Here is a 139,869-nt window from a genome sequence, read left to right on the forward strand (position 1 = left end):
GTTGGTTCTTCCTCTTTTTAACAGTATATAATAAATATAATAAAATAAACAAATTGTGAACTCATCGACAAGGAAAGCATTTTAGGGGCATAGTATCTTTATTTATGCCTCAAGTTTAAATAAATTTCATTCTTACCCCCCAGTAATTGCACTCTTTGGGTGCTCTTTTTAGTGTCTTTTGCGGTAGTCGGCCAGGGTTGTTCGGCTTAATAAGTTAAGTGGCTTATTTTTTTGTTTTTATTCAATTTTTTTTTTTGCATTTGTTAGTTTTTCCTCAATTTTTGGGGATTATTGTTTCGTCATGACAATATGAATCTAAAAAGTAAAAAATTACGATCAAAATCCAATTTTTTTTTAATAATGTTTTTTTTTTCTTATTTTTGTCTTTATTCAAAAAATTTAGGTTTCGATCATAATTTTTTACTTTTTAGATTCATCTTGTCATGAAAAAGCTATAATCTACAAAAAATTAATGAAAAACAAACAAATGTGAAAAAAAATTTGAAAAATGACAAAAAAGTAAACCACTTGGCCTATTAAGCTAAGCAGCCCAATTTTTTTCTCTGGATAATGTTTTATGGATTTGAAGAATACTGAAAAAATATTCAAAATTAATTTCTACTTATCCACTATTAAGAAATTGGGAACCAATGGCTTAAAGAAATAATACATCACATTTTTATCTTAAAGTACCTATGATATGACTTTACACAGTAGCAGGTGAAAAAGTGTAGAGATTTTTCAGTGCCGAGCGGATGTATCCTACATGGTACCCACTCGGTGCATCTGAACCGTCCGATACACTTTTGGACAGCTCGGATTAAAACCCTATATCTCCTCTCACTCCAACACTTTCTCTCTCATTTTTCTCTCTCCAAATCTAAGCCGTTCAAACACGAAATGGATGGATCGGATGCGCAAGCGGGCGCCACGTAGTATCCGCTCGGCACTGAAATTTTTTTCGAAAAAGTGATAGTCATATGTCGTTGAGTCCCCACCGGTTATGTCAATTATGCTTCATAGAGATCATTATAGGTAGCAAAGAAAATACTAACGTTTTTATATTTATTGAAGATTTTACTATGCATATCTGGCATCCCTCGTCGAATGGGCATTTCTCTGTGAAATCTGCGTACGATCACTTGGAGAAGGGGAGTTCTCTAGTACTCTCTGGAAACCAAGTAGCTCAGACTAGTTCATAGTTCGGCGGGGATGATGCCTTCAATCTGGAAAACGGATGTGGGGGTTGCCTATCTCCATCCTAAAATTAAAAATTTTGCATGGAAGTGCTTCAACGAGGCTGATGCGACTAATTCTGCCCAAGCCACAAGAAAAATTCGAACTGATCCAATGTGTCCTGTCTGTGGGAGAGCGGAGGAATCGATTTGCCACTTGCTTTTTCAATTGTGATTTTGCTACGAGAATTTGGATTCACTCCCCCTTTCGGTTGAGACCAGAAGATCTGCTCCAAGATTGGCGGTATATGTCTGATTGGTGGAGTTGTATTCAAGACCGAATTAAGCAAGCGGGTTTCCCATCTTCGACAATGGGGCTGGGGTTGGTCTATTGTTGGTGGATTTGGCGGGCTAGGAATGATCTTGTTTTCAATGATAAAAGATGGGTAGCGAACGCGGTTAGTGGGAAAGCTCAAGCTGATTTTCAGGAGTTTTTAAAGACGAATGAAAAGATTTCCTCAACTATGCCCAAGGAGTAGAGTTCGGATACAAGTAATTGGAAGCGTCCGGAGGAAGGCACGGTCAAGATTAATGTTGATGCTACGGTTTCTAAGGAGCTAAATGTAGTGGGAATGGGTGTCATAGCTAGGGGAGCAGATGGGATTATATTGGGTGTTTCAATCAAAATTCATGTTGGTATTCACTCTTCCCGAACAGCAGAAGCTCTTGCCATTCGGGATGGTTTGTACATGGGTCTTGCGTTGAATCTTTCCAAGGTTATAGTTGACTCCGATGCGGAAGCTATTGTCAAGAGTAGTGTAGCGTCGAAGACTTCGGCCAAGGATATTGTTGTTCTAGTTCATGATCAGGTCCTCAAGGGCTTGTTTTTAGCTTGTGATTTTAATTCTGTTAAACGTTATTGTAATCGGCTGCATATGCTTGTGCAAAGAAAGCCCTTTTCTAGTGGTTCATCTGAGTTGTGGATAACCACTCTGCCCCCCGGGGTTCTATCCTTTCTGATGTCTAGGCACTCTTCCGCCCTTCTGCCAAAAAAAGAGAGAGGAGATTACTATGTTTGGAGGTAGGGTCTAGGGTTTTAATAGCATTTGATCTCTCCCCCTCTTCCTCTTTCTCTTCCTCTCCCTCTCCCTCTCCCTCTACTATGATGCATATGTTTTTTAAAGGACCTCTAGCTAAACCTTGGAGAAGGGATTTAGAAACATTTTTTCGTGAAAAATCTTTATTGCATTAAACTTATAACTTTGATAAATAAAGTAACGCATCAAATGGAATTTTACCAATTTTGAACTACTCTGATACTCTATGTTTTCTTCTTATTTTCAATGAGTCAATTAGGCCACATTATTTGTGTAAATAGAATTTCATTTACTTGTGCAACATTTATGCTTATGTTATCATTCGAGAATGAATGGTTATATGCCATGATAAACACTTATGCATTGTGCCATGAGAGTTAAATTTCAAAGTCATTACGCTGATGTGGTGCTCCCATGTAATAAATATTAAGAAAATAGATCAACACGTGTTTGAACACCCACCGACCACTTTCATTAAATTTCTAATTAACTCGTAGAGTCGTTTCAAAATGTCCTACAATGTATAAGATGTTCTAAATTCACAAAACACGTGGATCATTTATATAAGCAATTTTCAGACTCAAGAAGTTGCATACTTGGATAAAACTAATGGAGAATCACAAGGTCAAATGTAAAAGAGAATTTCCCATATTCTTATGAGGGGTCCTACCTGATTCAAATGTTTTTGATATATATAAACTAGTAAATAAAATGCTTAAAGCCTTTTAAACTAACACAAGATTCAGGGGTAATCCCGTAATTTCGATCACGGAAGAGTGTTTGACCTGCCCAAAGTCACGCGCAAAACCGCGTTCTTTTGACAAATAAAAGCAACCGATGTTGATGAAGACCTGTACGTATACCTTTCTCTCTGTGTATCACCGTATATACCACTCCTCTCCCTCTCCAAAGCGGAATTTCTCTCTCTCTCTCTCTCTCTCTAAAAAAATTCTTTCTGATTAGCGGAGGAAAATCATGAACGGAAGAGAAATTTTGCACAAAATGAAGGTCAGTGCACGAGTCTCAATCTAAAAAGGAAAAACATGGATGCTATTTATTTTGCTCGTATTTTTCTGTTTTGTTCTGGCTGAGTTCCGTAAATGAAGTGGTTGTGCTTGTTTTGAAGAAGGATCGTTAGATTTTGATGATACATTCGAACTGATAATTAGTGGTTGCTGTTTTTTTCCATTTTTTTCTTCTGAATACCAGTAATCGGATAGTTTTATGTGTTTCACTGTGACTCGGGGAGAGAGAGAGAGAGAGAGAGAGAGAGAGAGAGAGAGAGAGAGAGAGAGAGAGAGAGAGAGAATGAGAACTGGGGCGTAGAGCAACGTCAAAAAGCTTGAAGAATACCTAAATTGTGGAATTTTTTAAAGTTAGATTCCTTTTGGATTCCAGATTTTGGAAGTCCGACCAAATTTGAGTTCCAGGGTTTTTAGTAATCTTCCCCTATGTATGCGCGTGTGTGAGCGTGAAAACGCGGCCTGTTCGAAATTATCTCAAACGCGAGAGCGAAAATGAGAACTGGAGCGTAGAGCAAGGATCGAAGTGGAGGTCCTACTGCAGAATTATGTGACCTAGGTCTTTCCCTATTCACTAACTCTCCATGAAAAGGGATCCGCGATTCTGGATCAGTTGGTTGATTTGATTTCAATAAAACCGTGCATGGGTTTAAGAACCAAATACACGATTGCACGAATGAAAAAAGAAAAAAACACCACAACAGCACATCAATGGCAACAAGAAAAGCACTATGCAAATTTTTTTGTTGTTTGGTGAAATTGCCTACATCCACGAATCACGTTAGGACTTCACCCCATTCTGAATGAAGAGTGTGGGGTGGTGATTCGTTTGTCTCGGGCTGGATCCGAATGAGCCTGCTTTCACCTTCCTCCGTATCGTCTGCAAGACAAGGAACGGGTTAGCGTTGAATTCAAGCGGGGGCACTCCAATGCCTAAGTTAGACACTCAGAGAGAGGAGATATAAAAGTAGATCTCATATTTCAAAAGGCATATCTCCTCCAGGGTTTATCCCTTGGGCTTTATAGGGTTTCTGTACTTGCTCCTCGAGGAAGTACGTGCTAGGCACTAGGCCCGTGATGTCACTCGTAATTGTTTCGAGTGGATGATGTCATGCAAGATGCTCAGTGTCCGCGTGGCCGAATATGTGCTTGAAACTTGACACGGAGATGCCATGAGGAATACAGTTGGCTCCTGAGTCACCTTACGAGTCAGGACGCTCTTGCCCGGCCCTACGGTTTTAACAGACTGGGCTTGCGTACAATGGGCTTCAGCGGATGGGTTGGGCCGTCCATCTAGTCCACATGCGAGCCCATCGAAGTGGGCTACCCGCATTGTCAGGGCCAACTTGCTGCTCTGTACGGCCCAGTACAATGAAGAAGAGTTGCCAGACCGTTGCTAGGGTAATTGGTATCCCCATATGGGAGAGGTTATTCCTTGCTTCATGCCAATAATCCCCATGGGACAGTGAAACAACCTTATTTTGTGATGTATTTGGTATTTAGATGATGCTTAAACATGTCTATTTCTTCTCTTTCTTTTTAATTCCTGTACTTTTAAGATTCGAGGTTCTCATAACATGATCTGTTTTACCAAATTTCTCCCCCATACAAACACAGACAATCCTTTGCATTGCAGTCGTTTTGTCCTTTCTCGAATCAACACTAAACCAGCACGGTTACTATTCACAGCACAGGAACATGCTCTAAACAAGAACCAAAATCCTTTGGTTTCCCTCACAAAATCTTACCCCTTTGCACCGTTTTTTTAGCCCCTTAAACCCCATACAGTTTTTAGCTAGATTTCACCCACAAAAGCAATATAATCAGCCTAAAGCCATACATCAACTGCTGTATAATATTAGTTTTGGCCTCAGTATTAATAGGATAACTTGCTCAATGTATTCCTTCATGGCTTCACTCAGATGAAAACAAAGCTGTAAAATGTCAAGTCAAAAAGGTATCTACTTGGCTTGCTTCATAGTCATTCAAATGGCCTACTAACACTTGTTGGTTGTATGTGGTAAGTCTTGTTGATAAATTTACGACACTACTTTCTTCATTTTGGTAACTAGATTGTTTGACATGAGAATTCCTACATTTTTGTGTTTCTTTAACAAAATAGGATAGTTGAAATGCTTGAAGAATTGAAGCCATGCGTTCATCCTCACTTTGGATAGAGTTGCACTTTTGCATTTTGCATTTTGAATCCTCATTTTCTCGAGGTTAACTGGATAAATCACTAGACTCCTGTTTTGTGGTTGATGCGAACTTATTCTGTGCAGGAAAAAGCTTGCTTTGTTTCAACCCAACCAGCTTCACCAGATCCTGGGAAAGGCAAGAGTAGAATGTCGAAGCATGTTACTCATGGATTTCATCTCGTGAAAGGAAAATCAAATCATCCCATGGAAGACTGTTTAGTTTCTGAGTACAAGAAAGTAGATGATAAGGAGTTGGGTTTATTTGCAATTTTTGATGGCCACATGGGCCACAACGTTGCAAATTACTTGCAATCACACCTATTTAACAACATCTTGAAAGAGGTAGTGCATATTATCAGTGCCTAACTTGAAATTGAGCGCCTTGGAAATCACTTTAATCTGTATCCCTTAATAAGGATACAGAATCTTTGTCCTTATTCTACTTCTATCCCTTTATTTCTTCTGGTTGTTACTTTTAGTTTTAAATCTATGTGACTTTTTTCATTGACCAATTTCTCTCTTTCTTCAGCATGACTTATGGAACAATACAGAAAGTGCAATGAAGAGAGCTTATCATGCAACTGATGCTTCTATTTTGGAACAATCAGTTGTTCTGGGGAAAGGAGGGTCAACTGCAGTAACAGCAATCCTGATCAACAATCAGAAGCTTGTAGTAGCAAACGTGGGAGATTCTCGGGCTGTTATGTGCAAGAGAGGTGTGGCCAAACAACTATCAGTTGATCATGAGCCAGGCAAGGAAAAAGATAGGATTGAAAGCAAGGGCGGCTTTGTGTCGAACCTTCCAGGTAACTTTTGTTTTGATTACTTTAATTACCCAAAAAAAAAAAACTTTTGTTTTGATTTTTGGGGAGGGACTTAGTTGCAGGATCCTTCTAAAATGGGTGTGCTCCCTAGACAAGAGCTCGAATCGGCGCTCCCAAGATGGGAGCTTTGACAGGAGCTCGCTGCCCTCAAGACGGGAGCTCGCTCCTAACTAAGATGGGAGCTTATCGGGCCGTTAAGGCAATTATTCTCTTACTTTTAAGAGTTTTGTGCCATTGTTGAAATAAGAACATGAGAATCACATTAGTCAAAAAGTTTTGCAAATTGAGAATATATAACTTCCAATAATTACAATTTAAGATTGGGAAATTTTTTTGAAAGTATCACTTTTCCTTTAATGGTTCAGTATTTTACATCCATATTTTTATATAATCTATATACGCTCTTTAGGCGCTCCCAACCTTAGGAGCTTTTAGATGCCCCCGCACCCCCGCGCCCGCTCCCGCCCCCGCCCCCGCTTCATGCTACTAAGGGGAGGGATTTGGGTGGTGTAGACTGATTTAATAAGCGGTTTTGTCTTGTTACCAAAGATCACTCTTATTTTATACGCATCATTGGGATGTATATACTATTTGAAACTTTCTTAAACCTGCACTTGTACCCCAACATGAAGAAGTCACATTCAACATGTCCTCATGCCAGCTAGAATGGAGTCAAAACCAATGATTTTTTGTCTTCCGTGAATAAAATGAGCAACTTTGGATTTTCTGTAATGTTTCAAACTCTCATAACTTTTCCCCTTTTTCTGCTAAGAGCATCTCCAACCCTTGGTCAAATCCTTGCTCAAACTCAAATTCAAATGACATTGTATTTTACTTGAGATTTATTCTCAAGTCAATGGAGGCAAATCCATACTCAGACCTATATCAAATTATATTTTACTTGAGATTTTTTCTCAAGTCAATGGAGGCAAATCACTACTCAAAACTTCAAGGTCCATTTTGTGTCTTCTTTTGTATTCTAAATCCACTCAGACCTATATCAAATTATATTTTACTTGAGATTTGTTCTCAAGTCAATGGAGGCAAATCTCTACTCAAAAATTCTAAGTCCATTTTGTGTCTTCTAAGTTTTGTATTTAAGCTTGCACATTGTATTTAAGTTTACAACTCAAGACTTTGATAGAGCTTTTGCTTAAATTTCTAAAATTTATGCCTAGATTTAAGTTTGCACATTCGATCAATTAAACTTTCATTTTTACCCCAATTTGAGTAAAAATCTAACTAAGGGCTGGAGATAGCCAAAAGACGTAATTCCATGTCTACTGGCATTTGGATTTGGGATTTGTTTTTGTATTTTCTATGCTGTAATACTAGTCCATTTGCAGAAGTGGAGACAGGACTCGGTGAATTTGCCCCCACTTCTACTTCAGGAAACAACATCGGTAGAAGTTTGACCGTTTGTTGGTTCTTTGTAGGTGATGTACCTCGAGTTGATGGACAGCTGGCAGTGGCGAGGGCATTTGGCGACAAGAGCTTGAAGAGACATTTGAGTTCAGAACCTGATGTGGCGGTGGAGATGATAGACGATGATACCGAATTTGTCATTTTGGCAAGTGATGGGTTGTGGACGGTTTGTTACTCTCTTGAACTTATTTTGCATCAGTTTTCATTTCAATGGAATTTTAGACGTTCCTGAAGTTCTCAATTTCTGCTATTCTATTGTATTCTGTGGTTAGGTGATGTCGAACCAAGAAGCAGTGGATTCCATCAAAAGCATAAAAGATGCAGCATCAGCAGCGAAGCATTTGATAGAAGAGGCTCTTTCTAAGAAAAGCAGAGATGACATCTCCTGCATAGTAGTGAAATTTCAGTAATCTGCGATTCTTAAATGAAGGAAAAAATGTGACTAGCAACTCGTGTAATTAGATTGCTATACTCGTTTGTCGCCTATTAGTTGTATTTTCTTGATGCTTTTCTGTACATTCGACTGATTGTTCACGGTAGATGATAATGGTGTTTTCATGATACTTTTCGATGAACATAGGGTCCTCAATGCATGGACAAGTCCTGTATGCGATGTTCTTCTGCTCTGCTCTTTCCGTGAGCTCCTCAAGTGTGGTTGGGTTTGGTTGCATCTGTAATGGGCCTTTTGCCACTCGTATTAGTTTTGGGTGAATATAGTATGAGGAGAGATATGATAAAAGAGCGGACATATATGTAGAGAGAATGTTGTAGATGGTCTTTTTGAGTTATTTATAGAATAGGAGAGATCTATATACTTGGTTTGTTTTGGGGTCAATATGAGTAGGTGGATATATGATTGAAAGAAAAGGTGACATTTTGTTTTCCCCTTTATCTTGGCAAACTCCGTATAAGTATTTTGGATATATTATCCGGCGTGATAGTATATTTGCTTTTTATATTCTGTCGGCAAACAAACAGTAAAGACTTATTACTAGGTGACAAAATTAATGTCAGAGTCATTGTTTTGAAGAATTGGTTGTACTTAAAGGTCTCAAATTGTCTTCTGAGACTAGGAAAGTAAAGTAAGAAATGAAATCACTTATGAAAGAGTATTGCTATTGGTACCGACCAATAGCGTAGGGAAAATGCCCTGACGGCCGCGCCGGGCCTTCTTCGGCCACCGGACGGCCAATCCGAGCCGTCAAAAAAAAAAAATTAAAAAACCGAGTGGGCTAACGCGGGAATCAACGGGCATCCGATGTGGATCGAGTACCTATGCACATCGGATGCCCGTTGATTCTCGCGTTAGCACACTCGGTTTTTTTTTTTTTTTTTAAATTTGACGGCTCGAATCAGCCGTCCGGTGGCCGGAGACGGCGCGGCCGTCGGTGCATTTTCCCTGCGGTACCATCCGTACCAATATCATTTTGGCTTATGAAATGGTAGGTGTGGCTTCCAAAGCAAAACTGCATGGAAGACTTATCGGATCACCATATAGAAAAATCAAGGAAAAAGGAAGACCTAGAGTGAGATTGGCCTTTTTTTTGTTAGAAAAATGAGTTGTCGATGTCATTCCCATTTAGGTCCAATTCGGATTCCTCCCATGTTTTCTTTTCCTTCAGCACCTTTTCCTTGAAATAAGAAAGAAGATGGTACATTTGAATTGTACCATTTAAGTGGTTTTTTTTTTTTTCCTTCTGACAAAAGAATCACCTTTTGAGAGGGCCATTAATTAAACCCATCCATAAAGCGTAAGCCTTTGGGAGATCCGAAGTAACCACTAGCCCGACCCGTCATGTAAATTGTAGTATGAGCCCTGAAGAGGAGTTGAATCCTGCCCAATGCTAGGTAAGGGCCTTCTCCTCCTGTTGGGGCAAGCCCACAGGTGGTATTTTTTATTTTAAGTGCTTAGTGCTTACCAAAGATCCTACTTCTACAATTGGTAGGTCACCATTCAAAGAAGAAGTGTTTTCTCCATGTTTTTCCCATTTTGCAACTTCCGTACCAATTCAATCAATCTGGAATAGATCGGTTAAACATTCTATTAGGGAGCCTTGGTCTTGACTCTTCTTTTTTCTAAAACCATTTTTTTTTCTCTTCTGGGTGGTATTCATTCTCGTTCAACTATTGGAATCACATCCAGCAGCGGTCGAAACATCTTGCAAAGTCCAACCACTTCGCCTACTTCCTTGCCCCCAAGCCTTTCTCATACAGGAGCGCAAGACATTTTGAAGAATTATCTGACTAAATTTGTACCTCTATTACAATAACAAAATGTTTCATGATTTCTCCTCGAATGGTTATTCCTCTATGTTAAGGGTTTTTGAATCGAATCGGCCTCTTTAGTGATAATGAGCTGTTTTGTGCAATGACAAGTATTCTGGGCCATTGGTTAAGGACACCAAGTCCATTAGGCTTTCCAAGGCCCAAACATGCATAAAATTGTCTGGAGGCCCAAAAAGGCAAAAAAGTGCCTAGACACTTTTGCCCATTGCAATTTGCAAGCATGGCCACGCAAGCCCACTTGGCTATCCCCACAAGGCTCCACGTGGAACAAATTGCCACGTGTAAACCACCCAGTGGCAGTCTGTCTGCTTAGAAAGTGGCAGCACACAGTTTTGTTTGTTGCTTTATGAAAACAAACTTCAAAAAGAAACAAGTATTGCTACAGTAACACGTTGCTCACTTTAAGGCTTTGCGACCAAAACCTGCTTTCATCACCCAAAGACCAAAGCGACAAAAAAAGCCCTAACTTTCACCAAGTGACAAAGATAAACCCACCTCAGATCTCTTGAACTTTCCATAGGATCTTGATATGGGTTCGGATCCTCTCCGGTCCACAATTTGGATTGAATGAGACAGCCCAAATCTGAATCATGCATTATAATAATGAGTTCTTTCAATTGTTTCTAAATTCTAGAGGATTCTAAAATGTCATATAAGATTGTAGATAACTCTAGCAAAACTTGTATGGAGAATTCTAAAATAGTATTGTAGAGATGTAAAGAAGAAAAGATATTTTTTATAAGGGTTCTAGAAGAATATCGAATGACAACTGTTTGATGAAAATAATCCTAGCCGTTCATTGAGAAGGTGTATGCCTATAAAAAGAACGTATTGTGCATTCATATAAACTATTGTACAAGTGGTTATTGGATCAGTAAAAAAATAATATTTTCAACGTGTCCAAATGCAACGCTTTTCATATTCGATAACAATATTTAATGTCCATCACCCAATATCCAAGTCCTGCGTTCGCCCTTGATATTGAGTGCAATTTTGCTCCTGCGTTCGCCCTTGATTTTGAGTGCTATTTTGTTTACTAAGTTCTATATATAAGTCAGGTTCGAATTAGGCTTTAAAATGTATTCATATTTCGTTTAACACTCCTCTTCGTGGCTTAGGTTGCATAGGCAATCCTTGAAATACTTCTCCATCCACCCAACACATGCCTTGGTCTCCTTCACACAGTATGCCAGAGAATTCTACATCGCCTTCATCTCTCTCCCCCCTCTGTCTCTCTCGATCTCGTTATGTTTCTTGCACCTTTTAATTTGTAGAGAATCGATCAGGATTGCATGACGATAGAGGGACCATATTTAGACATCATACGATAAGTTAATTATGAAAAATAAATGTAATCTGATCTAGTAAATAAAAGTGGTGATTGAAAATGAGATTATGTTTACACATTTGGAATAATTTGCTAAGTTTACAGAACCACCAGAAATGACATTCTCGTTGCACTGACTGAATATTCAGAGTGGTTCTATAAATTAGTGAATGAGAAAAAAATAACAAAGCAGTTTGACACAGGAAGAATACTAGGGGCGGAGACCGAGTATGCTTGAGATCTATATCAAGACTAGAGTCGCTCTAAAGTTATTTCAATAAATTGCCAGATTTTATTAAGGTTAAATATTTTTTTTTTTGAGTCAGTATCTTCCATGAGAAGTCGGCTCAATGCTTGTCAGACCAATGTTTACCTTTGAATAAAAGTTTTGTATTTTCAATTTGAGTTGAAATAAAGAAATTCTTATGTTAATACTTCCGTGTTTATTTGGTTGACTAAAGAAATCTTTTTCGAAAAATAATAATTTATGCTGCCGATATTCGTTTAAAATATCGGGGCGTTACAAATGGATACATATAGTGACGACAAGGGAGAATAGAGAGAAACTAGCACACGGGACAGGAGTAGAGAGAGAGAGAGAGGGAGGGGATCTGTTCTTATCTTTGCCGCAACATTGTTTAGTTGAAGATTAGAATTAAGATTAAGATTTTGGGTTAGAAGAGAGTGATCAATTAGTTCAATAGTTTGAGCCTGTAAATCCCATCACGAGTCTCAATTTGATACTCCAAATTATTTATTTTATAAGATCTCTTAGTGAATCATCCAAATAAAAAATGAAGTTAATATATACAATATCGTTATAGGTGTTCGATCTAGTCACATTTATCCAGTTAATCTAGTTGGAGCCTGTAAAGTCCATCACGAGTCTAAATTTGATAATTCAAATTGTTTATTTGATAAGGTCTCTCACTTGATCGTGCGGACAAAAAATAAAGTTACTCCAATATCAATGCAGGTGTGTTTGATTTAGTCACATTTACTTGTCTTGAAAATGAAGGTGTATTATTAAGCTGATTTTTTTTACTTACGTAGTATAATTCAACAATTCTGAGTCATTTCAAAATGGAACTCTCGATGGACCCCACGGAGACATTTGTTTGGTGCAATCCATTGTCGGATTGGAAATGACATTGGTTTTTGTCCATTTTTTTCTTATGAAGAGCTATTGTGTTGGTATAATTATAAGCATATATAGTTCAACTATTTGGTCAATGTACGTAAGATTCGTACACATTAATCAATTTCGAATATATTTAATTAAACTAAATGGAGCTAACTCAGTTGGCTAATACTCTTACATCTCATTAGGAGATCAAGAGTTCGAGTCTTTCCATCTGCGTGTGGGTGTTTTTTCATTTGTATTTATTGGGGTTATTTCTCGCTTGTAATTGAGTTGGACTTATAGTGATTGTGGTATGGTTCTTTTGATGAGTTTATTTATCTTGTTGGTTCGGGCTTGATTATCTCGTGGACTTTCATACAATGACGTAGTGTTACGTGATTTGTACTTTGTACTTCATACATGATGTAATAATCTCTCTTACCAATTGGCAAAAAAATCTATTCTAATATATAAAGGGAGAGCACCAGTTTGGTGTCTCCCTGTCATGTATTTTCATTTCCAAAAATACCAATCAAATGTGTGAACAAAATGTTTAAAAATTCATGGGCAAATATGTAAATTGACATGGCAGTTACCAAACCGCATGATCCTCTCCCTCCCCTCCATGTATCCGCCTCTCCTCTCTTCGTATAAGCACTAGTAGTTACACAATTCTGCACATTGCACTAATTTGCACAGAACTGTTATCGTTCTCGGCTGATCCAACCAAACACGTAACGTAGGAGTAGAATTCAGGAGAAGGTACAATTTCTATTCTACTTTATCTTTTGTTTACTACTATTTTTCTCCTCCAACTTTAATTCTTACTTGCCCGTATTCTCACTTTTAATTTTTCTGCTTTTCCCTTCTAAAAACCATTGGACAAAGGTTCCTCAAAAGAAAAATTCCGTGTATAAACACATCTAGATGAGACAAAAAAAACCCCTCAAACCTTAATTTGTACAAAGAAAAAAAAAACCCCTGAACTTAAAACACTTTGGGGAAATTTCAAGTCGGTGACCAAGAGCGTAGGTCCACAAAATTCAGTACAGTTCGATTTGATTCGGTTTTCTTACTATTTCTTCTTACTTTATTTCATAGTTGGGCCAGGGCACATATGATACGGGTGCGGCGTTAGTATAGTACTAGAGGCCAGGGCATACACGATGCTTGTACAAACTAGATTTGACAAAAAATGTGATCAAAAATTGCGAAAATTTAAACTTCCACACACATCGCGTGTGCCCCGACCTCTAGTATTTAACTAAACATCTATTCAATTTTAGTCACATAATTCTTCTAAAATGCTCTGCCCTCTCATTCTCTCTTCTCTTGTGCTTGCGATCTTAATTCTTGTTCTTGTGAGTTTTAGTAGGTTTGAATGTGAAAGAGCACCGGCACGCAGTGCTCCGGATCGGTCCACAACAAAGGGTATGGAACCCCATAAATATGGGTGCTCCCAGACTATTGCTTAATTACTCGATGGAGATGTATTTCAAAGATGCTTTTATGCTCGCACACCCTCTCTTGCTTGCGCACGAGAAATTTTTTTTTTTTCAATATTGTATACATCAACGGACCGGGGTAACTATTAGCATGTTAGTCAACAAGTGGTCCAGAGACTGTTTATAGCCCTGAATCTCAATTCGCCTTCCGTGGGACTTAAACCTCGATTTGCCTCCATTGTGGAGGGAGGGTGAGAGAACCAACTCCACAAGGAAAGGGTTCTAGTCATTTCACTTGGGTTCTAGTCATTTCCCTTTAGTTAATTAACAAGCACACCTTGACCATAGTTCATAAAATCCGACAAACCAGTGGTGAGAATATCACAATCCCAAAGGGCTGAGCGAATGTAAAAAACAAAGGAGGGGGCTGGACTTTTCTTGAAATCGCCTTGTTGTGTGCTGTGAACTGTGGAGGCGCCACATATCCCCCCATTGCATGCCCTTCCCTTGTCCCATGCGGCCACGCCCATACCCCTTCACCATCCTCGTCATTCCCTTTACTCCTCCCCTCTCCCTCTCCTTCTCTCTCTCTCTAGAAATCTCTTTCTTCTCTCTCTATATCTCTTACTATCCGCCTTATATATCTCACCTTCCCCTCTTTGCTCCCTCCTCATCCAACAGTACCCCCATCCCCCCCTCTCTCTACAACATATTCTCTCTCTAGAAAAATAGTGGTAGTAACATTATGGGAAGCGTTTGTGCGGAGCAACTCCACAAGTTCCACACCTCCCACCAACTCCAGCTCCTCAACAAGAAATCTCTGCTGAGGGAAATCGACATTCCGCCGCGCAAGCTCCTCAGCCGCCGGGCGGCGGCCTGCGGCGGCGAGAACGTGGCCGACATTTTTGCCGACTCGCCGCGGTCGGCGGAGGAGGCCCTGATGCAGAAGTTCCTCCCGTACAACAATGGTGGAGGCGACTCCGACGACTCGGACGCGGACGACCCGTACTCGTCGGACCACTTCCGGATGTACGAGTTCAAGGTCCGGCGGTGCACCCGCAGCCGCAGCCACGACTGGACCGACTGCCCGTTCGCCCACCCGGGCGAGAAGGCCCGCCGGCGGGACCCGCGACGGTACCACTACTCGGGCACTGTGTGCGCGGAGTTCCGCCGCGGTGGGTGCAGCCGCGGCGACAACTGCGAGTTCGCGCATGGGGTTTTCGAGTGCTGGCTGCACCCGGCCCGGTACCGGACCGAGGCGTGCAAGGACGGGAGGAACTGCAAGCGGAAGGTCTGTTTCTTCGCCCACTCGCCACGCCAGCTCCGCCTCCTGCCGCCGCAGTCCGCCGCCGATTCTCCGCCGCCGGAGGGGAACTACCGCCGGAATCCCAACCACTGCTGTCTCTATTGCCACTCCCCCGTCTCTGCTTCCCCCACATCCACCCTCATGGGTATGTCCCACATGTCCCCGCCGCTCTCTCCGCCCGAGAATCACCGCCCGGTGAGTTGGGTCTCCCCGATTTCTCGCTACGGCGGGGATCGATTTTCAGCCGTCGATTCGGGTTACAAGGATTCGTTGAGTGAGCTGATTTGCTCCTTGGAGGGCATGAATGTGAGTGAAGCTTCACCACATGCCGGGGGTAATAATGGAAATTTGCCTTGGGTAGATGTTTGTCTGAACAACAATTGTGAGGATCAGCAGCAGCAGCAGCAGTTTGTTCTCTCTCCTTCCACTCCAAGTCCTATCGGATCCAGAGGGTATTTCAGTAATTGTGATTCTCCCTCGAGCAACAGCTTCCATTTTGAAGACAAGAGCAATGAGAATGGTCTGGGGTGCCCAGATCTTGGTTGGGTCAATGATCTTCTGACCTAATTTTGAAATTCCAAGATGGTGGTGATGATGGTGATGATGATGATGATGAAAATTGAAGGAAATGATGGGGATCCATATAAATAATATAATTGAGAAGTGTAAATATGTGGGATTGGGTGTTTTATTTTTTTGGTCCTTCTAATTAGTAATTACTCTAGATTTCTTTGTTAGAGTCTATTATTCTGTGTTTTTGTTGAATTAATTCCGAGTCTTTTTCGAGTTTTGATTTCGAGAAAATCTGTGTAAGCGAGAGAGGTGTTTGGTTATTGTTGTTTTTTTAGATGTAATGAGGAGTTGGGGTTATTAACAATGTATAAACCCTTGGGGATTATGAATTGCATGATTTTCTCCTATTCTTGTGCGTGTAAAAAGATAAGCTAATATAATTTAAAGGATTAGAGTAGATAAACTAGTTTTTTCCCTTTTTTAGTTTGGAAGTACTATAGTATTCAGAGATGAGGATAGTTGGCATGCCACAATTAGGGTGGTGGGCACGTGGCTTACATGCAGGGTACAAAGATTTTTTTTTTTTTTTCTTGTTGTATATTTTTGTGAAAATTGTTTAGGACTTGTAATTGATATTACCTCTGAATTGGATATTTTGATAGATCTCAATTAGTTTAGTTTATTGTAAATGTTATTATTTAGTAAAAGGTATAAATAATTTTTAAAATAGTATGAATTAGTAAAAAAAAATATAAATAAATTGGGGTTGAATATTTTGATAGATCTCAATTAGGTCTTTCTAATAGAAAAATGTAATTGCAAATGTTATTATTTATTAAAAGGTATAAATAATTTTTAAAATAGTATGAATTAGTAAAAAAATATAAACAAATTGGGGAGGAGGGAGCAGCGGCAACCGTATGTAGTGTAAATAATACCTATAATTATACAAGAAATAAATTTATCGGTTAACAAATGACACCCATTAAAAATTAGTATTGCCACTAATTAATCTGGTGCGCAAAACCATATATTATTTTGTTTTCCTAGTAAGTCATTAAAGAAGACATATATGGTTCTAATTTTTGCAATTCTTTTCCTCGGTTTTTAAAAACGTGGAGCACTTTGAACACCCCACTCTCATCATTAACGAGTACTTTATCATTAATAAGTTTAAAATCTTCATAAGTCGTATATATTTCCTCTAAGTTTGTACCTTGAGTTAATTTTTTAGTTTGTGTGGAGTATTGCAGAATTTTATTTGAGCAAAACTATTATAATATGAGGATTTTTTTTTTTCCACGGAAACAGAAGCTATTTTATTAACACAGAGAATGGTCCGAGGACCTAATATTCTGAAGGGCAAGATTGGTGAGCCAGGGCAACATCATTAAAAACAGAAATAATTGGGTATCAATGCATAGCTACATATGGCTCTTGTGATGAAACCCAATTGGATTCGGGGCAGTGCAATTTGGTTACGAAGAGGTAAAAGAAGTCATTAATATTTAAGCTTGTGAATAACACCATGTCACAATTTTCTAGAGTCGCTACTGGGAGGAGATATTTCCTTCTAGATGGTCACATGACCGAAAATTTTCAACTAGTCATATGACCAAAAATACGTGAGGTGAGAATTACGTTGCGTACATTTTTCGTTCTTGAATTAGAATTCTTTCCGGATGATCAAATGTTGAACGAAAATTTCCAAATGATCAAAGCTCATTGAAAATGCACGGCAAAGAATATTTGGGTTCGGTTTAATAGTGGTTAATTGCATGATTTGGAAGTGTGAGTCACGGTAAGAACCAGTTAACAGCTTGGATCTTAGGTATAGGTGGCAGGTTTTATATGGAGGGTACAAAATAAAATCTGAAAAAGTTAAATTTTAAGGGTTTTTTTTTTTTTTTTTGACATCTTTATACATCAGTGGAATCTGGGAGAGTTAGTAGTTAGTGTGTACACAAGGGGTCCAGAGATCGCGCCCCCCGTGGGGCTCAAACTCACGCCTCTACTAGGGAGGCAGGTGAGACAACCATCTTGACATAACATGGTTTCTCAATTTTAAGTTAATTTGGGTGGTGTGAAATGAGGTAAAGAAATGATGGGGCTGTTTGAGATGACATATATGCTTGCTCTAAACTAGCATGTACAGTTTGGAGGGATTCTTTTTTGTAGTTTTGAAAGACGGGTGTCCCGGCTCAGCTTGCACGCACCTTATACTGACCTCTACGGCCCTTCCGACATGCAGCCGTTTCACACGCTTACGTGTGGGGTGAGGTGAGTACCCCAAGAGTTGTAAATGGAGTTATGGAGGGGCACAAATTAAACAAAGTTGAAAACATTAAATTTTGTGTTAATTTAGGCAGTGTGAGATGAGATAAAAAATGATGGGGGCTTTTGAGATGACATGAGTGCTTGCTCTAAACTAGCTTGCAAAGATTGTAGTTAATTATTTGGAGGGATTCATTTTCTTTATAGAAAGCAAAAGAATATGAAGTGAAGTGGAAGCAGGGAATTAAAGGGAAAACTAAAGTTTTCAATGATGGAAAGGAAAAAGAAAGCACACATGATTGCTGAAAATACTGAGGTTTGTTATAATATTGTTTCATTTGATGGTTGGATACCATCAAAATTTTAAAAAAATTAATGAATTAATAGATTATGTTTTCATAATTGAGGGAAATTTTCAATGAATAGTTTATGATATCATAATTGGGGGTCATAAGGATATATAATGTCTATCTCTTGTACTTTTAACATTACCCTATTGCTAAACAAGTACTGCATGACTAAAAATGTTAGTTCACCGAAAAGGCTAATCAAATATAAAATGTGAAGTCCGATTCGGTTTTGGTTTGGTATTTCGCTGAATCGCTGATTATGTCAGGGTCCAAGGGCAAAAACATCCATGACAGGGGCTTAGGAGCAGCATTCTAAATAAGAGTATTACCATAATTCGTAATTTAAACCAATGTTCTAGATACATGTTATATGCAGCCGATACAATTTGGAGTTTATTTTAGCGCCTATATAATTTGGAGTTTATTCTTCATCCAATACATATAGTAGAAACTAGAAACTAATAGGAGACACAGATATACACAATTCCACAATTGGAGAACCACGTAAAATTATCCTTGTGTACTATTCATCTGTGTTTCTTTCTTGATAGTTCTTCACGTTTTGTGCGTCGTGATTTAACTTATTTCTCAACACAATAGACTCTAAAAAACTGGAAAAAAAAAGTGCAACAAAATCAAACAATATGACTCTATGTGTGATTAAAGACTCATATCGAGGGCTGTACCTTTTGAAGTGAGAGGCTCTAGTTTTTTTCTTTTTTTTTTCCCGGTTGTCGGTATATTAATGTGTTCAATTGTTACAAAGGATTGACATTGTTCTATCCGCTCGAACCCACAATCCCAACATGGAAATTTCTTCAATCTTCTTGAACCCACAATCTCACCCGATCGAAAATCAGTCACAATAGGATTAACCACATCATTCTACATGAAGGTTTTTTTTTTCCTGTGTCTAAATTCTGCAATTATACCATATGGTTATCTTTTACAATTCATTGCTCCATACAAAATCCTTCCACAGGAAATCTTTTGTACCGATAAACCTCTGTACCCATGTATTTTAAGTCGTTAGATTGTGTGAGAATTTCTTTTTAAAATTCTGTTAAAATTCTATGCGATTCACCCGTCGGAAATTTCTCGGTACATACAGATCAGGTACAGATGACGAGTGTTCAAATCCTTCGGCCGGCCTTCTGCAAGTAACACTTAGTTAGAGCAGCTTGGATGGTGATTTGAAGTACGATTACCAACCGTGATTAATACTGTATAAATGAGGTTGCAGTGCTGTTGTTGGCACAACCCTTCTTTAACTCCATTAATGGCATTGCATTGCTTTTGTGTGTTTGCCCCCAGTACTCTTTCTTCGCTTTGTAGAGTTTAAAAAAAAAAAAAACATATGTAGATTACTATAGATGTTCTCTCTGATCTCTACTTGCATGTTCCTTCCTTTCCGTGCTCATCCTCTTTTTTTTTTCGTTCGACGGTCAGTGGTGGAGTCCGAGCCAGCTTACGTGCACCTCAACTTCCTACTGATCCGGTTAACGGCAAGCCATCCACGTCTAAGCTAGAGAATTTACGAGAATTTACGAGAGATTTCTCTCTTGGAGCTAGCCAGACCCCATGAGGTTGCCGTAAGTTTGGTAATTAGAGCTTTTTGGGGGGCTGAAGCAAATGCAAACTCCTAATATCATATTGTATCAAGATACTAAAATTATATATTACCAACAAAAAAAATATTAGTACTAAATTAAATTGTGATCAGTGTTCGTACCACTACAACATGCCTAAAAGATAAGGAAATGATATTGGTACTCCAAAAATTGATGCAGGCACTTCAAAAAATAAAGGAAAATGGCTTTGAAGTTACACTGATTTTAGCGTGCCTGCATCAATTTTTGGAGTGCCAATATCATTTTCTAAAAGATAAGGCTGAAGATAATTATTATGATGCACCCAGCTGATCATTCATACCATAATTAATTGAGGGATAGGCTTCAATTATGAGATACGTACAATTAAACCCGCAAATTATGCATACCTAAGGATTTATTATTATTATGACCCATCCACTCGAGGGTAAAGATAACCTCTAACGCATACTTATATCAAAAATGTTATTTGCACAACCGTTGTGTTTGTTGTGTGCGTAATTTTGACCGTCCAGATGTATTTGGACGGTCTAGATTTTATAAAAACTCTTCCAAAGAATCCTGACCATTTATTACAGCAATGGACGGCTAGAGATTGGTTGTGTATTGTGTTTTACACAACCGTTGTGTGTGTAGCACTTTTGTACTTTTATAGAGTCATGTTTGTTTTTTTTTTTTTCTCGGCAAAACGAAAATTTATTGACTCGAAAGAGGTACATCGAGAGGGGAACTCCTTAAGCACAAAAGCTTAAGGAGAAAAGGAAACAAAAACAGAACGACAAAAAAACCATCCAACAGATAATTGGACCGCACCACTCCAAAAAAAATAAAAATAAAAATAATTATACTTTCACCTTCCTCATTCCATCGAGATAACCCTTCTTCCACCGAGTGTACCTTAATATCAAACTTCACCTTGACCCACATTGCTACTCTGGTCTTAATTAGCTCCACTAGATCCTCCTCTCGCCAAGAAAAATTGTTGAACACCATACCATTCCTAGCCAACCATATGGACCAAATTGTTGCCTGGAACGTTGTCTTCCACGAAAACTTCTCCAAATTTTTGAAACCACTACCCAGCCACCAAGTAAAGAGATCTAACAGTGAAGCAGGGCAGACCCAATTAAGATGCCACCAATCAAGAAGCAATGACCAAACACCCCAAGAAAATTGACAGTGAAGAAAGAGATGCTCCGGCGTTTCTAAGTGTAAAGAGCAGAAGGGACACAAACTCGATTGGCCCTCAGGGATCAAATTTCTATGGAGGAGAACCGACCTTGTTGCCACTCTGTCTTGAAGTGCCAACCACAAAAAGATTTCCACCTTGGGTGGACTAACACTTGTCCAGATCGATCCCATCACCCGATTACTTGTGAAGCTCAATTGCTCCCATTTGTTATAGACGGATTTCACGAAAAAACATTTATCAGAAGACCATCTCCAACTTAAAGCATCACGCTTGGACTGATCCAAAATCACCGGCCGTAATCTCAATAGCAAATCATCAAGTTGTTGATCTTCCCAAACCTACAATCTTCTCTGGAATAACAGATTCCAATTGCCATCTCCGTTTGAGTTTTTTAAATGACTAATCACCATATCTTTTTGAGTAGATAAAAGATAGAGACGAGGGAACTCTTCCTTAGGAGTTGTGTCCCCTAACCAGGCCTGATTCCAAAAGAAAACCTCTTGTCCAAAGTGAACCTCTATCCTAAATCCCTCCTGGATGATGGACCCAATACCAGAGGATAAATCCCCTACCGAACAAATGTCCTTCCAAATGTTAGAAACCTTACCAGAAGAAGGCAAGCTAGGTAACCAACATCCGTGCTCCAGATTATATTTGCTTTTGACTACCTTTGCCCAGAGGGAGTCGCTGTCCGTATAAAATCTCCACCACCATTTGGCTAAAAGAGCAAGGTTTTGGACCATTAGATTCTTAACCCCTAACGCTCCATACTCTTTCTTTTTCGAAATCACCTCCCATTTAACCAAATGAATCTTTCTCTTGTCCACCGTATCACCCCAAAAAAATTGTCTCTGGATCTTGGCTAGCACTTTTGCAACTGACACCAGCATTTTGAACGTGGACATGAAGTAAATTGGCAAACTGTTGAGGGATGAATTCATTAAGGTAAGTCTACCCCCTGTGGTGTTAAATCTTCTACGCCAAACACTTAGCCTTTTCTCCATTCTTTCCACCACTGGATCCCAAGTTTTGACTATATTCGGATTATCACCCAGCAGTAAGCCTAGATATTTGATCGGCAAGTGATCAATTTTACAACCCATAACCATAGCAAGGGAGGATACATCGTGTTATAGAGTCATGTTTGTTTCTGGTACGAGATCAACCATTCAGATCATGACTATGGATCCATGATGAAACCACAAAATTTGAGTATGGAAGGGTTATAGAAGGGAATCCGAAAGGTGAAATTGTAATTTAGGTTTAGGTGTGTTTATATCCAACTATTTGTTGGATGTTTGTTTTATTTTCTTTTTCATTTGCTTCCTCGATGTATCCCTTTCGAATTTATAAAAATTTTGTTTGCTGAGAAAAAAAAAGGCATAGAGGGATGAGGTATGAAGAGGAGCTCATGACCTTCAAATCGGATTTCTAACGTTGCCATCGGAGGGTCTTTGGCTGGAAGCATGTCTTTCGACTTCAAAGGAGAGTGCATAGCGGTTTTGACTCTGCCAGGCATGTAGTGTCTGTTTGTATATTTTTTGGCATCAATTTCGATATGATGTCTCTAGTTAGGGTTGCAAATGAAACAAGTCATTCGTGAACTATTCAAGGTATGACTCAATAAAGACTCGTTCGAATTTGATTCGTATATTAACTGAGCCAAACATTACCTCAATTTTAGATTCGTTTAATAAAGAGTCGAGCCCAAACATGACAGTATTCGGCTTAGTTAGACTCGCAAACCTGGAGTGTATGTGTATATATATGATGAAAATCTCATGTATTAGAAACTTGAATATGTATAAACTTGTATAACATGTATATGTATAAATTTATATATGTATATAATATCAAAATCCTATATGAATAAAGTTTTATGTATCCTATGAACTTATATATGTATATTTTTATGATTTTGTACGTGTATAACCTTATTTATGTGCATAATAACAATTTTATTTGCAGCTCCAAACCTGTATGTGAGTATCAATGTATGATATTTTTGGTTCGTGAATAAGCTAGAACTCGACTCAAACTTACGCCACCATGGCGCTTAACATTTCCATCAGGATCGAGCTAGAGTTCAAGTTCACTTTAAACTTAACAAACAAATCTAAACATTCTAAAATTCGGTTGCGCGCTCGACTCGTTTGCAACCCTATCTGTAGTGGTGGTTAAATTTAAATATTATACTCCAGCGACTCTTTATTTGGCATGTCGCAACTAGTCTGACGATGATAGCATCAAATAACATTTTTAATATATTTGCACGTGACAGAAACATTAATTAGTTAATTAAACTCGTATCATATGAGGTTTTAAAAGATATCCAGCCTAAGGCCACCAAGACTAGTTGGATATAAGAAAGAATAGAAGAATTTAATGAAGGAGAAGTCGGAAAGAAAGGCAACAAAATAAAACGTCAAATGAGCCAATGGAAGGGAAATTTACTAAAACACTAAAAAACTGATGCTACAACAGAGTTAATGAGTCTTTATGTCTGGTTATCGAAGACCTCGTGAAAACGGGTGTAAACACCTCGTTTAAAAAAAAAATACGCTCTCTGGGCGCCACACCTATTTCTTACATGAAAATCAAGGAAGACCCATCTGAATCTATGAAGTTACAAATCAATTGGTAAAAGAATTTCCTAAACAGACCTGGTAGAGTCCAGGAAAGAGAAAACAAGAAACCCTCCGGAAAGCCCAATCAACGGTCCAGAACTCTTCTACGTTCATTGGGTTTCCTGGACTGAATGTCGTGGTCCGTATCATTTCTGTTTCCTAAATACCCTCATTGTTTGAGTGTTTTGAAGGCACTAAAAAGGGCTTTATACAGAATCAGTATTAAGCAGTTGAACACATTTAAGCCATGTCCTAGACTTGACCAAAAATTACAAACCAACATATCATTGATTACATACACCCCACACTCTCTTCTCAATCAAATCACACAAACCCCTTTTGCGGTACCAATTCAATACCATTGAATTGAATTGGGTGGCCATGGTTCAATGCATGGACCTGTCCCAGTACCATGAATCCATGCAAAATTTTCAAACACACAGTGACAGCAATATGGCATGAATGGACCTTTTTCCTTTCCATCACTTCCTCAAGCTAGAGTGTTTTTTATATCCCCCTATTTTGTGTTTCCTCGGAGGGGTACTTATCTTGTTTTTGTACAGCTATCAAGCTAAGAGTGGTGGGGACCCGAGGACCATAAGGGCGTGTTCGGAATGATCCATCACTGCTGTTGGGGTTAGGTGGATGATTGAGAGCATTTGTCAAGATTCACAAGGGAATGGTGTGGGTGTGGGGGTGAGGGGGAGCAGCCCATGCTAAAGTGACCCTTATAGCTAAGGGTAGGAGGGGTCCCCCACATGCCTTTGCAATGACTCACTGACCCTCCCACCTTAGGTCACCTCTTACATTTTATTTTATTTTTCCCATTCATTTGAAAGTATTGAATGCTGTTGATGGGAGAAATATGCCCCCATGCTTTTATTCCATCATGCCTGTGATTCACCTCTCCAAAAAGTCTTTGTGGCATGGTTGACACTTGTTTTAAGTAATAGGGATTCTTTCTTTCTTTCTTTTATTTTTGATTAATTGGCCATTGTATGCATGGATTAGGTTTTATGAATGGGTTACCATGGCAAAAGCTGCGGGGTGAAACTCCTCCCTCTCTACGCGATCACAAATTTGAACTCGCTTATGATTATAGTAGTCCTTGTAAACCAGATTCTGTATGAGAAGGCACTCTTGTGTAGTTTACGTCCTACTGGATTTGTGATGACAAGTTATTTTTTCAGATTCAGCGGCTACCTTGCAAAAACACCCCTCAGCCAAACATTACATTACGGGTAAGGAACCCTAGCCTTGGGGTCACACTCCGAGGAAATCACTACGCAGGTTGTTCCCTTCCTACCCTTCTACTGGAAAAAAGAAGTTTGGATTAGACCACCAGCAATTTAAAACTTGCAATAAATACCCAAATTAGTCAAATTCACAATGAAATCCCCTTTTCAAAAGGTAAATGATATTGACACTTCAAAAATTAATATAGGCATTCTAAAATTAGTGTTGTTAGATTTTTTGGAAGGTTCCAACCTGAAACCAATTGGCAATAGGTGGAGTAGCCTCTAAATTTTATTAACCAAGCTTTGGTAGCTTAGATGAGCGATGTGGGACAAGTCTAACACTCCCCCTCACGTGCAACCCGGATGCACGTGGAGGTGACAAATCAGGAGCTGATTGACTAACTCGGGCGACAGAGATGACAGAGACTTTCCCACGAGAGGTAAAGCCACCCAAGACCTAGCTCTGATATCATGTTAGATTTCTTGGAGGGTTCCAACCAAAAACTAATTGGCAATAGGTGGAATAACCTCTAGAATTTATTAATCAAGCTTGGGTGGCTTAGATGAGCAATATGGGACAAGTCTATCTAACATGTTATCAGAGTTAGGTCTTTGATGGCCTCACCTCTCGTGGAAAAATCTCTGTCGCCCGAGTCAGTCAGTTAGCTCCTGGTCTGTCACCTCCACGTGCATCCGAATTGCACGTGAGGGGGAGTGTTAGTTAGACATGTCCCATATCGCTCATCTAAGCCACCCAAGCTTGGTTAATAAATTTATCTAACATGGTATCAAAGCTAGGTCTTGGGTGGCCTCACCTCTCGTGGGAAAGTTTCTGTCATCTCTGTCGCCCGAGTCAGTCAATCAGCTCCTGGTCTGTCACCTTCACGTGCATCCGGACTGCACGTGAGGGGGAGTGTTAGACTTGTCCCACATCGCTCATCTAAGCCACCCAAGCTTGGTTAATAAATTCTAGAGGCTACTCCACCTATTGCCAATTGGTTTTAGGTTAGAACCCTCCAAAAAATCTAACATGGTATCAGAGCTAGATCTTGGATGGCCTTACCTCTCGTGGGAAAGTCTCTGTCGCCCAAGTCAGTCAGCCAGCTCCTGGTCAGTCACCTTCACTTGCATCCAGGCTGCACGTGAGGGGAGTGTTAGTTAGACTTGTCCCATATCGCTCATCTAAGCCACCCAAGCTTGGTTAATAAATTCTAGAGGCTACTCCATCTATTGCCAATTGGTTTTAGGTTGGAACCCTCTAAGAAATCTAACAAGTCTAATTTCAAAACCACTTTCTTTTGTTTTTTGGAGTGTCTACATCAATTTTTGGAGTGTCAATATTATTTTCCAAAAAAACAGTACTCCCTCCGTCTCATTTTTAAAGTCCAATATTTCATTTTGGGTTGTCTCTTAATAAGTATCCATTTTTGTAAAATTAGTGGGTAAAAGTTGGTACATTTTTCATTTTGTCCCTAAAAATATATTCCATTTTGAAAAGTTAGTAAGTAAAAGTGTAATGATGATATCTCCATAGAGAGTAAATAAAGAAAATGGAGGTAAAAGTTAATGTGAAATATATAATAATAATATTTTCTTAATAAGTTAGAGTTACGATGCGGAACACTTAAAAAAGAATGGATGGAGTATTGATTTCTCTCTCTCTCTTCCCTCTCTCTCTCTCGTTAGTTTTGAGATTCCTCTAGATTAGAGGAAGCAGAAAAGCCCATGAAAAAGCCTGCATGAAACCCCCCCAAAAAGGAACTGAACTAGCCCATGAAACCAAACCAACTCATTAATGTGCTTTGCCAGTTATAATTTGTAGTATCACTAATTTCATACCCAGAAAGCCTAGGTACACCGCATGAAAATGCGGTGACCGTCCACCGTGTGTCTATTGGGGCTCACTCTGAACCTTAGAAAAATATTCATAAATTTTAAAATAATATTTCATGGGATCCTGTAAAAAATCAGCTCCAATGGATATCGGTAGGTATGGTTTTCGGAATACGTAAAGACAAAACTGTTTAGTTTTGCAGTTTCGTCTATACAAATTCAAAAAACATATCTACCGATATCCGTTAGAGCTGATTTTTTATAGAGTCCTATAAAATATTATTTTAAAATTTATGAATATTGTTTTATATTTTTTGGGGTCTGGAGTGGGCCCTAATAGACATGAGGTGGATGGTCACCGCGAAATCCATGCAGTAACTGTAGTGCTGCTGTTTCATCCCCAACCAAACATGACCCCATAGTAGATTAGATCTGAAATGTCTAGCTAATACTATGTACTATGCATAGGAGCTCCTACAGTGTACTACTCCCTGGTAATAAGTAGATTAGATCTGAAATGTAATACTATGTACTATGCATAGGAGCTCCCACAGTGTACTACTCCCTGGTAATAACAAAAGAAATGTCTAGCTAATGGTATGCATAGGAACTCCTACAGTGTACGACTCTCTGGTAAGCAAAAATTATGCATGTACTTGTTTCCCAACACCGAGTTAGAAGATCCGAAATAGGTCTTTTAATTGATGCAAAAAAAATTTCTTAAAAAAAGTTCTGCGAGTGTTTTATTTCTTGATCCGAAGAAAAACTTGATTTTCGATACAGAAAATCTACGCATATAACTTTAAAACACAACTATGTTCAGAACCGTTCGATGCAATGCCGACTCACGTGTATCAAACAACCGCAGACGCAATTGTGCCTAGAGTTGTGTTTTAAAGATGCTTGATTAACATTTCCCTTTCGAAAAGGAACTAACAATTTGGGACAGGAGCATTAGATTTTTTTGGCTTTTAGTTTTTAGTTGTGTTGACAAGAGGCATAAGACACAAAATAACACAAGAAATCCGTGCAAATAGACACAGATGTATGCTGCAGCTACAGCCACAATACATAGATGAAAAGCCACAAAAAGATACATGCATAAGCACCCTTACGTGCCCTAATTTTTAACTGTAAACCATCTCTGCTGCAATGATTATTAAAGTTGATTCTCCAATTTGGTGTACAAAATCATCTAACCACAGTTCATTGTACTACAAGTACTCTACTGTATGATTAATTTTACAAGCCTCTCAAATGGATAGAGAGAGCAAAAAAATTGGACTATATTTACGGTAATTTGTGTGTCATTGGCCGTGCTGGTTGATCCAAAACACCACTTCTGCTCAATTATGCCGCCTAGTACTAACCTATTTTTGCAACGGCGAAAATTAGCGAAAAACTCAGTTATCCTTGCAATTTCTAGAGTAACTTGAAGACAATCTTGACTGGGACTGAAAGAAATCAAATGGGGTTCCTGATCCAAACGATCTTCTAGTGGTGTTCGGGGAATCTGATAGTAGAGGCTCGTGCACCGGGCTTCTGTTCTTGGGCTGAATAAGTAACAATGGAGTTGCCTCTTTCTCGAGTGATCTTGGCTGCGGCTCTATATTTCCCAGTGACAATATGGGCCCTCCCAAACGTTCAGCCTGCTGAAGTATGTTAATTTTGCTTGATCTGTAAGTGTACCTGAAATACTTGAGAGCTAGCACCGGACCCATTCCTGCAGCAACCACGAGCTGAAATAGCAAATTGTTTCCTCCAGTTAGAATAGAAGCTTCAACCACTGGGTTTGACTCTTCTTGACCAGTTAAGTTTCAAGGTTTCTGAGGTGTTGTTTTACACATAGATCATATTAGGGAAAATGGAGGGAAATGACAAGATAAAATAAAAAGGAACTATAAGTTTATTTACTTGGTTTCCAAATGATTTTCCTTTCCCTCAACACATCCCTCCTTGAATCCAGAATCCAAATGCAGCCTTACTAATTACTACTCCCTCCGTCCCGATATGTTTTCCCAATTTTGAAAATCTTAACTTTATAAGGGAATATAATGATTACACCTAAAAAGTCCCAACTTTCCAACATTTTCCCTTCAATTATTAAAATGAGGATTTAACTCATTAAAAAGTCAAATGGACAAACATTTTGGGACACCCAAAAGTCTAAAAGTGGACAAACAAATTGGGATGGAGGGTAAATTATACGGAGACTTTAGAATAAACAGTCTAGGGACCATGATACAAAAAAAAAAAAAAGGAAATGAAATACACCGTTCAAAATTGAAGTACAAGCGGTGTATCTTCAAATTGATGATAGTACAAGGGGTGCAAGTGCAAATTCCCCTATGTCTAACTGTATCAAATTGTTGTGTGTCTGAAATACTTCGATTTGTTTAGAAAAATCCTCGTAACGCAGGCCAATATCACTTCATTATCAAGAACTTATATTAGTGTAATGGTTCTTGATTCCGGAGAAATGGGAACGCTACTCCTAGTACACAATGTAGCAGGTTGTCATTGGTCAACTAAGTGGTCAGAGGTGCAACATATAAATGTAAGAGAAGTAAAAGAAGTAAAACTCACAAACATAGTTGTCCAATAAGATGGCTGTCTACAGAGGCGGAACATTATGGTGTACATCCCAGATGATGGTATGGTACTAACAATCCAGTTGATGATATAGAAGCCAGCAAGATTTCCCCATATGGCCAGATGTTGCAATATTGTGAAGGAACTACATACATAAACAAAAGAATGGCAGTTGAAACGGATGCAATTACTTAACGTTAGTCCTTTCCAGAGTTATTAAACACCTATATTGCTTATTGTAAGGTAAACATCACTGCAACATGTGTGCGCAGTGATCAGCAAGGAAAATGAACATCTATAAAAGCGTCAAGTATAGGACAGGTTAGCATAGACCTCTAGCTTTAAATGCGAAATTATGTCCAAGAACGTGAGTGATTAGACATGAACTCACTTTGTTTCCAATGCAACAGGTTAGCATAGACCTCTAGCTTTAAATGTGAAATTATGTCCAAGAACGTTAGTGACTAGACATGAACTCACTTTGTCTCCAATGCAACGACAAAAGCCTGTAACCAAATGCATCCAGAGAGTGCAACCATTGACATCTCCTCCATTTCGCTTCTCTCATAGGCATAAGCATGTACAGTGATCACGAATACAACTATTGCCTGCAAACCATCTCGAGTATCAGCAACCTGGAACTAAGCAACTGGTACTACAGTGGGGGGGGGGAGGGAAATTAAGAGAGAAAGTAAGAATTCCCGCTAATTTCTTGTATTCATGAACTCAATTCAATTTGGCAGGATTTTCTTAACTGCAATCCAGTTCCTATTAAGTTGGGCATACTTCTATACACCTTCAATGCCATGTAAAGGTTCAATGTTGGCAGAGTTGAGAATTAAACGAAATTTCAGAGCTTTGAAGCTTTCTTGTGAATCGTGTGATGCAACCATAGTTCTAGGTGTGGTGCCTAGCTCAAGGAGAAGGTCCTGGAATTTTCTTCTTCCCCTTTCGAACTTGGGTTTCTGCAATCTAAAATTCGAAGACTGTAAAGTACTACTGTGTATGAACAACCCCAGAACAGCCCCCCTTTGAAACCCTTAAAAAGCCCTATAGTGTACACTTGCCTGCTGGCCTAGTTAAATGAAGAATGATGACCTACCAACAAGGCCTAAAAGTTTGAGCTAATTTAATTTGTAGAAAGCTTGTGGTAAAAACTTAAGTATATGCCATTCTATTCTCCAATATCCCAGCAATGCCCACCGTTACATTCGACCGATATGAAATACGCAAGTTCCTCGTTGCCTGGCAGAGCAACTTCCCCTGGCTGGCGAATATGGATAGCTCATCATATGTGACCATAGAGCCACCCACATGAGGGAATAAGGTACACTACCCGGGGCCACTGTCCCTGACCAAAGCCTCTAATCCTCTACCACACCACCACAGAGCCCTTCATGAGACTTACTCTGATAGTGGACCTACCAACATTAAGAAAGTGGACCTACCAACATTGTCCATAGGGGCTAGAGCTGTAAACAAGCCGAATCGAGCCGAGCTTTATAATGTTCAGGTTCGTTTGTTAAGTTTTTAAACAAACTCGACCGAGTTCGAGCTCAATAAATATGACAAGCCGAGCTCGAACCAAGCTTGCCTAGGTTTGACTTGAACTCAAACTTGTTCACGAGCCTTAATGAGTCAAAAAAATTAGCTATATATACTATCGTACAGGTCTAGAACTGCAAATAAAGTTTTTATTTTGTACATATATAATGTAAAACTATAAAAACATATTAAAACTATAAGTATTTAGTACTTTTAAAAGTTTCATACATATTAAGGTTATATGTGCAATTCTATATATATATAATCCAGGTTCATGAGCCTAATTGAGCCGAATACTGTCAAGTTTATGTTCGGCTATTTATTTAACGAGCTTAAAACTGAGGCTCAGGTTCAGTTCGTTTAATACCCGAATCGAAGAAGAATGAGTCTTTACCGAGTCGAGCCTCGAACAGTTCACGAACAACTTGGTTCATTTACAGCCCTAATTCTCCAAAATCAACCCCAAGTAATTGAGTAGCAAGCTTGCGGTTCTATTTATACCAATGTGGGATGTTACCCCATAGCGCCTTTTCGTTTTTTTCTCCAAGATGTCCTCGCACTTTTCTTTTCCTAAGAAGTGTGGTAGTCATCATATGAGTTTATAAAATGTTAACTTAGCATCTTAACCTCTTCTCCAGGATTTATTTGATGGTCTTCAATTATGTAATCCAAAAAGTCAGCGACAGAGATGAGTTTCAACCACTGTGAAAATGGAATCCGTGAAGGAATAGAAATGAAACACTAAAAATTAACAAATGAAAACAACTTACATGGTACAGAGACCGCCCAAACCATCCAGCAAATGTGCTAGGATTAAGAAGCCTATTTCAAGAATGACAAATTCTAGTTAGCAACTAACAGGAAGAATCTGGACAAGAGACAGCAAAAGGCCCAAGTTCCATGGCATGCAATATTTCCTTGAACTGAAAGCAAATTTTTTTCTAAAATCATGATAACAACAGAATGATTTGGATAAAGAGCAGACCTCCCTGCTTGGCAGTAAAATAATATTTGTGGGTGCTGCATCACAGTTCTTTCGCTAAGATCTTTGTCCAAGACACTTACTAAAACAGGGATACTCGTGTAAAAAGTATTATAAGCCATCAAACTGACAGAATTGAAAAGGCTGGTACCAGAGACACCTGATATAAAAGAGAAACTGTATGTGTCCTAGTGTTAGTACATCGGGAAAAAATAACAAATACAAGTTGCACTGCAGATAGATGAAGAAAAAAACCAGCACAGAGAAAGCACAACAAACAGAACAAAATCCATTGTAACTTACAAGATTTGGATGAAACATATCAGCAGCGATTTATAAAATGAATATTGAGACAGAAATGCTGTGCGGTTATACGAATACCGCCCATGGACAAGTATCAATCTTTTCAGAAACCTGAATTCTGCAAGGCAAGAAATAGTTGATTGCAACCCATGGGAACCTCAGCCAAGACCAACAAATAATTAGAAACAGACAGATTCCAAGACCCATACACAAAGTCACGCATGTCATAATCTCACAGCTACAAATGGGCGAGATTTCAAAAAAAAAAACTGCTCATGCCTTTGATGAAAATTCCTTTACTCAAGAGGGGAACATTACTTAACAGGAAGTGCATGCAATCAAAGATGAGCCTATGCAGATTAGGACTTAGCCAAGAAATGGGCAGGTGAAACTAATGACATAACCCGAGCAGTCCCCAGAACCAACAATCAACATTTTATAGATGGTGCTTAGTTGTTGTCTACGCTCAAGGGGTTTGGTCTATATTTTTGCATACATGGCTTGTACCCCCTTGACTGCTTTTGTTAATCAGTGCATGATTGCATGCCCATTACCAAAAAAGAAACTTGACAGGATAAGACTACTAGAATTAGTGGTATATGTGATTCAAATTGTGAATGGAAAGCACAGTATTACGAGATGGGAAGTCAAATGACATGAAATGCAAGTAAAATAACCAGAAAATCACCAAAACCACTATACGCAATGACTTCCAAACAACCATAAATTTGCACTAACACCATGTTTAATACTCACTGCCAATACTGTAGTCAGCTGCCCTTGCTGCCTGTAGTCCTTCTCTCCCACTAATGCCAACCCCAATGTCAGCTTGTTGTATCATCCTCACATCATTCCCACCATCCCCAATAGCCAGAGTTTTGTACTCACATGATTTTATGATATCCACCAGCTGCATAGAGAAAAAGTAGAACATACTATGCTTCAAAAAACAAGAAAACGTGAATGCTAACTCAACATTTTTCTCAAGGATATTGTGAAATGACAACACTATAAAGAACAAACATCTAAAGTTGACTAACTTCTCCCATTTAGGTAGGGGTGCTAATCAAGCCAAACACGGTATTGCTTAGGCTTGGCTCAACTCCTTATTACACATTTACACGTGTTCAAGCTTGGCTTGAGTTGGAGAATTTTTGAAGACTAATTGTTCAAGCTTGGCTCACATTTGAAATTTTATGATCGTGATAAACTTGGCTTGGCTCATGAAATATGCACGTCAATCTCGAACTTTAATGCCTGAGCTTAAGCTCGTGAAATTTTGAGCTATCAAGCCTGAGTTTAAGCTTTTGACGCTCCCAAATGACAAAAAAAAATAAAAAAAAATTTTTTTTTTTTGGGGGGGGGGTTGTGGAAACCTATATACCTGCAAAAAAAGTACTGAATGTACCAATGATTGGTGAAAAGATGGTTAGATAAGATCCCACATATTTGGAATATCTATTGATTTACCCTTGTTTTTGCAATATTTACGGAATGACCCCTTGTTTACGAGCCTATCAAGCCAAACACCCATATACTCGGGCTTGTCTTTAATTTATAAACAAACAATCAAAAGTGATTGAGCCTGGCTTATACTTTGTTTGAACGAGCCAAAAGTCAAGCCAAGCTCAAGCCGAGCTTAAGGTGTTTGGTTCATTTAGCAACCCTACATTTAGGACCCCTCAAATATTAATTACAGGTGTACCTGAACACTATCCAAAAAAGTGAAAAATTCCAAAATCCAGAGGATCAAGCCTAGCAAAATTAGGCTTCATCCAACCTTCTCCCATTTAGGCCAACTCAAATATTAATTACTGTTACCTCAACACCATCCAAAAAAAATGAAAATTCCAAAATCCAAAGGATCAAGCCCAGGGAAATCAAACTTTCAATAATTTTTGCACTGCAAATGTATAAAGAATTACCAACTAGTTGCACCAATCAGAACCAAATTTTATGGTGCAGTAGAAAAGAAATAAAATTAGCAGAAATTAACTTGAATTTGCAACAGGCCCTCAGGCCATCTTATAATGTTTCGCGCTGCTTTTATGAAAACAAGGATGGTGTCTTTCTATCACTTACTTGAATATCTCCAGTAATGAAATGGTTGTGCAACATCCTTTGCCAAAGGAAATCTCTCCTCTCCCTTTGTGTTTTTACTTCTACTATTTCAATGTCTAAAAGAATAAATCTAATATTGATACTTTATCAGCTTTAGTTTTCTTCACAAGATAACTACTACCAAAATGTTTGTAGCCTCAAGTCCAGAGCCCAATTATAACCCGAAGTTTGAGGAGCACAAATCTTCATCCAAATCCACTGAGCACAATTTCTTAGGTTAAAATAGCTCTGTTTCCCCTTTTTCAGCTACATGGGCAGTGTATTATCTTTGAACCATTACTACAAGAAGGTACAGATAGAGGAAAAGTTCTTTTCGAAAACTCCCAAAAGTTAAGAATGAAAATCAGATTATAGAATCCAAAATAGCTAATTTCATTGCAACTTGTAAGTGATAGATCATCCAAGAACTGATGAAGAGCACCTGCGCTTTTTGAGATGGTGTAACACGGCAACATATAGCTGTCCTTGACAAAATTGCCAATTCAGTGAATGCTTTTCTGTAATGCCTAAGCGCAATTTCAAGAGCCCAGCCATCAATGACAAAAGCCACGTCCTGTTAAACAAGAAGCAGTGATTCAAAAAGAGAGGGGAAAAAAAGAGACTTTCAAGGAAGCTATAAGTTCAACCTACTCAGGTATCAATGCCACAAATTTAAGTCAAACATAGAAAGTGAGTGCCTACATAAAAAAAGGTTTTTAATCTACTGCACGGGTTGGAGTCACAGATATCAGCCTATCCACACAAAAGAATGGGCAAGACTTGCTACCTATTACCTCTCCCAGACCGTAGTACCCTACTTGATGCGGGAGCCTGTGCAGAGGCTGAAACCAACCAACAAGGGATCTTTCTAACACTTTTTTTCTAAATCCTCCACATATCCATTTTCATGATCAACAAAGCACTATATGCGGGAGCCTTGTGCAGACTTGCTACCTATTACCTCTCCTAGACCGTAGTACCCTACTTGATGCGGAAGCCTTGTGCAGAGGCTGAAACCAACCAACAAGGGATCTTTCTAACACGTTTTTTCTAAATCCTCCACATATCCATTTTCATGATCAACAAAGCACTATTTCTTGGTGCCTTCTCCCACCATCAATTATTCTGATATAACAGAATTTGGCTGATTAATCCAAATAAAGAAAAATAACTAAAAGGCAGAGATCAAATGAAGCTCTGACACAGAATAAATCCACGGCATCAATACAGTGAGTTAAGGTTCACATATGACACATTTACTCGGCTCTCAAACACAGTACCCAGCATCCACCAACCATTTTTTCTGGTAATGGGATTTTTTCTTTTATTTTCTCTTTTACCCTGTGCTCCAGCTTGCCTCACCTTAATTTATGCAGCGTAAAAACTATAATGGATTGTTCATAGATATGAATATTAGATTGGAGATATTCAGATCGATGAACCAGTTCAAGATTTAATTAAACACCAGTGTCTAAAGAAAAGTGTCAACTGCCGCCCATAAATTGCCAATACGATAGAGGCGAAAATGGTGTAGAGGAACAGTTATGTAATTGAGAGATGCAGTCTTATGAGGGTGCCAAATCCATACCTTGGGTTCTGAACTTGTTATTCTCATTGTAAGCAAAACCCTCTCTAAACTTCTACATACTTCATCATCAGTTTTTCCATTAATCAACAGAAGCTGTCCTTTGGGTTCTGTCCACAAATCAGAAGAGAATCTATTAACGGTTGTATAATAGTCAATGAAACATGAAAAATACCAGACTTCAGAGCATTCCTTTCCATTTTCTCCAAAAACAGCATCCGTAAAATGAAAATATGAACTACATACATCACATATTTAGGTATTACTGTTGAACTTGTATGTAAAAATCTGTTACATACAACTCCAGAATGCTGACATGTAAAACTTAACTTTTTGCAAATGCCACCTGGCCTGGGTGCACCAACTTGAGTGCTTGAGACTTGTAAGTCAATCAGTCAATGAATATTTACTCAACGCAAATAAGAAATAAAAATTCTGACCTAAAATAAACTATTTATTATTAGAGTTTCTCAGGAATCCACAGGCCGTAGTTCCCCCATGCAAGAGGGGTCTGCTATTTCAATATAGGATCAACAGAAATATGGACATATTTCTAGAATTGTAATCAATATAGCACAAGGAGCAGAGAAAAAATGATTTACCAACCTGGGGATACTAAATTGCACGACAGAGCAATTTGTAAAGCAGTACTCTGCTTGTCTCCAGTTAGCATCCAAAAGTTTATTCCTGCTCTTCTAAGTGTTGTAATTGTTTCCGGTACACCATCCTGAAAATTTTGATAAATGGTAACAAATAAAGCCCAAGAATCTAAAAGCCAAATATATGTATTAAGGATATCCAAAAATATTTAATTTAGGTAATATTAGTTACCCAACAAAAAAGCGTACCTGTAACCGATCCTCTATGGCGGCAACCCCAAGGATTTCAAAGCCATGCTCTAGTCTTTGGCAGACCTCAGCTACTCTCCACTGCAAAGAATATATTGAGGGAACAAAGTATGTCATCACCAACTTCCACGAGAGGAGGTATATAAACTCAAAGAAGAAGAACAAATGACATTAAGATATACACCTCACCTCTCTATCCACCAATGAGCTATTAGCCTCTTTAAAAATCGAAGACCATTCTTGATATTCATCATTCTCTAATTCACGCCAAGCCAGACATAATGTCCGCAGTCCCAATTGAGCATACTGTTCTACAGCTTCAGAAAAACTCCTTGTTTGTTGTCCTGAATAGTTTGCAATTAACTATTACCAAAGCAATTGAAGTATCACTGAGTGCAAGCACATCTGCTATCTAATTTATGCTGAAACACAACTTTTAGACTCTTACCACTTCCAAAGAAAATAAAAGACACAATATCACATACACAGACTCATACGATGCACTTTGGCTCAAAATAGGTTAAGGGCTAATAACATCTTTCATAAAAGTAGACATAAACGCTCTCTTTGTCCCCAGTGGAGTATCATGTGATGAATAACTAAACCTTGCATCTCCTATTTGTGGATTGCCTTGTGGCTTCATCCATATGGCATAGGTTATTCCAATTGGTAGATATGTGGTGGGGGCATGAAGACGAAAGCTTAGCAGACTAATTTTAGGGGGATTTATTTGCAACAAGAAGACGAAAGCTTAGCAGACTAGTTTTGCTTTCAACTTTTCGACTCAATATGCAAGAGGGTGTCTTTTCTGTCATCACTAGATATTGGAGCAAATCAGTTGTGTTTCCGACATAATCAAGGGTTCTGAGCAGAAATGGTAACATGCAGGTGAAAGCTTGGTAGCAAGATCCTTCTAAAATGGGTGCGCTCCCAAGATGGGAGCTCGAATCGGCGCTCCCAAGATGGGAGCTTTACAGGAGCTCGCTCCCCTCGAGACGGGAGCTCACTCCTAACTAAGATGGGAGTTTATCAGCCGTTATGGCAGTTATTCTCTTACTTTTAAGGGAGTAATGCCATTGTGGAAATAAGAATATGAAAATCATATCAATCAAGAAGTTTTGCAAATTGGAAATATCTAACTTCCATTAATCACCCTTTAAGATCAGGAACAATCTTAATAAGTATCACTTTTCCTGCAATGGTTAAGTATTTAAATATATTTCATATATGTAATTATATATAATCTATATACGCTCCTTAGGCGCTCCCAACCTTAGGAGCTTCTAGGCACTCCCACTTTGAGTTACTAAGGGTGAAAGCTTTCAGCAAGTTGAAGGACTATCGATCTCTACGAATGCAGTTTCTAGTGCCTTCTCACAGTCGTTCACTGGACGTCTACAAAAACTGACAAAGCATACCAGTATTCACGCAGGGTAGAATAGCTTCATCTGCCCCCTTTGATAGAAGCATGATTTTTCCACTTTTGCAATCTTTCACCACTACTGACATTCGTTTCCTATCAGAAGTGAACTCCAGAGTGTCTAATACCTCATACTGTACCATTGCACCATTATAATTGATTTCTGCAATAGATGAAAACAAAGACAGCAATACATCATGATTCTATCAAAGAAACCCTAGTATTTGCAGCCAAAATCATGATGCTAGTACCAAGAATATTTGCATTCTTATTGACAAAAACCATATGCAAACAGGCAGCAGCGCGAACAAGAGCTTCCTCATCCTGAGATTGTGCCTTATACATGATTGATCCACTTTTGCTATATAAGAAATGCAAAAGACACAATAAGATCATTCACAACCAACAGAAAAGAAGTCACCCAAAATAAGACCAAAGCACAATGAATGGAATATAAGCCATGTTTATCAGATTCCGGATGGGTGTTTTATAATCCTGGAACCTATTGACCAATAAAGTTGCTAAATCACCTTCTTATAGGTATCACTGTATTACATAGAGCCATAACTGTAAGAAATCTAATAACATCTGGAGACCCACTGACAACAGCATCGAGTAGCTCCATATCTGTGTACAGTAGCATGGACAAAAATAAGCACCAGAGAGTTTAAATTTTTTAAAATTGAAAGAGATCCTGCCGCTAAGGTACTAAATCCTTGTAAAAGAAGCAAACCACCAGTGGATAGCAAGTCCATGATAGAGATATTCAACCTTTTCCGGCAAAACTATTACACCTGTACAACAGTTATTCATGAATCATCACTATGAGTCTGGTCAAGCTAAAGCCTTAGAAAACGCAAATAAGTAAGCAAAATCTAGGCGTCGTGTTCGTTTTAGCCCACAAACCACAGGGATTTATGTGGTTTTTTGTATTGTCATGGGATGATCTACACAGGAAGGATAACCAAATGGAGCAAAATGAATTTGACACTGATTACAATCAAATATTTTTTACCCGGTTTCTTTCTCGCTTATTTTTCAGTTTTGGTGTCCATTTTGTGCATATTGCCAAAGGTTAGATCTGTCTCCAATCTTCCCCCACCCATACCCCCAATGATTGGGGACGACATGGGTTCTATTGTTGTTGTAGGAAAGGTAAGGACATGTAAAAGGATAGTATATTAGTAAGAAAAAGAGCAGGAACCACCAATCATTGAGAAATACCGAAGAATTGAAGGTTCACTTGGTTTCACAAGAGCCCCTTTCACATTAGCATAAAGTATAAATAGGTCATCTCAAGATTAAACATATAAAAGAGCTTGAATAGAGGCACTATTAATTACCACAAAGAAGTAAGAACTATATAATTCAATTTGGAGTCCTACGAGTGATAGATGAGTGCTAAAATAATCACGCGTACCTAACTTCAGTTCAGAGTGAACCATAACATTATGAAATCTTATGTAAGAATGGACCAAAAGTAGCACTGTATGCTTGGGAACAGGGAAGAAAAATTGCAATACAAGACCCTTTGCAACTTATCTACATGGCTAGCCTATTGGAGTTTGGGGGGCTGGGGGGAATCCATGTACAATAATACTCTGCAACTATTATTGAATTCATGAGCCATGAATCCAAAGAGGAAACTATTAATGTTCTTTATAGGCCCCACTATCATGTACAAGTCAAAAAGGTCTTATCTCAGATAACCCATGCCAATTTACTTAAAATGAGTCACTTCGGAAAGAAAATAAAGTATGCATAACGAAAATAGGAGAACTACACAAAGACAATGGAAAACCAAACCTTTCAGAGCATCCTCAGTCTCATTCCCGTAGAATATACCACCAATAAAACATCTCTTAAAGACCATTTTATTCTCAGTAAGAGTTCCAGTTTTATCAGTCAGTATGTACTCGACTTGTCCCAAGTCCTCACTAATTGCTGTGCTGCCAGATACAATTTCTGCAATTTAGATAATTAAAGACATTGAACAAACTCATAACATTATCACATTTCATTTCTCTTACTTTGCTGCATTGGCTCGTGTGCCAGTTTCAATGTCAAACATCTCATTGTCCCAATCAATAAACTTTGCATACATGCTCTTAACAAGATCCAGAGAGACCTGCCACATATCAGCAAAATTTTGAAGCTCTAATTAGTAGTCCTAATTATTTGAAATTATCCACCTTACTATCAGAGTATCAATTTATCATTTGACATGGGAATTGAATGGCTTCCCTTCAGCATAGATGAAACTAATGTATTTCACCATGTTTAAGTATTTTCAAACGCTCCACATTTCATTGCAGAGAAACAGGATTTGCGGTATTTATTTTCATACTTAGAATAAACTGAACAGAACACATCTACACAGAGCAAGCATTCAAAAACTATAAGTCCCAGTATTAGTCGAATCTACTCTTAAGATTTTCTCTAAAAAAAAAAAGAGAAACATCTATACAAACCAGTATGTGAACAAGCTCAACACCTTAAAGAACGTTAAACAATTACACTCTCTTGATCGATTAGTTTGAGCATCTTAACCTTTAAGTAATAATGCCTAGCTTGAAAAACCTTAATCATCAATGGAAAATTCTCCATTAGCTTACACTAATGAGTACAAATGACAATATGGAATCAAATTTCAATTATCTTGTGGAGAAGATTAAGCAAAAGCAACCAAATGCATGAAAACGATCAAACTTCTAACTATTGAAAACAACCTTTTAAGAAAATAATACATTTGTGCTTAGAATTTTGGAAACAGTATAGCCTGGATCTCTTTCCTGTATTGCATGTGTACACAACTATGGAGAACGGATACTCGAGAAAATGTCTAGCACATGTATCAGGTATGAATATACGCCCGATACAGCTTGACACATCTAGTTTTACTTCTATCATTACTCACATGACTTAATTCGGTTATCTTTGATGTTTTTCTGTACAAGCTTGATTTTGGCTTTAGTTTTAGGCATGATATGACACTAATATTATTACTCATCCACAATGCATCCCAGTTGTACCCGCATCCCTATCATATCGTATCACACATCTGTGATCCACAGCTATGCAACCTTGCTAGGTAGATTCCATTGATCAAAGGGAAGGTAGCACACAAGACTCAGCTAACTATGAGGTTTCGTGAATGTCCTAGTTTTTATCATTGAGGACATTCAAGAAAACCATATCATCCAAGCTCACAGGTCTTCTTTATAGCTATATATCAGCTCTTCTCACTTATATACATTCTCCTTGAAAAGGAGCACTTGACTGCCAAACATATGATTCTATAACCCATAATCATGTCAAAAGGTTCATAATTAAAAATCATCACAATGTGCACAATGACAATTGAAAAACAATCAGCAGCATTGAACATGTGTACCTTTATAGATATGGGTATCATGATTGAACAAAGAAGCTCAAACCGTAGAGGGATGACCAGCAGTTCATACCAGGGGCCTTCAGATGGATATTGAACATACCATTGCTACAGAACAAAATACCAATAGGATAGCATCACTTTTCCAAAAACAGGAACAGAAATAGAAAAGGTTTAAAAGTTAATTCTATGCTTAATAGTTAGCCAAAGATGAAGAATGATTTTGGACAAAAATATAAAACTTCATCAGTATCTGCAAATAACCAAAGATGAAGTATTATTTTGGACAATAATATAAAACTTCATCAGCATCTAGCAAGCAAATACAATCAAATTGGGCAAAACAGTTAGAAAACCAAAGCGAGGGACGCGATAACAAATTTCAGAAAAAGAATTCAAACTAACTGAAGCGCTGACAAATTTTACCGACGTTGCGTAGGCTGACCAAAACAAGCTCTTTTTCCTTTATATGCAAATTTTGACAATGAAGGAAATGTATCTATGAAGCTTTTTGACAAAAAAGGATCTGCAGATGAGGAAGCCAATGCCCATAAATCACATAGGACTCGTCATCAGTGCAATGGTCCAATGTGCAAACTATGACCAACCATTAGCAGCACAAATAGACCCAAAAAAATGGCAAAGAAAACACGGAAGTGAACAAAGAGCAGAACTAAAAACTACATACTCCAGTAAATTGAAAGTTCTGATGCTGCAATTGCTGAAAATAAAAAAACAAAATTGACATAAAGCTATATTACATGATAAATGAAAGAGAGAATAATTATCCATGTGAAAAATAAGGCTCCTTTTGGCTTGAAATACAGATCATGAATTGTAACATTTCTAGATGTTAGCTTTCTTCATATCAGTTCATAGATCATTTCCAAACCCCAAAAGAAAAACTGCCTTTCCATTTCCTTAATATTCCCAGTCAGTGACTTTACAGTCACAGAAAATGCAAAGACCAACAAGCAGCATGACTATACATCTTTTCTAGATATCCTCTTGATATAACAAAGCATCGGATAAAAAAGAAAAACATACTACTAAGAAAATCCACTGGTTGACAAAAATGTAGAGAATTCCTTAGTGGTACAAAGATAAACTTCGGCTGAACTATCTTCGTAGAGATTAAGGAGAATATGAATGAGAAACTCACAGAAGGAGCAAATCCAACACACAATTCATCTGGTTGACATTAGGGTAGAGAATTCCCGAGTATTTCAGCTGAACTATTACTTAGAAATTATATGAGAAACTCACAAGAGTTACATGAAGAAACTGTGACACAAACCACCCCCCTCCCCCCCGGTCCACGTCCCACGTCTAAAGTCTACATGGATGATTCTGCGTATATAAGGAACGGAACCATGTGGGCTACTACAAGTACCTTAGGCTTAAGCATTTTGGGTCATGTGGTGTGGCTTGTGGATCAAAATAAAGGTACTGGGCCAGTGGTTTACATGGGGCGTTACTAATGGCATTAGAGCAATCCGTGTGCACGACCATGTGGGCCTTGGACTTTGGATTTGGTTTGGTTTGATTTGGTTTGGATTGATGATTTTAGTGCTCAACCCCTCGCGAGGGCGCAAGGCTATAAAGGTGGGGAGATTATAACACCCCATCCCATGTCGGAAGTCTACATGGATGATCTTGGGTATATAACAAATCTTGTGGGCTACTACTAGTACCTTGGGCTTAAGCATTTTGGGCCATATAGTGTGGCTTGTGGATCAAAATCAAGGTATTGGGCCAGTGGTCTGCATGGGGCATTACAGAAACTAACACACATTCATCGATCCCCTATCCGGGATTAAACCAATTTCAGAGTGAAGATATTAGTTCTATAGAACAAGAAGTACAAGAACTACAATGGGGGCAATATCCAATTCATCAGCAGATCATTGGAATTGCAAGCAAGACAGCGCTGCAGACAAGCAGCGGCTATGAAATTCTCAGCTATGAATGGGAAAAAAGAGGTCACAATTGATTGGCATAAAGGGCAAATTAGATGGTTGGATGATCAGATTCCGTGCATGCGACAGAGACGTAGTCTGAAGGGAAGAATAAAGCAGTTTAAGAAAGCTAAACAAGAAAAACAAAGTAACAGAATTTGGCAAACCTTTCTTGCTTCAGTATCCTTCCAAACATTCCCTGCTATGCCTAGAACAATAACAACCACTATCTGGAAAATAAATATTGCTCCCGTCAGCTTGTCAATCATCATATCCATAGCTGTAAGCTTTGGTTCAGGTACACCCCTGCTCATAGCCAGCTTTGTTTCATTGCCTGAAGATAGAATAAATACAATGAGGAATAACAACTCCCCAAACAAATGTAAAAGTAAATCACAATCTAGGACAAGATGTAAAAAGACTAGGAAGCCAGTGGTCAGTATAAGATTCAGAAGCAAATTCAGTACGACTACTCCAAACATTTGGAAGCAATGATGCGATGGAAGGAACATAAAAAGGAATTCTATGCAAAAATCTACAGGAACATAATTCGGAAAACTTCTTTGCAATGCGTATTTCCATCCACAAATGTCAGGCACAAATCCCTGACCTTACATTCAGAGTTCGGGACTGACCCAACGAGATTCCAACCCCCAGCTTCAATCATTTGGGTAACCACCCACATTAAAATTAGAGTTCGCAAAGTTCAAAAACTGTGGGGCAAATTGTTCTATCCAGTCCTCGTCAAAAGTTTGAGGACCCTTCCCAAATATAACTCTCAACAACATGTTCAATCTTCCACTCATTCAGAAGAAACTATAAGAAAGCCAGAACTATTAGACATCCTGCAGTCACCAGCAAACATATCTATCCAATTTCACACAAATAAAGAGCGTCCGCAACTACAATTGGCAATTAAACAGTTCTAAAAGAAAGAACCATTGCTTCCTCACTCTCCTCTCTCATTTTTGTCATTGCGCATTACCTATTAGCTCCATTGGATAAATTGCCACCCTTTCCAAAAGAGGAAAGAGAGAACAGAAACCTATTATCAGTATTATGCAGATATATAGACGTAGCAATAACACAACAAATTTCATACTACAACGGGCAAGATTTAGTAAACTGTGATTTAGAAGTGACTTTGATGATTTGTTCATAAAACTTGCCTGTGTAGACAGCAACTCCGCAAGCCCACTCAGTATTCCGCAAGTAGCATGATTGAAGAATTGTGTTTTTGATCGTTAGAGGACACAAGTCATTGTCAATGAAAGGAGGAAACAACCGCAAATTTGCATCAAATCTTCTAATGTCTTTATCTGGATTAGGACACTCAATTACACCCTGCAAAAGAAGTAGACAATGCAAATCATCACCACCACTATACTGTAGAAGGAAAATGTTGGCAAAATTCCTAGCCATGATAATGCATGGAAAGAAAAGCTCACCTTGACTTTGTGTAATAGCTCAACATCAATTCCCATGCAAGCAGAGGGTATCACCCTCGTCTTAAGATCAGTTTCACCATCTAATGCAGACGTCTGCAAATATGTTTACACGTTAAAAATAACTTAAATATTCAAAAGAGCAAATGTCATATTCCGACAATACTACCATTGTCTCTGACAGCATATAAAGTAGCATAAACCGTACAAGATGGACAACTGTGTTACCACAAATGTTGATGATGCAGATTATAAATAACAGCATTTAAAATAACGTATTCATAGCAAGAAAAATATTAGGAACCCAGAGAAGTAAAACAGTTCAATATAGTCACTCTCCAGTTCTCCCATCCTAGCCACATCTGTTGAGTGTGATACTACCAAAGCACCAAACTTTACTGCCCTATATTTTGGGTTTGTTTTCTCAGTTGAGGTTCCCCTCTTCCTCTTAGAAAAGTTGATACACTTCTTAGATGACATACTCTTAATGGCCATATTATGCATTTTCTTTTTCTCAATTGATGCTTTCTTCCTCTTAGAGAAGGGCATCCCCCAAGGAAGTTCCCTGTCCCCATTCTCATGATATCTTTGCCCATCAATTTGATCTTTCCATCATGACGTATTCCCCTTCTTTTAGATACGTCCAATAACCAGACAACTTTCTCATACCTATTCAACCAGACGACTTTCTCACACCTATTCAACCAGGCTCCCCTGAGACTATACATAGTATACTTTGCTGGCACTTTGTCAGCTCGAAGTCTATTATTAGGTAAGATGGTTCGGGTACTAAGCCCCAAAAACTGACATACCCATTGAATTGAATACAGGATAGAATGAGATTGTTCTTATATGATTGAACAACTTTCATGCAAATGTGCCATAGATTTTTTCACCACACACTTTCTTCTCATGCTTCATCAAAAGGGTACCAACATGCTCGAAGAAACCAAACCAACTTCCAGTTTTGTTTCCGAGAAAAATATGAAGGTAAGCTGGCTTTATTCCCCAAGTGCAACCGTAACTTCATTTACCATTTTAGGAGTCAATTGTATACTGGTAAATTTAATTTTGGTACAGATGATATGATATTGTGGAGCTAATTAGTTGTTTGCGTTTACGCACCTAGTACCCTTGACTAACAAGATGAAGTCCTCATCGCATACTTGGCTCTATACCAAGAAACAAATTAAAATAGGACTAGAGCTTATTTGTTTTGGCAAGTGATGCACCTTATGTTAGTGTATGTGCCTAAAACCTGGGTGTAGTGGTTCAAGCCTGTCTCCTGTTCTTTCCTTCTCGTCTTGCTTCTCAATGGAGCACTATATAAAGTGATCTAAAAAATTACTCCGTATCAAATTTGTGCATTAGACTTCTTCTGTATAGGAACACTACAAAGACTGAATGAAACTCTTAACGCAGCCAGTTTAAGAAAACGATACAAATGGAATGCAGTAGGTAAATTCAAACAAAATACATCTTTCCAGGTCATCACACATACAACTCTCACACTACTTATTTCAAAGAAATTGCAAAACTTCTCCAAACAATAGTGCCATGTATTACTGAAATGGTTAGGTGATTACAGCCATGTGTGGTCGTAGAACTATTTAGCCCACCCATTTAAGAAAACAAAATACCATCTTACCAATGTTTTACCATTAATATGAAGATAAAAGATACAAATACTTTTGCTTAAAACAATTTCTTGGCAAAAGTCTCCAACGGATAACCTTCTCAAATCATTTGTTTACCTCAACATAGCAGAGACCTTGTGGGTCAGAGGTACCAACTAGAACAAGATCACATGGCACTTCATCATTCTCACGAAGCCATACAATATTACCAACACGAATGTCCTGGGCTTGAATCTGAAAGCGAGTACACCAACCAAGGCAGATGGAGAACAAAGGTTAGGGTCACAAAGCTTAGAAAGAAAATAAAGAACACAAACTCAGGTCTGAACCTATGGTAATGGACTCTTCTAAATGTACAAAGTACTCTGTGAGTCACTTGAGATTTTGGTAACCTTATAGAACATGTGCCCGACATGAGCAGCAGGACTCCATGGTATCCACCCAGCAAGCACATTTGATCAAGTTTTCCATATAGCTAAGGGCCTCCCGCAATTGGAGTCGCCACTTGGTTTAGGCTAACTAAGCAACCAAACAAGGCTACTAGTCCGTCATAACCAGAGATTACTCAGCTCAGCAGCTAAGTTAAGGACCTAGCGAAATGGTTAGCCTCTACTCATCATTCATGGTATTTTAACGACCTTTGAATTAGATTTTTAAGTAGGGAGGAGGAAAGCATGCAAAGCAGATTAGCATAAAAGAAAAAGATGAATGTGGCTGTGGCTCTTGCACTAATAATTCATAAACGGAAAAGTGAAGTATAAAATAAGTTATCCAAAGTCTAGAAAATGGTGAGATCGATAATCTTTTATTGCCGGCCGGATGTCTCCTCATGCAAACATATCAATTTTGTGCAATTTTAATTTAGCAAGTCTTCTCTTTGATCACAAACCGCAAGAATGTGGATTAGGGACAAGTATATGGGTTTAGGCTTAGAATAATAATGGGGCAGTGCCTATAGATGGACTTCGACGTACATGTTAAAGTGAAATATGGACAGAGTAACAATGTTTGGGGGTTGTATCCATTTTTAAGAGGCTTCTCATTGTATTTATAGGCAAGGAAGAGCTCCATACTCTGAATTTTTCCTCCAAAATTTTAAACGTGTATAAAATAAGATTGAAAGCTACATAATCAATAGGGTTTTGAAATGGACAAAATTGTCATACATGGGTAAATGGGTAAAAGTTTACGTCCTAAGGTCCAAACATGCATCCGCAAGTTTTGAAAGCCCGAAGTTTGCGGACGCCAGGCTTGACCCTACGACCTCAACGTTGAAGTTACAAGTCCACAAGGTTAGACAGCTCAACAGACCAAACTTTATAGGCTTGCCCCAAACACTAGAATTTGAATTTGCACGTGGTTTCCACCGTAAAGGCTATTTGAGTCTACTTTCTGGCCCAAGTAGTTTGATCGCAAATCTTCTGAACATCGAAATATATGACCATGTTACCCTTGGTTGAACACCCGATCATTTTTGTAAAACAATGATTTCTCCTTTGTTATAAACCGGGTCTAAGACCCATTTGTACAGTTGAAAAAAAATTCAATGTACTTAAGGATAGTGCAACATGCAAATCAAGCATAAAAATATGGAGTTTACTTTACAAGAAGTAAGCTGAAAGCAGACCGTTCCAAAGATGATGGCGGGCACTTTCGTGCAAAAATAAATCACAAAAAACCCAGGTTAGGAATAACGGGTAATAGAACTTGGGATGTCTATTAAAGTTAAACTATGCACAAAGTTCTGTAATTCATGAAAACCCTACTGCACGTTGTAGTACCACTTTACTATACAACAAAAGAAGAGTACATGAGCACATTATAAATAAGAACATCTTGTTCTGTTCATGTGTCCCAGGAGATAAGAATTAGATGAATCCGATATGTAGACTTGTACCCATCCCCTACAAACTTACCAATACCAAAGTCTGTGTAAAACAGGTAAGAACAAAGTAAGCATAAACTTTGTATTGGGTTATTCCCATTCACAAGGTGTCCAGAAACCTTAGTCCTTTGACTACTGTATCAATCTCTAAATACAGTATCTAACAGGTAGAAAGTCAGTAAATATGACATTCTATATAGATGCATCTGATAGAATAGATGAAGTAGAATCATGTTTTATCTTCATAAAATAATACTCTTATCCTTTAAGGGCCAAAAGTGATGAAGCATCCTTGATATCTCCTAAACCTCATTGTATGCTTTTTAAGACTGTATTAGGTCAATTTGACTCCTTAATGCACTAGCATAACGACCTTCGGAATAGATTGGTACGAGCATAAATTTAGCGGACCATACCTATGTCCATGATTTTCAGCGTCACAACCCCTTTGCAGCAATTTTTTTTTTTTTTTTGTGGTTAAGTTGTACCCCATTTGCAGCAGCTTGTTCTCTGTGATGTATAATATTTTTTTCCTGTCCTAAAATTTGCACCTTATTGTATTTTTCTTCCCCATTGGAAATAGAATTTTTGGCATATTTTTTATTGCTATATACTAATCAGGAATGCAATATCCTCCACCGCTCTATGTAGTCTCTGTCCTTTTTGCATTTTTCATTTTAGCCCTCATGAACAAGTTAAAGGGTGACGCAGGCATACTAAACACACACAAAATCACAAATAGCACCCCATAATTTGTGAGGAGCTATATAATTGGTTACATAGAGTGACAGTTATTAAAAAAACCCACATTTCCGTCAAATAAACAACAAAAGACAGTTGAATGCCATACGAGTTTTTTGATGCCCCGCTTGACAACCCAAACTTCTTTCTCATTTGCTTTCTCATCAGAGAGATATCTATTATAGTCATCCCATCCTTCTTTAGTTGCTGAAACTGCGAATATAAAAATGAGCGGACCCCATGTACTTGCAGGATTTACTGGAGTAATCAGTGGCCACAGTTGAAGGCAGGCAATCAGCAAAAAGTACTGATTCATGAACCGACTGGACATGAGGAAAACATTGTTAAGAAGGACTCGCACGGAGAGGGGGTGGGGGAGTGTAACACAAGAACAGATATATAATCTGAAAGCCAAACTAAACATATAAGCAAAAGAAGGAAATAAAATAGCTCATCATTTTAACCCCAAGTTCAAAATGTTTGCCACAGAACTGAGGATCAAGTGCTGACATAATAAGTAGGCATATAGATTGATAAAGCATGAAGCATCGAGTATAGTAATCAGCAAGGTTGTTATAGTCCACAACGATGCCATACATGGGACTTTTCAAATCAAACAACGTCCAATAAGAATCCCAACAAACCTTCACTCAAATATGCAGTGAACAAACTGTACATGCAATATGATATTTTAGAAAATGCAGGGAAAACTGAAGCATTCAGTTCAACCACAATGTATTAACTATCACATAAAATGTATGAAGCCCCTGGATTCCTCATATCAGGGATGATTGGAAGGATATCAAGGGAAATTTATACGCAGCACATAAAACTGGAGAGATTTAGAAACAGAGCATGGATGGATACATAACACAGACATGCCAATTCCTACAAAATATCCTAGAGAAATCCTACAGCAGGCTCAAAAGTTTACATCCACCAGCAACCCCACAACAAAAAACCAAGTTAATTTCAATAATTTGCAATTGATGAGTGCACAAAGAGTGGTTTCAAACCCTTCCGATATAACACATTGCACCAGCGAAGATATGTGCCCAACCAGTACTGAAGGCTCTTGGCTTTCTACATATGGAAATAAGTGAGGGCTTGAGGTATGTTCTATATGTTCTGGATTCTGGAACCACTCACATCTAAACCACGGGGGAAAAGGGAGAATCAGAACCAGCATACTGGACATTCCATATTATAGATTTTGAGAAAACAGGGGCTAATATACACACTTAAACCACCCAGTAGAATCTTTCTTGAGAATATTGACTCTCTTTAAATAGATAGAAATTAAATAAATCAGTCAAAATCCTGGTACGTATTGAGCACAGTTTTCCGGAAGGGACTTCAAACAATAGTCAACTTCTTTTATAGGTTCTTAAATCTTACCCAACAGTCTACAATTGCAACTTTGAGAACCTAGCATCTGAAATTATAGAGTAAACAAATGAAAAATTACCTGAATTGTTCCCATAAATTCTTTGGAAGAAAGTTTAATAAGGTATATTTTCTGTTTGATATACGGTTATCACAGTAAAGATCTTGCGAGAGCTCATCATCATTGATGGAAACGTAACGCTTCATGTCTGACATAACAGAGCGTGCTTTTTGGCATGTTCATCCCAAGTTTATCTCCATGTTCAACAACATTTCGAATTCTGCACCTATAAAAAGAAGTTCAGTTAATACAGCAACATGAGATAATTAAAATTTTGATCTTTTGACATACATATCACGTTTTTCAGCCATAAAACACATCCTATTTTGCACACTCAAAACAACCAAAAAAAAAGGAGCTTCGTCACACTCTCAGATATAGGGAGGCAAATGTAAAATTAATTTCAACCAAAAATTTAAAGGAATGGTGGAGGGTGTGAAGTTTCTGTTGCACAATTGTGATCGCACCATCAAAGGGATTTGGAGGGAATAGATGTGCACATCGCCTGGTCAAGATGGGACTGAAGAAGAGGAACTGCAGTGATGACTGCGCACCACAATCTGTGGGTGGTTTGCTGGTTGAATATATGCTGACAGCTGGTTCCAAGAGAATCTAGTTTCTTGTCTATTGTTTCTGAATCTCTGATTCTTTTATAATTTTCTCCATGATCTCATATCAGCACCTCAGCACTTGTATGAATCAAACATGGAACCCGTGTACACAAAAATAATACAGCCTTTCAGAAACATATTCTCGCCTAAAAAATGCTTCCTGTAGCAAGTTCCTATTTTCATGCTAGTTGTAATTGCGACAAAAAAATAGGTAGACCAACAAAGCATTCATCCGAAATTTAACCAAATTCTTGAAAATGCAAAATCCCACTGTGCGAAAAAAGGCATGTGCTTCTTGTCCCAATCCAAAACGGTAAAAGTATCGTGTATTAAAAACTCAACCTCGAAGCACACTCGGGTTTTCCCAACTCCAGTATTTAGCACTAGGAAACAAATCTCTATCTCCAATGTTGAAGCAGTTTCAGCAGTTTCTCATTCCTTCTTAAGATGCCAAACTTATAAACTGATATCACCCAACTCACCATTGCAATAGTCATTATCTTACAGAGTCATCACATAATACCATAATCTGACAAATCTAAGCAACCATGGTAAACTGGCATCCTCAATCACAAACATAACCAAGACCCATATGGGTCTCTTATTTTAATGATCAAACGGAGCCTACAAGCTCCAGGGTTCAGGTATTCACCAGAAATTCCCTTCTAATAGGTTTCAAATCCCAATTCACGGTACATATTCAAATCAAAACCCTCAAAACCAGATAGATAAATCACCCAATTCGAGGAAATAAATCACAGAAACGTTATAAGTCGCACCTCTTTTGGCTGCTTCGTCGTCGTCGTTGTTCTTCTCTATGCGGCCTGTGCTTGAGATGTTTGATTAACTCGAGAGATGGAATATGCTGCGCATCTATGGGTGGAGCGGTAAATCGGCCATCAACGGATCCGATTAATATATGTATCCGTCCCCTTTAAAAACCTGATGCGTACAAGGCACTCATGGCCTCACGGGTGTTTTGAGCGGAAACGGTAAACTCCTAGTCTTGGGTCAAGATGGAGGGTTCGGTTGGGTGTAATCGTGGAGAAGTTCTTTTTGGGTGCCACGAGGGTACAACAGACGTGCTAAAATCAGTTGGGTTGGAAAATTATTGAACTTGGTTTTATTTTATTTTGAAGCGATTTTGTCTGCTTACTCACAAAATGCAAATGAAATATTGTTTATTTTGGCTTGATTCAATGCGGACAATAACAAGGCCCCGTTTCCGACTACAATTGCTTTGCTGTTATTGAAATTTTTTTCGTGTTTGTTAGTTTTGCACCAAAATTTCATGTACTATTATTGATTTATCTCGACGAGAGAAATCGAAAAATTAAAAATTCAACTTTTTACCCAAATTTTCTTGTAAATATCCAAGGAATTGGGCTTTTCTTGACTTTTTGAGTTATGTTTTGATATTTCCGGAAATTATTGTGTAAAAATCATAATTTTTTATTTTTTCAATAATACATTTAAAAAAAATTGGCGCAAAACTAAAAAAACTGAATAAGAACAAAACAAAAAATTATAATACATTACTTGTAGTTTAGCGGAAACAGGCCTAGAAAAATAAATTAAATCTATATATAATAGTAATAAAAAGCGCATTTTGCCCTAAAACCGTGGTAGAGCTTCCCCAATTGGAGGGTTCGGTTTTGGGGGCTGTAATCCGAGAGGAAATATCAAGACGGAATAACAAGGTTTTTTAATATATATTTTTTAAACTAAGTTACAAAGAAAAGGCTTGACATGTTAAATTTGACATGAAATAGAAAATGGCAAATAACATCTTGGTTGGACTTCCTTTAAATGCCAACTCATCTATACTATTTTGCCCTTTGTTTCTGTAGTTATTACAAATTACTCCATATTTTAGGGTCCATATTTTAGGCAGATAGAGGTTCTACTCTGGACAACTACTATGGGCACGCTAGTTTCTTTTTGAGTTTGGGTTGCACAATCTCTATTATAAAACAGAAGGGTGTGGGGACAAGTTGTTACAACGGCTCAGATTTGTTTGATCTAAGGGTTGACATGTGCTCCCCAACTCTCTTAAGAAAGTGCCCACAATCTTTCAAATATTTCACAAAAATGTCATTTCTTTTTTTACCCAGCTTCTGTTGTTGGCATGATAAAAAAAAAAAATTTCCAACTCCTGTCGTTTGGGTTCTCTCTCTCTCTCTCTCTCTCTCTCTCTCTCTCTACAAATTCCGTCAGAAGTTAGGCCAATAAACATTCATTTCGATTATAAAAAAAAAAAAGAAACATTTCTTTGGGATTTTTTATATATTCCAACGAAGCTAGTTGAAGAAAGTTGCGTGAAAAGCTGGGCCAAGAAAGCTAATGTAATGGGTCTAACAAAGAAACCATTTTTTGAAAGCCGTGTGAAACATTCTTTCGGGATTTTTTTGGGGAAATTTTTGGTGCCTGTTTCTTTCCAAGGTGTAAGTAGTGTTTAAATTTCAATTTAACTGCTGTTTCGAGTGGAATTTGTGCATGTTCTAAATGTTCAAGAAATTTTGGTGATTTTTTTTGGTGTGGGTGGGTAGGTGTGTTGTTAAATGTTACACATAATCGAGTTTTGTTATTTTGACTCCTCTTGACGTTCCGTTTTGAATGATAGTTTAGTAGTATAGTCCGCGCCTAGGTCCATGTGTTTTTAGACCCTTCTTTTTCTCCCTTCCTTTTTCTATTATCATCGGGTTGCTCGTGTCTGCAAGAGTAGAAATTGATGCAATTCTTGGCAGAAATTGAATTTCAGAATAGTAACTCTATGGGTACATAATTTTCAGCAAATTGAGCCAATTCCGATCAGGGTGGGTAGTGCGTAGGCACGGGCAAACACTATCCCTCCGGTGATCGCTTACACTTAGTATTTCAACCAAAGCCTGAGTTCTTTGTAGCTTTTTTCGATAGCCAGTTTTTTTCTCACGGTCCGAACTAATTTTTTTTTACTCTTTATATGGTTAGTTTATGGTGTTTGATAACTATTAATAATTAAAGTTACATTGAGGTTTTTGATTTCTAGGTTCTAATATGTTCTTTTCTTTCTTTTTTTCTGCAAATGAGTTTAATAGATGTGGTGGGGGATCCATAATAGTACTATTTTAACTTTTTTACTTGGTATTTATTGGGATTCCATAAGCAAATTGATAGTTTTTTGTAACTAGCTTAAAAGTTTAATTGGGAAAGTACCGTAAGCATGTGTAATTCTCTTTCGTGCCACAAAGAAAAAGATTACATACTACACATTAATAAATTGATTTAGTGTTTGAACCACTAGCTAGCAAGTGCCATAGGTACGTGCAATTCCAACCGGAATGCGTAGTGCCGTAGGCACGGGTAAGCACTTGTTTGAAAATATTTTGTCAAGATGCCCCCGTATGTGTTTGTTGTAATATGAATGGGCGGGTGAACAGTGTTTCGGTAAAAGAAGCGAAGCACCGTAGCAAAATACATTCTCCCGACTTGTATACCGAATCTACTGCTGGTTAGTTTTTTGTGTTTATCTTAGGTAAAATAACTAAAAAGGCATTCTACATTATCTAGTGTACGTGCTCTTAGTAACCTATTCTGTAGTAATCTCGTTATTAACTTGAGCAAAAATGTTATTCACACAACAATCCAAACATAAATCTCTAACATACATGTGAACTCTACACATACTACTATGTGTGGGCTCCACATGTATGTGAGAGGTTATGCGAGTTGTTGTGTGAATAGCATTTGGTGGGTGATCCGCTTTGAGTATTTATAAGAGTTATCTGATACAGGAGAGATTTTTCAGTGCCGAGCGGGTATATCCCACGTGATATCTGCTCGGCGCATCCGAGCCGTTCGATACATTTTTGAACGGCTTGGATTGAAACTCTCTCTCTACACTCATCCCAACACTTTCTCTCTCCTTTCCTCAATCCAAATCTGAGCCGTTCAAAAATGAAATGAACGGCTCAGATACGCAAACGAACATCACGTGGTACCCGCTCGTCACTAAATTTTTTTTTCCTGATACAGAGATGTCATTTTGGAGAAGTATTGTTGTATATTTTTATGCGTTGTAAAAAGAGTTGACACTTGAGCAGGGTTCATCATTCTTCTCAATAGTACGAGCATTTCCTTGGGTGTATGTGGTCTTCGACCACTCGAAGTACTTGCAAATTGTCTGATCAAAAAATAAAAGTACTTGCAAATTGCAATTAATCCTCTTCGTGTTGAAATGCATAATAAAGTTCCAAAAGTTTTTGGATGACTATTTTACAGAAGGAAAATCCACAAAAGGAAAATCCACAAAAACAAGCAGCAGCAGAGGAGATAAAAGAGGAGGTAAATTGGCTTTGATGAAATGGTTCGGTAAATGTACCGAAGTCCTGTTCACAAGTTTTCTCATTTCTTTATTACTTTCTCTCTCACTCTCCTCAAAAAAGAAAAAAGAGAAATAAAAGTAATAATATTTTAATAGAGAATATGTTAAATAGATAATATTTATATAGTGTTGAAAGAGATATAAATAGGTAAAATGAAAAAAATGCACTGTTTACTAGCAATTTTACCAAACTAATGATAAACTTGCTCTAAAATCCCTACTGTAGCTATTTTGTATTTCATCCGTCCCAATTTACTTGTCTCAGTTCTATTCTAACCGGATAAAAAAATTAGTTATATCTTTAAATTGGTAATGAATTTTATATCCAATATGGATCTTGTTTGATAGATCTCCATTTGTTCTATAATACAATGTTTTCAAATCACCTGAAGCATTATAAATTACAAGATATAATCAATTGAAAAGTGGCACAAATTCCAAAAAGTGACAACTAAATTGGGACGGAGGTAGTAGCTATTTTCCTGATCACTATTGAAGGATAGGATTATTACCATGTAACCTCCCTTTTTCTATTGTGTGCGGAGAACAAAACACATTAGTGGAGGGGCGAGCATTGAGAGGGCTTAACTGAATCTTTGGGTATGAAAAATGCACTAAAAAAATTATAAATTTTTTTTTACTATTGTCTGCACTTGGTTATTCGCGCAAAACTAGAAAAGTGGATAATATAACTCAATAAAATAAAATAAATTAGGCTCAATATATTTCTAATCAAATAGTAAAACACTTTAATTTGTATAGAGGTTTTGGATTAAAAAAAAGTTTTTACATGATTTTGTCACCGCTGAAGGCTCCGTTCCAGAACACCTTCTTAAAAAATAAGTACTTATTTTCACATTTTTAAACTCAAAAATAATGTAAATAAAAAATTATTTTTTTATATTTTTTGCACCGTATAAAAGATCTTGATAAGATCTATCAAACAAGATCCATATTGCTAGAAAAATTATTTGCGTAGACACATTATTTTTTAGCTTGAAATTGCCTTCTTAAAAAATAAATACTTGAAATGAATTCCGGAACGGAGCCGAAGTAAAACCTGGAATATCACTCGAAATACGAAGAATAGCACTCGAACAACCAAAAAGGGTAATTAGGTCTATTTTTACCAACTTCCAGTGATGTCATGCATATTCTGCCAGAATCCCTGACGGCTACTTCACCACGGGTTAAATTTGTTAGGGGGATTTAAACTTAGAGGGTGTTTCCACTAATAAAAAATATTAAAAACTTAATATATTTTATCATCTCATTTTCACTAACAAAAAAGTTTTAACATTTTATCATATCGTTTTCACTAACAAAAAAGTTGTTAAAAATACATTTTTTTGCTACAATAACTTTACTCACAAACCCATCAACAACTTATTCACTACCGGAAACAACTTGACATTTCTCAACAACTTATTCACTACTGGAAATAACTTGACATTTCTCAACAACTTATTCACTACCGAAAACACCTAACAACTTCTCAATTACAAATAAAAATCTACAAACTTTTTACTACTGGAAACACCCCTTAAAGGGCGCGTGTTTTCCCAGTAGTTGTGGGTTGTATTCGTGTTTGTCAAAAACCTTGAGGGTAGCTTTTGTAATTCACAAGTAGTTAGTACAGTAAGCAAAAAGCAATTTGTATTCCAGTGGCGTAACCAGTGACGGTGATGTGAGGCTTCGTTCCAAAAATCTTCTTAAAAAATAAGCAGTTTATTTCATATTTTCAAACTCAAAAATAATGTAAATAAAAAATAAAATTTTAATTTTTTTCGCGTCGTCGAGATCTTTCAAATAAGATCCATATTACGTATTTTTATATTTTAATAAATTTATAATTTTTTAACGTGAAATTATCTAAAATAAGGGTTTTTTTTCTCAAGGGGGCCTGAATGTACTAGCGTAACCAGTGACGGGATGTCCACAGTTTCCAGCCCACGCAATGGGCATCCGAACCTTCGTGTACGATACTAGGAATCTTCAACTGACTGCGTGTGCACCTTTTTCTTTCCTATATACAGAGGATTTTGGTGAACCTCTCAAGATGACCGAAATCTTCGGTAGAAATAGAAATGTGAATACTATTTAATTTGACAATGTGATTTTTGATCGGATGTGTCGTTAGGAATTATAATTTTATTTTTGTCTCTCCCAAACATGAAAATTTGGAGAAAGTGATATCACATTCTTATTTATGTTCATTTCAAACGTCGGAATCATGAAAGTATAATGTCACATTCTTATTTCTCCTCAAGATTTCTGTCATTCAAACTAAGCCTAGGAGACTTTAATTAATAGTATCAAATGATAAAAGATCTTCGAGATGAAAAATACCATCATATGTAACGTAAAATTGAATGAGATTAATTACTAGTATAGTTCTAGAATTTGACTGACATATGTTATTTCATAAGACCCAATGTGCTATTGTTTTACGCTATAAATCAAATTCTTTGACCGTGAAAAGAATTTGGATAAATCATATTGGACAGTTCCATTAATGAATATACTGTACTTCAGTGAGACGACGAATATTGAAACGATCGATTTGATTTGCTTGGAGAATATTTAAATGCATACAAAATAATGTAATAAAAAGGTACTATTCGAATTATTGAAGGCTTGTGTTAGCCTACAATGTTTTGTATTTGAATTATGCCTTAACGAATTTTGTATGTTTGAACTTCGTGGAGAATTTTTCAAAGTTTTGATTATGCTTTTATTGATTGATAACATATTTTTGCAAAATTTATTGTGCTCATACTATCTAAATGCTTTTATGAAGTCTTATTATAATCTAAAATTTGTAACTTATAGTTTCAAATCTAAAAATAATTGACTGGTACGTATATTTCAATGGAGAGTACATAGGTCCTCATTTGTTGTCCTTTTAAAAATTTCAACTTAATCAAGGAACACAATCATTGTATCTTTCAATACATTATTTTTCAATTTTACCTTCCAATCATTACATTTTCTTATTTTGTTAGTACCACTGCTTAGTGCAATTGGGATAGACCATTTGGGAGCTAAGGTTATGAATAGCCCTTGACCCCGTATAACCCTAACACCCCACTAACCCAGCTGATGTATATCGCCTAACCAAAAAAAAATGTACCATTGAGGGGGAGTTTTCTCCTTAAAAAAAAATCAACTTAGTGTTTTGTTTTGTCTTTATTTAATTTTTCTCAAAAGTTATAGGCTAAATTCACAAATTATTTTTATGCATTTAAAAATAATAATTCGCTCAATTAATGAACCTGTTTCGCACAAATATCAATTTTGTTACTACCACCACAAAATACACACACTCACATCACTGCATGTCTCGCGAGTGCCAAGATGAAGTATTGACCATTGATTGTGATGGATCGCTTAGTTTGTGCCCTATAATCAAACCCCCAAATCCGTCTAACGAGTGGGTGTGGAGAAGATATTAAATGTTCTTGAGACAAAGTTGAGCATGAATCTGAATCTTGTGTAGGGTTGGGACATTAAGAACCTGATCATTTTAAGATTTTGTATTTAAATTTAAAAGTAATGATAAGTATAAAGAGAAATAAATTAATAATTGAAAATACAGATAACTCTTATAGATGAGTGCATTTGTCCGTGTCTGGTTATTGAATTTTATTGCCACAAGAATATGGTCGCGGGAATCCTCCTAAAGTCCTGATAATGGTCTGACAGTGACGATGCCATCGAAATATCAGAGTAGCAGTTGATTATCCGGAGTGAACTAGAGAGAGAAGAGAGATGGAGAGCGGGTCATCGACGGCGCCGAAGAAATGGTCGTTCAAAGGGAACGAAGCGCTGACAAAGGCGTCGGCGACCAGCATCAGAACTGTACTGATGAATACCATGGGTAAAATCGATCCGCGAGACCCAAGGCCCACCATTCCTCTCGGCCACGGCGACCCCTCCGCGTTTCCCTGCTTCCGGACCACTCCCGTGGCCGAAGACGCCATCGCCGACGCCGTCCGGTCCGCCAAGTTCAACGGCTATGCCTTACAGGTTGGCATTCCGCCAGCGAGAAGGTATCTATCTTCTCTCTCCATATATACATACCTTATGCGTTTTTATTTTTTCTGATCATTTACCTAATACTCCATCCGTCCGTTATCCCTAAACGAATGTCCATTTTGAAAATTCTGAAAAGTCTTGACAAAAAGATTGTCCAACATTACACTTTTGTCCTTTGTTTTCTATATTCAAGTACCATGTCATTAACCAACTAACTAGGGCTAGCTTGGTTGACAGCCATGACTCTTGCATCTTATTAGGAGGTCATGAGTTTGAATTTCTCAACCACTATGTGGGTAGGTTATTTGCTTAGAGGAGTTTTCCTTTATTTTTTTGTTTCTTCCCTACGAGGGCTTATTTCGTATTAGTTGCCTCATCAAATCATCAAAACCTGAAATCCTATCGTAGTCAAGGACAAAGCCAGAGGGGTGCCAAATGTTGCCATGGTCTCCGCTCAAGTTTACTACCCAGTAATTTTCGGAATTTATTATGTACATAAAATGGTTTCTCACAGTTTCTTGAATTCTTTACGCAGTGTTGCCTCTCTTTCGTGAGTATTCCTTTTAAAACCATGACATGACTTCACTTGTTTTCATGTTACACAACACCTTCAATTTTTAACACCGTAATATAATTTTCATAATGTTTTTGTACGAAACTCTCTTTTTTCTTGGTTTATGATCATTAGAAGATCCCTAGATGGTATAGATATTTTCTTCCACGAGGAAACTAGTTATTCGGGTAGATTACTTGAGAAAGAGTGAAGAGACAGAACGCTATGGCCCTTTCGCTGTGGGAATAGGAGCCGTACTTACTTTGGTCACCCAACGTTTAATTCCTAGCTTCGTCCCTGATTGTAGCCCAAAATTTTCCTGAAGAGAAAAGTAAAATCCTCCATGCCACAAAAGAGGAACACAAACATGAGAAATGTTTCTACTCATGGGAAAGACATGATTCACCCATACGGTTTCATTCTTACACATTTGTGTTTATACAGGGCCATAGCAGATTACCTTTCAAAAGATCTTCCATACAAGTTATCATCAGAAGATGTTTATGTAACACTTGGATGCGCTCAAGCCATTGAAGTCATATTAACAGTTCTTGCTCGTCCAAATGCAAACATTCTGCTCCCAAGACCAGGCTTTTTCCTTTACGAAATCCGTGCTGCTTATTGCCAACTTGAAGTTCGCCACTTTGATCTTCTTCCAGAGAAAGGTTGGGAGGTAGATCTTGATGCTGTTGAAGCTCTAGCAGATGAGAATACAGCTGCTATTGTCATCATTAACCCTGGAAATCCTTGTGGAAATGTTTTTACGCATCAACATTTGAAGAAGGTGCGGGTTTTTCTCATTATGCTGAGTTATAAATGTGTTGTCTGGCAAATTTAACCGGTTGTGGTTATTGCGTTGATTGATGATCATATGATGTGTTAGGTTGCTGAGACCGCAAGAAAGCTTGGAATACTAGTGATTTCTGATGAAGTTTATGATCATCTCACTTTTGGGAGTAACCCATTTGTTCCTATGGGCGTCTTTGGATCAATTGCACCTGTTATTACAGTTGGGTCTATATCTAAGAGGTGGATCGTTCCTGGTTGGCGACTTGGTTGGCTAGTCACCAATGATCCCAATGGCATCCTTGAAGAATACGGGGTTCTCCTCTCTCTCTCTCTCCCCGTGTGTTTGTGTGTATGATATCTCATGCCACAATAGCCTCGCACCTCCCTTTTTTGAATTCAATTGAATGGCCAGTGACTTTTAGGTGTCAGCTAATATCATCAGTTGCATTTTTCTGTGTGAAAATTTTCTCGTCACTGTTATGGTCATATGGTACTTCTTACCGTATGCAGTTTTGCATGAAATGAAATCAATGCTTTTGAACTGGTACTGTTGCTCTTTTCATTAGATCTCATAGCTGTTTGGGAATTTACTATGGTATGGTTTGATGTTTGAAGTGAAACTTGTGTATTCATTTCTTTTACCAGATAGTTGATTGCATCAAGGGATGTGTCGATATTAGCGCTGATCCTCCAACCTTCATTCAGGTTTGTACATCAAGAATCTTTTCCTAAATACCATATGAGAAGAAAAAAAACCCCAAATTTTCAGGAGAGTTAGTTTGAATTCTTATTTTTCTCTCTTTCAAATGCCTGTAGAATGCATGAGATACACAAAAGAAGTTGTTTCGTACTGAATTACTGCTGAAGCATTCACAGGATTGTCGTAAAACCAATTCGAAGTTCCCATTGGATAGTCCTCTAGTTGGCAATAAGGATGTGATAAAGGTTTCAAGTAGGAACATATACTATAGAACATGAAGGGTTTTTTTACCGAGAGATGTTATACGTAATTTGGTTGAAAATCTCTTGTCTAATTATCAACACAACGAAGATATACTCGGGATTCATTTTTTTGTCGAACTATCCACTATTGAGATCTTTCTGGTTCACGTATTACTTACAGTTATTGACCTCCGTTAGCAAAAAAAACAAAAACAAAAAAAGAAGCAAAAATACAATGTGAATTTTATTGTGTACCGTTTATTTATTTTCTTTTGATAATCTATTGTTGGTCATGTTACACAATTCATTTTATCTGACCTATTTGGTGAACTACACTATTTCCATAGCTTGGATGACTAAAAAATGTAATTTTGGTTGTGTTTGTATCTATATAATACAATTCTTCGAAGATGTCTATTGTGCTTTATTTGCTTCGCTCATTCATTAATCCCATTGGCAGTTTGAAATCTTCATTTTTTTTACAAGCTTAGATTGTACATTGAGACTGAGCACTCTATTTAGTTATGTTTCTCCAATTGCTTTTCTCTAGAGAGATGATTTTTAAGGTTTATGGGTCATCAGGGAGCAGTTCCTCATATCCTTGAGAAGACGAAAGATGATCACTTCTCAAAAATTGTCAATCTACTGAGAGAAACTGCAGACATTTGCTATTCTAAAATCGAAGAGATCCCTTACATTACTTGCCCAAGCAAACCTGAGGGGTCTATGTTTGTAATGGTAAGGCTTTAAAATTTTTGATATTGGTGTGTGATGGTAAGTGATTGAGTGGCTCAAAGACCTCTGTTATTAATGGTGCTTTTTGTTGTAGGTTAAACTAAATCTGTCTCTACTGGAAAATATTGAAGATGATATTGACTTCTCTCTCCAGCTGGCTAAGGAGGAATCCGTGGTTGTTCTACCAGGTTAGAAGCAAGCAATTTTACCCAAGTATTTTAAGTAAGGTCATTGCTAACATTTTTGTTTGGCACTTATTTTATCTTTAGCTTGTCAACTTCACGAGCTTTGTAGCAACTGGAGTGTTAGCCCAGTGGTAGGCACTAAAACTCCTATGCATTTGACTGAGATTTAAACCTTACTAGGCTACCAGCTACACCTAACACTGTTGACTTTCACCGAGAAAAAAAACCAAAACTTCATGAGCTTTTGTTACTTCTTGTGAACTCTATTTGATTCCTCTATTGGCCAATCTACATTAGATAGACGTTTTAAGTACTAAAAGTCCCCAAGTGACTCTCAATACTTGGGTAAGGTCACAAGAGACGTGTCCAACATGAATTATTGTCCATCGATCAGCAAGCCTATTTTGTACTTTTGAGTTTTGATTTAACAATGACTATGCATAAGACTCTTGTCTTGTACTAGTGCTCCTTTTCAACTTGTAAATATCAGTTTTTTAACTAGAACATGAAAATATACCTTGAGAAATATAATGTCTAGTTGTCTAGTTGTGGGAACAGGTGATTGGAATATGGGTTGAAGGATGTTGACACATAGACACGTACAACTAGCATAACCTCCAGTTTGATTGCTTTTTGATTTTTTATTCCACTTTTCACTAGTACCATGTTGATGAAATCTTCAGACTTTCATCAGGAAATTGTCATAACGCTTTGTCTATGTAATATTGGTTGTGATTTTGGAATGTTATTTACCAAATTTCAAGTAAATCCTCGATGTCCAATAAAGTGCTTTATTTGCAGGGGTGGTTGTTGGTCTTAAGAATTGGCTACGTATAACATTCGCCATTGACCCTGCATCTCTTGAAGATGGCCTAGGGAGGGTAAAAGCTTTCTGTGAAAGGCATGCTAAGAAGCAACAAGTTGAAAAGACAAGTTCTTCCATTTAGCTCAGATGTGGTCAACCCCCTTCTCTGGTAACTTACTGATTCTGCTACATGCCTTTGGCTTATTGTAGAGGATTTCATAGGTTCTGCCATGGGGAGGTAAGTGCTGATCAACTTCTGGATTGATCGCACGTTTCTTTTAAGTTGGCATAATAATGCGCTTGTTCCTAAAACAAGCTGATCAACTACTGCATGTTGATCGCACATTTAATTTAAAGATGGCATAATAATCGCGTGTTCCTTAAGAACTCTGTGTTATTGTACTTTGGGCCGTATGGGGGTCTTGTATTACCCTGTAAAGACATTTGTTGGCTACTTTAGGACCTCAAATGTTCTCTGCGGGGTGATCTGATCAACAGGGCGTTGATCTCATGCGCCGTTTGAAGTCAGCATCATAGTGTGCTTGTTCCTCAAAAACTATGTTTTAGTTATTCGATCAATACGATTCTTGTAGTACCCTGTAAAAGTTGGCACACAAGTGGTGATAAAGAAGTCTCAGCGTTGGTTCTCATGCTTCCTCATTTTTTTGCTTCAATGTTTCCTCAGGGGCGAACCGTTGTGGCTAAATTTTGTTTTCTATTATTGTGTGTTTATTTTAAAAGCAGGAGAATTCTGAATCTTATTGATTGTGCTTCGATGGTATCTCTCTTGAATGATGTAGCAATTGTAATTTGAGGATAAAACACAGCATCTTATTCTTGTTTTCGTATCACTTTCCTTTTTCTTTTCATTTCCCCCTGCGAATTGAAGATCCAAATCATTGAAGTACAGTAAGGAGTGTAGCAAATGTATACATGCCAACTCATTTCCGTCTTATTTTTCCTGTTCTATAACGTGGAACTGAATACCATAGCCGAAATTTTTTGCTAAGCAATGAGTCATAGATTAGGGGAAAATCCAAAGAAAATTTCACCAACTTTGCTATCGTGGTAAAATTCTTGTTTCCAAAGTTTGATTCCTCATTTTGGAGGGAAAAATCCAGGGGGAAAACGGAGCATAAAATAAATAAGATTATAATAAAATGGGCACATAAGAGAAGATGCATAGCAATAGATGTTCAACACGGCCACTTTGTAAGACTTATACGCAAATTTTAATAGTTTGGGATGTTTTTCAAATACCCTTGAAATGTACATTGCGATAGAACTCCACTAACTACGTAATAGATTAGATTTATAACACAATGTACTTTTTTTTACCACAAGCGACAGAAGAATACAACTACAAGTATGAGAACTATATCAAACTGAAAAGAAGTCCAACATCACTTATTGGGCTTGTTTTTAGGTGTTAGCAAATTTTTGGGGTCAATTCATACGAAGTTTTGCTCCGACTGTAATGAGTTCTCAGCAAGTGGAAGGTGGGATTGGATCCAAGGAATTAGCGGTTAGCACGTAAATTGGTTCGGAGACGTGGACTATCAAAAAATTTATAAACCAGACCCAACTAATACCCTCGTTAAGGGAATAAATAATCCTAACAATCGTACAAGAGGAATAGTGTTCACCTGCAGGTGAATACACAAATTTATTTCCCAGGCCGCACAAACCGAGCAATTAAATTGAACAGATACCAATGCTATGTCCACTACCATTTCCTGCACATGGACTCACAAGATGCTTATCAGATCCGCACATCGTATGGCTTTGAACTAATTTGAAAAGAATTAATCCATTGGTCTATATTTGAACTTGTGCAAAAATGGCTCCGAATTGGTGAAACATCATTTTTTAACTTTGATGATAATGCTATTTTGAAACCTAAGGATGTACCTTTAACCAAGTGTTATAGTGCACATGTGTAACTTGTATTTATCTATCTATCCATACTAAACGTAAATGTAGTGTACTTGACAAGTCTCCAAACAATCATACTTGTTTTTCTAAAATTTTATGGTTGGAGGTTGAATTTATAGAGATGAGACCCACTTATTATTTGTTAGCATCTTTGTTAAACTTGGCACATGTTAGCAAACTAAATTTTTTTTTTATCAACAGTGAATTTCATTCCAAGAAACCTAACGGCACTTACATGAAATAATCATAATAGCCAATAAGAACTAAATCTACTGAAAACTAGGAAACGAGTAAAATCCCAAATGGGTATACAAGCTCAAAGACGCATTACTGTCAAACTAGACCGGCGTGATGCAGTGTAGGGTCCATTCGAGAATCAGTAGATAAGCAACCCAGAGCTCAAATCATTAGATCAGTCATTTAAATGGCAAAAGTTGGCATTCACGGCGTAAGGGACAGATCCCTCGCAGCCTCAAAGGGATGCAGGATGCTCCAGTGCAAATTTCTGCTTGCACTTCGAAAATCCGGACACGATAGTTGACCAGACAATCCACAACAAGCCAGACCTCCTTTGCTAGCAAACTACAGATCTAGCACGCAAGTATTGTAGCACAAAAAATACGTTCTTGTTTGTTGAGTCTATACACACAATTAACACACTAATTAACAAAATCACTACGGATGCTATTTTAGCTATTGCCGGAGTGAAAGTCCTTTTTGCCGAAGTGGAAGTTCTTAAGCCCTTGTTTGGATTGTGTTTGAAAAAAATTTCTTAACTCAAAAAACACTCATTATCCATACTTTCAATCATTACTCATCTCCATCTCTAATTATTATTATTATTTCTCTCTCTATCTCTCTCCAATCATTACCTCTACTTTTAATCATTACTCTCATTTCTCTCTCAATTCATAATCCTATAAAATTTCTCAAAAACTCATTCAAACATAGCATAAATTTTCTCTAAAGAATCTCCGTGCTTTTGTTTTGTTCTGCCCAATTAATAAGAATCTCTTCAGCACCAATTAAAAAACCTCCCTATGGTTTACGAGTAATCCATCACTCACGCATTGGTGCGTGAGTCACGTACGCACGATGCAAATGGGTGACAATACAGAGGTAGCCTTTCTATACTCTCTCTACATTTGTGAGGGTTAAAATTCCACCGGTCCCACCCTATTTTCCAAGATTATTTGTAATATATATGTTTTGCCTCATCCAAAAAAATAAAACACACATTTGATGGCGGAACTCACAAAATGTGTGGTGAAAAAGCCTGTGGTGGGTGAAGTTATAATTTCTTGTGCTCTACACAACAGCCACATAATTTTTTTTTTGAAAGGATCACATAGGAAACATTAATGCTAGGTACTAAAAAAATTGAGTGGTGCTAGGGACACAACCACTTACACACCCAAACACACACCCACCACTCACATGAGTGGTGGGTCCCACACACACTACACACTTTAGTGTGTATATGGGACCCACCACTCATGTGAGTGTGGGTGTGTATTTGGGTGTGTGAGTGGGTGTGTCCCTAGAATTATTGAAAAAAATTTATCCAGAAAATAACTCGAAAATGAAAATCAAGGGTTCAGATTATCTTTTCAGAGAATTTGGACCCTTGATTTCCTTTTTGGATACATCAGGGTTTAAATCCCACCAGCCTCACCCCATTTTCCAAGATTATTTTTAACATGTATTTTTGCCTCGTCCAAAAAAATAAAACGCACATTTGACGGAGGAACTCATAACAATGTGCGGTGAAGAAGCCCGCTGTGGTGGATGAAGTTATAATATATTGTGCTCCACACAACAGCCACATACGATTTTTTTTTCCTGAGAGGACCACATAGTAAACATTAGGAAATTCGCGTGCGTTAGTACTAGTACTGTGAAATTTAATGAAAACGCAGGTGCACCCGAAAAATTATTCAATGTTTCTGGGCACTGCCATGCAAAGTTCTGAATATCGTTTCGAACAGGGTACCGGTTTTTTTATTGGTATGGTACGTACCGGTATCGGTCAAGTACCAGGTACCGTTTCGGATTTACCGCAATTACAATATATATAATAATTATATATAATTATAACTCAAAAAAATTTCTCATACCATGTTATTCATCATAAAATACATACTAATATTAAGACAAAAAAAGAAAAGAAAAAGACTAGAAAAAGGACTAGAAGTAGGGGATAATGGTGGGTGCACACTGCACAATAATAGTATCTCAAAAAAGCTAATGCGTGCATCAAAAAGTAACTGTGCCTCTCTGCTCATATTTCCGAAATCAACAGAGAAGAAAAGGAAGTCTGAAAACTCTTCCACTGTAGCTCTTTTTGCGTTTTTCCCGATCTGGTTCACTGGCCATGGTTATCTCCTCAAGAAAAGAGGTTATTTTAGCTCCGTTCACAGATTGAAGAGGCGTGAACAGCAGATCACGTACAAACGCAAATCTTCTTTTTTATAGCTCTGATCTTCTTCTTCTTCTTTCTATTTTTTTTTTTTTCCCCCCATTGGTCGATCCATACCGCCGGGAATCACCGAACCGGCCGGAACTTTCCGTTACTGCCCGGTACCGCCGGTATTGGCCGGAAAGTTCTCCGGAACGGAATCACACCTATCTTATACCGGTTTTTCTCTAAAACGGTACGTACCGGCCGATACGGAACGGTATCTATAACTCTGCTGCCATGTGGTATTCAAAACTCATCATCCATCATACATTTGTGTGGTTTTCACCACAAAGTGTGTGAAGTTCATACTAATATGTAATAGAGAAGAGCTATGGGCATTGTCACGTTGTGCCCCATGAATATGAAATAATTACTCAAACTATTTTACAACCACATGTTCATGTGGAGGCCATACACTTAGTGATAGACCCCACATAAATGTGTAATTGTAAAATGGTCCGCAATTCTTCCCCGGACGATTTTATAATTTCACTCTCCTAGTCCCATGCCGAGCAATCCGGAATATCTCACTCTCTCCTCAAAAAACCAAGAAAGTGAAGAAACTACTGTAACCCCCGCTCACGAAAACTTCCCAAGCAATGGCGACCGGACCGTCACTGAAATGGGATATCAGCCATGCAAACGGAGAAGGGAAAACAGCGTCGGTAATCACCGTCAAAAGCGCTCTTGGAAAGATAATGAAGAACCTCAACGAATCCGATACAAGGCCAGTCATCCCTCTCGGCCTCAGTGACCCGTCAGTGTTTCCGTGCTTTCGGACCACCCGTTCGGCCGAGGACGCCATTGTTGACGCCGTTCGATCTGCTAAGTTCAACTGCTACGCTCCCGCCGTTGGCATTGAGCCAGCCAGGAGATTCTATTGTAGTTGCCAAATCTTTCACCCACATGCTTAACTTAGCCAATTTGGTTGAGGAGGTCCAGATAGCTTACTACCGCAGGATTAAGTTAAAAGAAAGGTGTTATTGCTGACGAGGCATCTGCAACAACTGACTCAGACATCAAAGAGACCCTCATGAGGCTTGTGGTGCAATTGAAGAAGTTTTTGATGCTTGAAGAACCAGACAGTAGATTTAGCTCTTACGGCACATCCTAATCAATCAGTCCGAAGATCTTTGCTTCAAAAACATGCACGGTATGGCCTACAATCTGCAATTGTGATAGTTTGCAGATCACTCGTTTGCTATTTGGTTCAATTTTTTGCTTTTGGATGCCCACTGGTCCCTTGGATTTCAGTTCTAACCTAGTCGCTGTTGACTTTTGTGGCTCCAACCCAAGCCTGCATTTGCTCAGCAGACAAGGAGCCTCCCAAATCTTTGACTGATATCCTCCAGTATCCTTCAGCCTCCTTTGTGGAAAATGAAGGGAGACTACCGTGGCAAATGAACAGGGTCTCATCTGGCTATAAATGGAGACCTTTGGTTCAGAGTGTTGTATCAGAAATCAGAGAGAAGAGAGTGATACACGAGTAGATTGTGAGGCAATACTGTGTGAGTCTGAGTGATTGTTGTAATCCTCCTCCAGTAAATATAGTGAATCCGCTGCCCCTCCGTGGATGTACCCGATTATTGGGGAACCACGTAAATCCTTGTGTTTCTCTGTGTTGTGTGTTTGTGTTTGCTTGGTTTGACTCTTATTTAGCACTACAATTGGTATCAGAGCACGTAGTGTAGAACCAAGAACACAAAAACCACCATAGTTTCCGACTCTGCTTCTCAGTCCGTGTTCTGTCCGAGTCACAGAGCCACGTTTTTTTTTGATCCAAGAATCCGTTTGACCACTGAGTCTTGTGCGTCCTTGCGAGACGATTCCAACGCACCAAGACCCATTGGAAACGGAGTAACAACGAGGTCACACGCTCCGTTCGACGGTTGAGCGTGAAAGAAGCTGCTGCTCGCCGGATCTGTTTTTTTTTCAGAAAACAGAGTTTTTTTACTTTAATATCTGTAAGGAGGAAAACCAGGTGCTGGTTTTTTGACTAGTCAAAGCCAGGGGAAATTATCCAGTGCTACTGGCTCACCTAGAGACGCTGATGTCAGCTTGACATCATCGATCCAGAAGCTTTAGAAGGCCAGAAGGTTACGCCAGGCAGCACGCCACGTGTCACCCAGTCAGCAGACACGTCATCTGCCACATCATCAGAGAGGCTGAGTCATCAGCCACGTATTCAGCCACGTGTCTTTCCACGTCAGCGCCAGGTGTGCGCCACATCAGCAAAAAGGCCCAGTCATTAGCGCCCAGTCAGCATTTATTGCTGAGTCAGCAGGTCCAGTCAGTCCTAACCAGAGGGAATATTCTCTGATCCAAGGAATATTCCAGAAGGTGTTATTTTGCGATTTCGGAGCCATTTCAACTCTGATTTGCGCAAGTGAGTAGTCGTTCCTGACTATTCTCGACGTTCCGGATCCAACGCCGCACTTCGTTTTCCGCAACTCAGCTCTGACATTGGTGTTTTGTCCGTTGGTTGGCTAAAAAGCGCCGTTTTTTGGTGTTTTTGTGCACCGGATATTCACGTGGGTGGAGTTTAAGGAGTTCTAATGGCGGAAGAAGAGTTTAAGGAGACCTCGGAAGTTTCTTCATCTGCAGAGAAGAATACCGAGCATCCCAAGGTCACTTCGAGCAGTTATGGGCAAAGGAATACGGTTTCCAATGCTAAGTTCGAGGTGGAGAAATTTGACGGAACAAGTAACTTCGGCATGTGGCAATGCGAAGTTTTGGATGTTCTGTATCAACAGGAGTTGGATATTACGTTAGAGGAGAGGCCGAATGACATTTCAGACAAGGATTGGATAAAGCTTAATCGCCAAGCTTGTGGCACCATCAGACTTTGTCTTACGAAGGATCAGAAATACTTCGTGATGAAGGAAACGTTAGCTAAAGAGCTATGGGAGAAATTGGAAAACAAGTACATGACGAAGAGTATTGAGAATCGGTTGTATCTCAAGAAGAAGCTCTACGGGTTCCAGTATGTGCAAGGTACGACTATGAACCAACACTTGAACAATTTCAATAAGATTTTGGCTGATTTGCAAAATCTAGACGTTTCCATAGAAGATGAGGATAAAGCTTTACTGTTGTTAAATTCATTGCCTGATACTTATGATCATTTGACTACTACTTTATTGTACGGTAAAGAAGAAATCAAGTTTAATGACGTTTCAAATGCTTTGATGAATAACGAGGTACGGAAGAGGGATCAGCAAGCTCACCGTGACCCGTCCGCATCAGCTTTGACAACAAGAGGCAGAACCGACACTAGGAGGACTGGTGGTGGAGGGCGAAGGAGGTCTCGCTCAAAATCAAGGGGGAAGTCTGTAGAGAGAAGATTGGGGAAAGACGAGTGTGCCCTTTGTCGTCAAAAGGGGCACTGGAAGAAAGATTGTCCGAACAAACAACCAGCTGCAAATGTTGCAGAGGAGACAGAGGATGATCTAGAGTCAGCACTATTAGTTTCATCATCACCTGACCATTCAGATGAGTGGATACTAGATTCGGGATGTTCCTACCACATGTGTCCCAACAGGGACTGGTTCTCGAGTTTTCAAGATCTCGATGGAGGAGTTGTTTTGCTAGGCGATAACACCGCTTGCAAAGTCCAAGGGATAGGTTCAATCCGTTTGAAGTTGCATGATGGGACGTTTAGGGTGCTAACAGACGTTCGGTATGTTCCGGACTTGAAGAAGAATCTCATTTCGCTTGGAGCCTTTGATGTGAAAGGATACAAGATTACGATGATGGGTGGAGTGCTAAAGATAGTTCGAGGGGCGCTCATTGTCTTGAAAGGTAGCCGAAAAGGAAACTTGTATTTCCTAGACGGTTGCACAGTCACAGGGAGAGTGGCCGTTACTACTAGCTCAGACGAAGACGATGCATCCAAGCTATGGCACATGCGTTTAGGGCATGCTGGCGAGAAGGCCTTACAGGGTTTAGTAAGGCAAGGCTTGTTGAAAGGGGCCAAGACAGGGAAAGTTGGCTTCTGTGAGCATTGTATATTGGGCAAACAAACTCGAGTCAAGTTTGGCACTGGAGTTCACCGCACAGAGGGGATTCTTGACTATGTTCATTCAGATGTTTGGGGGCCGACCAAAAATGTAACTTTGGGAGGCAAACGATGGTTCGTGACATTTATTGATGATTTCTCCAGACGTGTCTGGGTTTATACCATGAGGCACAAGTATGAGGTCCTTCCAATCTTCCTTCAGTGGAAGAAAATGATGGAGACGCAGACAGGAAGGAAAATCAAGAAGCTGAGGTCAGATAACGGTGGCGAGTACAAGTCAGATCCTTTTCTCCAAGTCTGTCGGGAGGAGGGGATAGTCAGACACTTCACAGTTGCGGGGACGCCGCAGCAGAATGGAGTAGCAGAGCGCATGAATCGTATTTTGGTGGAGAAAGTTCGGTGCATGTTGTCAAATGCCGGGCTTAGCAAGGCGTTCTGGGGTGAGGCTCTCAAATATGCCTCCCATCTTGTCAACCGTTTACCGTCAGCAGCAATCGGAGGGAAAACTCCGATGGAGGTATGGTTTGAGAAACCAGTTACAGATTATGATTCATTACATGTTTGGGGTTGTTCTGCTTACTATCATGTAACTGAGTCCAAGTTAGATCCACGAGCCAAGAAAGCTGTTTTCTTGGGTTTCACTTCAGGTGTTAAGGGATACAGGCTCTGGTGTCCCGAGTCCATGAAGGTGATTCTAAGTAGGGATGTTACTTTCGACGAATCTGCTATGTTACAGCAGGTTCCTTCCAAGGAGAATGTGGAGCCGAATGCCCAGCAGCAGGTGGAGCATTCAGAACAGGTGGAGGTTGAGACTCCCCTTGTTCCAGCCAAGACTGTTCAGACAGTCAGCCGTCCTGAGGATCAACCCGTTGATCAGGATGTCATTATTGAAGAGGAGGCTTCATTACAGGAAATACCACAGCAGCCAGAATCCATTGCAACCAGCAGACCGAGGCGGGAAATCCGGAAACCTGCTCGATATGCTGATACAGTAGCTTATGCACTTCCAGTGACAGACGATGATGTCCCCTCCACTTACCGGGAGGCAGTGCAGTGTACAGATAGTAACAAATGGAAAGAGGCAATGGATGAGGAGATGGGTTCACTCTCCAAGAATCAGACATGGGATTTGGTTCAACTTCCCAAGGGCAAGAAATCTATTGGCTGCAAGTGGGTTTATGCGAAGAAGGAAGGTACAGGATCTGAGAAAGTCAGGTTCAAAGCAAGATTGGTAGCCAAGGGTTACGCACAGACAGAGGGGATCGACTACAACGAGGTGTTCTCCCCTGTCGTCAAACATTCGTCGATCAGGATCTTGCTTGCATTGGTAGCACAGTTTGACCTTGAGTTAGCCCAACTCGATGTCAAGACCGCTTTTCTACACGGAGATCTGGATGAGGAGATCTATATGGCTCAACCAGATGGTTACAGAATTGCAGGAAAGGAGAATTGGGCTTGTAAACTGAAGAAGTCGCTATACGGGTTGAAACAGTCGCCAAGACAGTGGTACAAGCGCTTCGATCGGTTTATGATGGAGCAGGGGTACACAAGAAGTCACTTTGACCATTGTGTTTACTTCTGCAAACTCCCGGATGGATCATTTGTCTATTTGCTCTTATATGTAGATGACATGCTGATTGCATGTAAGAGCAAGGTGGAGATTGACAGACTGAAGGCTCAACTCAGTAAGGAGTTTGACATGAAGGATCTCGGGGAGGCAAAGAAAATACTCGGCATGGAAATTCAGCGGGACAAGGCGAAAGGCACAGTTTGTTTGACTCAGACGCAGTATCTGAAGCGAGTGTTGCAGAGATTTGGGATTGACAGGAAAGCCAAACCTGTCAGTACACCTTTGGCCGCTCATTTTAAACTTAGTGCATCGATGTCGCCGCAGAAGGAAGACGAACGGAAGCAAATGGCTCAGGTTCCTTATGCCAATGCTGTGGGAGCTTTGATGTATGCTATGGTTTGTACGAGGCCGGACATTTCACATGCAGTTAGCATGGTCAGTCGATACATGCACAATCCAGGGAAAGAGCACTGGCAGGCTGTGAAATGGATTCTACGGTATTTTCAGGGTACTGTGGATGTTGGATTGAAGTACGAGAGAAACAGAAAACTTGGTCAGCATTTGGTTGGTTACGTGGATTCCGATTATGCTGGTGACCTAGATAAGCGACGGTCGACTACAGGGTATGTGTTTACACTTGCTGGAGGGCCAATCAGTTGGAGGTCAACGTTACAGTCAACGGTGGCTTTGTCTACTACAGAGGCAGAGTATATGGCAGTGACAGAGGCTTTCAAGGAAGCTATTTGGGTACATGGTTTGATTGAGGACTTGGGAATTGTTCAAGAAAACGTGGAGGTTTTTTGTGACAGTCAGAGTGCCATCTGTTTGGCGAAAAACCAGGTTCACCATTCCCGCACCAAGCATATCGATGTTCGGTTTCATTTCATCAGGGAGATTGTAGAGGAAGGGGATGTTCTTCTTCAGAAGATTCCGACTGCAGATAACCCTGCGGATATGCTCACCAAAGTGGTTGCAGGGATCAAGTTCCAACATTGCTTGGACTTGATCAACATCTCTCGAGCAGTGCGCGCCTAAGGGCGCAGAGGGCAGTGTTGATTCAATGATTGTCGCCAAGGTGGAGATTGTTGACTTTTGTGGCTCCAACCCAAGCCTGCATTTGCTCAGCAGACAAGGAGCCTCCCAAATCTTTGACTGATATCCTCCAGTATCCTTCAGCCTCCTTTGTGGAAAATGAAGGGAGACTACCGTGGCAAATGAACAGGGTCTCATCTGGCTATAAATGGAGACCTTTGGTTCAGAGTGTTGTATCAGAAATCAGAGAGAAGAGAGTGATACACGAGTAGATTGTGAGGCAATACTGTGTGAGTCTGAGTGATTGTTGTAATCCTCCTCCAGTAAATATAGTGAATCCGCTGCCCCTCCGTGGATGTACCCGATTATTGGGGAACCACGTAAATCCTTGTGTTTCTCTGTGTTGTGTGTTTGTGTTTGCTTGGTTTGACTCTTATTTAGCACTACAGTCGCCACAATGCTATGTGACAAATGTGGTATTTGTTTTCCGTGGCTTAAGTTTCTATTGATGAAATCCTTCTTCCTCTTTTATCTTTCTAGGATTCGGAATTGTTTGACCCAATTGTACGCCAAGGACATAACCCTTGATGATAAGCAAGAGCTTGACGAGGCTCTACAGAGGGAGGTATGATTGTTTTAGAATTTGTTTATGTTCTGTCCTACTTCTACTATATATATTGGAATTACTTTTATTATGGAGAAATGCATGCGATGTTTGGCCATTTGTTATAAGTTTCGGATGTTTTGTAATCTCTCTGTTAGTTTTTCTCTTTGCTTTGGAATTAACACACCTCCTCTATACCGTGCAGATACAACCTGCATTTCGTACTGATGAAATCCGGAGGACACCTCCTATTCCCCAAGATGAGATGAGGGCAGGAATGATCTACTTTCATGAGACAATCTAGAAAGGTGTCCCAAAATTCTTACGCCGTGTTGACTCTGCTTTAAAGAACATAGGCATAAATGAACGTGTCCCCTACAATGCCCCTCTAATTCAGTTCTCTTCTTGGATGGGTGGCGATTGTGATGGTATGATCCTTTTCCTCAAACCGGTTTTCATAGATGGTGAAATTTGAGTGCAAGGTAGAGCATGCACGCAGCCATGCCTACCAAATTATGTATTGTTAGCCTAAGAGCTATTTTGAAGTGGAATGCAGGAAACCCAAGGGTAACTCCAGAAGTTACAAGGGATGTATGTTTGTTGGCTAGGATGATGGCTGCTAATTTGTACTTCTCCCAGATAAAGGATCTTATGTTCGAGGTATCGGGCAATTGCTTCCACTCTCATACTTTTTCCTCCCTGGATCTTTTGTTATTTTCTATAGCTTCAGGAATTTCTGATATGCTATTCATTGCTTTTCTCTTTCCATACTTTCTTGGCAGCTGTCAATGTGGCGGTGTACTGATGAACTTCGTGCTCGCGCTGATGAACTTCATAGGTTGTCAAAGAGAGATGCAAAGCATTATTGGTGTGCTTCACGCAAAACAGCATTTCCAACTTTGACTTGACGCTGTTCACATATTTTAGAGTGGCTCTTTGCTTTAATCTGTCATGTTTTCATACTACCTTTGACAATCTGTAAATAAAATGTCGACTTTAGAAGTTAATGTGTTAGGTATTTCCATCAACATTCAAGTCCTGTTTGCACAGGAGACAGGATCATAGGTTTAACGGGGTGGCATTCTAATACTTGGCCAAGTAATGTTTGGATAGATTGGGGAAACTCTTTCTGTAGGTTGAGATTCACGTTATGCATACTGCAAAAATAAAACATAAAAAATCCTCCGCTCACTGAATTTACTTAAGAGAAAGTTATGTATTTCCAATTTGGTTTTTACTTTTGCACTCATGATTCCATCCATGCAGAGTTCTGGAAACAAATTCCTCCAAATGAGCCCTATCAAGTTATTCTAGGTGAGGTAAGGGACAAGCTGTATCATACTCGTGAACGTGCTCGCCAGTTATTAGCCAATGGCTTCTCTGATATTACTGAGGAGACAACTTTCACAAACGTTGATCAGGTCTATTCTCGTCAGTAACTTTCTTGAGTTTTTCGTACCAACAAAATGTGAACCATAAACGACCAACTCTATCCTCTCTTGCAGTCTGATTTTTTTTTTTAGGGCAGAATTGTTCATTATGGTGTGCATATCTCTAGTTGTCACGCTTTGACACTTATGTAAAGTCTGATATTCCCACCTTGAGTCTCACTTTATGCAGGAAAATGTGTGGATCTCTAAAAAACACAGATATGTGGGAGGAAGACCTCTTTCTTTGTCCCTTGTTTTTTTTTTTTTGGTTTTGTTTCTGGACATTTCATCTGTCATTGATGTGAATAGGATTACCATTCTAACTTTTTGAAGAAAATTTGGGTGAGGTGGTGTACCTGTTAAAATGTAAATACCAAAAAGGAATAGAGTGCAAGCGAAGGGTGGTCATTCTTGAAGTGTTGATTTTTGTGGAATGCAACAAATTGATCTTTTTTCTTACTCTTCTCTGTTTCCCTTTTACTTTCTTGGGTATTTTTTCCCTTGATACTTCTTTGGATTTTCCATTAATCGCATGGTTCTACGTTACGTATTACATCAAGGGTCAAGGGTGGCATCATGTCACTAAATGACTGGCATTTCTCCCTTGCCTTCTGGCTCTTTAACTTATGGCAGATCTTTGTTACCCTAGACAGAAGAAGACCCCTTCTGCAAATTATATTATACCAATTTGCCACAGATAAATTACTGTACTATAAAGAGCAAGAATATGTGTTATACATTGATACACTCAGAAAACTGTGTTGCTTTTCTTATTGACTATTTGTCTTCATTTCTTATTGGTTGTTACTTGTTTCTGCAGTTCATGGAGCCTCTGGAACTATGCCATCGATCGCTCTGTGCTTGTGGTGATCGGCCAATTGCTGATGGAAGCCTTTCTGATTTTTTACGGCAAGTCTCCACCTTTGGACTGTCTCTTGTGAGGCTTGACATCTGGCAAGAATCAGACAGGCACACTGATGTTATAGACGCCATTACCCGGCACCTAGAAATTGGGTCCTACAGAGGGCCTGAACAAAAAAGGCAGGAGTGGCCCTTATCCGAACTCAGTGGCAAGTGTCCTCTTTTCGGTCCCGATCTTCCCAAAACTGAAGAAGTCGCCGATGTTTTGGACACTTTCCATGTCATTTCTCAACTCCCCTCAGATAACTTTGGAGCCTACATCATTTCAATGGCGACTGCATCGTCTGATGTGCTAGCCGTGGAGCTTTTACAGCGTGAGTGCCGAGTCAAGCAGTCGTTAAGGGTGGTACCACTTTTTGAAAAACTCGCGGATCTTGTATCCGCGCCAGCTTCTTTGGCTTGTTTCTTCTCAATTGATTGGTATAGGAACCGGATCAATGGAAAGCAAGAAGTCATGATTGGGTACTCGGATTTGAGTTAGGATGCCAGTCGTCTGTCTGCTACTTGGCATTTGTATAAGGCCCAAGAGGAACTCATAAAGGTGGCAAAGCAATACGGGGTGAGGCTTACTATGTTCCACGGTTGAGGAGGGATTGTTGGAAGAGGAGGCCAGGATGTCCCACACACCTTGCATATTGTCCCAGCCACCATACACGATTCATAGGTCGCTTTGTGTGACGGTTCAGGGTGAAGTCATTGAGCAGTCTTTCGGGGAGGAGCACTTATGTTTTAGAGCGCTCCAACATTTCACAACAGCGACACTAGAACATGGAATGCATCCTCCAATCTCGCCAAAGCCGGAGTGGTGTGCACTATTGGATGGGATGGCAGTTGTTGCCACGAAGGAATATCGTTCTATAGTTTTCCAGGAAACTCGTTTCATCAAATACTTCCGCCTTGTAAGTATCATTGCAAGTCTTGATCTTTTTTGACCTTTCGGTAACATTCAGAACCATCCTAAGTTCGTAATATAATAACCTCATGATCATTTCGACGCAATGAGAAAATATGCTTCTTTCGTCCCCATTTGTTTGTTTGTTTTCACTATTCTTCATATAGAGTATCGCTTTAGACAATATTGAAAATTTTGTTTAGAGATGATTTCAGAAACTTTGTTAAGCAAAAGTCAAAACTAATTGAGATCTTTCGATTGATGACAAAAGTCTGGATTTTTTTCTTCTAAAAATACATAATCTGTTGATCCCATTGAACGGCTGACCAATTAGTGGGGACAGAAGGATTATTTCTCTTGTGTCGCAACTCGCAACACAAACACTTTTGAAGGTACTACTTTTCTTGTTTAAGGTTGAAACGTTTTTTGCTTCATTGTTCTTTGATATTCTCTCGGATATTACTGGTTCTGTTTGTACTACATGGTATCTATGGAGATTGTTACCTGATTAACCTATGAAGAAACTGAATTCATTTTTTCCCTTCAAATATTGAAGGCAACACTAGAGATGGAGTATGGTCGTATGAACATAGGAAGTCGTCCATCAAAGAGGAAACATTGAATCTCTCCGGGCAATTCCCTGGATCTTTGCTTCGACCAAAACGAGGTTTCACTTCCCGGTCTGGCTCGGTTTGGGAGCTTCATTCAAGCATGTCATTGAGAAGGATGTAAAAAATCTCCACATGCTGAAGAAAATGTACAACCAGTGGCCTTTCTTCAGAGTGACCATTGACTTGGTTGAGATGGTGTTTGCCAAAGTAGATCCAAGGATTGCTGCTTTGTATGACAAGCTTCTAGTGTCAGAAGACTTGCGGCCATTTGGAGAGACTTTGAGAGCAAACTACGAAGAAACCAAGAGCCTTCTCCTCCAGGTAATATAAAGGAAAATTGCTGGAATATTGCATCTAAAGAACTCTAAGTCTATGATCAAGAAACATGGAAACAGCCGAAACTTTTCCCTTACCTGGGAAACCGCAACTAGATTTTAGAACTCGAAATTCCAATTTTTCTACCTACAGAAACCAAAAGTCACATAAACATGTCAAGATTATACAAAACATACTAAAGCATCGAGTTATTTCGACACCTGTTAGAGATATTGCCGTTTCCAGTATTTCCCTAGTCTTATTGTTTCAACGTACTATATATGTTTTGGCTTATTTTCAAAGCTTTTCCGAAACACTTTTTTTCCCTAAACCGAAATGACATTTTTGGTCAATGAGTTCTTCACTACAAGTCTACAACAGGACAGCTCAACTAAGTTTCGGCAATATTTGTCGTCTCCATAATGTAAGTACGGCCTCATATTTGGTGGAGTTGAGACAATGTGACCTTGTCTTAACCTCAACTAGCATTTGCACAATTCCCTCTAAAAACCACAATCTTCATAACCCAATCGTAAAAAAAATCATCGCAATGTATCAAGATGATGGAAGAGAAAGGATCTATGCAGCACAATGCATTTGCATCCGTGGACAGTGATATGAATTTTGATGTAAACCCGTAACGGTTCGGAGCATGGGATCTGATTAAAATTTTCACGAGGCATGCAATTCCGGCATTTGATTGCCAAATCACCAGTCCGACAAACCTACCTTAGCATATTGCATTCTAGCTAGGGGTGTTGAAATCTAGTTCGTGGGACTACTCATTCCAGTACTAATCTCATGTGACTATGTAACAAGGCTTAAATTTATCCTTATTTTGTTGAGAAATGCTAGGTACAAGGAAAATATACCCTGAAATCACTCGGAATACACTTGTAGAGGTATTTTATGACTGGTCATAAATACGTCTACAAGTGTATTCTGGGTAATTTCCGGGTACGCTTTCTTTGTACCTAGCACTTTTGTATTTTGTTTCCCTATTTTTGGAGATCGCTAGCTGGTCACAAGGATTTACTTGAGGGAGACTTGTACTTGAAGCAAAGGCTCCGTCTTCGTGATGCAAAAGCTCCTTCTTCGTGATGCATACATCACGAAGTGGATTCGTGTGCCAGACCTACACGCTGAAGCGGATTCGTGACCCCAGCTATGATGTGAAGGTGAGGCCGCATGGCCCGCATCTATCCAAGGACTGAAGGACATAACCGAATCTAGCAAGCCCCAAACTGCAGAGCTAGTCAAGCTTAACCCCACTAGTGAATACGCTCCCGGGCTTCAAGACACGCTTATCTTGATCACGAAGGCTACGCTTATCTTGACCAGGAAGGGTACGCTTGACCATGAAGGGTATAGCGGCAGGAATGTAGAACACCGGTTAGGTGCCTGTTATTTTCTTGTACATTCTCCGTTCTTTTGACTTGATGTGCTAGCCGTGGAGCTTTTACAGCGTGAGTGCCGAGTCAAATTGTCTATAATTTTTTAGGTCTCGTTCCGCTAATGTTTTTATTTTTTAAATACTTATTTATTGTTTTACGATACAAGTCATTCTCTCAACGGAACGGAGCCTTAACTACAATAATAAGTACAAGAGAAGTAATTAAAAGTTCAATAACCCATTACTTGGGCGTAGCTCACTTCTTCGACCCCCCCTCTCTTATATTTAGCCCTACCTCATAATGTGAGCGTTAAATTTTTTTTTTTTTTTTGATCCGCAATGTGAGCGTTGAATTAAAGTTCCTTTTATGGCAAGCAGTCATGTCCATTTATACATATTGCATTACCAATAAAGGACACAACAATTAATTACCTACTTGCCCTTATTAATTTCTGCACACAACCCACCAACCCTATACAGTCAACTTTGTTGGCCTAATTACCAAAAAAAAAAAAAAACTTTGTTGGCCTGGTGACTTTAAACAAGATCTGGTCTGGTCCGACCCGAAGGGTTTGGCCAAGGGATCTTGGCCTGGAACTTACGTGTTTGCTTCATCCTAAAGTCTCAGGTTCAATTCTACTAACAATTCTTGGGGCCACCTCACTCCCACGCGTAAGCGTGTGAAATGGCTGTGGGAGAGGTTGTAGGGATTAGTCCAAGGTACACGCAAACTGACCAGGGACACCCGGCATTTCAATATATATATATATATATATATATATATATATATATATATATATAAGTTTGGTCCATGATATTTGAACAAGATAGCATTTTGTTTTAGTTCTTAATTACTCTATCAGTCCCGCTAATAGGTGCCTCTGGGGCATAAGTTTAGGGCACTAGTTTACGGTTCTTTTAAATGCTTTAGGTGCAATAAATATACTTAATCCATAAGTTGTGTTTATAGATACTCACAAAATATTAATTTTCACCACTATTTTCTAAACTACCCATAAATATTTGTAATACTTTTTTTTAATGACAATACTACCCTCATTTCCATTTAAAAATTAGGTAGCCGAAAGGTTTTCAGTGCAAATGAAAAGATTACGTACAAATCTTGGCTGCTTCTTCTTCTTCTTCTTCTTTTTTTTTTTTCCTGTTGCAGAAAACAACGTAACAAGGAGACGGAGATGCATTTGGATTTGGTGATATGACGAAGAAGCTTAGTTGGGTCAACCACATCAAAACAATAATCGAAAAAAATAAAATCTAATATTAGAATATCTTTATAATATGGGAAATTAATAATTGGATAATACTACCACAAACAACTAAATAAAAATTCAGGAGTTTCAATTTTTAATTTCTAAAAGAGAGGAAAAAAATTACAGTTGTATAACAACCGTACAAAATTCGGGAGAGATAACAAAAATAAAATTTGACCAAAACTCCAATTTCTAATACTTCACACAAAATATAGGATTCAATCCAATGTCGCTCGGAGTGGCTTTCTTCTTCTTTTGTGAACCAGTGATGATGTTTTCCTTCTCTGGACTTGTAGTAAAATTGTGTCCGATACTCTTACACAATCTACAAGTCTTGGTTTGTTTTCCTCCTTCCCTTCCACCTTTCACTCTTTTTCTTTTCGGACGACCTTTGGTTTTCGAAATCGGAGGACAACCAACTTCGTTGAGCATATCAACATTTTCATCCGGCAATAATTTCTCTCCCGAAACTTGAATATCCTCTCCCGAAACTTGGAAACGATCCTCAACTTGCAATGCTTGACGGCACCAACGTGATGGCAGATAATGAGAAGGAATTTTATAACAATCCTTACGAAGAAACACACTTAAAATGTGCCGACAAAGGATTCCCCAAAATTGAAAATGCTTACAACTACATAATGCCGTTTCCCCATCCCAAAACACATTGTGCCATTTATTGTAACGTGTTTCCTCGTAATACTTCAACACGAACGTATGGCCATCCTCATGGGTCAAAGAATATAAAGCAGCTCTCCCAAACTGCTCTTGGAACTTTTTGAAACAATACGGTGTAAGAATATTATGAGCTTGCTCTTCCAATGGTGACATTGTTCTCAACGTGGAACCTCTATACGTTTCCAACATTGTGTCATGCAATTGTACTTGGTCAATGTCTTCAATTGCAAGATCGACCTAAAATTTTTATTACAACTTTTAGGTAAACAATGATATTTATATCGGAATGTAAAAGATAATATGAACATGTCTACAAACCTGTTTAACAAATTGTCCAAGATTGGTGTGAGAGCTGATAAACCGTCTCATAAATTCGTTTATACTCTCCGATCTTCCCGTTGTTGTCATGCCTCCGAAAAAATAGCCGCGAAGATAAGTTGACACCCAAAAATGCTTAATTTCGTACAATCCAATGACATGCTTGTTGGTGTGCAACTCATACTTTGCAACCACTTGAGGCCACTCTCTTTCAAAGTCTTCAGGTGCATCCAAATTATATAACTTATAAAAATCAGCACACCAATCTTGGTATCTATTTCGGAGAAGGGAGGTGAACCAACCACTGAATTTAGAAGTGATGTGCCATATGCAAAAACTATGTTTGGTGGATGCCAATTCTTCTGAAATTGCTTCCGTCATCCATGGATCTTGGTCTGTTATGATGGTTTTAGGTGGTTTCTTCATCACAGACAAAAAAGTCTACATGTCAAAGTTAAAAGAGATTAGTATCATAACCACAAGAAATTGACATATAATAACCATTAAAAAAATTAAATAATAGGTTACCTTCATTAACCACCGGAAAGTGCTTGTTGTCTCATTTCGAAGTAAGGCACAGCCAAATAGAATAGTCTTCCCATGATTATTGACTCCCACAAAAATTCCGAAAGGCATTTGATATGCATTGATCTTATAAGTAGTATTGAAAACAACGACATCACCATATTTTTGGTACCAATCAATACAATGCGCAGCAGACCAAAAAATGTGCTCTAACTTTCTTTCTTCATCCAGTGTAAACACATATTGAAACTTGCAATCTTCTTCTTTTGCTATTTTGCAATATTGCAAAAGTTCCATTGCATCATTGGCATCTTGCTTCTTCCTAACTTTAGCAAAAGGTTACGCACATCTTTTTCTAAAAATGGAAGATAACCATGGTTGACATGTTTTTCAAGCTCAATGACCCGCATAATTTGCCTAACTAAAAGTCCTCCTTCTTTGAGCATGAGGATACGCTTTTCATCCGTTTTCCGTTATTGTACGATTTGATGGAAGGAATCGGGTTACTGAAGGGGATAATAACTCGTGGTTGTGATAAAAAACAAATGTAGTGGCATGACATTCTTGTGGGAAAATATCAGAAGACTTCCGTAATTTGATACGCATATGAGCTTGACAACCACATTTCGATCAATGATAGTCTGTTACGTTGTTCTTTGGAAGGATCCACAATTTTCAAAGGAGTCTTTCCTTCACGATGGCAAAAAAATTCTCGCCTTTTAACTTCTCTATTTTTTGTGATGAAGCGGCCTTTTCGGATGGCAAAACCATTTCTATCGGCATAATTTTTGTAAAAAATGAGAGCCTCCTCTTCGCTGAGAAAACATTGTCCAAGAAAAGGTTGAAAGTCATTTTCTACTAAACCGTTCATCTCTTCGACACTTTCACCAGATTCTATATTTTCATATTCTTGAGGAATTTCATTCAAGTCAAAAGTATTTCTTCTTTTCATTTGATTTAACTCACAGTCCAAACATTCATCATCCATAGTCCTACAAATTAAAATGTCAATATTTGGTGAAAATAGCAACAACAAAAAAAAGAACTAGATCTTTATCCAGTCAAATAATATAAAAATTCTTTCCAAATAACTCAAAAATAAAATGAACCTAAGAAAAAGTTCATACCTTTGTAATGTCCTTAGGAAAATGAATGCAACAAGCTTGAGGACATGATTTGTAAGAACTTGAGCTTGAGATCGAACAAAGGAATGTAACAAGTTGAGAACACAGTATTTTTTTTTCATATAGTTGAAACATAACGTCAAAGATTGGAAGAACTAAAAAAATTGCTCCACTCTTATATGGAAAGAAACTAGCGGCAAGTGAAAAACTTCCATATGAAGAGTCAGACTCACATGCATGTTCAATGAAAATTTCCCTCTAAAACAATATTGTCCTTAGTGATCAGGAAGAGTTTTGTTATATTTTGTCATTCAAAATATTGTTTGACTTCTTTTAATGGAGTAGTTTGCATTCTCAATGTTATTATTAGTAGATGTTGGAATGAGTATAAAAAATTTAATTAAAACACTTTAAGTGCTTCTAACTTGTGCCCCAGGGCACCTTGTAGCATTTGACTTGCTCTATAAATAACATGGAAGCTTACTGGAGTAGTAGATTTCCAGTACTCGATTCCTAACTAATTTTACTATCTCCCAGAAACAGAAACTTCATGGAAGCTTTCTCACTAGCCATTGCTTTTCTTCTTATCTTTTTCACTATCAGCTTCTTTGCTTTCAGAAATGCATCCAGTAGTGCTGATTCAAACCTGCCACCGGGCGGCTCCGGGTGGCCTATTGTGGGCGAAACCCTGGATTTCATGGTAAACCCCGAGAAGTTCGTTAGCGATAGGATGAAGAAACACTCTCCGGACATCTTCAGGACCAATTTTTTCGGAGAAAAGATTGTGATCATATGCGGCCCCAATGGCCACAAGTTCCTCTTCTCCAACGAGGACAAGCACTTCACCGCCTACGTGCCCAAGGCCATGCAAAAGCTCTTCTTGTCCACCCAATTACAGAACTCCGATAAGGTTCTGAGCAACGACGAGATGAAGTTGCCACGGTTCATGGCATTTTTTTTGAAGCCCGAGGCGTTGGTCAATTACGTGGCAGGTAATTCGATCTATATCTATTACTCCTATCTACAAGCAAAGTTGTCGGGAAAAAAAATCTTCATACAGCATGATCTGGCGTTTCACATTTCTCCGTTTTTAAAAAATCTAAAGTCATATTCTTATATAGATGACACTGCCAGACCTGACAGTGTCATTGTCGTGCATGAGATTTCTGAGCAGTAGTTTTTCTTGCTTGGCAGGTATGGACTCCATTATCCAAAAACAGTTGAAGACTCACTTGGAAGGCAAGGCCGAAGTGAAGATGCACACTTTCTGCAGGTCCATAACCTTGACCCTCGCGTGTCGCTTCTTCTTGGGCCTCGAAAACCCAGAAAGGATCGCGAAACTCGTCGGCCAGTTCGACAAAGTGACCCACGGGATTCACAATCTTCCTCTGAACATCCCCGGGACCGCGTTTCACAACGCGGTCAGAGCCGCCTGGGTGATTCGCAAGGAGCTCGTGGACGTCATAGCGGAGAAGAGAGCGCGAGTGGCTTCCGGGGCGCCTACTCAGGATGTGTGCACTTCGATGGTTGTTGAAGGGATGTCGGATGAGGAAATCAGTGAGAAGATAATGGCGTTTTTAGTGGCTGGATATAGTACAGTTGCTAACACCATTACTTTCTTCGTGAAATTTGTTGGAGAGAGACCTGATGTTTATCACAAGATCTTATCAGGTAATTAAAATTTTTGTTTGATTGTTTTAATGGTTCTTCTATCGTTTAGAGAAATTTGAATAGACCAAAAAGAAAGAACTTAAGGTAGATAAACTAGAAGTAATAGGGAATCCTAGGAGTTGGCTTGACGATTAAGGTTTCAGTTAAGGACGGAACCAGAATTTTACCTTAGCAGTAACGAAATGTATACTAAAAAAATCTAATAGTGACGAGACTATATAAGTTGGACATAATTTTTTTTTTTACATATAATAATTGTATTTTTTAAAATTCTTGTCGTGGCGATTGCCGCTACTAGACCCCCCCCCCCCCGGTCCTATCCTTGGTTTCAGTTTTACGAATTAGAGTGTTCATGAATCATCAAGCCGTCGTCGCGTGTAGCGAATAAGGCAATAAGGTTTCTGTTAGTGCTGTAATTTGTTGTTCATAGTAAGGTTTAAAAGATACTTAATTAGAATCGAATTTCTTTCTGCTAGATCTCATGATCAAAACCTCGTACATACTACATATTATAAATTCTTATGGTTCAGTTCATTTGAAGCTTTGTCTCGACTGTAAATTTGTAACCTGCTAATGAACAGTGAGGTTGGTTCTCCAAAAAAAATATATACGTTTTTCTTGCATGCCTTACTTGTACACAGACTGATGTACCTAACTTTTTTTTTTCTTTCCCTTTTTGTGAAATTTAGAGCAATTGGAGATCTCAAAGTCAAAACAAGCAGAAGAACTCCTATGCTGGGGTGACATGCAAAAAATGAAGTACTCCTGGGCTGTTGTGTGTGAATCAATGAGGGTGATTCCTCCGGTTCTAGGAACTTTCAGAGAGGCCATAACCGACTTTTCATATGCTGGTTTCACTGTTCCAAAGGGGTGGAAGGTGTGAATATAAACATGCATAATTAAGAAATTAAAAAAGAACTTAGAATGTTTTGTTGGCTAGTCAGTATTAATCTCTCTTTCACACACACACACGTGTGTGTGGCTTCATCATATATAAGTAAGTCCACGTATTAATCACACACACACACACATATGTAGCTTCATCATATATAAGTAAGTCCAGATTAATTGCCGTCATGACTATATTTTTATTTTCAGGTGTTTTGGACCGTTAACACGACACAAAGAAACCCTGAGTACTTTCGGGAACCGTATAAATTCGACCCGTCAAGATTCATGGAAGGTGACGGAATGCCATTGTACACTTTTGTGCCATTTGGAGGAGGACCTAGAATGTGCCCTGGGAAAGAATACGCTCGATTCGTGATCCTCGCTTTCATCCACAACTTGGTTAAAAAGTTTAAATGGGAAGTGGTTGTCCCTAATGAGAGAGTTTTAGGTGGCATGATGCCATACCCGGAGAACGGACTTCCGGTTCGACTGCATCCTCGCTACGTTTAATCGACTTATTGGAATGTAATTTACTTCTAGATTGGATACATAATAATTTGGACTTTTCTAGTTCATTAAGTGTAATTAGTTTGAACATCTTGTATTTGTAATGTTTCTTTAGCTCCATGAAAGGATATATCCACTTTCTGTCGTACTGTAGACCTAAAGTGCAACAATTTGAATGACATTGGAATGTGCTTGGAAGAACATCTTGTTTACTACTCAAGAGGCTTGAGTAAAATAGTTCTACCATCTGTTTCATTTATAATAGTGTTCGGCCTTCTGATACCACTCTTAAGCATCAACAAAATCGATCATCGCAGAAAAACATTTTATTAAAACTCGAAAGGGTACATTGAGACAGGAATGAGGAAGTCTCACACTTAGACCATACAAGTTGGAAACTAAGGAAGGCTAACCCGACTACCGAAGAAAAAACAAAAGCAGATGAAAACTCCCCAATATCCAATAAGGCATTGGATGGGCAGAACAGCTCAAAGAAGTGAAGACCTTTACATGCTAATCCTTCTAATCCATGCTAGGCACCTCTGGAAATTTTCAATGGAATAATCCTGCGGATCATATTTCCCTTTGATCCAAAAAGCCGCTCTAGTCTTTACTAGGTCTGCCGCCTCTAGCCATTTCGTTGTTGAAGGTAAGGTCATTTCGTGCTTTCCATATTGACCAAGCAACTGCATTCCAATGCTCCAATAGACAAAATCAAGGCAGAATCTTTGAAGCAGGACTGATAATTGAGGAAAGATTACACACGGCAACTGTTTAATTCCTACTGCAACATGCTTTCTCTAACCTCTTAAACCTATTAGCAAACCACCAGTTCGCAAATATAGAAATAGAAGGAGGGCATACCCTATACGTGTCGCACCATTTGAGAATAGCAGACCATACAAACCAAGCAAAATTACAATGGAGCATGAGACGGACAAGGGTATCGAAGTCATTGAGACACAACGGGCATGGCGCATCACCAGGGCTTGTCTCCATCAAAATCCTCTATGGAGAAGAACTGATCTTGTTGCAATTCTACCATGCAAAAGTTGCCAAGAAAAAACTTCCGATTTAGCCGGGCAAAGATTCCTCCACACCTTTACTAAGCTCTGAATTGAAGTTCTGATTCTGTTTCTCTCATTGTGTGTATGCAGAACTTACAGTGAACCTTTTGCTAGAACTCCACATCCATTCAATGAAGTTCCCATACAAAGAGGGATCTTCTAAATAGCAGATTCCACGTTTCATTTCCATGATCCACCGAACAAATCTTTAATCATTGCACTCTTCTGTTCTGATCATAAGAATAGTCTGAGGAATTCCTGATTGAGAGGAATAACACCAATCCACACCTGATGGCAGGACTTAGTTGAATCTCCTGCTTGAACTTTGATTCCGAAACTTGTTTGTATAATCTGATGAAGCATGGCTTTTTGATCTCCCACTGAGCAAATGTCAGTCCAAATGGCAGAAGTTTTACCATGAGCCCCTGGTTTTGGCAGAAAACAAGAATCCTTCAACTTGTAGAAATCTCCACCACCGTTTGGCAAGCAAGTCTTCATTGTGGACCGAAAGCCTTTTGATTCCCAAACCATCTGACTTCCTGCTTCTAGTAACAGAATCTCATTTCACCATATGCACTTTCTCTTTCTATTGAGTCACCACAAAGAAAGTCCCTTTGAAGCTTCTCGAACCTTTTAGCAACTGAGGATGGCATTTTGCAAAGTGAGGTATAGCAAACTGGGAGGTTACTAAGAGGAGATTTGATTTGATATGATTCAATCTGTCCCCCTAATGACAAAAATCAGCCTTTCCACACTTGAAGTCGCTTAGAAGTCCTATCGACAATGGACCCCAAGTTTTGGCCCTCCTTGGGTTGGCCCTAGTGTCGAAGGCCTAGGTACTTCATTGGCAGGTTTCCTTTCATGCATTGTATAATTTCAGGCATCTCATTCAATTCTTGATCCGAGACTCCAACACCACACAGCATACTTTTTTGAGAAATTCACTTTCAATCCAGACAGCATCGGAAAACACCTTAGTATGTGTTTTGATATTCATGATCTCCTCTTTGTTGGTAGATAACTAATCAAATAAGAGCAATATACGCAACGAAAGGAGTATATTTTTGGATCTCTCTCCTTTATAGATCTTCTGGACAAGATCTGCGTATTGCAAACATTGGCTTTTTCTGTCCATTCTATGTCATTCGATCCGTTGGTCCACAATCTTGTTTCCAAAGCAAACGCTAAGGTTTTGGTGTGTGTTGTAAGGAAGATATTTTCTCGGATTCTCACATTTCTCTTTTATGTTGTTTTACGTATCTCCAAAAAAGCTGACTCAAAAAGTTTAGTTGTACAGAAAATAAATTATCAAATTAAACCGTTCTTCACAAATTATTGCCAAATTTAGCTTCGATGGATTTCGAGTATTCTGTATAACATTGTACAGTTGCACATGCTCGATATTTGTCAAATTATAAGCGTCCTTTGCCAAAATTGCTTAAGATCAGAACAACTGTGTGTGTGTCAGCCGGCTGAAAAGTAAATGGTGAGGACCATTTTACTTTCAAAAATACTAGAGGCATATCGGGTGTGGCACACCTCAGCCACACCCATTTCATATACAGGTGGAGCCCGCTGAAACGGATCCGAGCCCGTTGAAATGGGTCCTACCTGTATGTGAGAGGGGTGTGGCTGAGATGTGCTACACCCGATGTGTCCCTAGCACCACTATAGGGGTGTGGCTGAGATGTGCTACACCCGATGTGTCCCTAGCACCACTATTTTACTGTTACACTAAGGCTCTCCCGAAAGAGAAATAAGTATTTATTTTTAAAGAAGGTAATTTCGAGTTAAAAAATAATGTTCTTACATAAATAATTTTTCTATCAATATAGATCTTGTTTGATAGATTTTATTGAAATCTTTAATACAGTGCAAAAAAAATTTGAAAATTATTTTCATTTACATTATTTTTGAGTTTGAAACTGTAAAATAAGTACTTATTTTTTAAGAACGTATTCTGGAATGGGGCCAATATACCCTAATTCTACCACTACAACACTCATCTTCTCTCAAAATTAATACATTTCTAACACACAAAATTGAGACCCATTTTTTATGCTTTACGTCATATAGCAAACACTAAAACACCCACAGGGCCACACCACTAGAGATGCTCTAAATATTAGATTTCTTTCCGCGCTATATCCAGCTGTACATTTTCTAATGTGATCAATTTTTGAAATCTATTTAACTACAATGAACCATAGATGCAGGAGAGCCAAAGCCTAAATACTCCATTAACTTCAATTAATACTATGGCGTAGCTCACTTCTCTGATTCCCCATCTCTCTTATCTAGCCCTACCTCATAATGTGAGCATTAAAGTTCCATAAGCTTTTTTTGACAAGTGAATGCCGGGCTAGCTTATGCGTAGCTCAACTATTTTTTATTTTTACAAGCACGCATGTACCGTGTACGTAGGGCATTACCACTATGGACACAACCATTAGTGCTATCAATTTTTTTGTGGCAACTAAAGGTTTGTCTGATCAATAAATAGAATGTTCTGGAAATTGATTTCTACACCCATAATTGATGCAAAGACTCTATTTTTTTTGTCTTTCAGCAAGTAAATTACAAAACAGTCCCTCCACACACTTTTTTACAAATTTTAGGGACTGTTCTATAAATTCACCGACTTAAAACTAAAAAAATACAGTAAATGTTTACATCAATTAAGAAAGTGTAGAAATGAATTTTATTTCTTGCCATTTTCTCAATGAACTCAACAACACAGACAACCCTCCTTTTTTCCACCATGGTTTTTTGAGCAATCAAACGTATAGCACCAAACTAATTAAATCAATCAATGATATATCACTATCAGTAATTCACAACAACTACATATATAGTCACCACCAAAACAACGACAAAAAAAATTAAATGAAATAGCAGAAAGAAGAGGTAAAAATCAACCTAAATTGCTTGAATTCTTAGTCACAACACTCTTGTTCCTCCCAAGCCTTTTCTTCCCACACTGATGCTTTGAACACTTACACCCACTCTTCTTCCGCCCATAAACCACCACCCCCTCCTCCTCCTCCACCACCTTCCCCTCTCTCCTCGAATCTCCGGCCGACGCCAACTCCTCTGTCTCTCCTCCACCACTCCCACTCCCACTCCCACTCCCAATCTCAACCTTCTCCCCCTCCCTCCTAATCCACCACTCCCTCATCCTCCCCCGAACCTCGCACTCCAATTCCTCGTGCCCCCCGTCGCAAAACCCGCACTTCGCGTCCTCTTCTCCATCCCTGCTCCTTATGATTCTCACTTGCTCCCAAGTAAAAGCAAGCCTCGATGCATCGCCCAACGAACCGGGTTTCTGCGGTTCGATCCAGTCCTTGAAATCCCTTCTCAACCCGTCAACGAAAATCCCCATAACCAAAGGGTCGAGGATTCCATGTCCGGACCACTGGTTCAAGCTCCACTAAAGCCTCAAAAAGTAGGACCGGACCGACTCCCCCCTCGCCTGGTTCAAATTCACGAGTTCAAACCGGAGTCGTTTGTCGTAGTCCGGCACTCTGTACGCGTCGGAGAACAAGGACTTAATTTCTTCCCAGGTGAGAGAAGGGTAGGGCTCAAAGTTGAGGTCGTACCACAGGGCGGCCTCTTCCTCGAGGGTCACGGGGAAGATCTTCATCATTGCTTCGACGGAGGAAACATTGTTCGCCCGGCAGACCTTCGAGAATAGGGTTAAATGGGCGGCCGGACACTCGCTGGGGTTTCCTCTGAAGACGGGAAAAGGGGCTATGTTTGCGCAGGAATCGGTTTGGGTAATGGATTTTGGTGAATTGGGCGAGTTTGGTGCTAGTGATGGGGTAAATTGGTCATTGGAGCTAGCGACGCTAGTGAGTTCTTCATCTTCTTCTTCGTTTTCTTCGTCGGAGGGGTCAGGTTCGTACGGAGGAGAGCGGGGGAGTTTGTGGATTTTGCGTTGGTGGTTGTGCTTGGGGGTTTCGGAAGCCGATGATGTGGGGGAGAGATCGGGCGACCGGAAACGGTGTTTCGTCGGACGGGTCATTTTGGGTTTTTGTAGAGAGGGAAGGAGAGGGTAAAACTGAATAGGGAGAGATTTCACAATTTCAGATTCTATTTGGAAGGTCTTGGTTACAGAGAGGGCGCGACAGAGTGTGACGGTTGAGCCCTCACGGATACGGTCACTCGAAAGGCGCGAACAAAGAGAAACGGTTTGCAAACTGACTTCCCTCCACCAGTCCGGACGAAAATTTCAAGTGGCGCCTTTTCTTACCAAATTTTAATGGAACATCTTTTGTTCAGAAATAATTTTATTTATTTATTATGAAAATTAATAAATGGTAGTAAGATTTTACGTTTGATTGTGTAACAGATAATTTTTCTTTTTACGATATTGGAGAGAGAGAGAGCGCGCGCATGAGTTAAGTCACAAATCTCCGAACACGTTGATTTTAGTGTTTTGATTTAATTATCAATGGGGAGAACTTATTTGCTACTTACATCTTTTTATAATTAGAATATAAAAAGAACTTTACAAATGAAATTGGCCTATTACTCAAAACAACAAAGCTATGTTTGGTTTGATAGAGTGGGAAGGGATAGAATGGTTATTTCTATGGAATGTCTATTTTGATATTTGGTTCACTAAAAATTAAAGGAATGGTCATTCCACATGAAATTATTATTCATCCAAATAAAAGAATAGCTATTCTATTTGAAAAGTAAAGAATTACAATTTCATTCCAGCATCCCTATTTGAATTATTAATGTCACTCACATAATTACTAATGGCACTCCAAATTTTACTATTGGCACTTTAAATTCCATTCCATTGAGATGTGATTCTAGCATGCCAAACACAGGAATCGGAGTCTGAATTTCATTCTTGCTATTGATTCCTAGCAACTACTAAACAAGCGAATGGGAACGATTATTCCAGTCTCGATTTCTCCAATTCTACTCCCTCCGTTTTCATTCTTTTGTCCCTCATCCTATCCCAATCGAATAAAAAACTAATTATAACTTTTAATTGGTAATACTATTTATATGCAATATGAATTTTGTTTAATAGATCTTAACAAGCTCTTTTAAACGATATTTTCAAAATCACCTACTCCCTCCGTCCCCCTTTTAAAGTTCAGTATTTCATTTTGGACTGTCCCTTAAAAAGTGTTCATTTTGTAAAGTTAGTGGATAAAAATTGAAATATTTTTTATTTTGCCTCTAAAAGTAGATTCCATTTTGAAAAGTTAGTGAGTTAAAGTGTAATGATGATGTCTCCATAGAAAGTAAGTAAGGAAAGTGAAGGTAAAAGTTGATGTGAAATGTGTAATGATGATATTTTCTTAATAAGTTGAAGTTATGAAGCAGGACATTTAAAAGGGGACGGAATGAGTAAAAAAATTATAAATTGCAAAATATAATCAATTGAAAAGAATGGAGACGGATAGAGTATTTCATTCTTAATTTTATTTCATCCAACCAAATGCAATGGGGCCAGGTGAGCATGAGAAAAAGGATGAATGTTTATATTCTATTAAATTGTATGTTCGAATCCCACAAAGTCTAAATATTTTAAACCATATGATCACTAGATGGTTTGTCTAATTTAAGGACTTCAAAATTAGTCGAATTGACGCAATTTGATCCAAACATTCAGTTATTGAAAAAAGAAACTGTTCGAGACAATGTGGAGTTTCATTTAAAAGTGATTTGCAAATCATTTTTCACAAGCAAAAGGCAGCCAATAGATTTTCAGAACACAAACAAAGCAATTACCTTATCTCAGAAACAGTTGATAAAAGTCCAACAAAACATTTATTATTGGGGAAGACAGAAATACCCTTGTCTTCCTCAGAAACCACACTTCTGCCATTAAACCCTGTAACCAGCAGTAAAGCCACCGAGATTACCTCTCTATGAACGACCGTCGCTCGTCACTTTGGAAACTTTATATCCATTTCAAAGCAAATTGACAATGAGTGGAGAGATTTCAAATGTTATTAAGTGATCATCCATTCTACTCCCAAGCAATGTGGAATTCTATTTCCTTAACATCCCCTCACGTGCAGCCGCATTTGAGGTCTGTCACGTGTGGTTACTTTTGGATCTTATCATCGTGCAACCTTTTTGCTGGTCTGTCATCGTGGAGTGTGGATTGTTAATTTTTAAAATGTGGGATGGAACGGGCCCCGCTCTGATACTATGTGGAAACTTTATGTCCACCTTGGCGCAAACTCCGTCGACCGGCCGCCCTGACCCTGTCGAAGAACTCACCGATCGCGATCCTCCAGAGCTGCCGCCGCCGAGACTCCTAACAGCGGCATCTCCCCGTACCGCCTGCCGCGGCCGCTTCCTCGACAACTTCAGCTCCGATCCTGCCAACGGAGCACCGGTGGTGTCGAGGATTAAGTCGTGGTTCACCGAGTTTACGGTTTGGATCGAGGTGACGCAGCATTCTTGCCAATTGAGCTGCTTCAGGTCGCTGATCGCCTCCTCCAGAGTCATGAAAGCGTTAGAAGAGACGTTCTCCTCGTTCCGTGTGGAACGCGAGGGTTCCATTAGGTCGATTGCCTTGACGGCCTCGATTGTAACATTCTGTAAATTTATTAAACATGAAACAGAGGAAAAAAGATCATAGCGAAAGTTAAAATTGTGTGGCTAATTTTGGAGTGTAAGAAACGGAGACTATATCACGGTATGATTATGACCTTCGTACGCTGGAATCTTACGAATCCGTGCATGCCGATGATCTGCGAAGACATAACATTAACCACCGTTAAATTTTTTTGGAAAAAAAAAATCATGTACTATGCAAAAACGTGATCGTGATGAAGTTCATTGAATCAATATGGAATTCAACACAGATGAATAAGTATATACAGTATTTGAAATAAAATTGTTCCGTACAGTTAATCACGGAACGCAACGGAAACAGACCTGAGTGAGTTTTTTTAGGGCGAGGTGGATCTGCTTGTTGCTGTCAATGAAGGAGTGGTAATCGTCGAGGGAGAGAAGCTTGTTGTCCTTTGGTCTAATCGGACTGGTTTCGAGCTCTGACTCTGCATTTCCATGGCTATGGGGTTTTGGCGGTAACCGACGAAGTGCTCCCACTCTCTCTGTGTTTGTTGGCTTTTGAATTTTCAGTTCGCGATGGGATATATATAGCGTGACATCGAGGCACGTGTAAGTTAGTTACGGCACGTGTTATTTTTAAGCTGTAAATGTTAGAATAGCTTCCAAAGAAATTCTGATGTGCCTAAAAAACAAAAATTACGTATTTGCCACTAAAACTAGTACTCCCTCTGTCCCAATTTGTTTGTCCTCCTTTTGACTTAAGTATGTTCTAAATTTATTGTCCAATCTCAAAATCAATGTACTAGATCATGTAAATTTTCAAATCAATGAATAAAATTTGGTTTCATTAATAAGTTATAAATCCAAAATTGGACAAACAATTGGGACGGGGGAGTAGTAAATTTTTTGACCATGGTAGTATGGTTTGAAAGGTAACCAATGTCGACTCCGATATTTGGGTTGCCCAATCCCAATCGTAAATTTGGTTGCCACCAATTATTAAGTCATAAAAAATAAAAATAAAAACATCCAAGTAAAAAAAGAAGTTAAAGTTACATTTGTGCTTTTAACTTGAACCGTATAAAAAAAAAAAAATCAAATTTAGCTCCATTTGTAGTGTTTTGTGATTAGCATGATTCGTTTCGAAGAGAACAACTTCTTACATTTTTTGTTGTCTCATGGAGGGGTTGCCCAAGCTCAAGATCTTGTGGGGCTTTACCCTAGGGCCGGCTCTGAAAAGATTTGCTGAGAGAATGATAAAAAAAAGAATAAAAATCCACAATTATCTCCTTTTTTTTTGCTAGGAATTAGGGAATGCAGGGGGCGGCCAGATGTAGTGATCTGTCATTGGGCATGACCAAGGGCCTCCAAACATGCAACGGGTCCCTAGGAGGGGATCGAAACCCCAAGGTGCGCACTACCTCACTTAGGGCTAGAGAGATCCGTAGGGAGAGTCAGAGGGTTTCAAATACCCAAAGTCATGAGGCCACCGCTCTAGGGGATCCGCAGGGGGAGTCAAAGGGTTTCAGATACGCAAAGTCATGAGGCCACCGTCCTAGGGTTGAAGGGGGCGTCGATAGCACGCTTTACACCCCCGATTAATTGTGATCCCACCAAATAACCTGTGGTAAAAGCTATTGTACCTATTCATTTCGTGGAGCAAATACATGTTATACAACCCTTCTTCAAGAACTGCCTATCTTTTTGTTCCTTATAATGTAGTCCAATCCAATTAGCCAGAGGAAAGGATTTTGGTTCTCTTTCCTTTCTATTTGTAGGTGTGGAAAAATTTGGATTCTCTCCCTTTTCTTTACAAAAAACACCATTGCTACGTCCTCGTTAAACCTGCAACTGCCTTTCCACCAATGCAGTCGTGTTGCCACCTCCAACATCATCCCCTACCCCACCATCTTCTGCCACCATCCCGCACCCTACTGTCACAGTTCCAATCACAACCCCACCATTAGACAACAACATAGTCACCGCCACCATAACGAATCCACTCTAGCCGATCGAACAAGTTACTAGCGAGCGCTGGACAACCAAACTACACTTTCTTCCTGAATAAAGGCTTGGGAGTTGAGGCACCAAATTAAGAGAAAAATAACATGAAGCAACTCCACTGTAAAAGCAAGTAGCCCAGCCTGCGAAACTTGTATACAAGATTACAAGTTCAAAGAGCAACGGATAACATTGTGGAGAAAAAACAATGTTTTAACACAATCAACAGTTTCACCTACGGGAAATATTGGAGGACTACCACCAGACAACCAACCTGTGCTTTCTTCCTAACCATGGCATAGTACATACATCCATATACTGAATGAGGCCGTTAAATATCAATGGGTTCGAAAATAAATGTCAAACGAATCTGCAGACAGTAAAGTAATTAACCACGAATGAGGAATTACACCTACAAATTAGATATGAACGGAAATCTATTTCTCTTTGCTGTTTCTTTGTCTTGAAGACTAAGACATTGTGATCCACCTCATGCAAGTTCAAGCAAGAAATTGATGTCGGAATTTGAGCCGCATGAATAAACAGGCCTTGGGCTTTGTTCTACAAACTCTGCTGCCTCAAAAAGGACTCCAAACCCTGATCGCTAGGGCTGATCATCTTTCTCACCTTGACGCCACTTTTGTAAACGTTGACTGTTGGAAAATGGAACGGTTCTTATGCCTTCGGCTTTTGCTAGTTCTGGGCTGTCCTCCACACCCACCTTCAATAGGAAATAGAACTACACATCGGTTATGTTGCTAAGTTTACTGAAGTCTATATTACATTTGAATCCTACCAAATCCAGCTCGTGTATTGCCGTTTTCTATATGCAGTAAGAGAGAGTACCAATTCTTGCATATCTAATAGGTTCACCTTAAGTATTTGTGGAGCTATTTGGAACGAAATGAAAACATGAAGAAAATGATACAAGATATCCAAGCAGAGAATCTAAATTTCCCTACAATTTTCCTTTCCCAAGGTAAATCTCTGCAAAAATCAGTGATCCAAGCACGAACCGAATGCTACAAGGTAAAGCACATTTCAATATGGATGTTAAGACATGCTATAGAATAAATTCATTGGTATAACGCAGGAAATACTGAAAATTTTAGTAGTAAAGACATGGATGGTTGAATGCTGAAAAGTAGAGGTGTCAAGAATCACCGGGAGAAGATATTGCAGCTTTAGAACGATGAAGACTAGAAACTTCCTCCAGTTCACCAGTGGAATTCGCATTGTGAAATTCCTCCAGCCGCAATCTCTTCAATGCAACTTGCGCTCGGAGTAGAGATTCAGCAACCTCATTATCCCCCGGAAGTTTCCTCCCCAAGATCTCATAATCTCTAACAGCTTCTGCCCAATGTTCAAGCTAAAAATCACAAAATCAGACGCAAGGGAAGGAAAATTTGTAAAGCTTTTCAGTTGTTTTCACGATAACTTTTGTACAACCCTCCTCAGCAACACTCATTGTTTTCCTATCTAACTCCATTCTTTTAGTCGAAGTTGGTTTTCGAGAATTGGAAAACAAGTATTTTGGTTTTGTTACCAAGCAAGTTTTATGTGTTTTCTGAGAAATGAGATAAGAAACTCATTCAATTCTAGACCAAACAGACCTGAAAAAAATGACCAGCAAATGACTCTTGACTCAAGAAAATCCGGATTTATTCAAATATAGTTAAGGATTCATATATGGATGCAGGAATTCACCTTTGCATTTGAGACAGCCCTCCTAAGAAGGGCCTTGGTGTAGTTTGGTTGGATCTTGAGGGCTCGGTTACAGTCTTCTACAGATTCATCCCATAGTTCAAGCTTAGACCAACAAACTGCTCTATTGCAATATAGCACAGAGTTGGACAAGACATATTTGAGGCCTTCCCCATAAGTTGTGCAGGCATCAGAAAATCTCCCTGAATTGAAAAGATCTTTACCCTGGGATCGAGCTCTTATTACCAATTTTACATTGTATAGCAGCATAGCAATTTCAATGTTGCTAAAATCAATCAGACAAGCCTTTTATGCTGCTGCAACTGCATTCTCAAACCTGCAATATACCCACCATCTGTTCTCACTCACTCACCATAAGAGCAACATTTATTTACCTTCCAGAAGATTGATAGTTTGGAAGTTGTATCGGATTTCCCAAATTAAGGCTCGGTTTGGATAGACGTGGACTTCATAACAAAAATGCATGAGGTTTAGCTATAGAACAGATGTTTAGAATCCTAGTACAATGTTTAACAGGAAAGATTTGCAATCCCTCCTATTATGGCCTTATTTGAAATTCATTATGCTAAAGCTCCCAAACTCAATGTTAAAATCCATATGCTAGTTATGAAATATAATTTTGAGCTGCTCTGCACTGGTTAAGGATGTCAAATCCATTCATCTGAAATCCACATCTATCAAAAAGGAGCCGACTATTATAACTTTAGCAGTGAAATCGGAGAAATCCAAGTCTTCTGCCCTAAAATCAAACGCTTAGATTGCTCAAACTTGAAAAAGAACTACCAACTCTCCTATAACAACCCACTCTCTCCATTTGTTTTTCTTGTGAGAAAGACTACACCATCATCTCTTAAATGAACTTCTCAGTTTCTCCCTAACTTTCATATACGCCTTCTATTTTTAGAGGACGGAAGAGATTTCTTCAACTTCACCGCTAAAGTTGGAACTCAAAGATAATCCAGATTCTTGGAGATTCACCTTCCAAATGCCATGTCAACCTGAGCTTGGACATAGAGCACATAAGCTTCAGAAAGCATGCCGAAGAACTTTGTTTGGGAGCAGGATGTGGGATAAGGTTCTACCTTTGTAATGCTTGATAGGCTAGAATCTGCATTTTCAAGTTTGTGAAGCTTCAGAAAGGCTTCTGCTTTACATGTTGTGAACTGAAGATTCAACAGGTTTAGGCAGTCTTAAACTTCTTTAATACGAATGACGGCTGCGTCTGGCTCTTGGAGTTTTGGAGGCTGAAAAGAAAATCAAGGGAACATAAAGGGAAAAACTTGACTGTGTTAAAAATACCAGTTTGTTTACTTTTTCTTTGCCCTCCACAAATCACTTCAGAACCCCAAGATTCAAATGCAGCCTAAGGAAAATAGCAATTATGAAGTTTGGGATGTTTTACCTGAGGAGAAGAATCTGCTCCAGCCACCATGGCTTCATCACATTCTCTCAGTGCACTCTTCCAATCGCCATTTTTTCGAGCACCTGCACATCGGTTAAGATGCTTTTCGAGTAAAATAAGTTTCTGTAACTCGGCTTTGTCGGGCTGTTGCTTGTGAGAAAAAAGATGATGACGGGCATTTTCAACATGTCCTAACCTGTATACAGTTCACAGTTAACAGAACATCTGAAGACTGTTACAATACCAATTGTTTATTATTAGCATTAAACAAACCAAGGGATTCATAGCCAGATAGAGGACGTTCCCCTATCCAAAACATACTCTTCTTTGATACGGGCCTTTTCCACGTAAAAAGGATTTATTTGCATGCGACCATCAAGGAGAAGTAATAGTGATTATTGAAGGATCGAAGCCCATGTGTTGCATTAAAAGAAGACGTCAATGAGCTTTAACAAAGCGGTATCATGAGATTCGACCATTTGACATCCAATTGACTTGATCATGGAAATCGTTTCACAATGGCAAATTCTCGCAATATCAACATATCCATAGACCTAAATATAATAGGAGCTGAGCATATTCATTGAACTGTAAGGCGAACCAAAAGATTTCATGTGTGTAAAGATAATCCTTGAATCTGATATATCATTTAACTATTTCAGGGGGGCACGAGAAGAGAAAGCAGTGTATAATTGTCTTTCACTCACCCCTCCCTCCCTCCCTCCCTCTCTCTCTCTCTCTCTCTCTCTCTCTCTCTCTCTCTCTGTATAGATATATATATATATATATATATATATATATATATATATATATATATATATATATATATATATATATATATATATATCTGTCGGCCTATACCTGTTGATTATCCGGAGTGAACTAGAGAGAGAAGAGAGATGGAGAACGGGACATCGACGGCGCTGCAGAAATGGTCATTCAAAGGGAACGAAGCGCTGACAAAGGCGTCGGCGACCAGCATCAGAACTGTACTGAAATATTATATCATGAGTAAAATCGATCCGCAAGACCCAAGGCCCACCATTCCTCTCGGCCACGGCGACCCCTCCGCGTTTCCCTGCTTCCGGACCACTCCCGTGGCCAAAGATGCCATCGCCGACGCCGTGCGGTCCAGCAAGTTCAACGGCTATGCCTTACAGGTTGGCATTCCGCCGGCGAGAAGGTATCTATCTTCTCTCTCTATATATACATACGTTAATGCTTTTTTATTTTTTCTGATCGTGTACTTAATACTCCATCAGTTCCAAATTGTTATCCCGAAATGAATGTCCATTTTGAAAATTCTGAGAAGTATGGACAAAAAGATTGTCCAACCTTACACTTTTGTCCTTTGTTTTCTATATTCAAATACCATGTCATTAACCAACTAACTAGGGTTAGGACTAGCTCGGTTGGCAGCCAGGAATCTTATATCTTATTAGGAGGTCATGAATTCGAATTTCTCAACCAATATATGGGTAGGTTATTTCGTTAAAAGGAGTTTTCCTTTATTTCATTAGTTGCCTCATCAAATCATCAAACCTGAAATCCTATTGTAGTCAAGGACAAAGCCAGAGGGGTGCCAAATGTTGCCATGGTCTCCGCTCAAGTTTACTGCATAAAATGGTTCCTCACAGTTTCTTGAATTCCTTACGCATTGTTGCCTCTCTCTTTCGTGAGTGTTTCTTTAAAAACATGACATGACTTCACTTGTTTTCATGTTACACAACACCTTCAATTTTTAACACCTTAATATAATTTTCATAATGTTTTTGTACGAAATATCAATTTTTTAGAAGTAACTTCTCTTTTTTCTTGGTTTATGATCAATAGAAGATCCCTAGATGGTGTAGATGTTTTCTTCCATGAGGAAACTAGTTATTCGGGTAGATTACTTGAGAAAGAGTGAAGAGACAGAACGCTATGGCCCTTTCGCTGTGGGAATAGGAACCGTACTTACTTTCATCACCCAACATCTAATTCCTAGCTTCGTCCCTGATTGTAGCCCAAAATTTTCCTAAAGAGAAAAGTAAAATCCTCCATGCCACAAAAGAGGAACACAAATATGAGAAATGTTTCAACTCATGGGAAAGATATGATTCACCCATACGGTTTCATTCTTACACATTTGTGTTTATACAGGGCCATAGCAGATTACCTTTCAAAAGATCTTCCATACAAGTTATCATAAGGGTCAAGCCATTGAAGTCATATTAACAGTTCTTGCTCGTCCAAATGCAAACATTCTGCTCCCAAGACCAGGCTTTTTCCTTTACGAAATCCGTGCTGCTTATTGCCAACTTGAAGTTCGCCACTTTGATGTTCTTCCAGAGAAAGATTGGGAGGTAGATCTTGATGCTGTTGAAGCTCTAGCAGATGAGAATACAGCTTCTATTGTCATCATTAACCCTGAAAATCCTTGTGGAAATGTTTTTACGCGCCAACATTTGAAGAAGGTGCGGGTTTTTCCATTGTGCTGAGTTATAAATGTGTTGTCTGGCAAATTTAACCGGTCATGGTTATTGCGTTGATTGATGATCATATGATGTGTTAGGTTGCTGAGACCGCAAGAAAGCTTGGAATACTAGTGATTTCTGATGAAGTTTATGATCATCTCACTTTTGGGAGTAACCCATTTGTTCCTATGGGCGTCTTTGGATCAATTGCACCTGTTATTACAGTTGGGTATATATCTAAGAGGTGGATCGTTCCTGGTTGGCGACTTGGTGGGCTAGTCACCATAGTTTTAAATCGCAGTATAGGTCGCCGTCGTGGTATCGGTCGCGGTATATCAGTATCGGGACATATCGGTGATACGTTGCGGAAATCGGGTGTCGCGGTCGTGAATTTTTAAAAATCATCAGCAACATGTATAAAACTTGAAAAATATACTTTTGCGGCTTTTGCCTCCAACATAGGCTTAAATTATCACATTTTAATTAATTTTAGACATGTAATAGCCCATTCTCTTCGTGTGAAATATTCGATAATTTATTAAAACCCGCAAGTCAATAAAATTTTACAAATATGAGAATAATGTTGCAACATGTGTATTTGTAAAACATAGTGTTTTTCTCTAGTCTCACATTGGTAAGTTACAAAACTTCTATCTACTTTAAATGAATTTGCACTTTAGTGGGTTTGTGAATGAGGACTCAAGAAGAGGTTTTGCGCGCTTAGGAAATTAGGCGGCAAATTTGAAAACTGATTTAGAAACCAATTATCCGGGTGCGCGTCACGAGTTATTTACGCAGGGGGGTGCAAATCCGGGATTTCAGCCTCTCGCGCACACATTGCGGTTAAGCCCAAGTTTTGCTAAAATTCTCTTTTTTCCCTTTGCCGGTTCTCCTGCGACCCTCAAATTCCGGTTTTTAAAACTATGCTAGTCACCAATGATCCCAATGGCATCCTTGAAGAATACGGGGTTCTCCTCTCTCTCTCCCCCCGTGTGTTTGTGTGTATGATATCTCATGCCACAATAGCCTCCCACCTCCCTATTTTGAATTCAATTCAATGGCCAGTGACTTTTAGGCGTCAGCTAATATCATCAGTTGCATTTTTCCATGTGAAAATTTTCTCGTCACTGTTATGGTCATATGGTACTTCTTACCGTATGCAGTTTTGCATGAAATGAAATCAATGCTTTTGAACTGGTACTGTTGCTCTTTTCATTAGATCTCATAGCTGTTTGGGAATTTACTATGGTATGGTTGATGTTTGACATGAAACTTGTGTATTCATTTCTTTTACCAGATAGTTGATTGCATCAAGGGATGTGTCGATATTAGTGCTGATCCTCCAACCTTCATTCAGGTTTGTAAATCAAGAATCTTTTCCTAAATACCATATCAGAAGAAAAAAAACCCCAAATTTTCAGGAGAGTTAGTTTGAATTCTTATTTTTCTCTCTTTCAAATGCCAGTAGAATGCATGAGATACACAAAAGAAGTTGTTTCGTACTGAATTACTGCTGAAGCATTCACAGAATTGTCGTAAAACCAATTTGAAGTTCCCATTGGATAGTCCTCTAGTTGGCAATGAGGATGTGATAAAGGTTTCAAGTAGGAACATATACTATAGAACACGAAGGCCTTTTTTACTGAGAGATGTTATACGTAATTTGGTTGAAAATCTGTAGTCCGTGTGGATTTTGCTATCTCATATCAAATTATCAACACAACGAAGATATACTCGGGATTCATTTTTTTGTCGAACTATCCAATATTGAGATCTTTCTGGTTCACGTATTACTTACAGTTATTGACCTCCGTTAGCAAAAACAAAAAACAAAAACAAAAAAAGAAGCAAAAATACAAAGGTTTATTTTATTGTGTACCGTTTATTTATTTTCTTTTGATAATCTATGGTTGGTCATGTTACACAATTCATTTTATCTGACCTATTTGGTGAACTACACTATTTCCATAGCTTGGATGACTAAAGAATGTAATTCTTTTTGGTTGTGTTTGTATCTATATAATACAATTCTTTGAAGATGTCTATTGTGCTTTATTTGCTTTGCTCATTCATTAATCCCATTGGCAGTTTGAAATCTTCATTTTTTTTACAAGCTTAGATTGTACATTGAGATTGAGCACTCTATTTAGTTATGTTTCTCCAATTGCTTTTCTCTAGAGAGATGATTTTTAAGGTTTATGGGTCATCAGGGAGCAGTTCCTCATATCCTTGAGAAGACGAAAGATGATCACTTCTCAAAAATTGTCAATAGACTGAGAGAAACTGCAGACATTTGCTATTCTAAAATCGAAGAGATCCCTTGCATTACTTGCCCAAGCAAACCTGAAGGATCTATGTTTGTAATGGTAAGGCATTAAATTTTTTGATATTGGCTTGTGATGGTAAGTGATTGAGTGGCTCAAAGACCTCTGTTATTAATGGTGCCTTTTGTTGTAGGTTAAACTAAATCTGTCTCTACTGGAAAATATTGAAGATGATATTGACTTCTCTCTCCAGCTGGCTAAGGAGGAATCCGTGGTTGTTCTACCAGGTTAGAAGCAAACTCTATTTGATATCGACTTCTCTCTATTGAACTCTATTTGATTCCTCTATTGGCCAATCTACGTTAGATAGACGTTTAAGTATTAAAAGTCCCCAAGTGACTCTCGATCTTGGGTAAGGGCACAAGAGACGTGTCCAACATGAATTATTGGCCATCGATCAGCAAGCCTATTTTGTACTTTTTGAGTTTTGATTTAACAATAACTATGCATAAGACTCTTGTCTCGTACCAGTGCTCCTTTTCAACTTGTAAATATCAGTTTTTTAACTAGAACATGAAAAAATACCTTGAGAAATATAATGTCTAGTTGTGGGAACGGGTGATTGGAATATGGGTTGAAGGATGTTGACACAGAGACACGTACAACTAGCACAACCGCCAGTTTGATTGCTTTTTGATTTTTTATTCCATTTTTCACTAGTACCTTGTTGATGAAATCTTCAGACTTTCATCAGGAAATTGTCATAACGCTTTGTCTATGTAATATTGGTTGTGATTTTGGAATGTTATTTACCAAATTTCAAGTAAATCCTCGATGTCCGATAAAGTGCTTTATTTGCAGGGGTGGTTGTTGGTCTTAAGAATTGGCTGCGTATAACATTCGCCATTGACCCTGCATCTCTTGAAGATGGCCTAGGGAGGGTAAAAGCTTTCTGTGAAAGGCATGCTAAGAAGCAACAAGTTGAAAAGACAAGTTCTTCCATTTAGCTCAGATGTGGTCAACCCCCTTCTCTGGTAACTTACTGATTCTGCTGCACGCCTTTGGCTTATTGTAGAGGATTTCATAGGTTCCGCCATGGGGTGGTCAGTGCTGATCAACTTCTGGATTGATCGCACGTTTCTTTAAGTTGGCATAATAATGCGCTTGTTCCTAAAACAAGCTGATCAACTACTGCATGTTGATCGCACATTTAATTTGAAGTTGGCATAATAATCGCATGTTCCTTAAGAACTCTATGTTATTGTACTTTGAGCCGTATGGGGGTCTTGTATTACCCTGTAAAGACATTTGTTGGCCACTTTAGCACCTCAAATGTTCTCTACGGGGTGATCACTGCTGATCAACAGGGCGTTGATCTCATGCGCCGTTTGAAGTCGGTATCATAGTGTGCTTGTTCCTCAAAACCTATGTTTTAGTTATTCGATCAATACGATTCTTGTAGTACCCTGTTAAAGTTGGCACACAAGTGGTGATAAAAAAGTCTCAGCGTTGGTTCTCATGCTTCCTCATTTTTTTGCTTCAATGTTTCCTCAGGGGCGAACCATTGTGGCTAAATGTTGTTTTCTATTATTGTGTGTTTATTTTAAAAGCAGGAGAATTCTGAATCTTATTGATTGCGCTTCGACGGTATCTTTCTTGAATGATGTAGCAATTGTAATTTGAGGATAAAACAAATTAAAGCATCTTATTCTTGTTGTCGTATCACTTTCCTTTTTCTTTTCATTTCCCCCTGCGAATCGAAGATCCAAATCATTGAAGTACAGTAAGGAGTGTAGCAATGTATACATGCCAACTCTTTTCCGTCTTATTTTTCCTGTTCTATAAGGTGGAACCGAATACCATAGCCGAATTTTTTTGCTAAGCAATGAGTCATAGATCAGGGGAAAATCCAAAGAAAATTTCACCAACTTTGCTATCGTGGTAAAATTCTTGTTTCCAAAGTTTGATTCCTCATTTTGGATGGAAAAATCCAGGGGGAAAACGGCGTGTAAAATAAATAACATTATAATAAAATGGGCACAGAAGAGAAGATGCATAGCCATCGACGTTGGACACAGCCGCTTTGTAAGACTTATACGCAAATTTTAATAGTTTGGGACGTTTTTCAAATACCCAGAAAATGTACATTGCGATAGAACACCACTAACTACGTAGTAGATCAGATTTATAACACAATGTACTTTTTTTTACCACAACACCACTAACTACGTAATAGATCAGATTTATAACACAATGTACTTTTTTTACCACAAGCGACAGAAGAATACAACTACAAGTATGAGAACTATATCACACTGAAAAGAAGTCCAACATCACTAATTGGGCTTGTTTTTAAGTGTTAGCAAATTTTTGGGGTCAATTCATACGAAGTTTTGCTCTGACTGTAATGAGTTCTCAGCAAGTGGAAGGTGAGATTGGATCCAAGGGATTAGCAATTAGCACGTAAGTTGGTCTGGAGACGTGAATTATCAAAGAAGTCCAATATCATTATAAACCCGACCCAACTAATACCCCTCGTTAAGGGAAGAAACAGTAATGATTCTCACACATATGTTTTTGCACATATCTTGCACATATATTTTTGTGGGGCACATATCGAGGTTCCACAAAATGATCCAAACCGCTTATTTTTTTTAAAATATTTTTTGGAGGGTTCCTGTAAAAAATCAGCTCTAACAGATATCGGTAAGGGCATTCTCAGAAATCGCAGGACGAATCATTCTGTTTTGCTCTACGAATTCTAAAAAAGCCCTTACCGATATCTGTTGGAGCTGATTTTTTAAAGGAACCGTCCAAAAAAAATATTTTAAAAAAGATGAGCGGTTCGGATCATTTTGTGGAATCCCGATACGAGCCCTACAAAAATGTGTGTGCAAGATATGTGCAAAAAGCCAAAAAACATATGTGCAAGTAGCATGGTTGGGGAAGAAATAATCCTAACAAATAGTACAAGAGGAATGGTGCTCACATGCAGGTGAATACACAAATTTACTTCCCAGGCCACACAAAGCGAACAATTAAATTGAACAGATACCAATGCTATGTCCGCTACCATTTCATGCACATGGGCTCACAAGATGCTTGTCAGATCAGCACACATCGTAGGGCTTCGAACTAGTAATTTGATAAGAATTTATCCATTGGTCTATATTTGAACTCGTGCAAAAATGGCTCCGAATTGGTGAAACATCATTTTTTGACTTGTTGATACTGTCGCAAGTCAAAAATAATAATTTTGACAATGCTAGTTTTTTTAAACCAAAGGATATCAATAAGTCTACTTTCTTGAGATATTTGACTTGAACTATAGAATCAAATGCATTATCCACTATGACCATCCAACATCACAAATTAATAAAATTATACCAGGTCTGTTCTGAGTATTCGAAAATTCTAATCATTATCTGGAGCAGTTGAATAAATGTAGCACTTCAGGAAGTACAAATGACTAGACGCCACATAAGCAAAAAGAAACATAAACAACAACAATAACAACAACTACAACAACAAAAAAAGAATCAAATTTTGATGATTTTATATCATTTAAGTGACGAGCAAGGAGAACAAAGCATTTTCCTTCCCATATGTTGGTTCTCGGTATCCAACCTTAGCTGTTTTGTTAAAGGAAAAATAATTCCACACCATAACTGTTTCTAAATAAAATACTACTTGTGAACTGAACCGGTAATATAATCATGCTAATAGAATAATACTAATTCATTTGCATTTCCATCTCCAAACTTCAGTGCGTAGTAGATAGGCTATGTAAGCATTCAATCTAACACTTTGGCCACATCTTTTAAAACAATAAGCATTCATCAAACAGAAAATCTGCTTGCACAGCAGCCGTGCACAGATCCGTTTTGCGTCCGTCTCGAGTCTCGCAAAGATGATCGGAGCCGCTCATTTTGTTCAAAATACTTCGATTGTGGTCTCTGTAAAAAATCACCTCAATTCGATATCGGGAAGGGTGTTTACGAATCATCTAATTTTGCTTTAAAATTTAGCCGAAATTATTCTTCCTGGACACTGCTATGTGGTACCCGAAATTCATCATCCATCGTACATTTATGCGATTTTCACAAAAATGTTTTCTTTGTGAGTAATTATTCAATAGTCTGAAAATACTGTCACGTGATACTTCGAACTCCTTTACAATCACACGTTCCTATGGGGTCCATATACTTAGTTATAGATCCCAGATGGATGTGTAATTATAAAATGGTATGGAATATTACTCCCTGACTATTTTATAATTTCACTTTCCTAGTCCCGTGCCGAGAAATCCGAGATCTCTATCTCTCTCTCTCTCCCCTCAAAAAACCAAGAAACTCCGGTAACCCCCACTCACGAAAACTTCCCAAGAAATGGCGACCGGACCGTCGCCGAAATGGGATATCAGCCATGCAAACGGAGAGGGGAAAACAGCGTCGGTAATCACCGTTAGAAGCGTTCTTGAAAAGATAATGAAGAACCTCAACGAATCCGATACAAGGCCAGTCGTCCCTCTCGGCCACGGCGACCCGTCGGCGTTTCCGTGCTTTCGGACCACCCTTGCGGCCGAGGACGCCATTGTTGACGCCGTTCGATCTGCTAAGTTCAACTGCTACGCTCCCGCCGTTGGCATTGAGCCAGCCAGGAGGTAGAATTTTTTATTATTTTTGATCTTGTGACAAATGTTTTGGACGCTGTTAAATACAACTACGAATTTGCTACATGTAGCCAATTTATATAAAAGGAAATTTTTGGATTCCTTCTTATGAAATGGCTACATATAACAAATTCGCAGTTGCAAATAGCCTGGCCAATGTTTTTATGGAATGGGATTTTTATTCAGTGATTTCGTGTTTTTACCATGTTCTGTTAGCATGTCGCATCCCATGTTCATTTGACAATAGTGGGTATCAAATTGGAGGGTTGTGTAAGTTTCTTGTTTGGTTATCCACTCCAAAATTTTGTTCTGTCATTCGAGTTTTTTCGTCATAGGTCAATTTTTTACTTTTTAGATGTAAAAAATTGAGTAACGACGAAAAAAATACGCAAACTTATAGAACTTTTTTTTTTTATCTAAATTTTTTAACTAAAAACTGTTGGAATTTGTCCCACATTGGATACTCATAACCTCCAAAATTAGTATATGAGCTCGGGCGGCCTTTCCACTCATAACCAATTGATTTTGAGGTGGATACTTTTAACATGGTATCAGAGCTAGGTTTTTGAAGGTTTTTTCCCCTTTGTTTGTGCCGTTGCACCTTATTTCTTCTAGATCCTTTATTGACCTCTCCACGTGCGAGTCGGGGGTCGCACGTGCGGGAGAGTGTTGGAATTTGTCCCACATTGATTATTCAACCTCCAAAACTAGTATATGAGCCTGAGCGGCCTCTCCACTCTTGACCAATTGGTTTTGAGGTGGATGCTTAAACCTAATAAGGAATGTGTGTTTTGGATTTCTATGTTTAGTTGCATGGATGGATATTCTTCATCGGAATTTTGGTTTGTGGGCAACAAGTGGCTAACAAAGTCTATGAATTTTGGGCATCATTGTCACTTTTTATCTGGACAGAATTAGGCTTTACGGAATTGAGAATATTTTCCGTGTAGCCGAATTCAATTGATTGGGATTTATACAAGCAATCGGAAGTTGGTTTTTTTAACTGAATCTATAATCCAACGACGAATAAGCCTATGTTGAGAAATGATGGATACAAATAAGAAATAAAGGGTGATCATTGAGGAAGAAGAGTGAAAAAGTTGGTAATTGGTATTTAGCCCTGCCTCATCGAGAAAAGGTAATGCAACTTCTAATCCAGATTCCATTGGCATAATGGAACTATCATAATTTTGCCGGATCATGCACTACCCCCTTGTGAAGAGATTTGGATAAAAAATTTGTGTTATATCACTACAATACATAGTGAGCTCACTTGGGCTGATTTATTTGATTAGCCCCCTCTATTGAATTCTTACATTTATGCTTTTATAAAAGGTCTATTGCAGAACATCTCTCTCGCGATCTTCCGTATAAGTTATCACCGGATGATGTTTACCTCACTGCTGGTGCCAATCATGCAATTGAAGTCCTTGTAACAGCCCTGGCTCGCCCCGGTGCCAATATATTACTTCCAAGACCTGGATATCCACTATACGAAGCTCATGCTTCTTTTAGTCAACTTGAAGTTCGGCACTTTGACCTTCTACCAGAAAAGGGTTGGGAGGTTGATCTAGATTCCGTTGAAGCCCTTGCAAATGATAGAACTGTTGCCATGGTCGTCATTAACCCTGGAAATCCTTGTGGGAATGTTCTCACGCTCGAACATATGAAGAAGGTTGGTGAAATTCATTTCCAGGAAATCTAGATATTCCCTCGATCTGGTCCTTTTTGAGAATTCCAATATTTTAAGGAGACGTGAAATAGTAGCATTTGAAGTTCAAATTTTTCGGAGTTAGTTTTTTTGGTTATTACCCCTCAATACTCAAGGTACAGAATTTAACGGGGATAGCATACCTCGACTTTTTCAAGTGGACTAATAATTTGGGAATCTCAAAATGACCAGCAATTAAGGACGGAGGAAGTATGTATGTTTCTGCTAATATCGCTCTAAATTCTGAAGTTGGTCACTGTTCTTTCATCGAGTCCTTCTCAGATAGCAGAGACTGCAAGAAAGCTTGGGATATTACTGATTGCGGACGAAGTTTATGACCATCTAGCTTTTGGGAGTAACCCTTTTGTGCCTGTGGGAGTATGTGGACCAATCACACCAGTTCTTACAATTGGTTCTATGTCAAAGAGATGGATTGTTCCAGGATGGAGACTTGGTTGGATAGTGACAAATGATCCCACCGGCATCCTTCAAAGATCTGGGGTTTACTCTCTCTCTCTCTCTCTCTCTCTCTCTCTCTCTCTCTCTCTCTCTCTCTCTCTCTCATATTCTTGTGTCAAAATTCATCCTTTTCTAAACAAACTTTGGGCAGTGGGTAAGGCTTATCAAGTGCTTTCAGCAAAGGTTTTCAGTTTTTTGCATTATTTGGGCATACAAGACAATATTGAAACTGAGCATTCTCATCCAGCATTTTCCAACTATATACAATCAACTTGCTTTAGGATGTGTTACCTCATTTTTTTTTTTGGCAAAATCGTTAGAAATGTTTCTCCTTGTGAGTTTGGGTTTGTAATTAGTGTGTGAAATACGAAAGGCGCACAACATGGTTTTAGATAGTGTTTGAAATAGCATGCTTTCTGAGTGGCCTACTCGATTTGTCTTTATTTTGAATGACACCCAGGTACATCTTTTTAAAGCAGAAATACCTGCGTTTCGTGCACTCAAATAGTATTGCCTTAAATCTCTAATCAGACATATGCAGTGGTACAACAAAGTATTGCCTTGTTTCATACCATAGCCTTCGCCCTTCGGTAAACTCCACCGTAGTTGTTTCTCACAAGTAGAACATGTACTGAAATTAAGTGACCTTCATCAAATTACTATATCCCATGAAACATGTGAATACCACAGAGCTGCAAATTTGCACATGCATGGATATGTACTAATCACCAAACCAGACTTGATAGAAGTGAATAGAACCCTCAAGACCTATTTCAGAGGTCCAGAGGAAGTAAACACATACAAGTATTCACGAGGCACATGTATATGTTCAGCACCTAAGACAATTGACAAAGATACCGTTGCATCCCTTCCAAAAAGGTTTTTGTTTCTCATTTCAGATTGTCCAGGCCTTGAAGAGCTATCTCAACATCACTGCGGACCCTACAACCTTTGTTCAGGTATGTGACCGATGGTGCTTCTTTCCGGTACACAATTTGATTATAAATGGTGATATGTTTGTGAGTTGTTCACACAGTATTTTAACATGCAAAGCATGCTTGGCTTCTTATTACTGATTAGAGCTGAATGCTTATACGCAAAATGAGTATATGAAGCACTCATGCACAGAGCTGACCCTCCTAAATGGTGAAATTTAATCGATTAGATCATATCAAGGAAATTTGAGTTATTGGCCAATCCCCTCAAGGGATTGGACTAATGTTACGGTGCTTGCTTTCAGGGACACATAGTATCATCTGTCCTTTTGAGGTGAAACAGATTATGATTGTAATAATGGGAGTTAGAATATATGTGAATTGAACTTCATGATTTTTGCATCAGGGAGCAGTAACTCAGATTCTCAACAACACAACAGAGGATTTTTTCTTGAAGATTATAAATACACTCTGTGAATCTGCAAATATCTGTTATGATAGACTCAAGGAGATCCCTTGTATTACTTGCCCTCACAAAGCGGAAGGATCTATGTCTACCATGGTCAGTTAAAACTTTGATATTTTAATTGTCATGTTTTAAAATAAATGAGTTGAGAAATTTAGAAGTGTTATGACTACTTCGTTCCAGGTGAAGCTAAATCTTCCGTTATTGGAAGACATCAGCGATGATATGGATTTTTGTGTCAAGCTTGCTAAAGAGGAATCTGTCGTGGTTCTGCCAGGTAATCAAGAATTATGGAAGGTGATCAGAACCATTGTTATTTTCTTAAAATGCAAAGCTTTCATTACATTTCCCTCGTGTGGTTTCTCGTGTCACCCCTTTATCCGTCCACTTGGTTTCTTGGAGAAAAATTAGTTGTCTCATTTTCAAAGCCAGTCAAATACTGACGGATTTTTGTGCCATTAACCTTTTTAGTTGAAACTTTCAAATGCATCACTCCACCCTATTGCTTGATGTAAATGATGAGCTGGTTATGCTTGATGCATGCATAGTACTTTTGCTTATGAAGTTAGAATTTAGAAAACCCTTCCACGATTTCGAGTTAAACCACAATTAAGCTGTCATAGCATGACAACCTTCGGTCAAATGAGGGTTATTCTGTACCACGATTGAGCCACAATTGAAACTTAGAGAAGATCTCAATACCAACTTATGACACTGGAAGCGAGGATGTCTTGATGGCACCTCCAAAAACCGTTCGATTATGTAACATAGCATATATAGCGAAATGGATACACGCAAACAAATTATGTACATACGTGTCAAAGATGTTACTTCTTTTTATGTCATCAATCAATCGGAATCAATCACAAAAGATCCTAATTGCAACACAAATCAATTAAAAAAAATTGGCCATTGTCTTTCTTTTTGTTACGTAATAATCTAGTTGATTTGTGAACAATATGATCCGGATAGTAAACCCGTATCCTTTCTATCAACATATGCTGCCACTGTGGGATTGTTGGATTTTCTAGGGTTGGAAACATATGCCGTCATGGCAACTGTGATATCATCTTACTGTCCTGATTGTTAGGGGACAAAGAAGGAACCACAGATACCTGTTGTAATAAGCAACACTACAATCATTCTGGAGAGGGCCAAAAATATTTTCGATGTTTGAAGGTGTTGGGTAGAAAAAAAATACTTATAGCATGTCTATCTTGTAGGGTTTGTCGTGGGACTAAAGAATTGGCTCCGCGTAACGTTCTCTGTTGAGCCATCATTGCTTGAAGATGGGCTTGGGAGGATAAAGGCTTTCTCCTTGAGGCATGCCAAGAAGAAATGAGGGTCCCTTTGCCCTTGGGTCACGGTGTTCAGTCACGGTTGATCCACAAAATGCAAGTGCACATTCGATTTTGCACTAGGTTTAATGGTGCTATTCATGTGGAACCTTTCCCCAACACTTCCTTTTAACTCTATCTCTGAAACAGTTATTGGTGCGTGTTTCATTTGACAATGGTTTAGCCGGTTACATTTTCTTCTTTCATGTTATTCCTCTCTCTCTCTCTCTCTCTCTCTCTCTCTCTCTCTCTCTCTTGATAAAATGTTCTGGCCATCTTACCTTACGTGAACATCAACTAAACCCTTGGTTATTCCTACCTTTATCGTGGTCCAAGAATGTGGACAGCATGAGCATCATTTCCAGGCAGATTTACAGCATTAGGAAAAAAACGTGAAATCCCTTGCTTTGTAGTTTAGTAATGAGTTTGGATTCTCTTCGGTCCAAGTATTGGACTAAATGAGATAGTTCAAGTCATGGTTCAATGGGTGGAATGGTAATGAGATGTGCGTAATCTCATCCTACGAGTGGTGCCGAAATTGCTACCTAAACAAGTAGGCAAGTTAGTCATCCTCTTTGGAGCATCTCCTATGGGTTCAATAGCCACAAGTTATTTTTTTCTTGGTAAAATGTCTAAGTGGTGTTAGTTCAAAAAATAGTCCTCCGATGGTTAAAAGAGAAAATAGTGAGATAAAATTGACTAGAACCCATTCTTGGCTTGGGCTAAATTCAGTGCCAAATTTGGTACAGGAATTTACAAAGCAATAATCTGCTTTAACCAGAGTAACAAGGACAAGAGGCCTTAGGCTTAACGGCATTAGGAATGCATTAAGGTGCTAAAAGAAAAAGAGGTTAGGAGTTCAACTCCTCTTTTAAAGGTATTAATCGAACAATACTGAGTTTGCCGATCAAAAAGGTAACAAGAGAAGTATTACGGACACATGTTTGGACACAAGTCCCACACATAATGCAAAGGATATGCAAAAAGTCTATACTTACTGCACACATTGACCGCTTAGCTTATCTCACGCTTACATGGCGGTGGGCCCCACGTAAAAAAAGAAGAAGAGACAAACTGGATCAAGACCATCACCACAGCACTGAATGCAAATCACCACCACCACAACCACCCTCCTCCTCCTCCCCCGTACACGAATTCTCCTTCACAATCTCCCTCCACCACCACCACCCTCCACCGCCGCCAAACCGTCGCTGCCTTCGATCGCCGTCAACTTATCCCCCATCGACGAAATCTTCTTCCATGGCCACCTCCACCCCCTACCCCTCCTCCCCTCGCTCCTCCACCAACTCTCTTGACAGTTTTACCCTCCCTATCAATGAAAATCTCCATATTCCCACCTCCACCACCACCAACCCGGCCCGACCCAATCAACGGAAAAAAACGACCCAAACAGAAACCTAAACCCAAATCCAAGTCATTCTCCCTCTTCGAAAGCGGATTTTACCGAAGAGAGAGAAACAGAGGAGACCGATAAATAAATTAAAAAAAAAAAAAAACAAACAGAGGAGGGGGAGAGGGAAAAACAAAAGCAGAGGAAGTAGTTGAAGTTTGACTTGAGTCTTGTACTCAAGAGGTAAATGAGAATGGTGGTAGGAGGTGGTGATGATGCTCGGCGGTGGTGGTGGTTGTCGGCGGTGGCCGTCCTTGGTGCTTTTCGTTTACTGCTGCTGTTTTGTGTGTGAGTGTTTTTTTAAAATGTGGGGCCCACCACCACGTAGGCGTGCGGTAGGCTAAGCGGTAAATGTGTGCGATAAGTGTAGACTATTTGAAGGATATAGGCTGAGCAGTCAATGTGTGCGATAAGTGTAAACTTTTTGAAAGATATATATATCCGTATTGGACAGTTCGGAACACATTCATACTCGGATATCGATTTCAAAATTACTAGAGATGCTATGTAATCCAATGAAAGATAAGTACTACAAACGGACAATGGAAGAAGTAGGAACCCTACATCAAATCAGAGAAGAAACTCTCATCAACCACAATAATAATTCAAAATTAAATACACGTGAAATCAAATAACATAACACTGTTTTATCGAAATTTTATTTAAAAAAGAAAAAGAAAAAGAGGACAGATCCATCATGGCACAATCAATCCATCCATCCTTAGAAGCAAGCATCCAAGACACAGCAACAACACAAGGCAGCGCAACTGCAAAACAGGGCATAATCATAAATAACCACGTTTGGAGTACTTACTTAAGGAAGGAGAGAGAGAGAGAGAGAGAGAGAGAGAGAGAGAGAGAGAGAGAGAGAGAGCTCACCATCCCTTCCAGAAGCCATCTTCCCTGGCTCGGGTTGCGGCGGGAACTGGATTCTGGGGCTCGGGTTGACCATCTCTCCTCGGGTAACCCGCTGGCGGTGGAGCAGTAAACTGAACCGATGCTGCAGCGTATCCAGGTGCTGGATAAGCTACTGCACATAATTTAAGTAAGAAATTCCATAAAACCAAAAACGCATGCTCCCTCCTTCCAATTTTTTTTCTTTCCTTGTTCTCCTTGATTTTCAAAAAATACCTCCTAAATTCTCTTTACTTTCAACATTTCTCTCTCTATCTCTCTTCACTTATTACCCCTATTATTTTTCAAAAAAACATCAAGTCCAAATCTAAACACAGCATTAAAAATTCTAAAAATTTTCACAACTTAAATTGTTCGTCTAAAAAAGTCATTGTAGATTATTTTTTATCCTTATTTAATTTTTTTTTTTTGCATTTGTTAATTTTGTCATTTTTTTATGAATTATTGTTTCGTCGTGACGAGAGAAATCTTAAAAACAAAAATTATGACCGAAACTCAATTTTTTTGAATAAAGACAAAAAGAAGTCAATAAATCAATTTTTTTCTCTTTATTCAAAAAAAAATTTGAATTTTGATTGTAATTTTTTTTACGACTTTTTAGATTTCTTTCGTCATGACAAAGTAATAATCCTTAAAAAAATTGACGAAGAACTAACAAATGCAAATTTTTTTTTGAATAAAGATAAAAAAAAATCCATAATGAATTATTTAGCCGAATAAGACACTCCTTGATATCTATCGATTTGTGAAAAAACACGACTTCTCCTTGAGAGTCTAGCTCTGAAAAAAAGAAGAAGGTTCTAATGAATCCTATAAACCTATAAGAGATATTCTTTCTCCTACTACACGCTTGGGGGATCCGATCAACCAAGGAAAAAGTCGTAATGTCAGGTTGATGCCATCAGTTCTATTTTGTTTTTTCTTAACGGAAAAATGAATCTTTTTATAGGCCTAGGTTTGCGGGTCGGAAATTATTTAGGAACGGAAGGAGCAGTGAATTAGAAGGATCAAAACTACGAGAATTCATCCAAAAGGAAAAGAACATACCTTGGGGCTGGTTTTGATTCAACTGAGAACTCATATTTGAAACAAACAGATGGATATAAACAGTGCGAGGAAAAGGGATATTTGTGTATGTATACGAGAGAGAGAGAGAGAGCAAAGGTAGAAGATGATGGTTTAGTAGAAAATATGTCTCCTAAGTATTTGTAAGAATTTTATATGCGTAAGGATTGAGGAGAGAGAGTATGTTAGGTGGAGAGAGGGAGTGGGACGGATGGAGTTGTTGACCAAGCCGGGGCGTGGGTCCGGGCCGGAAGTGGGGAAGATGCTAACCGGGGGAAGGATAAGTTTTTGGGTGCCGGACGTATGTGTATTCCGTCTGCGATCCCAACCGTTTCAACGTATTTTGAACGGTCTAGATTTTAGAGAGAGAAAAAGAGAAGAGAGAGTGGTTGGGCGGGGGAATAGAGAGAATAAATTTGGCCCGTCCAAAAATTTCTCAAGAGTAGAAGTGAGCAAAAGCTTTTGGATGTCAGGCGGGCACCAACACACGTGGTATTCCGTCGGTGATCCTTGCTATCCAAACGTGTTTTGAACGACTGGGATCGCCGACGGATACCGCCACATGATATCCCGCCTGGCACCCAAAAACATTTTTGGGCGATGGAGGGCAAAAAAGAAAGTTAAGAAAGCGCGTCCGGGGGGGGGGGGGGTGAGAGAAAGCAGATTCCCAAACGGCTACGGCAAAGTTGCATCAAAATTGCAGTATCTAACGGAGGAAGGATTCATATTTGATTTGATGATTATTCTCTAAAGGAAAGTAGAGGTTTTTTAAAACGGAATCAGGTTCCCAATCCCCAAAAAGAGCCTTGTTGAAATTGGGAAGGTTCTTGACTTCTTTCACACTGGGATTGGTGGGATAACCCAGAGAAGATCAACTTTTAGGTCAGATGAGACCTTCATTCGATGATCTTTGTAAGTCATGTGGCATTGCGAAAATTTTAGTTAAATCGGTAATCAGAGCTGGTCCTGAATTAAAGGTTGAGTTGCGAACGCTTTAGGTCTTAAAAACTTAGATTGTTCGGTCATACTTAGTACTTTTGCTGGAAGAACTGCGAGAGGAGTGATATCCAAAAGATGATTTTGAAACCTTGAAATGTTTGGTTACTATTTTAGGATTTTTTTTCTTCTTCTTCTTGGAAAAGTGATTATATATTTATATTTTGTTCATTAAGATTCGTGAAAGTGGCTCAATCTCAAATCGTCTTTTTTAAGTTTTCGAAAAATCAAGGCCAATAAGAATAATGGATCAATATGTCCGGACTTTGACCATTTCGTTTTGGATAAATAAAATTCGATTAAACCCTTATCGATTTCCGATTTATCTGACTTTAACTATTCAATACTAGTAGTATTATTTTTCATCTGCATCATATGAGAATTCGAATCGCCACGAGGGAGAATCTTGGATTAGTGGTCATTGTTCGGAACCTTCTTTGGTCGGTCCATCATGGTTTTTTTTTTTTTCGTGTTAGAAAAAAGTTTGTTTTATAGGAAGAGAGAATAAACTATTTTACCGTCGGTGTAAAACCCCACTTTTCTACTATCATCTATGACGGGCTCCACCAAGTGTCTATTTGTTGTGATCTAAACCATTCATATTTTAAGACACGCAATACAGTATTGTCATGCAAAAAATTAACTTGATTGGAAGTCGATAGATATATCAAAATTTGGATTTTGCTTTATAAAATGGACGATCTGATTTTTGTCAATAATAATAAAGATTAACTATCCATTTTATAAAGTAAAATTTAATTTTTGAAATTTTTATCGATATCCGATCAAGTTTATTTTTTGCATGGATATGCTACTATATGAAATCTACAAGATGAACGGTTCAAATCAACAATAAATATACGGTAGAATCGAAAAAAGTGGTAGTACCGCCGGTGAAAAGAATTTTCTCTCCTTTTAGGAACGTGATTTTTTCCATTTAAATATGACAAGTGGGGGCGTTGGTGCATTAAATTAACATGATTTGAGGGATTGGACTGTGATCTGAATCGACGGAGACATATAGTCTACCATGTGATAATCTGAATTTTATATTGGCAAAATAAAAAATGAACTTATTCTTGGTCTTTGAAAAAGCCGACTTCCAAGAAGAAAGAATGGCTTTAAAAAGGATAAAAGTCTACATCCAAGAATTAGAAGAAAAAATGGATTTGAAAGAATGCTTAGGCGTAAAAGAAGGATTTGAAACAGACGATTCCGACTTAGAGGAAGGGATGCCGGGAGCGTGCTGCACAGCTACGTGCTGTGCAGCGTGCTGCGCGCGCCTTGCCGGCATCGGCCCGATGATCGGAGACGTCCACTGCGTAGAGCTCGTCGAGTACTATAAGTGTACCAAAAATCAACTCGATCAAATATCGTTAAATACCTCATCGGAACACATATAATTCGGAAAGAATGGATTCAGTGGTTTTGATCCAGTGTTTCATATCCATTAGGATTCATTTTTTTCCAAGTTATATGTATTCCGATGAAGTATTTAACGATATTTGATCGGGGTGATTTTTGGTATACTTGTAATACTCGACGAGCTCTACGCAGTGGACGTCTCCGATCGTCGGGCCGATGTCGGCAAGGCGGCACCAGCTGCCGCACAGCATGTAGCTGTGCAGCACGCTCCCAGCATCCTAGAAGAAGAAGAAGACTTTGAAGAAAAAGGAATCGACTACAAAATTTTAATTTCGTAGTCGATTGAGATTTTAATGGAATGAAAAAAAATAGAAAAAAGAAAAAAACTCAATAAAAAAAGAAGACAAGTAAAAAAACTTACTCCCTCCGTCCCTTTTTTTGTGTCCAGTATTTCATTTTGGGCTGTCCCTTAATAAGTGTCCATTTTGTAAAGTTAGGGGGGTAAAAGTTGGTGTATTGTCTATTTTGTCCCTAAAAGTAGATTTTATTTTGAAAAGTTAGTGAGTAAAAGTGTAATGATGATGGCTAAGTAGGAAAAGTGGAGGAAAAAATTGATGTGAAAGGTGTAATGATGATGTCTTTTTAATAAGTTGGAGTTACGAAGCAGGACACTTAAAAAGGGACGGAGGGAGTATTAGGAATCGTGATCCATTACATAATTACAACTAGAACCGATTCAGATGGAGCATACTGGAGTAATAAATTTGTATCTTTTGAAAAATAATGATGGGAAATCGCAGGGGGTTAGCTTTAGTAGTAGTCAAGGACGGAACCAGAATTTTATTCTAGCAGTGGCGAAATGTATAATAAAAAAATTTAGTGGTGGCGAAACTATATAAGTTGGGCATTAATTTTTTTTTTACATGTAATAATTGCATTTTCTAAAATTCTTGTCGTGGCGGTCGCCGTTGCTAGACCCCCCCGATCCCATCCTTGGTAGTAGTTAATGTCTGAGATTTAGGAATTTGCTCTCTTTTAAAATTTTAGGTTCGAAACCTTGAGGTCAGTTCATAACAGAGTTTTGTTCTACTTTTATTTAGGACCTCTGTAAGGAATGGTAAAATTGATCCTGTAAAATTAGTTGTCATACACGTCAAGATGGCCCAAACATTTGAATTATCAAAAAATAGTCTAGGAGGGAGAGAATACGTAATCCTATTAGAATGGGAATCGGTTATTCCCATTTATTAGTCCCGCATATCAAGGGGTGCAAAAGAGTCGAGCTAAACTTTGTAATGTTCGAGCTCGGCTTGTTTACTGAACGAGTCTAAAACTCGAGCTCAAACTCGACTCGTTTGTAAACAAGCTGAGCTTTTTAAGTGTTGAGCTCGGCTTATTTAGTATATGAGCCTTAAACTCAAGCTTGAGCTCGGCTCGATTACTAAACGAGCCGAGCCAAGCCTTAGGGAGCCGAGCCACAAGCTGCTTGCGAGCAGCTCGATTTGTTTGCAGCCTCTACGCATGTGTTATGTGTACGATATGTCACTTTTTTTTTTTTTAGAAAACTGAGGATAATGGTCACTTGCTCCACATTAATTTTGCTATCAAAGTTTTAATTGTTTCTGTTGTATTTGTGTATTTGCGGCGCAGTGCTCTACTCCTTAGTCCTTTGTTGGCTTTTGCTTGTCGCCAGCGCTTTTTCTTGTATTATCTATCTTTATATCAATGAAGTTCTTTTTTATGTAAAAAAAAAGAATAGGATTCGTGAGAGGTCCAATTAGAGTCCAGAATTCTTTGGAAATTGATTTTTTTCAAAATTAAAGGGAATGGGAATCAGATATTCCCTTTTAGCCCCGCATATCAAGGGTGCAAATGAGCCGAGTTGAGCTTTGCAATATTCGAACTCGGCTTGTTTACTAAACGAGCTTAAAATTCGAGTTCGAGCTCGATTCATATGTAAAAGCGCGAGCTCAACACTCAAAAGTTGAGCTCGTTTTGACTTGTAAAGGCTCGGCTCGATTACCAAACGAGTCGAGCCCAGCCCTGTGAGATGAGGATATGTCACTAGCTCCACCTTATTTTGCTATCAATGTATTCGCACGGCCCGACTCCAGGAATTGGGACTCGAGAGAGGTGGTCCAATTAGAGTACAGAATTCTTTGGAAATTGATATTTGAAAGTTACAGTATAAGATAACAATATTCTAGTTTTTGTCGCACGCTCTTAAGAAAAATTAAAAAAAGGAATTTCGAGATATTATTGATACCATATGTTAATGAACGTAGTAACTTCATAATAAAATATCATGTACTACCTTATGAAATTTGGTGTGTTGAAAGTAAGTTTAGTTCATTTCAAGGTTTTGAATACCGCATCGGTTTGAGTACTGGTTTTTTTAATGGTACGGTATAGTATTGACCTGTACTAATCGGTATTATCCGGTACTTGAAGGGAAAAAAATATAAAAATAGTCTGGTACCAACCAATATCTACAGTACCATCCGGTATTTGAGACAACACGAAATTAGAGGCGTAAGGTACTGTCGGATACGGCATGTGATTCATAGGGGGTGTTTGGATGGGCCATTTTTACATTTTTCAATTCTAATTTTTGGGTTTTGGGTGTTTGGCAGGAAGAGGGAAAATGGGTTTTGAGGAAAATGGGTTTTGGGTTTTCAGGTTTCTAAAATAAAACGGAGAATGAGGTGAGAGGAGCTTTTTCAATTGTCATTTTCCCATTTTGGAATCCTGGCTTGCCAAAAAGTCTACCCTCCCCTCCCCTTTTGGAATAATCTCCAATTTGCCCTCGTTTAGGTCTGGAAGCACTTGCATGGTTTGGGGAAACTGAGCTCTCACAGAAAACTTGAAACTAACAATGCATATTTTATAGTTGGAACTGACAAATTTTTTTTTTTCCGGAGTAACTATTTTCCTTCTAATGATAACAAAAGTAGGTGCTCCAAAACCATATGTGTTTTAGTGTTTCCACCATTCAACTTGTGTTTACATTATGCCTGTATAGGTTTGAAATCTAGTGGATCTATCTTTTTAGGTATAAGCCCTTTCAAAAACATGGAAACGTGTTTGTTGACGATGATCAAGACATAGAAAATGTAAGGGCTTCAATTCAAAATTGGACTGTCGCTAATCGTATCCGTTAGATGAGTTCTTCGCTATTATAGTATGTTTGTTCAATTGGAGTAATTTTTTTAATCCGATTTTCTGTAATATTTGTTGTTGTAATGTATTTTCTAGTATGCCTGTATAATTTCTGTAATTTGGTTTAATCCGGATTTAAGTAATATTTTGTGTTGTAATTTTTTAATGTTTAGATTATAAATTTCATCGCTTCTTGTATTGTTTGGTTTTCTCATTACTTTGGTTTAAACTTCATTATTAATTTAATTTATCATTCAAAAACATTTTTATGGAAAAGTAACAACAAACAATAATTGAAATAATAAAAATATAAGTAAAATAAAGGGGGGACACTTTTCAATTCATGTACATAACCAATTTCGGAAGTACATTTTAAAAAAATTGATTAAAACATTATTTATATACATTATACACTATTATTAATAACCGGGGGCAATATAGTAAAAAATCAATCCATAATTCATTTTTATTCCATATCTTCCAAATAGTACTCCTATTGCAAAATACATTCTGCACATATCATCCAAACACTCTATCAAATACAAAATACATTTTGATCATAATACTAAAAGTCAAAAAGGCAAAAAATGAAAAATCAAAAAGTTGGCTTCCAAACACTCCCATAATAACCTTGGTTCATTTTTCAAACTTGGCGTACAACAAAAAACTACTACGAGCCGGCGGCGGCCGGCCCCAAAATACAATCTGGCTTGTGCATCCACGTAATCCTAATATTTGGATCAACGTCTCTAAAAGCCCAAGTTCCTCGCATTGGCCAATTTTTTTTTTTTTGCATTTGTTAATTTTTCGTCAATTTTTTGAGAATTATTGTCTTGTCATGACGAGAGAAATTTAAAAAATAAAAAATTATGATCGAAATCCAATTTTTTTTAATAAAGACAAAAAAACTGGATTATTGGCTTATTTTCGTCTTTATTCAAAAAAATTAGATTTTGATCGTAATTTTTTACTTTTTAGATTCCTCTCATAATGACAAAGCAATGATCCTCAAAAAAATCGACAAAAAACTAACAAATGCAAAAAAAATTGAATAAAGACAAAAAAATAAGCCAAACAGCTTATTTAACCGAATGAGTGGAACTCACCCAAAAACAAATCCACGAGCGTCTAGGGGTGCATTTGGTCAGTGCATTCACAAACAAGCTGAGTTATTCGGCAGCACATCGTAGGGAAAGAAGAGAGATGCTACATACACTACCATTCATCCATTACACCATCTACTACATTTTTTATGAGGCTCACTCCGGCCCCGAAAAAAATACAGAAAAATATCCATAAATTTTAGAATAATATTTTATGGGACCCTGAAAAAAATCAGCTCCAAAGAATATCGGTAAGTATTATTTTTTGATTTGTAGGGACAAAACTGTTTAACTGCATAGTTTCGCTCCTACGAATCAAGAAATAATACTTACTGATATTTGTTGGAGCTGATTTTTTACAGAGCCCCATAATATATTATTTTAAAATTTATGAATAATTTTCTGTATTTTTTTGGGATCCAATGTGAGCCCTACAAAATATGTAGTGAATGATGTAGTGGTTGGATGTAGTGTACCTAGACTTATTGGGGAAAGAATGATGCTCCCAAGGAATTTTGTACGCAATTTTTGGAGGCGGGGTCTGCTGTGCCCAGGTACAGCAGCCAAGAGCAGCACCCCAAACGGGGCCCGCTTCGATGATCGGAAACATTCAATTCGTAGAGCTCGTCGAGTAGAACACTTATACCAAAAATCAGCTCGATTCGATATCACTAAGTGCCTCATCTGAACATTATTATCTTGAAAAGAATGAATCTAAAACACTAGATAAAATCCACAATTTTTGGTACATCAAGATAATAATATTTGAATGAGGCATTTAATGAGCTGATTTTTGAAACACTTGTTCTACTTGATAAGCTTTATGAAGTGAACGTTTTTGATCATAAGAGTGGGCCTCATTTGGGGCGCTGCTCTAGGCTGCTGGGCACAGCAGCCCCCCGCCTCCACAATTTTTGTACTAAGCAGGATGATAGCTGAAGACCGTCTCACTTTCTTTATTACATGAATACTTTATTACATGAATGACGAACACATCAAGGTCAAAAAAAGTGCACCATAAATATTGTTTGTTGACTTGGAACTCATGGTAGACAACAAGCAGGGTTGCAAATGAACCAAACAGCTCGCGAACTCGGCTTGTTCGAAAAAAGCTCAGCTCGATTAAATAGACTCATTTAGTAAATGATTTAGTTCGGCTCGTTAAGGGCTCAACTTGTTAAGGCTTGAGCAGAGCTCAAGGTCAAGTTTTTGGCTCGCTTAGTAAACGGGCCAAGCTCAAGCTCGACAAAGCTCGATTCTGCTCGTTTGCAAGCCCCTCAGGTTTTTCCAAGTTCATTTCAAGGACTAAGTCAACCCTAACTTGAATCAACTATGAAGCAGTTGGTGCTATCTGAGACCCCATACATAACATATTCACGTTACAATTGTTTCTGGAGAAAGAAAGTTTTCCAAATGAGCAATGCTACGATAACCACATTTGAATATCGCATTTTGAGTATCATAAGATGCGTCAATACATTAGTAGAACGTGCACTACATGACAATTGACAAATGATGTACATTTCGCCAATACATTGGTGATACGTCATATGGTACTCAAAATGTAGTCACCAAAATACGCTCATTATCTTTGCCCAAGTATGTCGTAAGAAAGTGGAAGGGGCTCTCTGTCCTACCTATTGAAACTTACATTGTTCGGTCATACTTTGCTGGTAAAACTGCAAGAGGAGTGATATTTAACAGATGATTTCGAAATCTTGAAATGTTTGGTTATTATTTTAGGATTTCTTCTTCTTGATGAAATACTTTGATTTGTTCTTGGAAAACTAATTATATACTTTTATTTTGTTCACAAAGATTCGTGAAAGTGGCTCTATATCTCTAATTGTCTTTTTAAACTCTCGAAAAATAAAGGCCAATAAGAATAATGGACGTCCGGACTTTGACTGTTTCGTTTTGGATAAATAAAATTCGATAAACACCCATCAATGTCTGATTAATATGAATTTAACTATTCATTATTTTTCCATTTGCATCACACGACAAATGAGAATCTTGGATTAGCGGTTAGTGTTCGGAACCTTCTTTGGTCGGTCCAACTTGTTACTACTCCAGCTTTTTATTTTTTTCTTGTCAGACAAAAGTTTCTTTTATAGGAACGTGATACTCATTTAAATATGACAAGTGGGGGTGTTAGTGCAATTAAATTACCATGATTTGAGGGATTTGGACTGTGATCTGAATCAACGGAGACATATAGTCTACCATGTGATAATCTGAATTTCTCTTCTTATATATTGGCAATGAAGGAATCGTGATCCATTACAAAATTACTAGAACCGATTCAGATGGAGCATGCTAATAAATTGGGAATTGATATTCGCGCTCCAAGATTTACTGCAGGCGCTCCATTTTTTGTTTTTACACTGTGATGTTGCCAGCAACATCACAGTGTAAAAACAAAAAATACACTGATGTTGCCAGCAACATCACAGTACAAAAACAGAAAGATGGAGCGCCTGCAGTAAATCTTGGAGCGCGAAAATCAGTTCCCTAATAAATTTTGTATCTTTGAATAATGATGGAGAATCTCAAGGGGTTAGCTTTAGTAAGTTATTAAGATCCGGGATTTAGAGATTTGCTCTCTTTTGAAGTATGTTTCAGGTTCGAAATCTCTCAGGTATTATCCGTTCTTTTGAGGTCAGTCCATACGGAGTTTTACTCTACCTTTAATTAGGACCTCGACAAGTGAGCAGTGGAATTAGTGCCCTAAGATTAGTCGTGATATGCGTAAGCTGGCCAAACATCTGAGTTATCAAAAAAATAGTCCAGGAGGTGGGAATCAAATATCCCCATCCTAGTCCCACATATCAAGGGGTGCAAATGAGCCGAGTTGAAATTTTGTATTTTTCAAGCTCAGGTCGTTTACTAAACGAGACTAAATCTCGAGCTCGAACTCGACTCGTTCGTAAACGAGCTGAGGCTGCTGAGCCTAGTTAATTTACTTGACAAGCCAAGCCGAGCCGAGATTTTGAGTCTTGAGCTCGGCTTGTTTAGTACAAGAGCCTTAAACTCGAGCTCAAGTTCGGCTCAGTTACTAAACGAGTTGAGTCGAGCCGAGCCACAAGCTGCTCGCGAGTAGCTCGGTTAGTTTACAGCCCTACGCATGTGTTATGTGTAGGATATGTCACCTTTTTTTTTTTCTTTCTTTCAAACTGAGGATATGTCACTTGCTCCGCCTTATTTTGCTATCAAACATGCATTCACATGGTCGACTTCAGGAATTGAATTCGAGAGGGTCCAATTAGTGTACAGAATTCTTTGAAAATTGATTTTTCTACATTAATGGGAATCAGATATTCCCATTTAGTCATGCATATCAAGAGGTGCAAACGAGTCGAGTTGAGCTCTGTAATGTTTAAGCTAGGCTTGTTTATTAAACGAGCCTTAAATTCGAGTTCGAGCTCAACTCGTATGTAAACGAGCCAAACTCAACACTCAAAAGCTTAGCCTGACTTGGCTTGCGAAAGCTCGGCTCAATAAGGACTCTGCTTGATTGCTAAACGAGTCTAGCTGAGCCTTGGTGAGCCAAGCCACTAGCCGATAGCGCTACGCATATGCAGCATATGTCACTTTTTTTGGGGTAATGCAAGATGTCCTGAGCCAGTTTGTGCACACCTCGGATTAATTCCTACAGCCGTTTCACGTGGGGTGAAATGGCCCGAAGAAGAAATTGATATTTGAAAGTTAGATATCAATATTCTGGTTTTTGTCGCACGCTCTTAAGAAAAATTTAAAAAGAAATTTCGAGTTATTATTGATACCATACGTTAATGAACATAACTTAATACATAAAATATCATGCATCCTTTGAAATTTGGTTTGTTTGAAAGTATAAAATTTAGTTCATTTTTCAAACTTGGTGTACAACAATTATTTTTTTGATGGGATCGGAGCCGCCGGCGGCCGGCCCCAAAATACAATCTGGCTTGAACCTCCACCGAATCCTAATATTTGGATCAACGTCTCCAAAAGCCCAAGTTCCTCACATTCACTACTAACTCACCCAAAAGTAGGGGTGGCAAACGGGCGGATTTGGGTCAAATTGGGTAAGTTGTTAGTGGGTTGGGTTTTTAATGGGTCATTGACCCATTTAGACCCATTAACTATGAGTCTAATTACCCATGCCCAATCCGACCCATTTATTTTAAAGCAAACCCGACCCGCCCATTAACCCAATTACATATATACTAAAAATTATGATCGAAAAATTAGAAAAGTAAAAAAAAATTATGATCGAAACTCATAAATTTTTTCAAAAAGACGAGAATAAGTAATTTTTTTTGTCTTATTGATTTTTTTTTTTGTTTTTATTCAAAAAATTCTAAGTTTCGATCAAATTTTTTTACTTTTCCGATCCCTCTCATCAAAACAAATTAATAAGTCACAAAAAGATGAAAAAAAACAAAAAAAATGAAAAAAAAATTTGAATAAGAACAAAAAAATAAGTCAATTTTTTAATCCAAACCCTTTGCGGGACTACCATGAGAGAAATTTATTCACGGCGGAGCACAATTTCACGGATCCATTCGCGCAATTAATGGATGAGATGTGTTTTCAATTTTGACTGGTCAAAATAATTGTTACCGGTCACAATTGATTTTTAATTCGGACCAGCGGGGGAGAGAGAGAGAGAGAGAGAGAGAGAAAAGGGAGGGGGGGGGGGGGGGGGGGGGGGCGGGGGAGAGAGAGACAGAGGGAAAAGAGACCAGAGAGAGACAGAGAGAGGGGGGGAGAGAGAGAGAGGGGAAAAGAGACCAGCGGAGAGAGAGAGAGAGAGAGAGGGAAAAGAGACCAATTGATGGGTCTGGGTTTTGAAAAAAAACCAATTAAGAGATGAAAATAGACCCAACCCAACCCATTTATTAATGGGTCTGGGTTCAATTTGCCACCCCTACCCAAAAGCAAGTCCACCAGCATCTAGGGGGTGCATTTGGTCAGTGCATTCACAAACAAGCTGAATTTTTGTACCAAGAGTCGAGATGAAATGCAAGCCATCCATTCCCGAACATGGATAGGCCGGACAGGGCCAACACCCATGTTGGATAGCATGGGTCCTCGGGTTGGCCACGTCAGCTGAAGATCGTCTCACTTACTTTATTACGTGAATACTTTATTACATGAATGACAAACGCATCGAGATCGAGAAAGCTCGCTATAAATATTGTTTGTTGACTTGGAACTCGAGGTAGACTGCAAGCCCCTCAAGTTTTTCCAAGTCCATATCAAGGACTTAGTCAATCCTAACTTGAATCAACTATGAAGCAGTTGGTGCTATCTGAGACCCTAAACATAACATCGAACCCGGGAAGGGCTATCTAGCAACATACGGAATTGAGGAGTAAGAAGGAGGTTGACCATCGGGAACCGGTGGCACGCCATTTGCCGATGCAGTCATAATATGGTGTTATCTTGGATCCATTTGCTAGTATAAGAGAAAGGAGAAAAGAGTAGTACAGATGTAACCTAGACCCTCCAAAAGCACTTTCGATGGTTCGAGTTAATTGAAAGATTCTTTCTAAAAAGAATAGGACACAAAGAAGAGTTCTCGTAAAATATGGAACACTAATTTTCAAGATGAAATACCGGGATGCAACTGCAAAAACTTCATTGCAGTTCAACGGGGGAGAAACCGGGTCTAATGGGATGCAACACCATCAAACAAGGACAAATACATCTTCCGTAACAAAAATGAATGCTTCAAAGATTTTTATCAAAGATGCAACATCACCAAATGCTATAGACATTGATGACAAGGTGTGGCGGTAGCAAGGTGCGGTCAAATGCTGTAGGCATCGATGACAAGGTGTGGTGGCAGCAAGGTGCGGTTTGCAGCGATGGTGTTCAGGAGCCACAACAAGATGCGGTTTTGGCATCTGCAATCAGGGACAGCGGCAGCAAGGGATTGCAATGGTGCTATTTTAGGGTTTGGTTTCGCAGAGGTTTCTAGGCTTGGGCTTTGACCCATTAGGTGTTTTACAGGCCCTTCTGGTGTTCCGTCCAATCTTTTATTGGACACTCGATGTACCATTTGCTGAGTTTTTATAAAATTTATTTTGGCAATAAAAAAAAAGAAGCAAAACAAACCAAATACATGGGACTAAAAATTCTGGAACTAAGACTCCAATTCCTAGCCAAAATTCTTTCGACGTCTAGTGGCTTCAAGTTCCTCCAGGAGCACAAGCAATCCCTTACTTCCTCCACAATCAGTGATCCCAAAGCAGGATCAGGGACACAGAGGCCTTGTAATTGTATCTTGCAAACCCTGTTAGAACATGAATGTCCATGCCCATGAGCACACACCCACTCCAATTCTCTAGCCAAACCAAAACCAGGTCTGTAAATATTGTTGTTATGTTGCAGCATCCTCATGTTTGGAAGATGCTCGCAAGATACAAAAAAATAGGTGCTCACGTGTCTCATCTACAATGTGGCAGAGGATGCATCTCCTATCCACCCCCAACCCCCAGCTGTAGGGCCTATCCATTGTTGAATGCCTGCCCAGAAATGCAATCGACTCCGTGCAGGACCAACATGGAACATGGTGAGCAACCCACACATTTAGCGCATGGAACTACAGGATACACACCCCTCGTAGATTGCCAAGCAGATTTGGCTGGGTACACACCAGACCTATTCAGTGTCCACCTCACAGAATCAGGAATGGAGGTATTACCGTATTAGGGATCAAGTCGGGGCTGCGTGGCAGAATTTCCCCGGTGACAGCACTCGTTGGTCTAGCCCATTTCCATACCCATTGTAAAAGATAGATGCCATTTTAGTGTTTAGAGATATTTCCAAGTTAAACACCACATTTTCCCAAACTTCCTGGCAAAAGGGGGACCTAAGGCATGCCAATTATCAACCCAAGATAGGTAGATAAACCATCCCCTATGGGTTACTTAATCCAAGGCTGCACAATACCCGAGATTAAAAATTTTCGCAATAGTCCAAGAAGCCTCGTTCCAAACACTCTGGTTTCTAATAACAAAGGTATGCACCTACTCCATAAGGTATCATAATGTATCAGCCTTCAAATAAACTAACCAAAAATGCCTGATTATTGATATACCTTGTTTCAGGTTTTCAATAGTCCAAGGCCCTAAACCCCCCTCCTCTATAGGAGCACAAACTGCATGCCAAGTCCATTGATCACCCGAGTGCTTCAAGTCAGGACCAGACCAAATATTGAAGTTAAGCACCAAATTATGCACGATGTAGCAATATTGCAGACATTCGATGCCAACTAATAGAGACATCCATATCCTCATACCCATTCCTGTCTTAGAATTTCTTCTCTATGGATAATTCAGCAGTGCACAAACTGAAAAAACACCCATCACTAACTACAAAAAAGCAAAATACTGAAGTACATATCAAATAAGAAGAATGATCCAGTTGATTCATTTACCATCAGGCCAAACCTGTAGCTACTGGTTACGAAAACATGCATTTACATTCATTCAGCTTTTACATGGATTGGACTCAAACTTGCAGCAACGAAAGAGGAATCACAGAAACGCACAAGCCAGAATTGAATTGTCTAATGCCATCTCATTGAGTACTCGTAGCTTATTGTCCAACCCTGTCTCAGAATGCACGCAGTTGCGAACAAAAACAATGCTCGAACTGCTCCGTAATTCATCATACATCATCATTGCAAGCTGATCGATATACGAATGATTAGTATGGTGTCTTGATGAACTTTTAAAATATCAAGAGAATACGGCCAACAAAAATAATACATTTTGCAATCAACATGCATACACACCAACCGTATAAAATTAGACAATAATCTATATCTGTAAGTCTCCAAGGATAACAGAATTCAGCAGTATCTAAGTTTGGAAGTGAAGGAAAACAAATTAGGCTCTTCTCCAGCTCACTCAGAATCTCTTACTTATCAGCTGTTACATACAGTCTGAGAACACAGAATTTTGAAAACAAAACTTCGCTTGACTCCTCCGAACATTCATCACACATCCTCATTTGAAGCTGATTGATAAGGAAAATTTGTAAGCTTCATTGAAAATTTATTTAACTAAATTAAGGCTTAGAAATTGAGACAGTTGCATCTTTGAGAATAACTTCATAAACAAAATCCAAAACCAAACTAAGCATGGTTGATGATTATGAGAGGTAAAAGAAGAGCGCACTGAGGCAGGAATATAACGCCAGAAGAGAAACACATTCAAGATCACTTTAACAAGTCCTACAAAAATACCATTTGCAATTTAAAGCTGTAGATATAAATATCAAACTCATGTTTGCACCTCAAATCTTGAACTATTTAACTGCCTTATTTTATTGAAGTAAGCATTCCTACTACTTTGAAAGAACCACGACATAAAATCCAAAATCATTCCATCTTCGCTTCTCCATCTTCATCTAGTCTTGTCAATGCCTACAAGAGGGAAAAAAGCAGCATGCACTCCTCCGTCAAAACAAGAAGATGCAAACACAGAAACAGAAAACTGACTAGTCTTTTAGAATGAATCCAAAGACAATAGTGAAATCCGAGCATTAGCTAATGTTATGACCTAATACCTCCAGAAAAGGAAAGAGATACTCAAGAAGATAGTAGAATTTCTGGTTAACTAAATGGAACCTAAAGTATACACCATCCGAATATGACAAAAGCTGACACAGATGTGGTGCTCACAGTTTTTTTTTTTGGTAACTCGTGATTCTTATCGACTTAAGATAATATCCTGAAAATACTAACTTACCAGAAACTCGAGGTTGGAAAAGGACATCAAGGAAGGCCCTACAAAGTTTTGCTAGATACCTAAATCAAGACAGAAACGCATTGGTCAGGAAACCTACAGAGAAAACTACTTTGACGAACATGAGAAACTACATGACTACACAGAGGAAAGGGAAACAAAACCGAACTCATTACTGTCAACAGGGAAAAGAAGTAGAAAACATGGCACGTGATTGAAGATCGCAGTAGAATTCAACAATAGAATACCTGTTACCAATCAAATATGCTTCTGACTTGTGGGAAGAAGGGTAAAAATATCATCAGATACAAGATACAGTTTCCGACAAAATTAACCAAACCAACTTCTTCCACGCGGAGGTCAGCCTCGGGCAATGAACTTTCTTCGAGTTCCGAGGAAGATATTTCCTAACAATAGTGACAAAACAATCCTCTTTCTGATGTCGAGTAATCACTTTTATTAACATGCTAATACCAGCTTCAGCAGCCAATAACGTATACACTTACTGTGCCGTATATTCGTTTGAACAGGGAGCATAATCCCTCTAATCCTACTAATAAGAATCCATTTTCACTTTAGGCACAGATTGTTGTAAGTCATGACTCATAACATAAATTATACCCAGAAGGTCATAACTCACAGTTCCCTGGGATCTACGAGAGAGATGATTGAAGTTGAACCAATTTGCACCCGAAGAAACAAATAGCAAGTTTCACACCATTCTCCATAGAAGGCAGTCAGTTTACCATTTTGTAAGGATCCTAAGCCCCTTTTAATCGAGTGATTTAGTGAGAAAATAAAGGGTTATGATTTCTCTACAATTCTCACCAAAATGGTAAGCAATGGTGGGAAACAACAAAATAGACCTTGCATTTTATACATTTCTCATCATTTCTCCCCTATTTACCCATAAAAGGAATTCTCCTTTCTTTCCTCACCAAATTCCTCAATCCAAAGGGGACGTAATCCATTAGGAACCCGGTAACAAGTTCAGTCAAACAAAATCACATAACTCAAGCCGCAATTCAAACCACAAACAACCTAAACCAACAAACCCACAACCAATCTCTACTCAGAAAACAGGTAATTCAACGGAAATCAGATATTATTACCTTCTGAAAGCCAACCGTAACTGCGGCGAGAAATCGAGAGCATCGAAGTCATCAGTGCCGATGCGGTTGCCGTGTGAAACGGTTGCATCGATCCAGCACAAGCGCCCAATTCAGCTGGACAACTTCAAATGCCAAAAAAAAAAAACCAAACCATCTCATTACTCACACATTCACAATCACAATACACAGGTGCATATAAACATAGACACATTTGTATATGTATGCAATCGTTACCTAAAGATCCGATGAGAGAGGGGTTTTCTGCTGGAGACACGAAAGGGAGAGCGAGCCGCTTTGGCTTCAGATGCGAATCTGGCCGCCGCATTCCGAACGGAAGGTGATCGGAAAACGGATCTGGCGGCTGCGCTGGCCATGGCTGAAAGGGAAAATATAGTCTCGATTTGATTCAGTTATAGGGTTTTGGAGTGAAGCGGTGTTGAGGAAGTGTGTGCTAGGGTTTTGTGTTGCGGTGGGAATTGAAGATGACTAAACCCTAGGGAGGTGTTTGGCTGACGGGGAAATGAGGGGGGAAATGTTAGAATTGCTCCTGACCTTTTAACTCAATGTCTGATTGACCCCTGAACTTCAAGTATTGTCAACCAAACCATAAACTTACTAAGGAGTCCTCAATTTCACGCCTACCGTCAATTACTGTTAAAAGGTAAAATCTCCTGAGAGGATGACATATTTTGTAAAGTGAAAAATAAATACTTAAACAATGAGAATCTTAGAGGATTAGTGTTAAAACATGGACGAAATCTGCTGAGTTAAATGTTTCTTCATAAAAACTAACCAAACCCTATCCAAAACCCGAACACTTGAACATTTTTATAGCTACCTAACTTACTGAGTACTTTGCATTTTGGATATGAAATTCTATGTGCTATAGTAGTTTTAAACGATTTTATGGGCAAAATAAATTTAATCACTACGGTCTAATTCCTTGTAGCTTGTTGGTTTTAGCACTTGATTGGCATTTTGTTTCAGCTGATTCTTAAAGTTTTACAGTATGCGATTGTAGTTTTCTACGATTTAATAGTTGTCTTAAAATCGAGCACATGTCATCTTTTTTCTTTTCTTTCATTTTAGATTGAGAGTGATTGGGATGGAAAAATCATGCAAAATACCCGTTTCTCCTCTTTTATCTTTTGCCTCTGTTTTCAACTTTCCTTGTTATCAATTTTTATTCGCATTGCACGAAAGAAAAAATATCATAAACGACAAGAGTTTATGCTTAGATAATGAAATTTTACGAATGCTATGAATGATTGCAATATCTTACCCTTGATGAAATTTTCTGAGAGATGTTACGAAAGTTTGTGATATATTTGCTATGACTTTTTATAGTGTTAACTATGGGTCATGGTGCTGTAGCTTAAAACCATGATGGTAAGTGTTTTTCTTTTCTACAAATAGTCACGAGTATCACTTTCTGTCGGTGTGTCGGAAATCCGTTTAATCTTTGTATTCCTTTTCAAAGATTAATAAAATCGTTTTATCTTTGTAAGGAAAATGACGGTTCAGAACGTATTTTGATAATTAATACCCGCCAATGACATTTTCTGCTTTAACAAATGTTTTCAGTATATTTTTGACAGGTATTAATTATCAACACACGTACTGGACCGTCATTTTCCCATCTTTGTATCCCTCCGTCTCTGCGAACTTTTTGGTTCAACAGAGTCTTTTTGTATTTGGGCCTTGCCTTTTTCTCCTCCTCTTTTGCCCATCTTCAGACTCACTGAAGGCCCAATTGCTTTAAGAAAATAGAATTTTTCGATTTCTTCTGCTTAATTTTACTTTTTCCCAAATCTTCTGTCCAAATATTTTACTTGTTCGACATCTACCACTGCAATGAACCGAATAAAACAAAAGATGGTAAAAGTAAAATAAAAGAAATTGATATTACAAAACCATAGAAAAAGGAAAACATCTTTTCCTTGTGTGTTTCTAACTTCTAATTAGGGCTGTGCAAAAAATCCTGTAAACCGGTTTGGACCGAACCGATACGTACCTTTTGAATTTTGTCTATGGATTAATGGTTCGGACATGGATTGAAAAAATAAAAAACCATGACTCACGGTTGGGTCCACGGATTTTTATTAAGAAACCATGGATTAACCAAACCAGACCGTGAGAATTTATTTAAAATAAATAAATAAGTATATATATTAATATATATAATTAGATATATATGTCTATACATAAATAATATTCACCTATAAATAAATTAATAAAATTTTGTATACCAATTTTAGTATTTTACTTAATAATAAGATATAATGTAAGTCTATATAAAATTTAGAGGGTAAATCGTGGTTAGTCTGTATCAGTAACCCTATTTCTTAGATCTGATTCTTCAAAATAGTAAATTTAGGGGGTAAATTTATTGTTCTTTGGTTTTGATGAACATTTGGAAGACTAGAACTGCATGTATTGTTTTCATTTGGTGTTTGCTCTGTTCTGGAACTGTAATGCAATATTGAACTGTAATGCAATATTGAACTGCAAGATATGTGATTATATGCTAGTGTTTAACTTTTGCTTACTTACGTAACAAAATTCGTGGATAAAACCGTAACCGATTCGCGAGTCACGAATTGGAATGGAACTGAACCGTAGGATTTTTGGTCCGGATATGGATTTCATTTTCAAAAAACCGTGACTAGTGGTTTGGTCCTCGGATTCCTAAAAATCTGAACCAAACCGGACCAGACCACGAACAGTCCTACTTCTAATTATAGCTACGTCTCCCTTAACAAGGCAATCTAGTATAGAAAAAATATTGAGCGGTCCTATGGCACCATCACGTGGTGCTCCGACCTTTCTTCTCCACAAATTCACGTGAGTTTCTAGTCTAAGTGTTTGAACCCCCGAATGCCTGATGTTGTGTTTCGATGAGTTTTTGAGAATTTTTATATAAGAGTAATGATTAGAAGTATGGATAATGAGTGGAGCAATAGAGAGAGAAATAAGAATAATAATTGAAGATATGGGTAATGAGTGGAAGTAAAGGTAATGAGTGTTTTTTGAGTTGAATTTTTTTTTTCAAAAAGGTAAACGAACAAGGCATGAGTCATCAAAAAAGTGTATGAACGCCACATGAATTTGCGGTAGAGAATGGTGTTGAGGCTCTACGTGACAATGCCCCAAAAGTCAAGATTTTTTGAATAACTACTGTCTATTAAATTACTTACCAGCGTCTTGCCCGTTCGATGCACGGGCACGGAAACAAAAACATCAGTGAAAACTTTTTTTCTAGATATTATGTGCATTAGTGGGTTGACATGTATGGCTCTTGAAATTTACTCTATATTCTTGCAAAAAAATTAAGAAAACTCCACCACAATTAAAAAATTAAAGAAAGAAAGAAGATAGGTTTGAGACAAAAATAAAATACACTCCGCTTCTTATGCGGACGCCCTTAGCTAGCCAAAATGCGAACGCGCACACCAAGTGTTGGATTGTGTTTTGAATGGTTCGAATCTGCGGACATTTTCTTATTACTCAACGGCTGTGGCAGACGTCCGCATTTAACTTGTTTGAGCACGCCTTTACTTGAAGACTAGTGAAATAAAGTATATATTATCTGTTATGTTTTTTATTTAATTTAGTTTTTTTTAAAGAAAATTAAAGTATATATTTTACATTTTGCGAAATGTAGAATAATGAATAAAAAGATATAGAAAATGAGAAAATTTCATGTAGGAGATTGAGTTAAGAAGAGAGTTTTCTTTTATTTTAAGGCCTTGTTCCGCTAAAGGTTCTTAAAAAATATGTATTTATTTTTCAATTTTCAAGCTAATATTTTTTTGTGCAATATGGATATCTAGAATCTGGTATAAGCACGCTGATGTGCTGTACAGAATTAAGTACCACACTATGACTACCAAGGGAGGGAAGATTGCTGGACTAATGTAACGAAGACGTTGCATCACAAGGTGAGAAGATTGTAGAGCCCCGCACATTGGTCATAAAAGGGAAAATAATATCGTATATAAGTAAAAACTAACCAGCTACTATTAATTTGAGATGAACCTTTTGAGCCACACGATTAGGTTAAGGGTTTATAAGTTAGCTGGCACGGGTCATTATAGTAAGCTTAGACGTCTTAGCATTACCCCACAACATGCCATATTCACATATTGCTAGCCTTTTAACACTGTCCCCTAGCAAGCTGCGATGTTATGCTACAAGCTAAAAAGTCCTTTGGGAATGATGGATCTTGATGAAATATTTTGAACGGCACAAAAAAAAATTAAAAAATTATATTTGTAAATACTTTATTTTTAAATTTGAAAATATAAATAAATACTTATTTTTTAAGAATCGTTAGCGAGGCATATAACATACTCCCTCCGTCCTATTTTCATTGTTCATTTTTGAATTGCTTATATTTTTCAATTTATAATGTTTTTCATAATTTTAAAATTTTTTTATTATAGAACTAATCGAGATCTATCAAATAAGATCCATATTGTATATTTGTCAAGATTCATACTAAAAAATATAAATAAAAGACATAAAAAAACAAAATGATAAATAATAAAAATGAGACGAAGGGAGAGAAGGAGTATATTGCATGGATATCTCCGTCTGTCGTCTCTGTTTGCCCGAAAAGGTCAAAGTCATGTATGCCACGTCATCTTCGACTTTGGATTTTACGGGAATTCAAAAACTTCCCTCGGTGGTCCCACGGAATTCTTGTGGACAACATTTCTCCAATTTTTGTCCTGAAAAAACACCTTTGTGGGTTGTGCTGGAAAGTTTTTCTTTCTGTTCAACGAGTAAATCATTCAGTGGTACTCTCACGGGAATGAGGATGCTGGCGAGCGTTCCCTGCAGAGCGGTTTATTCGGTCATTCATCTCGACAATCGAAAGCTCGAATTTTAACCGAGCAATTAATGGACGTTTTAAATTTACATGCATTCAAATTCAATCTGAACCGTCTATGCCGAGACTAGGCCGCCCGGCACCGACCAACAAATAAATGCTCGGCATCATTCCCCTGTC

At 38.6% G+C, this 139,869-nt stretch overlaps 9 protein-coding genes and 3 pseudogenes across 16 annotated transcripts; 8 read left to right on the forward strand and 4 right to left on the reverse strand.

Moving 5' to 3' along the window:
• The first annotated feature begins 3,088 nt into the window (after positions 1-3,088).
• On the forward strand, positions 3,089-8,316 carry LOC131324468 (probable protein phosphatase 2C 58). Its single transcript, XM_058356439.1, has 5 exons — positions 3,089-3,280; positions 5,577-5,834; positions 6,022-6,298; positions 7,753-7,907; positions 8,014-8,316. The coding sequence occupies exons 1-5, from the start codon at positions 3,248-3,250 to the stop codon at positions 8,149-8,151; spliced, it is 861 nt and encodes a 286-aa protein (XP_058212422.1). The 5' UTR covers positions 3,089-3,247; the 3' UTR covers positions 8,152-8,316.
• Positions 8,317-14,336: 6,020 nt separating this feature from the next.
• On the forward strand, positions 14,337-16,142 carry LOC131324470 (zinc finger CCCH domain-containing protein 2-like). Its single transcript, XM_058356440.1, has one exon. The coding sequence runs from the start codon at positions 14,668-14,670 to the stop codon at positions 15,793-15,795; it is 1,128 nt and encodes a 375-aa protein (XP_058212423.1). The 5' UTR covers positions 14,337-14,667; the 3' UTR covers positions 15,796-16,142.
• An 11,847-nt stretch (positions 16,143-27,989) lies between these two features.
• Positions 27,990-52,403, reverse strand: LOC131324471 (phospholipid-transporting ATPase 2). 3 transcript variants are annotated; one of them, XM_058356441.1, is made up of 25 exons: positions 52,135-52,379; positions 50,766-50,970; positions 49,407-49,620; positions 46,789-46,905; positions 45,038-45,130; positions 44,759-44,933; positions 43,757-43,923; positions 41,635-41,739; positions 40,271-40,368; positions 40,047-40,189; positions 38,771-38,867; positions 38,492-38,601; positions 38,239-38,403; positions 37,010-37,164; positions 36,821-36,901; positions 36,579-36,699; positions 35,976-36,082; positions 34,830-34,961; positions 33,044-33,197; positions 32,288-32,405; positions 31,988-32,161; positions 31,773-31,824; positions 29,938-30,065; positions 29,452-29,602; positions 27,990-28,604 (listed from the first exon to the last, which is right to left on the reverse strand). In XM_058356441.1, exons 2-25 carry the CDS (start codon positions 50,897-50,899, stop codon positions 28,269-28,271), a joined length of 3,327 nt encoding a protein of 1,108 aa, XP_058212424.1. In that variant the 5' UTR covers positions 50,900-50,970; positions 52,135-52,379; the 3' UTR covers positions 27,990-28,268. The 3 variants fall into 3 exon arrangements, 2 of the variants coding, with proteins under 2 accessions (XP_058212424.1, XP_058212425.1); XM_058356442.1 differs by lacking the exon at positions 46,789-46,905 and having other exon boundaries at positions 52,135-52,376; XR_009199360.1 differs by lacking the exon at positions 29,938-30,065 and having other exon boundaries at positions 28,549-28,604; positions 52,135-52,403.
• A 6,952-nt stretch (positions 52,404-59,355) lies between these two features.
• LOC131324882 (nicotianamine aminotransferase 1-like) lies at positions 59,356-64,413 on the forward strand. The gene is made up of 7 exons (XM_058357062.1): positions 59,356-59,770; positions 60,754-61,093; positions 61,193-61,411; positions 61,744-61,803; positions 62,623-62,778; positions 62,870-62,963; positions 63,762-64,413. Exons 1-7 carry the CDS (start codon positions 59,490-59,492, stop codon positions 63,905-63,907), a joined length of 1,296 nt encoding a protein of 431 aa, XP_058213045.1. The 5' UTR covers positions 59,356-59,489; the 3' UTR covers positions 63,908-64,413.
• A 3,489-nt stretch (positions 64,414-67,902) lies between these two features.
• Positions 67,903-85,610, forward strand: LOC131324879 (phosphoenolpyruvate carboxylase-like; annotated as a pseudogene).
• On the forward strand, positions 85,397-88,112 carry LOC131324880 (beta-amyrin 28-monooxygenase-like). Its single transcript, XM_058357061.1, has 4 exons — positions 85,397-85,855; positions 86,058-86,534; positions 87,224-87,411; positions 87,633-88,112. The coding sequence occupies exons 1-4, from the start codon at positions 85,414-85,416 to the stop codon at positions 87,933-87,935; spliced, it is 1,410 nt and encodes a 469-aa protein (XP_058213044.1). The 5' UTR covers positions 85,397-85,413; the 3' UTR covers positions 87,936-88,112.
• Positions 88,113-97,871: 9,759 nt separating this feature from the next.
• LOC131324884 (inactive TPR repeat-containing thioredoxin TTL3-like) lies at positions 97,872-100,982 on the reverse strand. 3 transcript variants are annotated; one of them, XM_058357065.1, is made up of 5 exons: positions 100,683-100,909; positions 100,259-100,388; positions 99,263-99,596; positions 98,720-98,924; positions 97,872-98,276 (listed from the first exon to the last, which is right to left on the reverse strand). In XM_058357065.1, exons 3-5 carry the CDS (start codon positions 99,527-99,529, stop codon positions 98,179-98,181), a joined length of 570 nt encoding a protein of 189 aa, XP_058213048.1. In that variant the 5' UTR covers positions 99,530-99,596; positions 100,259-100,388; positions 100,683-100,909; the 3' UTR covers positions 97,872-98,178. The 3 variants fall into 3 exon arrangements, with proteins under 3 accessions (XP_058213048.1, XP_058213047.1, XP_058213050.1); XM_058357064.1 differs by having other exon boundaries at positions 100,259-100,443; XM_058357067.1 differs by lacking the exon at positions 97,872-98,276 and adding an exon at positions 98,283-98,577 and having other exon boundaries at positions 100,259-100,443; positions 100,683-100,982.
• A 514-nt stretch (positions 100,983-101,496) lies between these two features.
• On the forward strand, positions 101,497-106,919 carry LOC131324885 (nicotianamine aminotransferase 1-like; annotated as a pseudogene).
• A 2,768-nt stretch (positions 106,920-109,687) lies between these two features.
• LOC131324883 (nicotianamine aminotransferase 1-like) lies at positions 109,688-115,207 on the forward strand. Its single transcript, XM_058357063.1, has 7 exons — positions 109,688-110,065; positions 111,410-111,749; positions 112,068-112,286; positions 113,144-113,203; positions 113,586-113,741; positions 113,829-113,922; positions 114,869-115,207. Exons 1-7 carry the CDS (start codon positions 109,791-109,793, stop codon positions 114,985-114,987), a joined length of 1,263 nt encoding a protein of 420 aa, XP_058213046.1. The 5' UTR covers positions 109,688-109,790; the 3' UTR covers positions 114,988-115,207.
• A 741-nt stretch (positions 115,208-115,948) lies between these two features.
• Positions 115,949-116,685, forward strand: LOC131323657 (BRI1 kinase inhibitor 1-like; annotated as a pseudogene).
• A 191-nt stretch (positions 116,686-116,876) lies between these two features.
• LOC131323296 (protein CYSTEINE-RICH TRANSMEMBRANE MODULE 9-like) lies at positions 116,877-118,555 on the reverse strand. Of its 2 annotated transcripts, none has more exons than XM_058355011.1 (3): positions 118,356-118,555; positions 117,273-117,420; positions 116,877-117,160 (listed from the first exon to the last, which is right to left on the reverse strand). In XM_058355011.1, exons 1-3 carry the CDS (start codon positions 118,387-118,389, stop codon positions 117,115-117,117), a joined length of 228 nt encoding a protein of 75 aa, XP_058210994.1. In that variant the 5' UTR covers positions 118,390-118,555; the 3' UTR covers positions 116,877-117,114. The 2 variants fall into 2 exon arrangements, with proteins under 2 accessions (XP_058210994.1, XP_058210993.1); XM_058355010.1 differs by having other exon boundaries at positions 117,273-117,423; positions 118,356-118,545.
• Positions 118,556-132,333: 13,778 nt separating this feature from the next.
• Positions 132,334-135,405, reverse strand: LOC131323160 (protein NUCLEAR FUSION DEFECTIVE 6, mitochondrial-like). 3 transcript variants are annotated; one of them, XM_058354834.1, is made up of 3 exons: positions 135,090-135,377; positions 134,856-134,977; positions 132,334-132,681 (listed from the first exon to the last, which is right to left on the reverse strand). In XM_058354834.1, the coding sequence occupies exons 1-3, from the start codon at positions 135,227-135,229 to the stop codon at positions 132,662-132,664; spliced, it is 282 nt and encodes a 93-aa protein (XP_058210817.1). In that variant the 5' UTR covers positions 135,230-135,377; the 3' UTR covers positions 132,334-132,661. The 3 variants fall into 3 exon arrangements, with proteins under 3 accessions (XP_058210817.1, XP_058210819.1, XP_058210816.1); XM_058354836.1 differs by having other exon boundaries at positions 132,334-133,012; positions 135,090-135,354; XM_058354833.1 differs by lacking the exon at positions 132,334-132,681 and adding an exon at positions 133,187-133,421 and having other exon boundaries at positions 135,090-135,405.
• Positions 135,406-139,869: the final 4,464 nt, after the last annotated feature.

Source organism: Rhododendron vialii, chromosome 4a (assembly GCF_030253575.1).
Source record: "Rhododendron vialii isolate Sample 1 chromosome 4a, ASM3025357v1".
NCBI classification, from domain to species: domain Eukaryota; kingdom Viridiplantae; phylum Streptophyta; class Magnoliopsida; order Ericales; family Ericaceae; genus Rhododendron; species Rhododendron vialii.

Coding starts and splice junctions, on each gene's coding strand:
- LOC131324470 (XM_058356440.1), top strand. CDS start 14,668: ATGGGAAGCGTTTGTGCGGAGCAACTCCACAAGTTCCACACCTCCCAC.
- LOC131323160 (XM_058354834.1), bottom strand. CDS start 135,229: ATGGCCAGCGCAGCCGCCAGATCCGTTTTCCGATCACCTTCCGTTCGG. Junction 134,978..135,089: donor CTCTCTCATCGGATCTTTAG/GTAACGATTGCA, acceptor TGGCATTTGAAG/TTGTCCAGCTGAATTGGGCG. Junction 132,682..134,855: donor TTACGGTTGGCTTTCAGAAG/GTAATAATATCT, acceptor TATATCGATCAG/CTTGCAATGATGATGTATGA.
- LOC131323296 (XM_058355010.1), bottom strand. CDS start 118,389: ATGAGTTCTCAGTTGAATCAAAACCAGCCCCAAG. Junction 117,424..118,355: donor GAATCAAAACCAGCCCCAAG/GTATGTTCTTTT, acceptor AATTATGTGCAG/TAGCTTATCCAGCACCTGGA. Junction 117,161..117,272: donor GATGGCTTCTGGAAGGGATG/GTGAGCTCTCTC, acceptor CCTGTTTTGCAG/TTGCGCTGCCTTGTGTTGTT.
- LOC131324883 (XM_058357063.1), top strand. CDS start 109,791: ATGGCGACCGGACCGTCGCCGAAATGGGATATCAGCCATGCAAACGGA. Junction 111,750..112,067: donor CGCTCGAACATATGAAGAAG/GTTGGTGAAATT, acceptor AGTCCTTCTCAG/ATAGCAGAGACTGCAAGAAA. Junction 113,204..113,585: donor ACCCTACAACCTTTGTTCAG/GTATGTGACCGA, acceptor TTTTTGCATCAG/GGAGCAGTAACTCAGATTCT.
- LOC131324471 (XM_058356441.1), bottom strand. CDS start 50,899: ATGTCAGACATGAAGCGTTACGTTTCCATCAATGATGATGAGCTCTCG. Junction 46,906..49,406: donor AGCGGGGCATCAAAAAACTC/GTATGGCATTCA, acceptor ACTCGCTTTCAG/ATTCAAGCCCAGGACATTCG. Junction 36,700..36,820: donor CCATAGAGGATCGGTTACAG/GTACGCTTTTTT, acceptor CAAAATTTTCAG/GATGGTGTACCGGAAACAAT.
- LOC131324468 (XM_058356439.1), top strand. CDS start 3,248: ATGAACGGAAGAGAAATTTTGCACAAAATGAAG. Junction 5,835..6,021: donor TTAACAACATCTTGAAAGAG/GTAGTGCATATT, acceptor CTCTTTCTTCAG/CATGACTTATGGAACAATAC. Junction 7,908..8,013: donor CAAGTGATGGGTTGTGGACG/GTTTGTTACTCT, acceptor TTCTGTGGTTAG/GTGATGTCGAACCAAGAAGC.
- LOC131324880 (XM_058357061.1), top strand. CDS start 85,414: ATGGAAGCTTTCTCACTAGCCATTGCTTTTCTTCTTATCTTTTTCACT. Junction 85,856..86,057: donor GTTGGTCAATTACGTGGCAG/GTAATTCGATCT, acceptor CTTGCTTGGCAG/GTATGGACTCCATTATCCAA. Junction 87,412..87,632: donor CTGTTCCAAAGGGGTGGAAG/GTGTGAATATAA, acceptor TTTTATTTTCAG/GTGTTTTGGACCGTTAACAC.
- LOC131324884 (XM_058357065.1), bottom strand. CDS start 99,529: ATGCTGCTATACAATGTAAAATTGGTAATAAGAGCTCGATCCCAGGGT. Junction 98,925..99,262: donor GGGCTGTCTCAAATGCAAAG/GTGAATTCCTGC, acceptor TGTGATTTTTAG/CTTGAACATTGGGCAGAAGC. Junction 98,277..98,719: donor AGCTGCAATATCTTCTCCCG/GTGATTCTTGAC, acceptor TTCCTATTGAAG/GTGGGTGTGGAGGACAGCCC.
- LOC131324882 (XM_058357062.1), top strand. CDS start 59,490: ATGGAGAGCGGGTCATCGACGGCGCCGAAGAAATGGTCGTTCAAAGGG. Junction 61,412..61,743: donor GCATCCTTGAAGAATACGGG/GTTCTCCTCTCT, acceptor TTCTTTTACCAG/ATAGTTGATTGCATCAAGGG. Junction 62,779..62,869: donor AGGGGTCTATGTTTGTAATG/GTAAGGCTTTAA, acceptor TTTTTGTTGTAG/GTTAAACTAAATCTGTCTCT.